The 137748-nt window shown below is 47.1% G+C and overlaps 8 protein-coding genes and 1 pseudogene across 44 annotated transcripts; 5 read left to right on the top strand and 4 right to left on the bottom strand.

The window, feature by feature from the left end:
- The first annotated feature begins 6500 nt into the window (after positions 1-6500).
- SLF2 (SMC5-SMC6 complex localization factor 2) lies at positions 6501-57445 on the top strand. 5 transcript variants are annotated; one of them, XR_003144100.3, is made up of 21 exons: positions 6521-6919; positions 9475-9518; positions 10005-10738; positions 12226-12283; positions 17964-18949; positions 19936-20006; positions 23709-23831; positions 24230-24397; positions 25370-25472; positions 30912-30987; positions 31793-31934; positions 36248-36350; positions 36965-37141; positions 38945-39042; positions 39616-39703; positions 41346-41477; positions 41934-42011; positions 47336-47422; positions 50247-50315; positions 52425-52604; positions 57241-57445. XR_003144100.3 is itself a non-coding variant. In XM_025466922.3 (20 exons), the coding sequence occupies exons 1-20, from the start codon at positions 6780-6782 to the stop codon at positions 52458-52460; spliced, it is 3513 nt and encodes a 1170-aa protein (XP_025322707.1). In that variant the 5' UTR covers positions 6521-6779; the 3' UTR covers positions 52461-55778. The 5 variants fall into 5 exon arrangements, 4 of the variants coding, with proteins under 4 accessions (XP_035563856.1, XP_025322707.1, XP_025322708.1 ...); XM_025466922.3 differs by lacking the exon at positions 57241-57445 and having other exon boundaries at positions 52425-55778; XM_025466923.3 differs by lacking the exon at positions 57241-57445 and having other exon boundaries at positions 6602-6919; positions 17967-18949; positions 52425-55778.
- Positions 57389-76640, bottom strand: MRPL43 (mitochondrial ribosomal protein L43). Of its 2 annotated transcripts, none has more exons than XM_049103416.1 (3): positions 76439-76640; positions 76245-76351; positions 57389-57717 (listed from the first exon to the last, which is right to left on the bottom strand). In XM_049103416.1, the coding sequence occupies exons 1-3, from the start codon at positions 76567-76569 to the stop codon at positions 57404-57406; spliced, it is 552 nt and encodes a 183-aa protein (XP_048959373.1). In that variant the 5' UTR covers positions 76570-76640; the 3' UTR covers positions 57389-57403. The 2 variants fall into 2 exon arrangements, with proteins under 2 accessions (XP_048959373.1, XP_025322737.1); XM_025466952.3 differs by lacking the exon at positions 57389-57717 and adding an exon at positions 75378-76112 and having other exon boundaries at positions 76439-76574.
- SEMA4G (semaphorin 4G) lies at positions 60478-74784 on the top strand. Of its 4 annotated transcripts, none has more exons than XM_025466937.3 (16): positions 60478-60604; positions 63657-64138; positions 64240-64388; positions 64664-64726; positions 67946-68044; positions 68138-68231; positions 68384-68497; positions 68689-68858; positions 68942-69111; positions 69400-69544; positions 69686-69908; positions 70286-70401; positions 70537-70700; positions 70854-70915; positions 72507-73562; positions 73699-74784. In XM_025466937.3, the coding sequence occupies exons 2-15, from the start codon at positions 64015-64017 to the stop codon at positions 73334-73336; spliced, it is 2523 nt and encodes an 840-aa protein (XP_025322722.1). In that variant the 5' UTR covers positions 60478-60604; positions 63657-64014; the 3' UTR covers positions 73337-73562; positions 73699-74784. The 4 variants fall into 4 exon arrangements, with proteins under 4 accessions (XP_025322722.1, XP_025322725.1, XP_025322723.1 ...); XM_025466940.3 differs by having other exon boundaries at positions 73703-74784; XM_025466938.3 differs by lacking the exon at positions 60478-60604 and adding an exon at positions 60754-60942.
- On the bottom strand, positions 62796-62927 carry LOC112672649 (U2 spliceosomal RNA; annotated as a pseudogene).
- A 558-nt stretch (positions 76641-77198) lies between the features above and the next one.
- On the top strand, positions 77199-81709 carry TWNK (twinkle mtDNA helicase). Of its 4 annotated transcripts, XM_025466943.3 has the most exons (6): positions 77199-78523; positions 78686-78741; positions 78840-78949; positions 79093-79200; positions 79511-79652; positions 80539-81709. In XM_025466943.3, exons 1-6 carry the CDS (start codon positions 77281-77283, stop codon positions 80857-80859), a joined length of 1980 nt encoding a protein of 659 aa, XP_025322728.1. In that variant the 5' UTR covers positions 77199-77280; the 3' UTR covers positions 80860-81709. The 4 variants fall into 4 exon arrangements, with proteins under 4 accessions (XP_025322728.1, XP_025322726.1, XP_025322727.1 ...); XM_025466941.3 differs by having other exon boundaries at positions 77199-78551; positions 78686-78949; XM_025466942.3 differs by having other exon boundaries at positions 78709-78949.
- Positions 81710-83789: 2080 nt separating this feature from the next.
- On the bottom strand, positions 83790-87275 carry LOC112672641 (basic proline-rich protein-like). Its single transcript, XM_025467780.1, has 5 exons — positions 87125-87275; positions 86190-86996; positions 84833-84895; positions 84399-84574; positions 83790-84284 (listed from the first exon to the last, which is right to left on the bottom strand). The coding sequence occupies exons 1-5, from the start codon at positions 87273-87275 to the stop codon at positions 83790-83792; spliced, it is 1692 nt and encodes a 563-aa protein (XP_025323565.1).
- On the top strand, positions 83984-94105 carry LZTS2 (leucine zipper tumor suppressor 2). 6 transcript variants are annotated; one of them, XM_049103412.1, is made up of 6 exons: positions 83987-84139; positions 84568-85089; positions 89394-89843; positions 90471-91133; positions 91668-91925; positions 92749-94105. In XM_049103412.1, exons 3-6 carry the CDS (start codon positions 89436-89438, stop codon positions 93430-93432), a joined length of 2013 nt encoding a protein of 670 aa, XP_048959369.1. In that variant the 5' UTR covers positions 83987-84139; positions 84568-85089; positions 89394-89435; the 3' UTR covers positions 93433-94105. The 6 variants fall into 6 exon arrangements, with proteins under 6 accessions (XP_048959371.1, XP_025322735.1, XP_048959370.1 ...); XM_025466951.3 differs by having other exon boundaries at positions 90471-91118; XM_025466950.3 differs by lacking the exon at positions 84568-85089 and having other exon boundaries at positions 83985-84139.
- PDZD7 (PDZ domain containing 7) lies at positions 93943-112579 on the bottom strand. 20 transcript variants are annotated; one of them, XM_025466928.3, is made up of 18 exons: positions 112458-112578; positions 111404-111790; positions 107588-107728; positions 107078-107252; positions 106361-106537; positions 106003-106150; positions 104640-104700; positions 103848-104255; positions 103178-103375; positions 101589-101636; positions 100855-101030; positions 97447-97538; positions 97263-97354; positions 97050-97121; positions 95939-96556; positions 95525-95625; positions 95074-95118; positions 93943-94587 (listed from the first exon to the last, which is right to left on the bottom strand). In XM_025466928.3, exons 2-18 carry the CDS (start codon positions 111624-111626, stop codon positions 94300-94302), a joined length of 3063 nt encoding a protein of 1020 aa, XP_025322713.1. In that variant the 5' UTR covers positions 111627-111790; positions 112458-112578; the 3' UTR covers positions 93943-94299. The 20 variants fall into 20 exon arrangements, 10 of the variants coding, with proteins under 10 accessions (XP_025322713.1, XP_025322712.1, XP_025322714.1 ...); XM_025466927.3 differs by having other exon boundaries at positions 101589-101639; XM_025466929.3 differs by lacking the exon at positions 107588-107728 and having other exon boundaries at positions 101589-101639.
- A 951-nt stretch (positions 112580-113530) lies between these two features.
- Positions 113531-121180, top strand: SFXN3 (sideroflexin 3). 2 transcript variants are annotated; one of them, XM_049103415.1, is made up of 11 exons: positions 113533-113901; positions 115106-115269; positions 115903-116077; positions 116440-116534; positions 116887-116962; positions 117111-117196; positions 117458-117585; positions 117780-117829; positions 118690-118739; positions 119405-119452; positions 119716-121180. In XM_049103415.1, exons 2-11 carry the CDS (start codon positions 115109-115111, stop codon positions 119810-119812), a joined length of 966 nt encoding a protein of 321 aa, XP_048959372.1. In that variant the 5' UTR covers positions 113533-113901; positions 115106-115108; the 3' UTR covers positions 119813-121180. The 2 variants fall into 2 exon arrangements, 1 of the variants encoding a protein (XP_048959372.1); XR_007406818.1 differs by lacking the exon at positions 119716-121180 and having other exon boundaries at positions 113531-113901; positions 117458-117596; positions 119405-119456.
- The last annotated feature ends 16568 nt before the right edge of the window (positions 121181-137748 follow it).

The raw sequence follows: 137748 nt of genomic DNA on the forward strand, positions 1-137748 counted from the left end.
GATCAAGATGGCCACTTAACAGGACCAATGGGCTCCCACATGGGGAGGTCCAGGCAGGCTGCAGGCAGAGAGAGCAGCAGGACCTGGAGCACGTGACTTTATAAGGGTCCACAGTGGAATCCTTTGGGGTGCCCAGGAGCAGGCTCGATTGGTCAATTCAAATTAAAAAGAGGTGGATTGTGGTAAACTTCATGAAGGTCTTATCAAGGGAAGGCCCTGGGAGACAGGAGAGACTGTGGATCACAGGGACTATGGGGGGGGGGGGGGCGGGGAGAATCATATCAGGAAATTAGGTTTACTTGTTACTCTGCAGGCTGTTATCTTGGCATGTGCATGGGAGGGCAAATGTCAGTTTAAGGCCCCTGCGGGCTGCTTGGCCATGCAAAATAGATGCCAAGGTGGCAATATTACAGAATTGTTTAGCTGAATTCTCTACACTGGTGAACAATATAAACTATTATGGAATATTTTAGAAGATGTATTAAGTGAAAAAAAAATAAGTTGCAGAGCAGTATATGCTACTGTGTATACACAGATGATGTTATTGCTTGTATAAATAAAAGGGGTTATTTGCATATATATACCAAGACTCCCTGGAAGGATGCTGTGCTTTCCAAGTGACTTCCTAACTGCAGCACAGTATTTTACTGTATGGATGTACCATCATTTGTTTTGTCTCCAACTACTGGGCTGGTTAGTTCCTTTTCAGCCTTATACAACTGATAATGCTACAACAAATAACATTATAGATTCATCTTTGTGAATGTAGCGGTATATTTCTAAGAGGCATTAGAAGGGGAATTGCTGAATCAAAGGACATATGCATTTATATTTCTGATAGATACTGGCCATTGGTTCCTTGAAACGCTCACGGGTATTCATCAGAGATAAAGTGTGGCAATTTCTTTAAGTAAGAACCCCTGAGTGAGAATCCTGTTAACTCCCTGTAATACTCCTCTGGATACCAAAAGCACTATGTCCTCCTCTTTTGGTTCCAAGAGACATTTGCTTGAACATAGTATTCTCTCCTAGGACTTAAAAAAATATTAAGGCATATATTAAGACATCTAGGGTAGCTCAAAGAGGAGGCTGCAGGCTTTTATTGCAGTGCTATATCATGTCTCACCTCCTCACTGCTGGGCATTTCTTTCTTTGATGCTGAGAGAAGAGGAGGAAACACAAGGCCTACCTGCCCATATAGAAACTGTGGTCTAGAGAGGTGTTCTCCATTTAGTGGGGAATGTGACACCCAGGTCCCCCAGAGCCTCACCCCTCTACTCACTGAGGCTGATTTGCACTTGCCATTTATCATTGTGCTTCTGCAAACATTGGGCAAATGCCACCATTTTCTAACTTGTAGGAAAGTGACAAAGATTAATGAACAATCATAAAGTGCTTAGAACAATGCCTGGACCCATAGTAAGGCCCAACAGGAGCTTGCTACCATTGTCATACAGACATAAGAAATATTCCTCTGCTCCCAACTCTCTATAAGTCAGGAAAATGGACCTGATTCATACATTTATTTACCTAGTCCCTGCAGGCATAATTGTGAGGCCCCTCTTTGTATCTGTTAAAGCCAAAAATATAGACATTTGTGTGAAATCTCCCCCTCCCTTTTTTTTAAATCCCTTGATTTTTAAATGCTGCCTCTGTGTCTCTAACAAACTCTTTGCGAACTCAGGGAAGCATATCTTCAGGAAGGCTGGCACAGAAGGTTCAGTATTTTGGTGTTGTGAAAACTTACAGCTTCAGGATAGCGTTGGAAGAGAATGACTGAAGAGGCAAGTCAGATCCTGATAATGTAAGGGTCGTGATGTGAGAAACTCTGGGAAGAGCACTGCAAAGGTGTGAGGTCAAATGTATTCTCCCTCCCAGACCCTCTCCAGTTCCAGATGATGGGGTTTTATATGAGAGGCAGGTTGGAGAGGGGATCCTTCTGCCTGTTTGCACCATTCTCCCTTCTCCCATTTTTACTCACAGTCCCTAGATCACTAAGGACAAGGCTGGACCTTAGAGGGCCATCTCTCCCATCTTGAAGCTAATACAGCACAAGAAAGGTAAAGGCAAGCTCCTTTGGAAACACAGTCAGCCTCCCTCTACACGACTCCCCACTCCTGGGGGAAATGGCCTTAAAATGATATAAGGGGAGCCTGAGGGATGCCTGGGTGGCTCAGTGGTTGAGCCTTTGCTTTTGGCTCAGTGCATGCTGGGATCATGTCCCACATTAGGCTCCCTGCATGAGCTGGTTTCTCCCTCTGCCTGTGTCTCTGCCTCTCTCTGTGTCTCTCATGAATAAATAAGTAAAATCTTTTAAAAAAAGGGGGGGGGGAGCCTGATGTGTCTCCCCTCCCTCCCCACCAGCAGTGGTGAACAAAGGAAGCCCACCTTTTCTCCCTCAAGCAGCTTCCGCTATTCAGTGCCACCAATAGACAAAGGTGAAGTATGAATACAGATTACAGCAAAGACTTTCAAAAGTTTCCACCACTGTCCACAGTGGGAGCCACTGAACTACCTCTTGCATCATTGTCATATAAAAAATTTGCATACAATTGAAGAAGTTTGGCAAAATAACATTACTATAAACTATGTGCAGTGCACTGATATTCTCTATTCCATTCACTCGCCCTTTTTTCAGTATAGTCTGTGATCCATTACATCAATTTCAAAACCCTCTAATGGGTTGCTAACCAAGTGTGAAAAACACCTGGTTAAAACTAGTATTTCCCTAAGACTAGTATTTCCCTAAGAGTCTCTTGTATTTCACACATGTATAAATAATACCTATGCCTACCACCACTAGCAAACAAGGTGACCATAGGAGAAACATGGAGAGATATTTTTTCTAGTTCTTATTTAGTTCTTTATTAGTTTCTACAGTTTGCTTCCATTTTCCAAGTGATACTGATTTTTTAATTTATGGAAATGATTTTAAGGTTTCTTCCAAAATAAATGTGTTTAAGATTGATTTATAATGATACAGGAAGGGATCCCTGGGTGGCGCAGCGGTTTAGCACCTGCCTTTGGCCCAGGGCGCGATCCTGGAGACCTGGGATTGAATCCCACGTCGGGCTCCCGGTGCATGGAGCCTGCTTCTCCCTCTGCCTATGTCTCTGCCTCTCTCTCTCTCTCTCTCTCTGTGTGACTATCATAAATAAATAAAAAATTTTTTTAAATGATACAGGAAATTTTTAGGTATGTCAAAAATCACAAATATGTTACTTGTGTTTAAAGTTTAGGAAATATTATCTGGCATCATTCCGTAATGAAATAGCAAGAAACGTACTTTCCCTAACATCAGATCTGCTTTTTCAAAGTGTTACTAATTATTCCCAGGAAATTTAGATTATGTGACATTACATTATATTACATTTGGCATTTCCCTAGCAGCCCCTTAAAACCAAGCCAGTGCTTTTTCCAAACACGCTTGTTGGGCAGTTTTGAGTTCGGCATCCATTTGCAAAGTGAACCGTGTGGATCTTGAAAAGCAGGAGCTCGCCTTTCCTTCTTCAGATCATCACATGGTCTTTCTCTGTCAGGCATTCAAGTTAATTATTTCCTGTTTCTCTGGGTCTGTTCCTTATCCTCCTTCCCAGGTCCCTCTACCCTCCCCTCCACACATACAGTCTTGGTCTTCAGCAGGCAGCTCCCCAGTAAACCCATCTTTGTCTCTGCCTGCCCTAGAGAACCCTCCAATAAAAGCCTTGAAATTTACCAGAGGGTAGCCATCTCAGAGCAAAAGTGCATCATTACTGTAGAACCAGAAGTTACTCTTACTTTAGTTCTCTTTAGTAACATTCTTTGTAACTTACTGACCTTTTGTTCTTCTCCTCCTTGCCTGCTAAGGTAGGGTGTGAGCCAGCTTTGTCCACTTTGTTTTCTTTGTGACTGCTTGCAATCGCTGGCATCAGTTGTCCAGTCACTCCTCCCAGGATTCGCATCACACTCCCAGCAAACTTGATCTGCTGTTACTGTAACATTGTTTCAGGCTGCTGCTCCATCCATTCCTGGCAAGGCCAGAGTCTGCATTCTTCCTTAGGGTCTTTAACAATTCAGGGTGCCAGACTGAGCTGAGATGCCCCCCACAGAAGCTTCATGCATAGACACCACTCCACTCTTATGATTTTTGCTTCCTCATCCCCACCTGTATTCCTAGGAATCTTCTCAAACTAGCCTTTTATGGTCATCTGGCCTTAATTTCTCCAAATTCTTTATCCAATCCTGGCTGAAGTTTTGTCTTGAGTCTCTAATTCAGTTTTGTCTCCTTTATTCATCATCCTCTCTCCCCAGCCCCACTCCAGTTCTACTGTCCTCATGCCTCCTCACATGCAAACACCTGATCTTTCCCCTGGTGTACAGCTCCTGGCTACCTATTTCTGGCCCACTATATGAACCCTACATGAACAATCTGTGCATGCAGCATATGTACACACTCAATGTGAGGAGAAGGGGCAAAATTACAAAATAGACTGCCCGATGTTACTGGGGGGAAAAAGAACCTGAAAGGCTCCCAGCAGTTCTACTTAGTATGTTGAACATACTTCACCCTGTGGCCAAATCTGTATCATTTTCAAACACAGCTTAAACAAAGAAGAGCCTTGATGCTTATTGAGGATTTAGATAACTACTTCCCTGTTAAGAAGAGATTTTTAAAATTGTGTTTTCATTATGACTCCATCTCCATTTATTGATCAAGGGATTTCTTGCCTCACTTAACTCCATAATCTGTTGCTCAGATTAAGAAAATGTGAAAACTATTGTTTGGTAGCATGAGTACAGACTTTAAAGTGATAGCTTGGAGGTCAGATGATTCAAATACAATAATCCAAGAAAAGCAACTGATTGATCATGTAGTATATTGTTTTATTATGCATCGCTCTTTCTTATGGACCAAGCATGCAGTGAAATGTATCAGAGTAAATGTTTTGTAGATGTGCCATTATAGAAACAAGAATTTACTAGTGTAACAACACCCAACAGAAAGTGCTAATACAAGAGATAGGAAATAATACATGTAAAAAGCCCCAAATAAACAAATGTGCAAATCATTATTCAACACATTTCAAGCATCTATTATATTCTTTGTTAGGTAAAGAATGATGCTAGGTACAATAACTTCCCACTTATTAACAGAAAAATGCCCCTTATTTATTTCCTTTCTTGCATTCCTGTTACATCATATATAGCTGCGTATATATGTGTTTTTTTTGATGTATGAGAGATCTGTATATTCACTGTTTATCTTTTACCCTATACTTCACAACTTTGTGGGCCATTTTTATTCCTCATTAATTCTTCCTCCTAAGGGCTAAACAGAAAGGAAAAGAGGTGAACCTCAGGTCAGTCAGCCTTACTTAGCTACAGAGGCAGTCAAATCTCAGTACAATAAACTATCTAAAGACCTAAATTCTTTTCTGTCATTTGAGATTTTCTTCCACCCAGGTGATTGAACAGGCCTGCCAATCAAAGCTTGGACATCTTGAAGATTGGTATTTTGGTTTGACATATACGTCATAACAGTACATTACAACTATTAGTATATTACATATATTATATGTCTGTGTATATAAGATGTCAATATCTGATCTGTCTCTGGGAGATTTTATAGTAAAGTATGTAAGAGTAGGTCTAAAGAGCAAAGGAAAAGGAACGCTAATTTGCTCAATACTTATTAAACGACAGACTCCAAACTGTGAAGTTTACACTGCTTATCTTATAGTTTACAATTTCCCAGAAAAGTAGAATAGCCATTTTATAGATGTAGAAATTGAGGCTCAGAAATATTCTGACCAGTCTCCATTTGTAAGAAAAACCCTGGCTGACAGCCTCCAACTCACAAGCCCATTACAAAGGAGATTTGGAGATTGCTGGCAGCTTTCACTAATCTATGCTGTCCACACTTAACATGGGTAATTGAAAGCTGACCCTATGTTCCTTTCAAAAATCTCCAAGGAATCGGGTTGCAGACTTCATGGATAACTCATTTCAACAGCTGAGAAAATGCTTCTGTGGAAGAAAAACAGCCTCTATTTCAGTGGGGTTTTTTCCCCCTTAAGAGAAAAAGCACCCACCACAACACGTTAACAAGAACTCTCACAGAATGGACAAGACTTCAGATCGGGCTGTGCAGATTACCAAGGAAATGGTGACAGCATCAGGGCACTTTGGCCTAAGATGTTAAAGAGACGATGCAATGAGCAGCTGGGGATTTCTGAGGCACAATTGTAGGACACAGGAAGCCCAACCGTTGGCCATCCTCACTGAGGGCAGCTGCCGGGCTCGGGTTTGCTTCTGCAAACCTCGACCTTCGTCCTCGAACAGGCGGCTGTCGCCAGCTGCCGCAGCGCCCGCAGCCGCCCGCGCCGGTTCGCCCCCGCGTGCCTGCCGAGGCCGACGCGGCCCGGATGCGACTGTGCGCTTCCCCCCCCCACCCCCCGCCGCGCACGTGACGGGGGGGGCAGTTTTCCTACCCCCTCCCCTTCTCGAAGCCCCGCCTTCTCCCGAGAGGCTGCCGCTTTCTATTGCTCCACTACTGGAAAGACCGGCGCGGCAGCCAGTCAGAGTGCGACCCTTCAAGTAAGACCCGCCCCCTGTTGGTCCTCAGGTTCCTTCCCGCTCACACAGGAGTCACTTCCGAAGAGAGAGAACCGCCATGAAGAGAGAAGGGGGTGCCGCCCAACTCTGCTCCGACAGCCTCCCCGAGTCCCAGCAGCAAGACGGCAACCACGCACCCAACTTCTCCAGCCACAGCTCATGCCGCCGTCGCCAGCGGCGCCGACATGACAAGGCGCTGCATGCCCGCTAGGCCAGGTTTCCCCTCATCCCCAGCCCCGGGGTCGTCGCCCCCGCGCTGCCATCTGAGACCCGGTAGTACCGCCCCTGCTGCAGCGGGAAAGAGAACAAAGAGTCCTGGGGACAGGTACCGTGCAGAGGGTTGGAGAAGGGGCCGGGTCGCGGGGGCAAGGGTATGAGGGAGGACTGCGGACGCCCGCTCTTTCAGTTCCCGCCATCCTCCGCGAGCTCAGGCCTCGGCGTTCCGGGGCCTGGCAAACCCCTGCCCCGCCTCCGCGCGGGGGCTTCTGGGACTTCGAGTTTCTTTTTCTGTAGTTGGGACGCAGGTCTCGGTGTAGGGACCACAGCCTGGGTGGCTACGGAGAACCCGCCTTAGGTAGACCGTGATTTTTGTCCTTTCCGAGAGCTGGACCCGGGGCCCTAACTGCTAAGTGCATATTGAGGTGGTTTTTTTGTACGTTCAGTTCTGCTAATCGGAGTAGCATAATAGTCTAAAATCTTTTCTAAATTGTGGGTGGAATTGTGTACGATGTGACGAGGGAGACCCTTCCATTAATTACTTAATAGTCCAGTATGCACGATAATTCATACTTAAAGAACATGCAGATTTGGAATGTGATATGTTTTTTCCTCGGCAGCTTTCCGCCTCTCCAAGAGGCTAGATTTTTTTGTGAAGATTTTGTGGGAGCTTTGTAACGAGATGGGGAGTTTTATCAAATGACATCCTCTGACAATAAAAGATGTTTAAATTCTCTACGCACTTGGTACTGTCTTTTTTATTTTAAGTTTTAAAAAGCTTGTAACTTAAGTGTCACAGTAAGTTTATCTTCTAATGTTGTGGTACAGGTCCACAATCCCTTATCTTAATTGTGGAAGCCAGGATGCTATGAAAATCAAAAGTTTTCAGTAAGTTTGGCACCACATCTTACTTGGCAGCCAAATCTGACTAGAAGTAATGGAAGACTATATATGGGCTTTATCACACTGAGTGTATTTGTAAGCTTTGCTGGAGAAATATTGGTGTATGCTTCGGGGTGCAGTGTCAGACCCCACTGGGGGCTTTATGTAATGCATCCGAGTTACCCCCTTTCTAAAATCCAGTAAATTCAAATTCAAAAACATTTGACCCCAAATTTTCAGGTAAGGGCTTGTGAGCTGTTATAATTTTAAAGAGCTAGTTATAAATAACTAATGGACATTTCTGTGCATATGAAATTAGAGAACTGTTCCTACTTGAAAGTTACATTCATGGTTATTTTACAGGTTTCTTGTATGTTTTACCCAAAACCATTTTCCCTCTGGTGTATTACTCGAAAAGGAGCCTGGGATCTAAAATTTTAAGATATAATATACTTTCTTTTAGTAATTACTGTAAAAGCATATTTAGTGTTCTTTTGAATTAGCCACTTCTTAATCCGTTCCCATCTCTTTCCTCAACCAGTAATGGAAGGCATCGTCCTTTACCAGTTTGCAGAACCTCTAGCATTTCTTCCTTTATTCTCCTGTGGCATTGATTTTTTTAGATTTATAAAAACAAATGCATAGATTCTTCCTTAGTCTGGCACTGATACTCGTTTCATAACCAGTTAGCTTTTCTACCAACATCTCACAAACATTGTGGACTCTTAGTAAACCATTAAAGATGGGTGTTGCTCTTCTTATGTGACCTGTGAAGCATACAAAGGACTGGGATTGTTCAAGTTTTGTCTGAGCATTCCAACCTCACTGTGGATAATTGTTTAGGGAAACTGATAGTGTACTGCTTCTCTTTAAGTAAAATGAATATGTTTTACCAGAATTTTGCCAGGAAGTTAATTTTTTACACTACATATGATGACATTCCTCCTTATGCAGCTGACAATTCTAAATACATCAATCCGAATACAAATTCTGGTAATATGGTTCACTTTTGTGTTACTGTAAGGTACAGATATCCTTAAAAATTAAAACAGTTGGTTTTTGTAATTGTTCACTTTCTTCCTTTTCTCTTGTTTTGTGTTTTCCCTAGGCAATATGTTATTTTTGCAAATATCTTAAGAATTTTTATATAAAAGTTAAGATTTTGAAACACTAGTTGTGAAGACTCATTCTAATTTCTGCTGTTTAACTTAGATTAACATCATACTGTAGTGTACAAAGAAGATAATACAGGCTTGGCACTTGATCCTTTCTGTCTTTTGGCCAGCATGCACTTCAATTCAGCTGCCTCCCTAGATAGGCCCAATCACTGATATTGCCATTCTGTCATCTGCTCTTGTTATGAATCTGTTTAGGTTTTACTCAGTTTTTATAATCTCTGTTTATTCATTCAGCAAACATCTATTGAGCATTATTTTGTACCAGTCATTGGAGATACCAAGCAATAGGATCAGATCCCCTCATGATTTTCAGTCGTAGGAAGTACTGTCAATTCCCTGGATCCATATTCCAATGTTAATCATTGTAGTACTATAGGTTATATAAGTCTCAATTGTGCTTTTGTAAATTTGCTTCTACAGGAAATGGTAAATTATATTTTCAGTTTTTTATAATCAGCTTAGGAAAGCATTATTGCCACTGTCAGAACTTGATTAAATCCAATCTGTATTCTATAAATCTACTATTATTCTCACCTTAATCTGAATTATTGAGGTTTTAATGTTTGCTTGTGTGATACCATATTAGTTATGCTTTTATTTTCAGGAAGCAGTCAATTATAGATTTCTTCAAACCAGCTTCAAAGCAAGGTATGTATACTACTAATGCATTTTTTTTGCAGGATCTTTTCAAGAGGGAGATGGATTCAATTTTCAAATTTCTCTAAGCTCTTACTTGATTAAGCATAATGTTCAAATTGAAAATATAATGAAGATGCAGGGTTTTTTTCAAAGATAAATTCTAACCATCATGAAGCTTTTTGCTGTTATTATATTTAAAATATGTCAGTCAACAATGTTCATAAGGCATACTATTTTGATTCTCTTGATACAGTAACATAAATAGAGCCATGGTGATCTTACAAGAAATAGCAAAAGGGAGTTTATGAAAGTAAGGTTATTAAATAGATTGTGTCTTAATTCCCCCCATAAAATGTGTATCATCATTTAAATATGAATTTGAAAATTTTTGTGATAGCTTAGTATTTTAAATACTATTAATTTAAAAGTATATACAAAATGTAATAGTTTGTTATTTTTAATAACATGCAATTTGTGTTTTAATTGGCTATTTAGACAGACATATGTTGGATTCTCCACAAAAATCAGACATCAAATATGGAGGAAGTGGATTGTCCATCACTGGGACAGAGCAGTTTGAAAGGAAACTATCCTCACCAAAAAAGTCTAAACCCAAAAGGGTGCCATCAGAAAAGGGCACTATTTTAGAGGCTTTTATGAAAGGTGTTAAAGAGCACCATAAAGATGGTGGTATACATGAATCACGTCGGCCTTGTGTGTCAATAGCCACCAAATATCCTAAGGCGGTTACAGAAGTCTATGTTCCTCCATATTGCTTATCAAAGGAGATGAAGGCACTGAAGAAAAAACATCGATCTCCAGAGAGAAGAAAGTCGCTGTTCATTCATGAAAATAGCAGGGAGAAGAATGATAGAGATCGAGACAAGACCAGTGCAGATTCCAAAAAGCAGGCCACAGTGACAGAAGCTGACATCTTCAAGAACAGCTCTAGAAGTCTTAGCAGCAGGAGCAGCTTATCCAGGCACCACCCAGGAGAAAGTCCACTGGGCGCTAAATTCCAGTTGTCATTAGCTTCTTACTGCAGAGAAAGAGAACTAAAGAAGTTGAGAAGGGAACAAATGGAACAGAGAATCAACTCAGAAAATTCTTTCTCAGAAGCAAGCAATCTTTCCTTAAAATCCTCTAGTATAGAAAGAAAATGTAAACCAAGGCAGGAACAAAGTAAACAGAATGACGTCACAGCTGGAAAAAGTAATCTTTCAAACCTGGTATGTGTAATAATTACTGAATTAGTTTCGCTATTGCTTTATTATATTTAGAATGCTAAATTTAGAAATAATAATTGTTGACATCATACTAGTATCTCTTGTTAAGGAAATGCTGATATACAGTTTTTTTAAAACCTAAACTCCATTAGGTTTCCTCCAGCTGTCCATAGGACTCAGTAGTGTTTCTTGCCCTTTTTTCAGACCATGAACAAAGATCTTTCTTAAGAAAGTAAACATTCTTTTTTTAAGCAAGTTATAGTCATTTTTAAATTAGGCTGTGCTGAAGGAATGGAAAATCTAAAACAGTAGGAAATGGTTTAGAACAGAAATTTCCGAAATGTGGTCCCTGGATTAACAACATCAGCATCACCTGGGAACTTAGAAATGCAAATTCTTAGGCCCCACCTCAGACTCACTGAACCAGAAATTGGAGCCAAGAGTCCAGCAGTCTGCAGTTAACAAGCCTTCCAGATGATTCTGATGTACTTTAAAGTTTTGAGAATCACTGGTCCTAAATACCTGAGAATGGGTGGTAGACAACTTAGATGGTAATACTTAGAAAGCTATCCCAGAGAAAAGACTAAAGCTAAATTATCATAAAAGCTGACCCTCTCCCCTAGAAAAGACAAGTACCTTTGTTTCAAAGAACTTCTCTACATACAGTGTTTCTTGGAAGATCGGATATCAAGAAAGGCCTATGTTGATAAGATACTAAGAGATTTTAAAATCAGACCAAAAGTAAATCAAACCATGACATTTTAGGAGTAAATGGAGAGTGTTGCCTTGTATGTTGCTGGAAAACATACTTGTAAACTCTAGGGTTTGTTTGCAAGGAGTTTTGGTGTCTTCCAACAGTGAGATTTGCTAACCATAAAGGTTAGTAACATCTGGTCCTTTCTTAGAAGATTTCAGTGTTTGGTTGAGCATCAATCAGTACTTGAACTGCAGTATTGAAGAGTCCATTGTGTCCTTTTTTTTTTTTTTTTTTTTTTTAAGGATTTTATTTATTTGAAAAAGCACACACATGCAGAAGAAGGGGGATAAGCAGACTCCCTGCTCAGTGGGGAGTCTTTCACCTGCTCAGTCCTAGGACCCTGAGAACATGCTCTGAGCCAAAGTCAGAGACTTAACTGACTGAGCCACCCAGGCACCCCTGTGTTATGTCCATTTAGTTGACAAATATTAGAGTTACTATAACTTTATCAAAATCATGGTATAGTGTTCTAATACAATCTTGAGTTAATATAAATCTGTAAATTTGCATTTGAAAACTGTATTTTTATACATCCTTACGTTTTTATAATATAAATGCTCTTCATTTTTATAAAACTTAAGAGTTTAAAATATTTTACTACAGAAGTTTGAACTTACCTCCAAATATAAGTGCTTGCTTTATTTGGTCTAGAATCTGTTTAAAGTTATGAAGAAAAGTTCACATTCTTTACTGGCCCCCATTCCTAATTAATTTTTTCTCATTTTGCTGATAGGAAAATGGACATTTTTCAAGGAAAAGGTCCTCTTCTGATTCATGGGAACCTGCTTCAGGTAGAATCAAAATTAATTTATCAATTTTTAAATAAAATTATATCAGTGGCACCTTTTTAAAACAAATTTGTTTAAATATGCAGTTTCCTTCCTAGAGGGAAATCGAATGTCTCAGATTTAGTTAAGAGTTTGGTAAAATTGGGGCAGCCTGGGTGACTCAGCAGTTTAGCGCTGCTTTCAGCCCAGGGTGTGATCCTGGAGACACAGAATCGAATCCCACGTCAGGCTCCCTGCATGGAGCCTGCTTCTCCCTCTGCCTTTGTCTGTGCCCCTCTCTCTCTGTGTGTCTCATGAATTTAAAAAAAAAAAAAAGTTTGGTAAAATTACATTCAAAAAGTATAGTCCTTGAATTAGTATGTGTAACCTGTGGTTTGCCTTGACTTTTTTTGCTTTTCCTAGCAACATGTTTCTCATTTTGGTATTCAGTGTACTACTACTGAATCTTAGCTATAGTAAGAAGCAGTCTTAATATTGAAATTGTGGACTATCTGAGATTTTGGTATTACAGATGGTTTGTATAAGGTTGAAACTGTTCTCATGCTCCAAAACAGTGTTTTCTAATATTTCATATCCAAAGAAAACTTTTTTTTTAAAGATTTTATTTATTTATTCATGAGAGACACACAGAGAAGCAGAGATACACAGGCAGAGGGAGAATCAGGCTCCATGCAGGAAGCCTGATGTGGGACTCGATCCTGGGACTCCCTGGGCCGAAGGCAGGCACTAAACCATCGAGCCACCCAGGTGTCCCAAAAATAACTTTTTAATACCAAATTTCAAGTACACTTATATTTAGTTTGTACTTTTTGTATCTGTCGGTTGAGGAAATATATAATAAATACTACCATTAATTCAGTAATTCTTAAGATATCTTTATCTTTTTTTAACTAGGAAATAGAACAGTGTAGAAGTCAAACATTGCAGAAATTTATAACACAGGAAATGAAAGGCTCCCAGAAATAACAACTGTTAATAGTCTGTTACATCAGATTTTTTTTTTTGCCATGATTGCAAACATTGCAAAATGGATTTTACAAATTTCCACACTCAGTAAGATAGAGTGGACATAATGGTAATAGCCAGCATTTATTGAACACTTATTGTGTGTCATGCCATGTTCTCTGTGCTTTTAATTCATTTGACTTTCATCCTTATAAGATGGTTACTTTTAAAGATGAGGAAACCGGTACAAAGAGACAGATGTGACTCCTTGTTCCTCAGGTTTCATGTAAAACTATATATTCCAGAGGTGCGTTGCATTTTGAGCAGGCAATCTCAAGTGTTATAATCAATGTTCAGCCAAGGCTGAAACCATAGTTTACCATCGTAGAAAGAGCTTCTAGGATACAGGAATAAACTTGAAGTTTTATGTAGTTTTTTAAATTTTTATTTAATTTTTATAGTGTCATTGATTTTTAGTGATCAAATTTCATTGAATTTTGACATTTGAAGTACAAAAACAAAAAATTCTCAGGCATGAGATTGTCCCTGTACTCACTTTATTACACATTTGTAATAAATGACCACTTTCCAGTGAGGTGAATGGAAAAACAGAATATTTTTAGGCTTGCTCTGCCAGTATAAAGGGCTGCTGGTGGTAGTTTTGCCACCAAGCTTTTCAGCTTTTTTTTAGTAATGATTAAAATAAAAATTCTCTTCAGTTCATAGGTTTGCTGATTTCATTAGTGGTGAATGAAGTAGTTTCATTTCTACAGTTCCACATATTGCAGTTTTTGAACAGTGCTTGAAAAAGATGTTTTCTGCATATTTTCACAAGCAGATTTAAGAAGTTACCTTCACTTACATTTTTATTTCTAATATTTTTCAGGCTTCATAATTCTTTTTTAATTATCATACTGTGCTTTTTAATAAATACACATATATACTGCATTTCACTGTCAACAGAATATAAAGGACATAAGAGGCTGTTTCACTCTAGATAACCTGAAGAATACTTATCTTTATCTGATAGTAAATCTTAATAATTCAAATATATTGTCTTGTTCAAATTACTGCTATTCTATTTCTCAGTTGTGATCATGATACACATGATCACACATTTATTAATCACACACAAATTGAGGATTTCAGAAATGTTGGTAAAGGCATTTAGCTGTTTAGTCTTCCAGAATCCTGTCCTTGGGCTTCATTCTGAGGTCCGAATTAATTCATCCTTTGTTTATTCTATAATTTATTAGTAACCAATCCCCTATTAATGAATATTTGAACTTTTACTTTTTTTCTATTTACAAACTCAATCCCTGTCTTCTCTGAGTATTTTATATATGAATAGATACTTGAAATGTTCTTAAACAGTCTACAGTTTGTACAGGTGATGCAAAAAGAATCCTGTAGTTAGCCCGCTGCCCTAGAGAACTTGCAAAAAAGAGGAGCTTACCTAAGTACCAGTTCAACCTCCTCTAATTCTAGATGTCAATACCTCTTAATAAGCTGATTTTTCCTAAACTTTGCCCATAAACAGTTTTTCTCTCCTCCTGGTAAGGTCTTCAATTCCTGAAAAATCAGGAATTTCTCATTTCTTCTTTTTTTTTTTTTTAAGATTTTATGTATTTATTCATGAGAGACACACAGAGAGGCAGAGACATAGGCAGAGGGAGAAGCAGGCTCCATGCAAGGAGCCTGACGTGGGACTTGATCCCGAAACTCTGGGATCACGCCCTAAGCCAAAGGCAGAGCTCAACTGCTGAGCCACCCAAGCATCCCTTCTCATTTCTATCTGTATATAAATTGACTTCTTTAGGAACTGGAACAGAACTCAAACTGGCAGCTTTTGCCTTTTTTTGTAACCCCAAACTTAATCAGTGTAAGTCCATCCCACATCTTTTTCTTAGTTTGATTTCTCATCCTATACTACTGTCCTTTTTTTACAAGACATTTAACCCCAGTAAACTAAGTGGGCATGCAATGATTTCTTTAGGTAATAGGAGATATCTGTAGAAAAATGGAGATAGAGATATTTGGTTATTGATTGATTTTTTTTCTTTTTTTCTTCTTTTTTAAGATTTTATTTATTCATGAGAGACACAGAGAGGCAGAGACACAGGCAGAGGGAGAAGCAGGCTCCATGCAGGGAGCCTGACATGGGACTCGTGGGACTCGATCCTGGGTCTCTAGGATCAGGCCCTGGGCTGAAGGCGGCGTTAAACTGCTAAGCCACCTAGGCTGCCCATTAATTGATTTTTTTTCTGTTTATAAAATTTTTCAGATTATGTACTGATCAGGCTATCCAAAAAGTTGCTTAACTCTTGAGTTCCTTTGTTATTGTTTTAATCAAACTGTTGGGGATTTGAGGACATCTGCCCATATGCAGAAAGAAATTTGATTTGGGGAATATTTGATTACAGAAATAGTAATCTTTAATGAATAATGGGTTTTAATTAATGATACACCACATTTTTATTTTATTTTATTTTTTTAAGATTTTATTTATTTATTCATGAGATTGAGAGGGAGAAGCAGGCTCCATGCAGGGAGCCTGTTGTGGGACTCGATCCCAGGACTCCAGGATCATGCCCTGGGCTGAAGGCAGATGCTAAACCACCGAGCCACCCAGGAATCCCTACACCACATTTTTAAACACCATAAGAAATTTTAAAAATCTGGTTAATGCAAATATACGTGGTTTATTAAAGTTCTCCTGGATGGAGCACCTAAACCTAGGTGGCTTAAAACAACAGAAATTTATTTTCTCATGGTTCTAGAAGGTAGAAATCCAAAATTAAGACTATCATCAGGGCCTTGCTCTAACAATTCTAGGAAAGAATACTTCCTTGCCTCTCCTAGGTTCTGGTGTTTGCCTACAGTTCTTGGCATTCCTTGACTTGTAGATGCATCACTCCTATCACGTGGCATCTTTCCCCGGTGTCTTGTCTTGTCTTTTCTTTTCTTTTCTTTTTTTTTCTTTTCTTTTTTTTTTCCCTAAGATTTTATTTATTTGAGAGAGAAAGAGCACGAGCAGGGGAAGAGGGAGAGGTCCCAATCCCAGGATCCTGAGATCATGACCTGAGGTGAAATCAAGAGTTGAACACTTAACCAGCTGAGCTACCCAGGTGCCCCCTTCCCTGTGTGTTTTCACATCATCTTCCCTCTTTAAGTCTGTCTCCATGTCCAAATTTCCCATTTTGAAGTAAGCCAAAGAGAAAGGTACTTACGTTAACTGAAATAAAATGCCAGCCTGCTCCACCCAGAGAAGTACATTTTGTGAGAACCAATGGAAAAGAGCCTGAACTGCTGCCATCCATTCCCTATGAATTCATGGTATGATAGTATAAACAAAATAAAACACCTCAAGACTGGAAATTTCCCCTTTTAAGAAGCCAAACATAACTGGTTTAGGACTCACCCTAATGACTAACTTGATTATCCCTGTAAAGACTCTATTTCTATTTCTATTCTATTATTTTATTTCTTTTTAGAAAATTTCTTTAAGACTTTTGTTTTGTTTATTTGTTTGACAGAGAGATTTAGAGAACATGAGCAGGGGGAGGGGCAAAGGGAGAGGGAGAAACAGGCCCTCTGTTGACTCTGTTGAGCAGGGAGCATGACTAGGGGCTGGGTCCCAGGACCCTAGGATCCTGACCTGAGCCGAAAGCAAATACTTAATTGACTGAGCCACCCAGGTGCCCCTCCTATTTCTAATTAAAGTCACATTCTGAGATTCTGGGAGTTAGGGTTCCAACATATCATTTTGGGAGCCACAGTTCATAACACAGTTAAAGACTAGAAGGATACACAGGAAGGAATAAACAAACACTGGAGAAGAAAGCCTTGGATGGATTTTTTTTTTTCAATTTTTATTTATTTATGATAGTCACAAAGAGAGAGAGAGAGAGGGAGAGACATAGGCCGAGGGAGAAGCAGGCTCCATGCACCAGGAGCCCGATGTGGGATTCGATCCCGGGTCTCCAGGATTGCGCCCTGGGCCAAAGGCAGGCGCCAAACCTCTGCGCCACCCAGGGATCCCTGGATGGATTTTTTTTAATTGAAAATTTTAAATTTGCTTTAAACTAGTTATCGTGTATGTATTTTAAGGTATTATAAGCTTAGATGTAGAAGTAATACATTTCTGGAATCAGTCCTTGGTCTAAGGAAGAATATATGAACTTTTAGGAAAAAGGATTGCTTTTGCAGTCCTTTCCATGATACAGCTTTTGTGCTTTGGGGAGCAACACCTTAAATTTTGTTCGTGTACTAAACCTTTAATAGCTTTGGAATGAAAATAAGCACTGTCGGGGGATTCCTGGGTGGCTCAGCGGTTTAAGTGCCTGCCTTTGGCCCAGGTCATGATCCTGGAGTCCTGGGATCGAGTCCCACATCAGGCTCCCTGCATGGAGCCTGCTTCTCTCTCTGCCTGTGTCTCTGCCTCTCTCTCTCTCTCTCTCTGTCTGTCTGTCTCTCAGGAATAAGTAAATAAAATCTTAAAAAAAAAAAAAAGAAAATAAGCACTGTCATCAGCTTTAAATTTGGACGCCCTTACTTTATTAGTTAATAAATAAATGGTAGTATTAACTTTTTCCTTATCCCACATACATTGAATGATCTCAGCTTAAACTTCAACAATTTAAACGTTTTGTCAGAGTGTTCTAGACACTAACTGAATAAAACTTTACTAAGATAGGAAAATATATTTTTCACTAATCTGGCAAAAATTAAATTTTAGCAGGGTCTAAGCAGAATAAATTCCCTGACAAAAGAAAAAGGAACTCTGTGGACTCAGATCTGAAAAGCACAAGAGAATCCATAATTCCAAAAGTAAAAGAGTCCTTCCTTGAGAAGCGTCCTGACGGACCACATCAGAAAGAGAAATTTATAAAACATATTGCACTGAAGACACCGGGGGATGTATTGCGCTTGGAAGATATATCTAAGGAACCCAGCGAAGAAGTTGATCGCTCCTCTGGAGGCTTGGCACCTTCAAATTCTGGCCACCATTCTTCCAGGAATAGTGACCAAATCCGTGTGGCAAGTACCAAAGAGACTAAGATGCAGAAACCCCACTTATCTTTACCTCAGGAAAAGTCTGCAGTTAGAAAAGCTAGCAACCTTCAGAAAAATAAAAGTGCTAGCTCTGTGGCATCAAAGGAAACAAAACTTCTACCTTTACTTTCCCATGTTCCAAGTGCTGGTTCCTCTCGGGTACCATTAAATGCTAAAAATTGCACTCTTCCAGTTCCTAAAAAAGAAAAAGAGCGTTCCTCATCTAAAGAATGTTCTGGGCATTCTACAGAATCCTCCAAACACAAGGAACACAAAGCAAAGACTGATAAAGCTGATTCTAATGTATCTTCAGGGAAAATTTCTGGGGGATCTTTGCATTCAGAATATAGCACTCCTACAAAGTCTCCCCCAGCTGCTTTGGAAGTTGTGCCATGTATCCCAAGCCCTACAACGCCTTCAGATAAAGCCCCTTCAGATAAAGAGAGTTCAGGAAATTCCAATGCAGGTAGCAATGCACTGAAAAGAAAACTAAGGGGTGATTTTGATAGTGATGAAGAAAGTTTAGGTTACAACCTAGACAGTGATGAGGAAGAGGAAACATTAAAATCACTGGAAGAAATAATGGCTTTGAACTTCAATCAGACTCCTTCATCTACAGGAAAGCCTCCTCTTTCCAAGGGGCTTAGATCTCAGTCATCAGACTATACAGTAAGTAGTTCTGTGACATTTATCTTTACTTGAAGAGGGAAAGTTGGATTGATTAGTGAAAGAGGGTTAAATTGCTAGAACTTACTTGAAAATTCAGTATTTGTTATTCATAATTGGACTGAAACTGATATAGTTCTTGTTTGGTTAATGGGTTTCCCATATCTTTAGTTTTATTACTGTAAATCAGTGGTCTCCAAACTTTTTTGATCACACACACTTCTAATTAGTAAAAAAAATTTTTAAGCATGTACTCCAATATATATGTATACTTATAGATAATATACATGTACCACTATACTACTATGTACTTTCTAAAACATAATGCAAAAACAGAATTTAAAAGGAAGAAGAAAAAAGTATTTTCCTATAGAAGTTATATAGAAGTTACTATAGACTAAGTTCTACTGGAGTTTCTATAGAAGTTCCATATAAATAGAAGTTCTATTATTTTCTTCCTGCACCCCAATGGATCACCTTGCACACCCCCTGCTTTGGAGACCACTGCTGTAAATGAAGGTAGAGTGTAGAAATGTTGTTAATTGTGGTGTGCAATTTTATTTCTAAAGTGCTTCATTCTATCTTGGGAATAAGCTGCATTAAATTCTAATAATATGTCTGTAAAATTTGGTGGGGAAGGTGTTAATGTTCCATGGTAACACCTAAAAATTAATAGTTTGATTCCATTAAAATAGAATTTAAAAATAAAAACAGGGTAGCCATGGAGCCCTCGGGTGTTTGCAGTCAGTTCATAAGACTGGCAGGGTTTTATAAGTAGTGCCTTTCCTAATAAGTGGTAAAATCAAATTGCCTGCAGTACAAAATACTAGACTTAAAGCATGATGGTGAAAATTCTCTAAGAAAGGTATCCTCCTGGCCTAGGTTATTGAAATAGAAAATATTCTTTAGTACTCTGAATAACTCAAAACATCCCAGTTCTTCTACTAAGATATGTTATAAAGTATCCCTAAATTTTCTTCTTGTTTTAGGAACATGGTCATAGTGGAACTTACACAAATACTTTAGACCGGCTAGTGAAGGAGATGGAAGACACTCAAAGGTTAGTAAGATCATGACTACTTTGGTAAATTTAAGATACTGCTTGTGTGGCTGGCTTTTAATTTTCCTTTAAAAATCATGAGAAATTAACATGCATTTTGTGTTAATACTACAGTAAGTTTTGCTGTCAACTATGAGGGAGATAAAGTATTCTTGTTCATAGGCTGGGTCAGAAGATCAGGTTTTTATGGTTTACTGCATTCAATAATACAAATTCCTTTCTGCTTACCATAACAAGTATCTTAACTGGTAGCTGAAATTCTTGATCAAATGTACAGGAAGAACTTTTTGTGTATATTTTTTTATTGTAATAAAATATGTATAATTTAATTTACCATCCTAATCATTTTTAAATGTGCAATTCAGTGGCATTAAGTACATTCACATTGTTGTGTAGTCATCACCACCTTCCATCTTCAGAACTTTTTTTCAGCTTCCCTAACTGAAATTCCATACTCATTAAATAATAATTTCCCATCCACCTCTTCCCCCAGCCCTTGGCAAGTACCATTCTACTTTTTGTCTTTATGAAATTAATTATTCTAGGTACCTCATATAAATGAGTATTCATCCATTTAACTGGCATATTTCACTTAGCATAGTGTCTTCAAGATTTGCCCATGTTATATAGCATGTGTCAGAATTTCCTTCCTTTTTTTTTTTTTTTAAAGATTTTTTATTTATTCATGACAGGCAGAGAGAGAGAGAGAGAGAGAGAGAGGCAGAGACACAGGCAGAGGGAGAAGCAGGCTCCATGCAGGGAGCCTGATGTGGGACTCAATCCCGGATCTCCAGGATCACACCCCAGGCCAAAGGCCAGCGCTAAACCGCTAGGCCACCGGGGCTGCCCAATTTCCTTCCTTTTTAAGGCTGAATAATACTTTATTGAATGTATATATCACATTTAATTTACCTGTTCATCCTTTGATAAACACTTGGGTTGTTTCTATTTTTTGGCTATTGAAGTATTGCTGCTGTGAACATGGATGTACAGATGTGTCTTCAACTCTGCACTCATTTACATATATACCCAGAAGTAGAATTGCTGGATCATATGGTGTTTCTATACATAATTTTTTGAGGAATTGCCATACTGTTTTCCACAATGACTGTACCATTTACATTCCCATCGAAAGTGCACAAGGATTCCAGTTTTCCCACATTCACCAACACTTGATATTTTCTGGTTTTTTGATAATAGCCATCCTAAAAAGTATGAAGTGGTACATCATTATGGTTTTGATTTTCAGTTTCCTAATAACTAATGATGTTGAACATCTTTTCATGTCCTTACTGGCCATTTGTATAGCTTCTTTGGAGAAATGTCTATTCAGATCCTTTGCCCCCCCCCCCCCTTTTTTTTACTGATTAGAAAGTGTGCACGAGATGGGGGAGGGGCAGTGGGAGATGGAGAAGCAGACTCCCTGCTGAGCAGGGAGCCCACCCTGGGGCTCCATCCCAGGACCAGGATCATGACCTTAGCCGAAGGCGGATGCTTAACCGACTGAGCCACCCAGGTGCCCCTTGCCCATTTTTTAATTGAGTTGTTTGGGGTTTTTTTGTTTGTACAGGTAGAATTTTTTTAAAACATTCTTATGTTCACATAGTCCAAATTTTGAAACCAGCATAGCCAGACATGGTATTTCTACATCAAGTTACCCTTGACGAAGAAGTCTGTTCATTTATTTATTCTTTTAAAGATTTTATTTACTTATTCATGAGAGACACAGAGAGAGAGAGAGAGGCAGAGACACAGGCAGAGGGAGAAGCAGGCTCCATGCAGGGACCCCAATGCAGAACTTGATCCTGGGACTCTAGGATCATGCCCTGAACCAAAGGCAGACGCTCAACTGCTAAGTCACCCAGGCGTCCCGAGGAAGAAATTTAGAATTACGTTTCTCTCTCCTTCTATCTCTGTGTCTTTCTCTCTGCTACACACACACAGAAATCAAAAAGTTTGAAGATCATAATGGACCTAATAAAATTTGTGTCACTAGTTACAAGCTGCTGTTGTTAATGAGGGGGAAAAATACATTCCTTATTTAAGCAATATGCACAAAACTAGCCCAGAAAACTTCACTAAAACCTCAACTGACGTTGGGCTCCTGGGTGGCTCATTCAGTTAAGCATCTGACTTTGGCTGAGATCATGATCTTGGGGTCTTGGGATTGAATTGGGCTCCACACTGATTAGCCCTCTCCTTCTGTCCCTACCCCCACTTGTGCACGCTCTTTTCTCTTTCTCAAATAAATAATAAAATCTTTAAAAAAAAAATCTCAACTGACTTGAAGTTGGTATGTATGTGTCTCAAACTTGATAGACAAGGAATTATAGAACGTAGGAATTATAATTAGTCAGAAGTGTTCCCCTTTTTATTTTTTTATTTTTATTTTTATTTTTTTTAAGATTTATTTTTATTTTTTATGATAGAGAGAGAGAGAGACAGGCAGAGTGAGAAGCAGGCTCCATGCCAGGAGCCCGACGCGGGACTCGATCCCGGGACTCCAGGACCGCACCCTGGGCCAAAGGCAGGCGCGAAACTGCTGAGCCACCCAGGGATCCCCTGTTCCCCTTTTTAAATTAGAGAAATTCTCTTTATTGTAAGATTCTTTAAACTTCTCATGAATTCATGTGATATGTAATGTCAGACCTGAAGTTGTTTATTTAAAATGAGCACTGTACAGACCAGAGGTAGAGATGCTAGTTTGATCTGATGGTTGACTTTTTCCTGTATTGATCAGTATATTTACCAGTCACTTACTGTTGTATTATACTCATCTACTGTGGCGCTGGAGCTGGGAATAAGGACCTTGGTTAAAATAACTTAATCTTGGCAAACAGTATAAGGAAGGACTCCAGAGCTAGACTCTCTGGCTTTGAATCCCAGTTCCTGCATTGTGAGCTTGAGCAAGTTAGCTTTCCTAATAATGTCTATTTACTTATACGTCAAATGGGTAATAAACTACACATGGGGTTCTTGTGAAGGTTGAAAGATTTAATACGTAAAGTTCTCAATACAGTGCCTGTCACATAGTAAGGGCTCAGTGTCAGGTGTCGTGATGGTAACCATGATGACATTGATAATGATTACTGCTGCTAGAAAGCCTAATTAACATTATCAGGTTGTTGGTCTACTAGAAGTCAGCTGAGCATTAAAGATTCAAGGGGATGATCAAATTATTCTTTGCCATTTTTCCTTCCCGTTTCTCTAAATGATTTGGATATCCTTCTTGAAGTCCTAGTTATAAAGAAATATTCAAGTCTGCTATGTGAAGGACACTATTCTTTTTTTTTTTTTAAGATTTTTATTTAATTATTTGAGAGAGAGCACAAGCAGGGGGAGAGGCAGAGGGAGAGAAAGAAGTAGACTCTCCGCTAAGCAGAGAGCCAGACATGGGGCTTGATCCTAGGACCCTGAGACCATGTCCCAAAGGCAGACACTTAACCAACTGAGCCACCCAGGTGTTCCAACTAATACTATTCTAATATCATACCAGTAGCTGGGTAAAAGTCTCTTCTACATCCTGATGTTCAGGGAAACATAATTTGGCCTGCAATGCAACAAAGTTTGTCATATAACAAGGTACTTTAATAAGAGGTTGGGTTTTTTGGGAAGGTTGTTTTGTTTTGTTTTGTTTTGGTGCTGCTTTTAGACATAAACTAAAGATTATTTTTAAAGTAAACTATCTTTTTCAATTCTCAGGCTAGATGAACTGCAGAAGCAACTACAGGAAGATATAAGGCAGGGCCGAGGTATTAAATCCCCCATCAGAATTGGAGATCAAGACAGTACAGATGATGAGGATGGCCTTTTAGAAGAGCACAGGTATAGCATTTTTCATAATATATACCCTATTAAGTTTACATTTCTAAATTTTGTTCTTGTGAAATAAATGGACCATTGATGGTTATTTACTTAATGAGTAGTCTATGATCATTTCCTAATCCATCTATAATGTATTTGAAGGACAAATGTTAAGGCCAAGTTACATATTTTTTTCTCCTGGTTATTGTTTCTTTTCACACAGACCCATTTAGTGGCTATGGATTACTAGCAAAAAGTGGGAGGCGCAAAACACATGTTCCCATGATAAGTCTTCTTATGTGGGATAGTCTTATGTGGGATTAACATTCGTAAGAAAAGTTTTCTTTGCAGCAAAACCTTTAAACACAAAACCATATCCAATGTAACTATTTGGTATTCAATAACTTTTTTTATTCTAGGGAATTTCTAAAGAAATTTTCAGTTACAATTGATGCTATTCCTGATCATCACCCAGGTGAAGAAATATTTAATTTCCTCAATTCCGGAAAAATTTTCAATCAGTATACCTTGGATTTAAGAGACTCTGGTTTTATAGGACAGAGCGCTGTAGAAAAGCTTATTCTTAAGTAAGTAGAAAAATAGAAAAATATTTTACTTTTTCCTATTTAAAAATTACCCTAAAAGATTCCTGACTGACATAATCTGATTTCTATTATGACCTGTCCAGTTTCCTAATCCTTATTACCGTTGCTTTTTGTGTTTATTATTTAATTATAGGAATCAGTGTAAGATAGTTGCTTGGTATATTACACACCTTTATTAATTAGGGTTAATATCAGTGTATAATAACAGCAACTGTCAAAATAGTAGCTTAAAACAAGAAGTATATTTCTTTCTAATGTGAAAGAAGTTCAGAGATAGGGAGTCCAGGGCTGGTGTTTTGCCATATAGTCTTTCTTCTCCACTATCCTAAGGACTTAGCTTCAGGTGCTACTGGTACTCCAGCCTTTACATTCAAATTCCCAGAAATCCTACACATTTCTACTTATGGTTAGCTGGATAGAACTCAGTCAGTATGGTCACACCTAGTTACAAGGAAGGCTGGGAAATGGTTTCTGTCTCAGGCAGAGCCAGTGTACCGAGCTAAAAATCAGGGTTCAGTTGCCAAGAGGAAAGGCAAGAATAGATGTTGGGATGGGCAATTAGCAGTCTGTATCACAGTGCCCGAGTTGATCTAATTTCTCTCAATGCATGATATCTCAGATCCAGAGAGATCACATTAATTCTGGTGCTGAGTTTTATGGAAGTACAAACCCAAGCTGGCAAAAGCAGACGATGCTCTGAGACTTAATAGGAGCCTTCTCAACACTGCCAGCTAATGTAAGTTTATCCACTAGATCAATCTGGAGACAGGACAACAGATCAGCATTAGACCATCATTTGAATTTCCTTTATCAGTAACTCATCCATATTGGAGTAGAGTCTACTTCCATGGACTGAGGATGGTATGCTTGCTCATTTCCCTGGTTATGTCAGATGTGGTGGTAGATGTTTCTTGCCATAAAGTAACAGTCATTGATTTCACTTTATTTTTTCAGATCAGGAAAAACAGATCAGATTTTTTTGACAACACAAGGCTTTCTTACCTCTGCTTATCACTATGTCCAGTGTCCTGTACCTGTGTTAAAGTGGCTGTTTCGGGTAAGAAAAATGTTTGAGAAGTATAGTTGTCTGCATTTCCTAGTCAAAAACAAACTTAAAATGTAATTATATCTACACATTACTAGAGAAAAAAATAATTAAGCACAATCAAATTCATGATTTCAGTGGGTTAAAATGAGGCAAAAAGAGTCTATGTAAAGAGATTATAAAGGAAATGCAAATGCAGATTATGTGTGGGATAGTAATGTTTATTGTGCCTAAGACATTTCATCCCACTGGCAAATCACTATTATAGTTAGTTTTAGAAGAGTTCTTCTTATTCTTACATTACATGCTTTTTAGGGGGAGAGGAGGGAGACTTTGTGGGTTTTTTTTTTAATATTTTTTTCTCTCATTTTTATGGAGATTCTTGCATATGTATTTTTAGTATTTGACTTGTATACTAATATTTCCCCATTTGTGTGTGTGTGTGTGTGTGTGTGTGTGTCTCTGCAACCAAATTTTTTTTCTTCATTCAGATTTATTTTTTAAATCCACTTAATTATCTGCATAACTATAAATATCGGTGGTATCAAAAATATGACTATTAAAAAATATGTTGTATGAAGTGGGGAAAAACATAAGTTTCTGTTTTGGGCTTTAAGATAGCATTTCAAACAATCTCATATTTGGCAAGAACTAGATATTCCAGTACAGCCTTTTATTCATTTTTTTTTTCATATAACTGGCTTTTTTTTTTTTTGAGTGCCAGCTGTGCCAGGTACTAGAGAGAACAACAATGAAAAAATTTACATTTCTGATGTCATGAAAGCCATATTCTAGTACTATAGAGGAAACAGTAAATTTGTATGTCTGTGAATGCGTATTTAGAGGTATATTATGTTAGATGTTAAGTGCTAAGAAGAAAGAGTAGGCTAGGGTAGATACAGAGAAGTATCAGGGTGGGAGGAAAACTTAATTTTTTGAATGTTTATATATGATAATTGATAATGAGGGCCTTATTGGTAAGTGAGGTCTGAGTAAAGATCTAAGAAAGTAATGGAGTGAGTCTTGCTACTTTATGGTAAAAGAACATTCTAGGCAGAGGAAAATAACGGGCAGTGCAGACTCTGGGGCAGGAGCCTTTAATTCCAGTGGTTAGGAGCTTACTCTGACCCTAGTAGATTTTTTTTTTTTTTTTCAAACAGTCCTAATTAAATCAAAACTTGCCTCCCTGTGGTTTTTATATAGTAGTACTAATTATCTTTTCTAGAGCTTCCCAAAATATGCTTCATCTAATAGCTTTTCATTTATTTTAAAAGATGATGACCCTCATCTCCCCCCAACACTAAACTTTCTCCAGTCACTAAATATCTGGTCCCTTTACTGATCATCTTTCTAAATGACCTTTAACTCTTAGTGTTTACCCCTTACCTTAAATGGATATATGCTCTAGATAAGGTCCTTCTTTTTTTTTTTTTTTTTTTTTTAATTTATGATAGTCACAGAGAGAGAGAGAGGCAGAGACACAGGCAGAGGGAGAAGCAGGCTCCATGCACCGGGAGCCCGATGTGGGATTCGATCCCGGGTCTCCAGGATCGCGCCCTGGGCCAAAGGCAGGCGCCAAACCGCTGCGCCACCCAGGGATCCCGATAAGGTCCTTCTAAACAAGTTTCCAGTGAGACTCTTACCATCTACCCACTGACATATTCCTATTACTGCAGTTCAAAACTTCCATTTGCTGTCATGCCAGGGCTTTGTTATTCTCTAATTATGTAATATATCTTTTCCTAAACTTACAAGTAAGACTTTGCATTTATCTGTGTTAATTTTTATCTTGTTGATGTGGGTCTTCATTATAGCCTTCAAAACCCTGATTGTAAAATATAAGCATGTCTTCATATAAGTAGTTTTTATACTCTTCATATTTATTCTTTGAAAAACTAAACTAATAATTATTCATTAATCACTTTTTCTGTGTAAAACACTTTGTCTCATCTCTCCTTTTCAATTGCATTTTTCATGATGGAGAGATGTGCCAATTTATGACTTTCTTTTTTAGAAAGTATGTCAATTTATTTTAATGCTGTGGTTCTCATGTTTTTTTAAACCCTTCTTACCCAAAGAATACAAAAACACTAATTCAGAATGATATATACACTACTGTATTTGTTGCAGCAATATTTACAATGACCAAATTATGGAAGCTGCCCAAGTGTCCTTCAGTAGATGAGTAGATACAGATGTACGTGCACACATGTGTACATGTACAATGGAATATTATTCAGCCATTAAGAAAAAAGAATGAAATCTATGGTCCTAACGTTTTGTAAATTTAATTGTTAAAATGTAATGAAAATGTTTGCATTTTCCTGATTTTATGCGTATATAAAACTAGAAAGACATTAGTTTTTAAAAATTTTTTCAGGGCAGCCCCGGTGGCACAGCGGTTTAAAGCTGCCTGCAGCTCAGGGCGTGATCCTGGAGACCCGGGATCGAGTCCCACATCAGGCTCCCTGCATGGAGCCTGCTTCTCCCTCTCTCTCTCTCTCTCTCTCTCTCTCTGTGACTCAATAAATAAATAAAATCTTTAAAAATAAATAAAAAAATAATAATAAAAAATAAAAAAATAAAAATAAAAATTTTTTCAAAGGGAATTCACATTTTTTTTTTTAAAGATTTATTTATTTATTCATGATAGATATAGAGAGAGAGAAAGAGGCAGAGACACAGGAGGAGGGAGAAGCAGGCTCCATGCACCGGGAGCCTGACGTGGGATTCGATCCCGGGTCTCCAGGATCGCGCCCTGGGCCAAAGGCAGGCGCCAAACCGCTGTGCCACCCAGGGATCCCAAGGGAATTCACATTTGATTGTGCGAAGTTCAAGTAAAATGGAAAGAAGAATTTTCTTAAAGGCTTACTGCCACCCCAGTTTCTGGGGGCTCTTAAATTTTAGTGTTTTCTAGATTTTTCTCTGCATGTACATAGATTACTGTATGATGATATGAACAGAATATGTGCTGTTTTGTAACTTGTTTATTTCTGATAACAAATTATTGAGTATTTTTGTCAGTAGAAATGTTGTCATCCTTTTTAATGGCTTTATCATATTCTGTTGTAGTGTTATACTATGATTTATTTAACCCAGTCTCAATTGATAGACATTAGATTGTTATATACACCTCTTTACATATTTATTTATTTCCATGAACTGTGTTGCCTACCTTAGAATTCATTACTGCCCAAAAAAGATTGTTACCAAAGCTTGTCCTGTTTCCAACATGCCTTTGAATGTTGCTGCAACCTAGTGGCAAAACATAACACAAACATGTAACAGACTTTTTTGACAGAAGTTGATTTTGAAAATGGCACAAACATGCAAATGATGCAAATACAAACATACGATGATACAAATATGCCTGATTGAAACCAGAGTTTGGGTTATTCTCTCTTGCATTTTAGATTTAAATTTACTATAATCATAATCTATAGCTTCAAAGCAAAAGGGAAAGAGAAATATTTTCCCCTACAAAACCACTGTAAAATTAACCTTCAAAGGGACGCCTGGGTGACTTAGCGGTTGGACATCTGCCTTCGGCCTTCGGCCCAGGGCGTGATTCTGGAACCTGGGATCGAGTCCCACATCGGGCTCCCTGCATAGAGCCTGCTTCTCCCTCTGCCTGTGTCTCTGCCTCTCTCTTTCTGTGTCTCTCACGAATAAATAAATAAAATCTTTAAAAAAATAAAATTACCTTCAACATGTCACATAATTCTCTTTCTTTTTTTTTAAGAGTTATTTGAGAGAAAGAAAGCATGCACACAAGTGGAAGTGGGAGGAGAGGGGGACAGGGAGAGGGAAAATCTCCAGCAGACTCCCAGCTGAGTAGGGAGCCTAACCCAGGGCTTGATCTCACAGCCCTGAGATCATGACCTGACCTGAAATCAAGAGTTGGAGGCTTAACCAACTGAGCTGCCACCCGAGTGTCCCTGTCATAGGATTTTTTTAAATGTTTGTGTTTTTTTAAGATTTTATTTATCTATTAGAGAGAGAAGAGAGACAAAGGCAGAGGGAGAAGCAGGCTCCATGCAGGGAGCCTGACATGGAACTCGATCCCGGGTCTCCAGGATCACGCCCTGGGCTGAAGGCGGCGCTAAACCACTAAGCCACCGGGGCTGCCCTTAAATGTTTTTTTATTTTTTATTTTTTTATTTTTATTTATTTTTTTTTAATTTTTATTTATTTATGATAGTCACAGAGAGAGAGAGAGAGAGGCGCAGAGACACAGGCAGAGGGAGAAGCAGGCTCCATGCACCGGGAGCCTGACGTGGGATTCGATCCCGGGTCTCCAGGATCGTGCGCTGGGACAAAGGCAGGCGCCAAATCGCTGCGCCACCCGGGGATCCCTTAAATGTTTTTTAAATTGAGATTTTGTTCCCCCAAAATGATCTTTTACTGTAAAATTATGTTAATTATATGCTTCTGCATATAAATTTCTATATGTAAAAAGGCTGACTAGATCAAAATATAAGGACAATAACTTTGCATAAATACTACCAAATTACTTTTTAAATTTTACCAAATTATACTTACACTGGCCATGCTACCTCTTTCCTAATACTCTAATGAACACTGGGTGTTATCAATGTTCTTGATCATTAACAATCTCAGTGTCCAGTTTCTCTTGACAAGCTAATGATAGCTTGTCATTTCTCTATTTCTCTGCATTTCTTTCTTTCTTTTTTTTTTTTTTTGAGTCTGCAGGTGAGTTTATTGGGGGTGGGGGGGTGCATTTCTTTGACTACTAGTGATATTAGACATCTTTTAAAAAGTATATTGGTGGGCAGCCCTGGTGGCGCAGCGGTTTGGCGCCGCCTGCAGCCTGGGGCGTGATCCTGGAGACCTGGGATTGAGTCCCACATCAGGCTCCCTGCATGGAGCCTGCTTCTCCCTCTGCCTGTGTCTCTGCCTCTCTCTCTCTGTGTCTATGAGTAAATAAATAAAATCTTTAAAAAAATAAAAATAAAAATAAAAAGTATATTGGTATGTTAATTTGCATATTGTATCGTTTCAAACATTTTTACTAGATTGTGGTTTGGTTTTTGCCTATGAACAACTAGCAAGCAGCCTTTCCTTTATGGGTTTTTGGATATCATTGCACATGAATTAGAAAGCTGTTTTTTGATAGTTTTCAAATGTTTGTCTAATTATAAATGAAAGTTGTAAAAACAGCATGTTAGAATAGAAAGGCCCTGATTTTTAGAATCAGACCTGGATTTCAAGTTCCAACTCCTCGTGTCTTATGTAGGTGGAGTATTTTAATCTCTCTGAGCCTTATGTGTAATGAATGACCACTTCATAAGGTTATTTTAAATATTAAAATGAAACGTATGTAAAATGCATATTAAAGAAAATACACGCAAAATACCTTTGTATTTCCCTGACAAGTAATAAGTGCTCATTTTCTTTCTTCTTTCTTAATACTTTTATCTACTTTGGCAGATGATGTCGGTTCATACAGACTGTATTGTGTCTGTGCAGATTTTAAGTACATTGATGGAAATAACGATTAGAAATGGTGAGTATATAAGTATACTCTGATTAGTAGTCTGAATTATTGAATACTGTGTACGGAGTCTATTTCTAATTGTTAAACATTATGGATATTCAAAAGTATAGAATAAAAATTATTTTTGTGATCTAAAATCTCTAGTAATGAAATGAAATGAAATGCCAATCAAAAATGAGTATCTGCATTTCTCTAGTTGCATTGAGAAAAGGGTATAAGATCTTAAAGGAACAGCCCTAACTTAATATTTACCAACTCATGAGTTACTGTCTGGGTAAGTGGAAATAGTTGCATGTTTGTTTATTTAGCCAATTAACTTTAACTGACTTATTGATGAGCAAGTATTGTACTGATTATGCACTAAGGAGATTGAAAGTATCTACTACAAAAACGTAACAACTGTTTTTTCATTTTTGAGATCCCATGTTTCATTAAACAGCATTGTGATTTATATCTTTCACTTGTTTTGAGAATTAGGACTATATGGGGATTGAAAATGGTAAAATCATCCTGTGTTAGAAGTAGTTGGTATTTTACGATTGTTATTTTCAGTGTTTTCAAAGTGTACCACTCCCTCTCTCTTTTATTCATCATCACTCTCAAATATTTTCATAAATGTCATTTCCTTCACATTACTTGAAAATGTATAATTCCTATATGATCATTCTAAATAACTATATTGTTAACATATCATTATCAGATGTCATTTCTCTAAAATCATCATAATATCCATGTTTCACTACATAGTGTCATCTTGCAACTGTGTGTTTGTGAACCTGGGATTTGGGATAAAATATTTTCTTCTGTTAACCAGATACCTTCAGTGATTCACCAGTTTGGCCCTGGATCCCATCATTATCCGATATAGCAGCTGTGTTTTTCAATATGGGAATTGATTTTAGATCTTTGTTTCCTCTGGAGAATCTTCAGCCAGACTTTAATGAAGACAATCTGGTGTAAGTTTTGTTTTTATAAACTCCCAAAAACATTCTTTTTAATAATTTGTAATATAATAACAATTAATAAATTGTTAGGTTCAATACCCATTTTTGGTTTTTTAAATCTCTCAAAATTGAAATGGGTCTTGAATTAGATACATTCTTAATATCTTTTTTTTTTTTTTTTTTTTTTTAAGATTTTATTTGAGAGAGAGCGCATGAGCAGGGGGAGGGGCAGAGAGAGAGGGAGAGGCAGACTCCCTTCTAAGCAGGAAGCCTGACTTGGGCCTCTATCCTAGCATTCTGGCATCATGAACCAAGCTGAAGGCAGATGCTTAACCGACTGAGCCACCCAGGTGCCCCTTAACATCTGTCTTAGTCTTAAAGTCATCATCAGGGGATCCCTGGGTGGCGCAGCGGTTTGGCGCCTGCCTTTGGCCCAGGGCGCGATCCTGGAGACCCGGGATCAAATCCCACATCGGGCTCCCGGTGCATGGAGCCTGCTTCTCCCTCTGCCTGTGTCTCTGCCCCCCCCCTCTCTCTCTCTCTCTCTGTGACTATCATAAATAAATAAAAATTTAAAAAATTCAAAAAATAAAGTCATCATCATATTTAACAAGGAGGAAATAGAAACATTTAAATTTTTTTTAAAAATTTAATAAGACCATCCACTATTGGGGCACCTGGATGACTTAGCTGGTTAGGCATCAGCCTTCTGCTTGGGTCATGTCGAGCTTGGTGTTGGGCTCCCTGCTGAGCAGGGAGTCTACTTTTCCCTCTCCCTCTGCTGTTCCTCCTGCTTGTGTGCTCTCTCTTTCTCTCTCTCTCTCTCTCTCTCTCTGTCCCAGGGTCCTGGGATTGAGCCCTGCATCAGGCTCCCCGCAAGGAGCCTGCCTCTTCCTCTGCCTGTGTTTCTGCCTCTCTCTGTGTGTCTCTCATGAATAAATAAATAAAATATATTTTTTAATCTTTTAAAAATAAATAAATATTTTTTAAAATGCCAATCAAATATTTTGTGGGGAAGGGGAGAGTTGTTACTATACAGGTAATTCTAAAGTCATATGGAAAAAAACAATTTCCAGGAAAGCTTTGAGAAAGAAGAGTTAAGAGGCAGGACTGGCTTTAGCAGATAATAGTATAGGACAAGGACAAGATGCAAAGCTCTATCAGTGGAAGAAAGTAAGTCCAAAACGAGCAAAGACAGAGACACTATGCTAAAGATGCTATTTCCATAAATGAGGAAAGAGTAGGATATTAAGTATCTGGTATTTTCCACTGTTTGGAACACTGGGTAGCCATCTGAAAAATTTTGCATCCATATCTCAAAATGATAGATTAAAGATTTTAATGTAAACAATGAAACCATAAAAGTAATAGAAGAAACCAGCAGGTATTTATAATCCTAGAAAAAGAGAAAATGGTTTTGTGTATGAACTCACACTTGAAAGCCATAAAAAGGAAAATTAAGTCATTTGACCACAACTTGCCATGATAGTAGTCACTATACACAAAATCAAAAGCCTCAAAAGGGATAAGAGGGAGGTATATATTCATATAATTTTTCATATTCATGCATATATGTGTGTATGAAACAACTCTGGTTGCAGACATAGGTTTGGTTTAGTTTCAAATTTAGTTTCAAATTAAAAGAGAAAAAGATCAATAACCTATTAGAATATTGGACGAAAAAATAAACAGCATAGAAATAAGAATGTTCTTAATTATGAAAATATACTCATCTTCACTTCTGAGAGGTAAATTCTTGTTACTTGCTATATCCAAAGCCAAACTCTTATTTCTCTAGTTCTCTTTCCATTCCATAATAGGATCCCTTGTTGCTCAGATGTAATCTGTATCTAAAAATATGTTGGATAGCAAATTTTCAGATTAAAACTATGTTCTCTGTCACTTTAAATAAGGGGAAAAAAACGCTTTCCTGGCCCATCCAGAAAAACTCAACATTTCCTCCATACATCATTAAAATACTCAAACTACCTATATTTTAAAAAGTTAAAATGCCAATTATTTTATTATTTAACATTCAATGAATTCAGTAACGTGTGGTAATTTTGTATGTTGTATGCAACAGATTTGAATTTTTCTTCACTGTTGCAAGTAGATACTGAAGTAGAAATAGTGAAGTAAAGATATATAATGAATGCATTAAGACATAATGCATGCAAATGATATTTGGTGAGATAGTTGTTTTTCTTGGTTACTTACCAGTTGAAGAGTTGGCCTTAGGTTTGGTGACTACAGCAGGGAGATGGTGGCTGTAGTAACTGTTGCAGTGTAATGGTAGGCATCAATGAGCACAGGAAAGCAGGAAGGAGCTGGTGAAGGAATGAGTGAACTGTGATGAAATACCTGTTTAACCAACATGAGTACAAGACTGAATCCTATTGAGATATGACCGCAACGCTCTCTTCTAAGACTCACATGCAACTTAACAATTTTTGTTGGTGTGTATGAAATGTCTGAAGGCTCTTAAATATTCAGATAGGGAAAATACGATACTAAAGGATAGTAGAACAGTTCTTTTCTTGACCATTATTGTGTTAGATGTACAGACTTAAAATCTGAGACACGGGACGCCTGGGTGGCTCAGGGGTTGAGTGTCTGCCTTCGCTCAGGGCATGATCCCAGGGTCCTGGGATCGAGTCCTGCATTGGGCTCCCTGCAGGGAGCCTGCTTCTCCCGCTGCCTGTGTCTCTGCCTCTCTCTGTATGTCTCTCTCATGAATAAATAAATAAAATCTTTAAAATATTTATTAAAAATCTGAGTCACAACTAACCTCTCTCTTTTACATTCCATCAATTCTCACATCCCTGTGTTCCACTTCCTCTGCTCATGTCACAGCTGTTCTTTCCTTTTTTGTTACCAGTATCAGTCTAATTCAGATAGTCTTTTCATGCCTACCCTGGCGAAAAAATAACCTTTTCCTGGAAGCTTTCTACCTCCAAGGTATTCATTCTTTTCATTCTTGGAGGATTCCTTTTATGAAACATAGTCTTGAATTTCTTACTCTTTGGTTCTCAAACCTTTACACCTTATATTTAAGACTCTACAATTTGACTCTGACCTATTTTCTATTTTGCTCTCCCTTTTGTTCTAACAAAATTGGTCTACTTGATGTTCCTCTGTATTAGTCATTGCATTGGCTCTTCTCATACTGATCCCTCAGCTCCATCCTCGGTGTCTGCTCATCAGAATATAACCTGTCTCACTGGTTGAAGCACTGTTTCTAAGAGCAAGACAGTATCCGTATGGAGACAGATTAAATAAATCATGATACATTAATAATTATCACAACTACTAGTAGTTACATATTGTTTACTATGTGCCAGGGACAGTCCTAAGGACTTAACATGTAGTGACCATTTAATGGTCACTACAACTATTAGATACTAACTTCATTCCCATTTTATAGAGGAGTCAGGCATAGATAGTTTAAGTAATTTGCCTGAGGTTATATATCTAGGAAGGCACACAGGGCTACCAAGCAAAGACTTTAGTAGTTAAGAAAGCTTTTCATATAAGGTTATTGGAAGTATAAGATACATTAAGTGAAATAAGAGAGGTATACTACAGTATATAGTGTGCTATGTACAGTTTATAGTAAAGGAAGGCATAGATTCATATTTATTTGTATATACATAAAATGCCTGTAGAAGGAAGGACTGAAAACTAGTAGTGATTATGGGGAGGGCAAGTAGGGGCAAAATGCCTAGACTGAGGATAGTTCTTCACAGCATACTGTGCCTTGATACCTTTTGAAGTTTTTTAACCATATGAAGGTATTATTTATTCAAAAAATTAAACAAAATAACTTTTGAAGGCCAAATTCATGTATCTCCTCCTCCATGAACCTTCACGGATTACCTCAACCAAAATTAAGGTGCTTAGAATTGTTTCTTTATATTGCTATCTATTCATTGAGACCTTCAAATGTTGAGTTCTTTTGTAGTCAAAGACACCTTCTACGTAGTTCTCTGACACCACCAAAATCAGTGAGGATAGTGCCTTATAAAAAGTAGCTGTTCAAGGGAGAACTAATGAATAGAGATAGAAATCAGATTCGTGTTTACCTGGAGTGGGAGATAGCAGGGTGACTTGGATCTGGCATGAAGGGATTTTGTGGGTAATAGAAATGTCCTGCTACTTCTTTATTCTTTTGACAGTTACCCTACTATATACATTTGTCAAAACTTAAAATCAGTATATTTTATTGTGTGTAAATTATGCCCCAATGAAACTTATTTTTTGTTCGATATTTCTTAAAATAATTATCTTGTGCCTAATTTCATGTTACTTTATTCACTTTTCAATAGTTCTGAAACACAGATGACTTGGGGACGGGATGGAAGTGAAGATTCATTTTGTAAGCCAATTTTTTCAACTCTTCCTGAAACCAACATTTTAAATGTGGTTAAGGTAGGGGAAAACTACTTTTTTATGTCTTTAGCACAGAACTAGAACCATTTAGTTTTGTGGTTGGAGGTTTTAAAACAAAATGACTAGTGTTTTACTAGAGGTTTACTAATATCCAATCTTTGAAATTGCTTGTAATAGTATTTGTATCAAATGTCGTTCTTGCTATTTTGTTTTGTTTTGTTTTAATATTAGGAGTAAAAGAGAACTTTAGATTTACAGAATTAATACAGTTCTAGGAATACCTTTACCAAGAAGCTTTTAGAAACCAGTATTTTTTGGAACCAATAATTTTTTAGAATTAGGATGTTTGAAGAAGTTATTACTTTAACTTAGTGATTAAGAATTAATAACAGTGCTAAAACTTTTTAGTGGCTGAATCAAATCAGTGATACCGAACCATTTAAAAAATCTCAAAAGTGAAAATTGGAGAATAAAATACTTATCTTGTCACCTATTTCAACTATTAAATGAGCATTTCTTTATTTCTTGCCTTCTTTTTCCAGACATTTGATGTTTTTTACTTTTGCATTTTTTGTCAGAAAGTTTTTATAATTTAAACTCTCCAAGTGAAATTTATCTCCTTAAGTTGTTTTATCTCTGTACTTCTGTCACAGTTTCTCGGCTTGTGTACATCCATACATCCAGAAGGTTACCAAGATCGTGAAATAATGTTGTTGATTTTAATGTTGTTTAAAATGAGTTTGGAGAAACAGCTGAAACAGATTCCTCTGGTGGACTTTCAGAGCCTCCTGATAAATCTGATGAAAAATATTAGAGATTGGAACACAAAGGTAAACCATACTTAAAGCCTTTATATTGATTTTAGCATTGGTTTTTTATATACCATCACAATTTGACTTTCATGGTGCATATGGAATTACTATTTTCTAGCCTGTTAAGATCTCTAACATATGAAAAATAAACTGAGGAAGGGACTATCTTCGCTGGAACTGTATTTTGTTTTTTTAAGATTTTATTTATTTATTAGAGAGAGAGAACAGAAGCCGGAGAAGGGAGAAGCAGACTCCCTGCTGAGCAGGTTGCTGAACTCGGGGCTCAATCCCAGGACCCTGAGATTATGACCTGAGCCGCAGGCATGTGATTAACTGATCAGTTAATAGTCCAGGCACCCAAGGAACTGTATTATTTAAATTTATGGTAACTGAATCTTCTCTAAAACTGCAGCTATTCATTTTTTTTTTAAGTGTTTATTGGGAATTTACTGTGGGCCCAGCATTAATGTATTAGAAATACAGCCATGAAAAAGATAAATCCATTGCCTTTATGGCAGTTTTATGTTAGAGAGTTAAATAATAAAGTAAATATAGATTATAATATCGTGTCAAGTTGTAGTAAGGACCACAAATTAAAATAAAGCAAGACATGGGTGTAGAGAATAATAGCAAGGCAGGGATCCTCTGCTGTTTCAGATAAGGCAGTCAGGGAAGGCCCTTCTGAAGTGACCTTTAGGAAAGACCTACATGAAATGGTGAAGCAAAGTCACAACAAAAATTTGAGTTGAATATCTATAGCCATATTAATGGTAAATGTGTATAATTTTTGTTAGGTTTTTAAGAATTCTATTTTTTAGAACCTTTTTTGGTGGAAGATTTCAAAAGTGCAAAAATAGACACGTATGATGAACCCATAAGTACTTTATCACCCAGCTTCAACAATTAACAGGACATAATCAACCTTGTCCCATCTGTTACCCTCATCCCATAGTTTCTTCCCCTACTCAGAGATTATTTTGAAGCAATTTTGTTAGACTTGAAATACTGAAATAGTTGAGGATCCCTAAAATGCAAGAAATCCCAGGTCAGAAACATGATCTTCTGCAGCTTTCATTATATACCTCTAGGGTATTTGTATTTAGGTCTATTTAGGAGCACCTGGGTGGCTCAGTTGATTAAGTGTCCAACTCTTAATTTCGACTCAGGTCATGATCTCAGGGCCCTGGAATGGAGCCCCCAGTTCTGCTCTGTACTCAGCGGGGAGTCTGCTTAAGGATTCTTTTCTCTCTCCCTCTGCACCTCCCTCCACTCAAACATGCTCCCTCTCTTTCTCTGTCTAAAATTAATCAATCAATCAATCTTAAATTAGATTTATTTAGATTTAGATTCTCCTGGAGAGGACTGTTTAGATGCAGGTATAGGTATGCCATAGCACAAAACATAAAAGCCAAGTGAGATTCTGATTAGTATATCTGTTCAGTCTCTTCCAAAGTTTATTTGTTTTTTAAGATTTTATTTATTTATTCATGAGAGACAGAGAGAGAGGCAGAGACACAGAGGCAGAAGGAGAAGCAAGCTCCATGCAGGGAGCCTGATGCGGGACTCAATCCCACGATTCCCAGGATCACACACCCTGGACCGAAGGCAGGTGCTAAACCGATGAGCCACCCAGGGATCCCCTCTTCCAAAGTTTAAAACTGAATCTGTGTACTGTGTCTGTTTTAGCAGGTCCTAGACTCCATGCTTTTTCTGAAAATGAGGCTCTTTTTATAATAATGCTTCCATAAGGGCAAGAAGGGATGGTGGATGATTTAGTTCCACTGACCTATTTGAAAAATCTTGCTTATTCTTTGTTTTCAGGTGCCTGAACTCTGTCTGGCCATAAATGAGCTGTCTAGTCATCCACACAACCTTCTGTGGTTGGTACAGCTGGTTCCTAACTGGACATCACGTGGAAGGTATAGAAAATTGAGAAATAAGCATCAAGAAAAATTTATATTTACATTAATGAAATACTTTGGTCCTTTATTCTCTTTCATCATTCTTTGAATGTTGGATCAGTCTTTTATTTCATAGTTGGCCATGGGGAAAGGCATTGTGACAGCCTGATTCTAATGCTTAGATCATTTTGTGATATCCTTGATTTTTAATTTTAGCTTATAACAATACAGATGGCACATATCATGAAAATGAATGAGTTAAAGAAAATGAGTTTTTTTTCTTTTTATTTTACTTTAGTAAACATAAATGTGAGCAATAAAATAGATTTTCTTTCAGTGAATCAGCAGGGCCAAAGATAAAGGCTCTTAATGATTTGCCTGAGTTTCAGACAATTCTAACTTAATGTACAAATATTTTACACGAAAATCTTACAGTTCTATTAAAGTTTATATGTTCCTGTACTGCCGTCTCTTGAAATATTAGCTATGTTTCCATTTAGAAGGACTCCTTTGGGCTCATTTATTTGCATCTTTGCATCTCAAACAGTATTGATTAAAATGCATTCTAAATACTTTAAATTCTAATTCCAGGCAACTAAGACAGTGCCTCAGCCTAGTGATTATTTCAAAGCTTTTGGATGAGAAACATGAAGATATCCCTAATGCCAGTAATCTGCAGGTATAAATAATATTTTTGTTTTCTTTTCATAAATGGGAAAGATCGTGAGGTATAGGGAAAAGTGATGGTTCTTAAGTCAAAAGTTCTGAGGTTAGATCTCAACTCTCAAGCATAATTATATAGTTCATATAAACTTTAAAATGGTACTTAACTATTGAGATCCATTACATGGACATGATATCATACCCAATACCATAGGTTAATTGTGGACAATTAGATGAATCAATGTATAAATACTAGTGGGAAAATCAAAATGTGATATATATGAGACTATTAGTTCACCTTATCAAGGTTAGCGATTTTATCATAAGATTAGAAGTTGCAGAACTATTACACATAATTGCATCTTGTACTTGTTTTTTTAAGTTTTTAAATTTTTTTATTTTTATTTTTTAAAGATTTATTTATTCATGAGAGACACAGAGAGAGGCAAAGGCAAAGAAAGACAAGAGAAGCAGGCTCCTCAAAGGGAGCCCAACGCGGAACTCGATTCCCCAACCCGGGATTATGCCCTGAGCCTAAGGCAGACACCCAGCTGCTGAGCTACCCAGGCATCCCCTTGTGCCTGTTTTAATATTAAATAATCCTTAAATTGTAGGGCTTAAACATGGTTGTCCTCTAGTACTTGTTCAGTGGTAAATATATCCTGTATATATGAATGGGTTTAAGTATGTCCAAAGGAAGCTCCACTGAGGGATCCCTGGGTGGTGCAGCGGTTTGGCGCCTGCCTTTGCCCAGGGTGCGATCTTGGAGACCCGGGATCGAATCTCACGTCGGGCTCCCGGTGCATGGAGCCTGCTTCTCCCTCTGCCTGTGTCTCTGCCTCTCTGTGTGTGTGTGTGTGTCTGTCGTAAATAAATTTTAAAAATTAAAAAAAATTAGAAAAAAAAAAAAAAGGAAGCTCCACTGAGAGGTCCTGAAAGCTTTTTACAAACATTAATAGCACTGAGGGAGCTATGGGGGCTACACATGGTTGGAATTTTAAAACTCAACATCTAACCTGTTCTAGATGTGTTCTTGTATGAATTGCAATTCAATACAAATGCTCTTTTCTCTACTAGGTCCTAGGGATGAAAAAATAAATTAGAGACTCTGCTCTTGAAAACAATCTAGGATGAAACAAAATAAACCAGCCATTTTAGTACAGTGTAGTAAGAATGATAGAAGTATGCACAGAGTGCTGTGAGACAGATTGCAAGGGACAGCTGGTTTCTTCATTAGCAGAGTTCAAGTAGATTTGATTCCAGATATATGGGGACCATTTCTGAGCCACCAGGCAAATAGCTGTCAGTTCTTTCAGTGATACTTCCATCAAAAAAGAATTCTTTTCAGAATTCAGGGACTTCTACTCTTAGAGAGATTTAGCTTTGCTGACTTTAAAATAATTTCACAGAGAAAGCATTCTGTTTGTAATGCCATTTGGTCTCCTCCTTGAGCTTTTATCCTCAATTACAAATATCAAATCTTTTAATTTAAAATCCCTTCTAAGCAAATGAGAACTTTTAAGTAAAGGAGAATTGGATATCCCTGGACTATAAAGAAAGCTAAAGGAACAAAATTAGAGAAGGCAAAATGAACAGAGGACCACTGAAAAAAAGATTAAGAAAGAGCAACTGTTCAATTTTTCCTCTTCTGTTGATAGATATCAGTCCTACATCGCTATCTTGTACAAATGAAGCCTTCTGATTTGTTGAAGAAAATGGTCTTGAAGAAAAGGGCTGAACAGCCAAATGGCACTATTGATGATAGTCTTCATTTGGAACTTGAAAAGCAGGTATCTGGGGCTAGATCATCTCTCAAAAGAATACATATAACTGGTGCCAGTTTCCTAATGACAAGCTAATAGCATAGGCATTTCTGGATTTAGAGACTTAGGTACATTCTAGCAACACAATTATAAAGTGCATGATATTTTTTACTTACAGCTGTCATGAAATTCTTCAGTAACCCTGAGAGTTGAGAATTGAGGTCAAACGATGGTTGTTGGTAATTTAATACTGGGAGTATTTTTTGGTACTCCTTTACTAGGGCAGTTGCAAGATGGCAAAGGGAATGCACTTGATTTAGAAATCAGGAAGCCTAGGTTAAATGCTTGGCTTTTCCTGACTTACCAGCTCAGTCAACTTAGCAAATTCTTAGTCCTTCCTGGGCAACTCTCCTAATGTGTAAAAAACTGGGATGGTATCTATGCTAGCTAATTCATGGGTGTTTTCTTTTATTTCTCTAACAGGCATATTATCTGACGTACATTCTTCTTCATTTAGTTGGTGAAGTTAGTTGTTCTCATTCTTTTTCTTCTGGACAACGGGTAGGTAGTTTTTAGTATTTTCTTGTTTTTAATAAGTGCCACTATTGATGGAATGAATGAACATTCTTTTTATAGAAGAAAACTTTGTAAAAGTTAACTTTGGGTTTACTATAGAAATCCCAGTATACCCTGGAAAAAGAGAAGTAATAGTAACTTTGCAACCATATCTTTGGCAAGAATTATCTGCACATTAGTTCTGTTTATTGGAGTGTAATTTAACCATCATAACTTGACAACAGTGTAATACCAGGGTCACCAAATGGACCAGCTCTTAGCTGGTGTCTTCCCATCTCTTCTCCCACTACACTTTTTTTTTTCTTTAGAAATAATATTTGGAAAAAAAATATTTGACTTCAAAATTAAACTAATAGTAAGTCAGGCTACTTTACATATGCATTTCTTAATTATCTCCCCATGTCAAGATTTTCATTTTGAATTATTCTTTCCTTCCCATACTTCCATAATCCATACTTCTGGAGAAAGTTCTTATTTAAGTCATCATATTTCATACTGTCGGTATTCCAACCTGTTTTAAAACTTAATATTACCTCCTTAGGCATTGTGAAAAGGACATAAGACTGGTTCATGAGGGGTTGTCTTAGGTTTTATTATTTGTTTTGCTTTTGGTTTTTTGTTGTTGTTTTTTAAGGAGACAGTGTTACATTGGTTTCAGGTGTACAACATAGGGATTCAACAGGTTTATATGTTATGCTATGCTCACCACAAGTGTAACTACCATATGTCACCATGAAGCACTATTACAATACCATTGACTATACTTCCTATGCTATACCCTTTTATCCCCATGACTTACTCATTCCATACCTGGAAATCTGTATCTCCCACTCCCCTTCAGCCATTTTGCATAGCCTCTCACTGTCCCCCACCCACCTACCCTCTGGGAACCATCAGTTTGTTCTCTGTATTTATAGGTCTGTTTCTGCTTTTTGTTTGCTTATTCACTTACTTTGTTTTTTAGGTTTCACATATAAGTGAAATCATATGGTATTTATCTTTCTCTGTCTTATTTCACTTTCACTTAACATTCTAGGTTCATCCATTTGTCTCATATGGCAAGATTTCATTTTTTTTTCTGGCTGTATTCTATTTTATATATATATATACACACATATCTATTATATATATATATACACACACATACATATGTGTGTACACACATACACATATATACTACATCTTAATCTATTCATCTGTCACTGGACACTTAAGTTGCTTCCATTCTCGGCTATTTTAAATAATGCTGCAGTAAACATAGGGGTGCATATATTTTTTCAAATTAGTGCTTTTGTTTTCTTTGGGTAAATATCCAGTAATAGAATGACTGAGTCATTTGGTATTTCTTTTTAAATATTTGAGGAACCTCCATGCTGCTTTCCACGGTGATCACACCAGTTCACATTCCCACCAGTAGTTACATGAGGGTTCCTTTTTCTCCATCTTTGCCAACACTTGCTATTTCTTGTCTTTTGATTCTAGCCATTCTGATAGGTGTAAGGTGATGTCGCCCATTGTCTCATTTCAAGGATCAATTTGCAACAATTTGAAATGCCATCTTTATTACATGTTCAATTCCCAGTTCTTTTTCTGGACTCTTTTCCATCTATTTGCTCTTCCTGTCCCAAGACAACAGTTTTAATTAACTTTATTTTTACATAGTGTATTTGATATCTGATATAGATCTGTTCACTTATTTTCAAAATATTTTAAAATATTTTCCAGCATTTTCTGTTTAAGATGATACTTGTTTTTTCTGCAAGTGAGTTTTATTATTTATATATTTTTAAAAGATTAATTATTTATTTATTCATGAGAGACACACAGAGAGAGAGAGAGAGAGAGGCAGAGACACAGGCAGAGGGAGAAGCAAGCTCCATGCAGGGAGCCTGACATGGGACTTGATCCCGATCCCGGTTCTCCAGGTCCACACCCTGGGCTGAAGGGGCACTGAAACGCTGAACCACCCGGGCTGCCCTGCAAGTGAGTTTTAGAATCAGTTTGTGCTGGGGCACCTGGGTGGCTCAGTCAGTTAAGCCTCTGACTCTTGATCTCAGCTCAGGTCTCGATCTCAGGGTCATGACTTCAAGCCCTTGCTTGGGCCCATGCTGGGTGTGGAGCCTACTTTAAAAAAAAAAAAGAATCAATTTCTGCCTCCACCCCCCTAAAAAATGTTGTTGCAATTCTTATGCATTCATAGATCATTTTGGGATGTTTCTCCATGTCTTCTATATCCTTGAGTAAACTTTGATTTGATATGATTTTTTTTAACTTTATTTTTAACTATATTTATTTTTCTTTAATTTTTTTTTTTTTTTTATGAGTTTATTCATTTGAAAGAGAGAGGTATGCCTGGGTGGCTCAGCGGTTGAACTTCTGCCTTTGGCTCAGGGCATGATCCCAGGATTCGGGATCGAGTCCCACATCAGGCTTCCTGCAAGGATCCTGCTTCTCTTTCTGGCTGTGTCTCTGCCTCTCTCTCTCTGTGTATCTCTCATGAATAAATATATAAAATATTTTTTTAAAAAAAGAGAGCAGTGGGGAAGGACAGAAGCAGAGGGAAAAAGCAGACTTCCCACTGAGCAGGGAGCCCAGCACAGGGCTTAATTCCAGAACCCTGGGATGAGGACCTGAGCCAAAGGCAGACACCCAACTGATTGAGCTACTCAGGCACCCCTGTATACAGATGGCAAAAAGATACATGAAAAGATGTTTAATACCACTAATAATCTAGGAAATTAAAATCAAAACCACAATGAGATATCTTTTTGCCATCTGTATATCTTCTTTGGAAAAATATCTGTTTAGGTCTTCTGCCCATTTTTTTATTGTAGGGTTTTGTTTGTTTGTTTTTTGGTGTTCTTTATATATTTTGGACATTAACCCCTTATCAGATATATCATTTGCAGATATCTTCTCCCATTCAGTAGTTGCCTTTTCATTTTGTTGATGGTTTCCTTCTCTGTGTAGTAGTCTTTGTATTTTTATAAACACCATTGTACATAGAATTTTGTTTGCTCTCCTCTTTTTGTTGTTGTTGTTTATTTATTTAAGTAACTTCTGTACCCAACATGGGACTTGAATTCATAACCCCGAGATCAAGTCACATGCTCCCCTGACTGAGCCTGCCACCTGCCCCTAAAACTGCTCTCCTGATTGGAACCTAATGTAGTCATCTATCTGTTTTACTCTTATGTGGTCTTCACATTCTTTTAAATTGTTTTTCTTTTTTTTTTTTTGGTTAAAGCAATGATTATTGTTTAAAAATTCAATTATTATAGGGGCACCTGGGTGGCTCAGTGGTTAAGCATCTGCCTTTGGCTCAGGTCATGATCCTGGGGTCCTGGGATCAAGTCCCACATCAGGCTCCTTGCAGGGAACCTGCTTCTCCCTTTCTCTATGTCTCTCCCTCTCTCTATCTCTTATGAGTAAAAATATAAAATCTTTTAAAAAAGTTAAAAAAGGGATGCCTGGGTGGCTCAGTGCTTGAGTACCTGCCTTCAGCCCAGGGCATGATCCTGGAGTCCTGGGATTGAGTCCCACATCGGGCTCCCTACATGGAGCCTGCTTCTCTCTCTGCCTATGTCTCTGCTTCTCTCTCTCTCTCTGTCTCTCAAGAATAAACAAATAAACTCTTAAAAAATTTTTTTCAATTATTATAAAACTATATAAAGTAGAAAGTAAAAGACTCCCATGCCCTCCTATAAATTTCTCCATAATTTATGTATATACTAACTTATTACCTTTTTTTTTTTTTTTTTTTTTTATTTATTAATGATAGACATAGAAAGAAAGAGAGGGGCAGAGACACAGGCGGAAGGAGAAGCAGGCTCCATGCAGGGAGCCTGACATGGGACTAGATCCCGGGTCTCCAGGATCACGCCCTGGGCCAAAGGCAGGCGCTTAAACCGCTGAGCCACCCAGGGATCCCCCCTAACTTATTACCTTAATGAAAATGGAGTCATACTATTCATATTATTTGCAACTTATCTTTTTTATTGCCATAAGATATTAACACTTCTAATAACTATAGTATTTCAAAATCTTTACCGATGAACATTGTATTATGCTCTTTGTAATTATACACAGACTAACTTGAACATGCTATTTGCATGTCTACCAACCTATATAAGCATTTCTGTAGAAAACTAGAATTGGAATTGCTAGATCATAGGTTGTAAATTTTTCAAGTTTAAATTATTGTAAAATAATGGTTATCACGTTTCCCTTCAAAAAAGTGTCCGTTTATATTCTCACCTTAGTATATTCAACCTTACTATACTGTATATATGACAGTGAATGTTTTGGACAATACACATCTCAAACTTAAGACACTTAATTTCTCAAGAAACTATTTTTAAGGGATCCCTGGGTGGCTCGGTGGTTTGATGCTTGCCTTCGGCCCAGGGCGTGATCCTGGAGTCCCGGGATCGAATCCTGCATCAGGCGCCCTGCGTGGAGCCTGCTTCTCCCTCTGCCTCTCTCTGTGTCTCTCATGAATAAATATATAAAATATTTGTTAAAGGGCAGCCCAGGTGGCTCAGCGGTTTAGTGCTGCCTTCAGCCCAGGGCGTGATCCTGGAGACCCAGGATCAAGTCCCACATCGGCCTCCCTGCATGGAGCCTGCTTCTTCCTCTGCCTGCGTCTCTGCCTCTGTGTGTGTGTGTGTCTCTCATGAATAAATAAATAAAATCTTTAAAAAAAATCTTTATTTAAAAAAAAAACTTTTTAAACCTTGTTTTGTTCATAGAGAAAAAGTAAGCTGTTACTTGAATATTCCGTTAGAGAATATGTTAAAAAAGAAGGAGGAGCACCTGAGTGGCTCAGTCAGCTAAGCTTCTGCCTTTGAGTCAGGTCATGATCCTAGAGTCCTGGGATTAAGCCCCTTGTTAGGCTCCCTGCTCAACAGGGAGTCTGCTTCTACCTCCCTCTGTCCTTCCCTCTCCCCCTGCTTATGCTCTCTTTCTCTCTGAAATAAATAAATAAAATCTTAAAAAGGACTCTTTAAATTTCTGAGCATAAATCACAGTCAGAATTCACATTTTCATTAATGTAGCTTAATATATAACAAAACAACTCTCATGTTTGTATATATTTTTATGTTAATTAGCAGTAAACCTTAACAGTCTTACTGTTGTGGCAGTTACTGTTTTCACTAATAGGACTACTATTACGTTATGGTTAATATCAGAAATCACTAACTAGAGAAAGAGATTTTTAAATGATTGTTAGTTGTTCTAGCAACATCATCTCTGTTAATTTGCAATGCTTCAGAGTTGTTTTCATCCCTCATGTCTGTTTTGCACAGAAACACTTCGTGCATCTCTGTGGGGCTTTGGAAAAGCACGTTAAGTGTGATATTAGAGAAGATGCTAGACTATTCTATAGAACTAAGGTAAGTGTGTTTTTTATAAGAATTGTTAGGTTTTGCTGTTGTTGTTTGGCCATTAATTAATGGAAATTAATATTTGAGAAAGAGAAGCATATAAGCCTCTCTTTAAAAGAAAATGTAAAAAAAAAAAAGAAAGAAAAAAAAAAAGAAAATGTAAGATGAGAAATATGACTTTTTCCTTTAATAACAAATCAACTGCTAGTAAATACTTCTAGCTAGATTAAAAGTGAAAGTAGGGATGCCTCAAAAAAAAAAAAAAGAAAGAAAGAAAGTAGGGATGCTTGGGTGGCCCAGTGGTTGAGCGTCTGCCTTTGGTTCAGTGTGACCCTGGAATCCTAAGATTGAGTCCCACATTCGGCTCCCCACAGGGAGCCTGCTTCTCCCTTGGCCTGTGTCTCTGCCTCTCTCTCTCTATCTCTCATGAATAAATAAATAAAACATTAAGAATAAAATAAAATAAAAAAAAAAGGAGAGGCGCCTGGCTGGCTCAGTCAGTAGAGCATGTGACTCTTCATCTTGGGTTCATGAATTCGAGTCCCACATTGGGTGAAGAGATTACTTTAAAAAAAAAAAAAAAGTGAAAGAGAATATATATACAGTGGAATATTACTCAGCCATCAGAAAGAATGAATATCTACATCTACCATTTACATTGATGTGGATGGAACTAGAGGGTATTATGCTGATTGAAATAAGTCAATCAGAGAAAGACAATTATATGGTTTCACTCATAGGTGGAATATAAGAAACAGTAAAAGGGACCATAAGGGAAAGGAGGGAAACTGAGTGGGGAAAAATTAGAGAGGAAGACAAACCAGGAGTCTCCTAACTCTGAGAAACAAACAGGGTTGCCGAAGGGGAGATGGGTAACTGGCTAATAGGCATTAAGGAGGGCACATGATGAGATGCACTGGATGTTATACTATATGTTGGCAAATTGAATTTAAATAAAAATAAATAAAAAATAATAAAACACTTTCCTAAAGTCAAAAAAGTGAAAGAGAAAAAAAATCTCAAGACAAATACATTTTTCATTTTACTATACTCTCTACTCTAAAACTCCTGACACCTGAAGAGAAAATTCTTCCAGTACTAATAAAACTTACAGTTTCTTTTTTCATGGTACAAAATTAAGATTTTTAGGCTTAAGTTAGTTTTGAGGATTAAAAGCATTGTTTAATTAAATATGTTTTAAAAGTGGTTATAACATTTTGTGATGGTTGAAAACTTGTTTTGTTCATAGAGAAGAAATAAGTTATCTGTTATTCTTTGAATATCCTAATTAGAGAATGCATGAAAGGTTTCTGAGTTCTGCATCACCTAGTCTGAGCTCTATGATAGAAATAATTCAGCAGTAAGTTTACTAAGCTTTTTTTTTTAAAGTTTAGTGTATTCAAAGACCATAGAAAAGCTGAATATGAGTATGGAGTTAGGAAAGCAACTTTAGTATTAATAAAATGATTTTTAACATTTTATCCTAAAACAAACTAAACACTTTTTTTAAAAAACCTTTTCTTTTAAGGATTTTTTTTTTTTGATTTTTTAATTCTAAATCATCTTTGAGCATTTGTAGTGTAGAGCTGATTCTTTTTTGGCATTGTGTTTGGATAAGTCATTAAATGAAGTTTCAGCTTTGTAACTTTATATCTTACATTAATTAACTGTAAAGGTTAGTCGTTTCAACAGTGCCCATTTGGATTTAGTATGTGTATATATTTTAGTAGATTTAAGTTAAATACAAAGATGAGCAACTAATGAAGTTGTATCAGATTGCAGATTTTCAGAAAAATGTAGGGGATAGCTCTTTGCCTTAGAGTGGAAACCAGTTTCAGAGAAGCACATTCTTTTGAACATTGACTAGAGTTACTGGCCCGGAGAACTTGGTGGTAGTGGCTACTGCTGACAGACATGCTAAAAGGGGACCACCCAAGGTTTTTGTTTCTTAAAGCTAAGGGCCGGCATAGATTGGTGCCAGAGCTCATCTTACTTAGAGTGTAGAGAGACACAGAGGTCTATGAAAATTGCGTTGGGGATGGTCTGCTGAGGAGTTTCCTCTTCACAACCTGTAATTGAAAAAGATGGTGATTATTTTAGAGAAACTGAATCGGCTGAACTCTAAATGGAGAAAAAAGTAGACCTTTTAATTTACTTTATAACTTCAAAGCAGCTATAAAATTCCTGACTGGTTTAAAACATTTTTCTGAAGCAGTTATGTTTAAGAGCTAATTGAGCATCTCTAGAGTGGTAGGAAATTTTGAGTTTCAGGCAGAGACTCACTAAGCCTTCAATGTAGGAATATACCTATTATTTAAAGACAATTCATAGTACTTTGCAGAAACCTAGAGAGGCAGAAGAGTGAATCTTGGATCTTCTGATAGTGTGGAAAGGAACAAATGACAACTATTTTTGTGGCCTTGAGTCTTTCAAACAGAAATTGGAAAGACAACAGCTAAAGCCTTAGGCCGTATACAAAACCCACACTTCAGCTTCTCTACATGGGTGTTCAAAAGCCAACAAGTTAAAAATACAAGTGTCTTGAAGGTAGGGAAGGAATATGTTTTTTCTGGATGATCTTTAGTAACAAATGGGAAAATAGAGTCCTAAGCATTCAGTAATTTAGATGATGGTGATGGATAAACGTCTTATATTAATCACTGATTTCAAAGTCTCTCCAGAAGATGAGTATTTTCTCTTTCTTGACAAAAATTAAGTTGAATTGTTGAGTGTGGGCCTGTCACAACTACCAGATCTTTTATATCCAGCATTAAATTGATTTTAGTTAAGGATGTTTTGATCTGATCCCTTTCCCCTTTTTGATATTTTTAAGGTAAAAGACTTGGTTGCCAGGATACATGGAAAATGGCAGGAAATAATCCAGAACTGTCGGCCTACTCAGGTGTCATTTTATTAAACAGTTTTATTTATTCTTAGTAGTATTGCTAAATGGTATTTCTTTATACTGTTTGAAAAAAGTATGCAGAGCACTTGCTTCTCCATGTGTTAAGATAAACTGAAAATTCCAGTATAATTGTGTATGTTTTTTCATTTTGGTTTGCTTTATTATTACTTATTTCCAAAGATGGTTGAGCCCGTTTTAAAATGTCACATTGCATCAAATGTAGGTTATTTCATGAGGAGCATTTTTCTAAACGGCTTTATTGAAATAAAATTCACATATCATATTTCACTCATTTAACATGATTTTTAGTATACGCACAGAGTTGTGCAGCCATCACCACCAAATGTTTTAATGTAAAACACTTTGTCACTCCAAAAAGAAATCCCAGAACCCATTAGCAGCCACTGCCCATTCCCCAACCACCTGCATTTCTATCCCCACTCCCTCCAAGCCTATAGGTAACCACTATTCTTTGTGTCTGTATAGATTTGCCTATATAAGTGATACACCATGATTCACTGTGTGGTCTTTTATGACTGGCTTCTTTCACATAATATAATGTTAGGTGAATCCATGTTGTAGCATGTATGTTTTTTCTATTGCCAAATAATATTCCATTGTATGAATATATCTTATTTGATTTATCCACTTATTAGATGGACATTTGAGTAGGCTTCTCCTTCCTGGCTGTCCAAATAATGCTTTCATGAACAGCTCTGCATAGGTTTTAGTGTGAACATATGTTTTCAAATGAAAATACTTTGGGTATATGCCTGGGAGTGGAATTGCTGGGTCATGTGGTAATTAAATGTTTTGAGGAATTGGTCAGACTCTTTTCCAAAAGGCTGCACTATTTTATACTCCCACCAGAATGTATAAGATTTCTAAATTATCCACATTCTTGCTAACACCTGTTATTATCCATGTTTTTTATTATAGCTCTAGTAAGGGGTTGGTAGTAGGATATCATTGTGCTTCTAATTCACATTTCCCTAATGACTAATGATGTTGAGCATCTTTTCATATGCTTGCTGTCCATTGTCCATTCATGTAGCTTCTTTGGAGAAATGTCTATTGAAACCCTTGGCTCATTTTTTAATTGGGTTTTCTATCTTTTTATTATTGAATTGTAAGAATTCTCCATTTGTTCCAAATACAGGTCCCTTGTTAGGTATATAATTTGCAAATATATTCTCCAATTCTGTGTGTTGTCTTTTCATTGACTTGATGGTATCATTTGTAGAACAAAAGTTTTTAACTGTGATAAAGTCCAGTTTTATTTATTATTTTTCCTTTTGTTAGGCATTTGGTATCATATCTAAAGGGACTTTTAAGAGAGGCATTGTTTAAGCACCTGGTATTACATTGCCATATATAAATTTGCCTTTTACAAACTGATATGTTATTGTCTAAATTATGCTTCTCAAATTTTAATGTGCATATAGGCATCAATTTGTTGAAATGCAGATTTTGATTCGATAGAGCTGGAGTGGGACCTGAGAGATGCTGCATTCCTAACAGGTTCTCAAACTGATGGCAGTGCTGCTGGTCCAAGGGCCATGATTTCAGTAGATAGGACCTAGAAGTTGCTTTATAGTTTATGTCAAAGCCACAGGAACACTAAAGATTAATTAGAAAAATTAATCTCAACTATTTTATATTTTGACTCTTCTGCTGTTATTGCCCTTCATAAATGCCTGCTCTTTGAGAGAGAAGCCTCTTAGAAATCTTAGTGTTTTGTTGTTGTTTCAGTTTCTAATCTCAGTAGATCTTGTTTTAGCCTGGCCATCTTTGCTGATGTGATATTAAAAGAATTTAATACTAAAACTTTTCTATTAGCTTAATTTTACATAATCTTCTTAAATATGATCCTCCACATGTGTGTGTTGATGAGGAAAACATCTTGCACTTATTTTGTACTTTTTTTTAATTGTTAGACCACAAAATGTGAAAACAATCCAATTACCATAAATTTTCAGAGAAATGTATGATATAAAGATTTATTACTTCCTTTATCAAAACCCTGTTTGATGATTAGTAGTTTTATAAGGATTAATTCATAATCCAACTTTCCTTTATCCTGTTTTTTCCCCTTCCCTTTTCTAGGGGCAGCTTCATGACTTCTGGGTACCAGATTCTTAACGGGAGTTGAAGCAGCGAAAATATGAACCAAGAGAAATTCAATAAGACCTTTTCCTAGAAGAGTAGAAAGAATGCTGTGAACTCCAATGGAATGCTAAGAAAATGTGCTACAAATGTGCCACTTGAATATCTAGTATGAAGCTGGTAATGAAGAAATTGCCGTTTCTGAAGCAGATAGAAAACATGATCTGCTTTATTTTAAGGCAACTGGCCTTTTAAAAAAGAGCAGAATCCTATAACAAGAGGGGAGGGGTAGAAGCAGCTAATAGTTGCATGTCTAACCTGCCCCTATTAACTCCTCTTGTTAAACTGTAAGCCAGTTATCCTATTTTTTTTTCCAGTTGTATTTATGGCACTTGGATAATCACAGGAAATATGTAGGAAGGGGTTTGGACCAACTTAAGTAGTTGGACATGGAAATCAACACCAAGTTCCAGTTGGTTTTAATTTTCCCCTTGGTTATTTTAGGACTCAAAAAACTTAGAACTGAGTTTAATAACAAAGAATAAATCTCTTCTGTAACTCCTATAAACTACAGAGAGGTTTCAATCCATACATTTTCCTTCACTATTCAAGATACAAACCTGTTAGTTTTTTTGTTGTAGTTGTTAGGTTTTTAAAATACGTTTAAACAGTTAAGAAACAGAAATTTCTTATATTGTCAGATCCCCTTAAGGGGAAGAGGTTAAGCTATAAAATAGTGTCTCTGTTTTTATGCCAAAACATTCATATGCAGTTTGTTTTGGATTCTTTTTAAATGTATATATATATATTTTAAATACTGGTTAAATCTTAGAATCTTGGCTAAATCTTAGAATCCTGGCCCTTGGTTAGCCATATTACAGAAGTCTAGTATAGAAGCTTAAAGATCTGGACAAGTTTCCAAAAACCTTATATAAGCTTGGCAGAGACCTGGATGGTGTTTATTCTTTGGGACATTGCACGCGCGCATATGTGTGTGTGTGTGTGTGTGTGTGTGTGCACGCACGTGTGTGCGCTTGTATTTTAAAGTTGTTGCACTTGAAAACCACAGCTGCTCTAAATATTCTTAAACACTGGAAAGCCATCCTTGGGTTTAAATGGTAAAGGGTTAGTAGAAGTGCACATGCTGGTCTTAGCCCAAGGGCCCTTTAAAGCCTTTGGTAGTAATAGACTCTTACTAGCTAACTGAAAAATTCTTTTGTTGACTGAGTGTATCTTTTTCGGGGGTGGGGGGGCTATTTCTTGACTGAGAATGTCAACTTTTTTTTTTCTTTCAATATTGACTTGGATAACACTACTTTCCTGAGTATTCTGATGTCTCCAGTTGTGGGGGGTGGGGGGATGGTGGAGAAGATGGGAATTGGGCTGGGGTTCATGGTTTAAGAGGGGAGAAAACAAGTTTTGAAAAATAGCTTTCTACCTCTAAATTGAGGCTTAGAAGTAAAAAGCATTTTATTTTAAATTTATCATTTACAATAATATAAGTAACTTTTGAGCCCATGTCAAGCATTGAGCAGTTAGAGATTTTATAGGGAAGACAAGTAAATCCGATTCCCAAGAACCCCGGTTGAATGAGGCCCCAAGAGTCAGAGCAACAAAAGTTTTATTCTGTGTTGAGTTTACTGGTAAGAATATTATTATCTTGATACTACCTCTCAAGGGTATTATTAGAAAATGCCACTTATGGTTAATGAGATAGATACAGAGAGTTCTATTTGACAGAAGCTTGAAACTCTGGCATCTATCTGCCCAACAATGGGGGCTTTCACTCTTTGTAATTTAATACTTTGTAGATACATTATTTGTGTGTAATTTTATAAGTGTTCATATTTTTCTCATTTTGCATTGTGTAAAGTGTACAAAATCTCAAAGTATAAAATACTGCTTATATTGCTTGTAATTACAGCGTGTAAATATTTTCTAATCGTGTACATTGACGGGGGACAAGTGGGTTATTCAGGTTTTTTTTTTAAGTGACCCTTTTGTATTGCAGTTTCAACAGATAACTGCTCATCAAATTTAAAACCACTTTGATACATTTTTATTTAGCAGTTCCAATAAGAAAAGTCTCTATTTTTAATTGTCTTTCTTCATTAGAGAAAAATACTTCATCTGTCCCTTTAAAAATGGCCAGACATCAGTTTGGGCCCTTTGTATTTATGACTCTGGTAGATGTCTCCATCTCCAGGTCACATTCTGGTCAGTATTTGCATTGGGTTCTCATACAAATTCTGTGATTCTCTTTTAGCACAAGTAGCCCATGACTTTCTCCCAAATCAAGTATTACCCTTCTTCCTCTTGAGTCCCCATGTTTTGTCTCCCTCCTGCTGTTATTGCCTAGCTAATGGGTTAGTAGCAGGGGGAGAAAATGTTCATTGCACAGAGAATGTCAGGCCACTTTTGGGACTTGGCAAACAAAGCTTGCACTGAGTGGTGGTGTGTTTGGCAGTATTACTGTGCCAAAAATAACCTTGTCTAATTTTCTGGATATGTATGTCAAACTTATTACCCTTATTGCAAGCGAAAATTAAGGTACTTGTGTTTATTATGCTTTTGTGTGTAACTGTTGGCCTTTTCTAAACTGCTTTTCTTGTTCTCGGAAAATAGAATTCTATTAGTTATATCATGTTAGTGAAGAGGCTCTCCATGCACAAAATGCATCTATGTAGCAGTAAAGTAACAGCATTTGTACATTTCCTGTCTGTCTTCTGATGGCAATGGTGCCTTTGTCACCTTTTGGAAGGTTGGCATTTTTGTTTTGTTTTGTTTTGTTTTGTTTTGAAGTACAAATAATAGCTTGCTTTTGACTTCACAAAAATCTCCCCACATGTAAAAAAGAGAAAAAGACGTGTTGTCATCCAGGCTCAGTTAGGAGCATTTGCCTTTTTATTTCTGTGCAAACAAGTATAGTTGGTGGGGACTGGCCAGTAATAATGCGTGGAGTCTTTAAACCAAGGGTAATTTTTAAATTTAAAAATAAAAAATTTAAGAGGTGACCCAGTAACAAGTGACTGAGTTGGAAAATTAGAGAAGAGACTGTCCTGGTTTGTCTCTAAGGAGGCAAGATTAGGGTACCAGTGGCTGGGCACATAGAGCATGATCTGTGGCTATTTCTACTCATTAACAGTGTTGGTGCACCTCATTATCTGTGCATTTGTTTTCCCTGGGCAGTCTTGTCAGCCAGTTAATCCACCAGCTCATAGGCAGTTTACAGTAAATGCAGATTTCTTTTCTCTTTCCTTTTTTTAAAAAAAAAGATTTTTTATTTACTACATCTTGTTTAAAGTCCCATGAATGTATGCGTGTGTTATTAAAAATGCTTTTTCTCAGTTTAAATATGTGTTTGGTAATATTTGTTTGGGAGTAGGGGATGGTTAAGTATCTGGATACTTAACTATCCCAATAGACTGTCCCATCTATTTCCCTGTCCCATCCCCTAGTTTCTAAATTGATCTTTTTTTTCCCTCTTGCTTTGGATTCTCTGGTCTGTTTTTTTGGCTTGTATTTCTAGAATACATAAAGTTGTGAATGTATACAGTTCACTTTTACATGATCCACTTGATAATTTGCTGCATACTTTGTGGTCAGCAATTCAGTAATCTCATTCTTATATTACCTCATTCATTCAGTTGATTCAACTAATGCGTACCTACTACATGCTAGGCACTCTTTTAAGGATTCAGTGGTGAACGACACAAACAGGGCTCTGATGAAGCATACCTTTTGGTATCCAGGTGAATATATTTCGTAATTAGCCAAAGAGGACTAGAAAGGAATCCCTTTGGCGTGACTCCCTTGGTCTAGAGCCCAGGTCAAAAAAAGGGGGAAACCATACAATGCAGAGGCAGGGCTCAGGACCACCTCCAACCTGTCAGGCAGATACAGCTGTGCATATACCAGTTGAGGGGAGACACAGGTTGACAGCTCCTCACAGAAGAAACTATTATGAGCTCATAGGAGGGCTAGGCATGATTGCCAGAGGCCTCAGGTTCTAGAACCATGCCAGTAATTCTCCCTTCTGACAGGCTGGTTTGGAGAAGACCACTTGTGAGCATTTTTCTGACAGTGGCATAGAGGAGTGGTGGGGGAGTAACAGCCAGACAAAACCAAAAACATTGCCTTTAGGACTGGGATGCTGGCAGCATAGCCTTGTGCAAGTTTAGGGCCTTGACCTTGATCTTAGTCCTGACCTCAGATCCCAGATTGACTGTACCAACCATTTGATCTCTGACAAGTTACTTCCCCTGTCTGAACCTTGGTTTCTACATCTGTTAAGAGGAATAATAATGGCATCTATCTCAGAGCTTATGAAGATTAAATAAGCTAGTGCATGGAAAGTACTTAGCCAAGTGCCTGGCATATATTCTAGGTATTATTTAGCTCTAATTTGAAGCTCTTCTCAGATGCCAGTTAAAATTGAACTTGAGGGGCACCTGGCTGGCTTGGTCACTAGAGCATGCTACTCATGTTGTATTTGAGCCTCCTGTTGGATGTAGATATTGCTTTTAAAAATCTTTAAAAAAATAAATAAATTGAACTTAAGATACTGGAGGGTTCACTGACATCTAAGCAACCATACCTTAAAATTGTAGTGTGTGTGTACTTATTCCTTCTGACAGCTCCAGAGGCTTCTCTGTCCAGCTCTGTCTCTACCAATAAATACATATATATGTATATATCAGTTTATGACTTTTTTAGAACTCAGCATGCTAAAGCTGAGAAGGGGTGGTGGGGGGTTATTTTCCATCATTTGTCGACATGTCCTGACACTCCCTTTTCCTTGCTAACCATTTCCCAGGCTGGAGTCAAGAGAGGGCAAACCAGAGGCCCAGCTTTGGGTCTGACTCCAAGACGACTGGCTGGGAGGAAAATTTAACAGGCAAAACAGGCTTCTGAGGCACAGTGGAACAATGAGACTACAGCATTGGTGCCCTGGTGACAGTCCCTACTGAAGAAGCACCTCAGCTGTATATATGGCCAAAATAAAGATCACGCCACCTAAAGGGAGAGTGCTGGGCAAACCAGAGGTGGAGATGGCAAAGCAGGAAAAGAAATGCTGCCACAGTGAACAGGAAGCAGGACAACTTGACTAGGCCAGAGTTCTTTGCCTCAGGGAACCTCTGCTCAAGTTTCAGGAGTTCATACCTACCCCCTTCACCTAGGATCCCTGCTACAGTGAGTAACTGCCTCTGTGCGAAGCCTGGATCCAAACGCTGGTGTGTAGCTGGCTGAGAACAACAGCCATTTTTCTTAGAGCAGAGTTGGGGAGAATAGCCTAGGAAAAACAAAACCACATCTTACATTCTGTGTTTGTGAAGTACACCAGAAGGTTTTCAAACAGCAACTTCTCATAGCCACCCTGTGAAGCAGCCAGAGTAGTAACTTTAAGGATGAGTAACAGCCTGCTCAGAGAATGCCCTGTGTCCCAGGACCCAAATTCATGGCTAGGTTAGGATCATTTCTTCCTTTGATTTTTGAGTCTCTTCCACTGTCAATATTCCCCTCATTCATATTTTATCAGCTTGATTTGCAGAGAAGAGTACTGTCAGAGGGGCTTCCTATGTAAAGCTGCATTAATTGCCATCACATCTGATCTTTCATTAGGTTCGGAGACTGGAGTGGGAGGAGAGCAGAGAGAAATGGATTGTGATCTAAATCTATATTATCAGAGCTAGGTAACTGCTCAACTATAGTTTTGCAAGTGCCATGCTGGAACTCCACATTGTGATTTACACATTTTGCTTATTTAAAATGTGTGAGGTTCTGAGTCCGCCAACAGGGCACCTTTGAGGAGAAGAAGGGTTTGCCTCAGTATAGGTGTGAGTGGGATGCTAAACCTGCCACCAGATCACTACAGCTACACAGGCACCTGAAGTTGGCAATGTGAGTGCTGTGACAACAGGAGGAGCTGTGTCTGTTAGCCCACTGGGCCCCTGCAAGTTAATTTCTCTCCCGTCTGGTACTGTGGGGCTAGCAGTTTTCCTGCCCTCCCTCCACTGTTACCCGCCACCACCCCCCCACCCCAGCCCACTTTTCCACAGTACTGCAGACTTACTTTTTTTAGCCATTTCTTTCCTGGGCTTCCCAGCTTGGGCTTCCATAATCTATTAGGATTTTCTTCTGTGGTCTCTCCCAAACTATTTGCTGACTTTTCCCTTCTGTTTCCCCCTAGGAATCTGCCCATCTCATCACATCAAGCTCACTTATCTCTTTTACACCCCTTCTCTTCTGCCTATTCCCCTAATACATGTCTATGTACAAACTTCCACATTTATGCCTTTGACAATTCCCCTTCAGGTTTACCCTATTTCCCTCTTCTCAGGCTTTTCCAGTACTGATTATTCTCTCTGTAAACACAAGAATAAATTTCAAGGCCAGTTACTTAACCTCTTAAAGCCTGTTGTCTCATCTATAAAATGGGGCTATTAATCCCTCAGGATAGAATGAGGGCACAGTTCTTTAAATGAGGCTGGATAGTCTCTGTAAGTGTGCACACTTTAACATAAGCATTCTTCTCCAGCTACTTCCCCCTCCATGTACACACACATCCTATTTACAGAGTGCTGGGGGAGGTGGAAGTGTAGCGTGGGCCCTGCTGTCTAGCGATCTGCAGGCACACACAGCAGCCCAAACTACAATATTGTATATGATGAAGTGCCAAACTAAGCTCTGGGGAATTCAGGAAAGTGGGATGACATGCCTTTCCCAGGGTCCCTTTAGTTAAATAATGACAGAGCCATTTGAATCTTGTTCACTCTCCCTCAGGCCAGTATGCATCTGCCTGTTCTCCTACCCCCTGCCTCTCCAGAGCTCAGACTCCCACATGTAAGAGTCAGTTATCTATGGCCCTATGGCCTTCATCATTTTAGTCCTGCTCTTGGGCCAATTACAATACTATCATGGATGAGGGAGGGGATCAGGCCAGATCATGGCTAGGGCCTCAGTTTAATTCAAACCCTAGAGGGATCTTTTTTTTTTTTAATCTTTTTTTTCAAGATTTTATTTTTTCATGAGAGAGAGAGGCAGAGACACAGGCAGAGAGAGATGCAGGAAGCCCAAGTGGGAGTTGATCCTGGGACTCCAGGATCATGCCCTGAGCCAAAGGCAGACGCACAAGCCACCCAAGCGTCCCTAGTGGGATCTTTAACAGGCTATGAGACAGAGATATAGCCTGAGTTGCCAGGGAAACTACAGCATCAAAGATTGCATGGGAGGACCATCCTGGACCTCCCCTAGTTGGGGAGCTGATTCTGAGGGCGGGGGGGTTCCTAGGTATGATGATTGAGTCTAGAAGGGACAGGATATCTGATTGCTTATGAGGAGAGTTCACTGGAAGACCTGGAGTAAGAATGATACTCATCATGAGCTAAAAGGGAAGGCAGTTACCTGAGTGACCCAGTCCCTGAGGAGGTAAACCCCAGTTACTATAAGGTTTGGTTGAGTGAACAAGTGCAAACCCTTGTGGCTTATTTATCCAGAAAAACAGCATTTTCTGTGTGAACGTCTGGTCAAGCTGTTCATCCCCCTAAGCCGGATCTACTCAGACTTCAAGCCAAAGGACCAAGCAGCTAGAGGCTCTTGAGCTGGGAATCCAGACCTGTTCTGTGTTCAGAGCTACCCAGAGCTGCCCTCCACCTACTGTGGCCCTCTACACCCTAGGCAGAGAGCAGAAGAGGTGGCAGGAGCGTAAGAAGTGAGGTCCAGATTAGAGGACAGGTCAGAGGGCCCTCGGGAGGTTAAATCTCCAGAGGACAGGTTTGCAGGTCCCCAGCAGTACCCAAGTCGGAGGGGCCCCAGGGCCAGAGGGGAGGGAAGGTAGGCTATAAGCCTATCTACGTTGCACGGCGTGGTGAGGCCACCACCAGGGGGCGATACCGGGGCCACGGCCTTGGGGTGACAGAGGACGCCAGCTGCCTGGAAGCCTTGGGAGCCTTGGCCGGCCTCAAACCTTCACTGTAGTGTAGGGTAGGGGGCGAAAAAGAAGAGAGCCGCGCCTTTCCCTGCACCCCACCCAGTCAGCCCCGCCTCCCTGACCCCGCCCACCCCCGGCTCCGCCTCCACCCCCGCCCCGCCTCCGGCCGCGGCCCCTTCCTCCCGCAGCTGGTGCTGTAGGGCCGCGGAGCCGCGTCGCCGTCTCTATGGCAGGGGATCCGAGCGCAAAGGTGAGAAAGGCAGGGAGTGCGGGCGGCGGTGGGGCCTGGGCCGGGAGGTGGGGGGGCGGAGGCCAGGCCAAGCCTTCCACACGTCCATTCCACCCTCCAAGCTGGGCCAGGCCTTTCTCATCGCCAAGGCTCCCGGTCCCGCATAAAGGCTCTGGAGGGGCGCGGGCCAGGCCTCGGGTGGTGCTGGGCGCAGACCCGCCGCCACCTCGGAGTGGGGGACCCGCGCGGGGCGGGGACCCGCGTGGTGAACAGTGTTCCCTGGGATCTGGGTCACGTCTCCTGGCGTCCGGCGGGATCGAAGGAGAGCTTGTCCTCGAGCTGCAGCAGTAGAGACTGAGGTTAGATCTGAGGAGAGGGGAGACCCGCGGACGGTCCAGGATGGGGGATGGAGAGGGTAGCGGGGTGAGGGGCTCTCGGGCCAGAAGAGGCAGCCATCCTACTGGGCAGAGGGGGATGCCGCCTATCTAAGCAGGTGGACATCTGGGATGAAGGTCGAGAGCCTGCTGATCCAACATCGATCCTGTTTGGGGGAGGAGGTGTCTCCCCTCCTCAGTTTCTTCAGCCCTAGGATCTAATAGTCGGAAGGTGACCAGAGTTCAGGGGGCTGGCCCTGGGCAGGAACCCAAACTATGGAACCTGGGGGTGGAGTGTGGGGTGTGGACTGGAGACCTTGAAACCTTGTCGCTACTGGGGGAGGGAGGGCAGCAGCTCCGCCCCCATTTAGCCCCGCCCTCCCTCCCAACAGGTTAAATGGGGGCTGAGAGCCCCTGCCCAATGCTCACATGTAGAACAGCAGTATACACATGGGAGTAGAGCAGTGCTAAGTTACACGTTTCATTCCATCTTTCCATTGCTAAAGCTAGGAGCCTCCTTCTTCCTGGGCTAGGTACCCCCTCAGTCTTTTGCAGAGAGGCCATCCCATCTAAGCATCCGAGGTCAGATGCCTCCCCACATTGCTAAACACACACACACACTTGGAATCTGGCCTTAAAATTGGGACTTTCAGGAAGGGAGGCAGGATCTGCTCTGCACCTCAGTGGACACTGGCAGCCTCCAAGCCTGCAGTGAGAACTGGACCCCTGTTTGTGCATAATGCTTGTCTCTGAAAACATGTAATGGTGTGTTTGAGCACTGTGTGAACACACATGTAATTGACCTGTGAGCATGAACATGCCTGACCTACTGTATCCGTGGGTTTGTGTGCATGTCCCTACATATATGTGCTGGACCTTTCTGTGAGTAGGTGTACAATCCTTCATATGCACATGTGTGGGTTTATAACCCTCCTTGTCAATCTCTAAGGCTGTGTGACCTGCTGAATGAATAGATGTGAATGTGTGAATACAACCTTATTTGTCATTTTGCATGAACACATCTGGCAGGCCCTTGATAGGACATATGCATGCACAAACCTCTGTGTGAATGTATGTATGCATGACTCTCCAGTGAGTACATGTGTTCACAGCCCTTCTGTGAACATGTGTTTATGTGGACCTATTGCGTGCACATCACCCCTCTCTGGACATGTGTGACTTTTGTCATGAACCACACTCTGAGTGGTTCCTCTCACCCTGGGGTGTGTTCTTCCTGCCCAATCCTAGGAACTGACCTCGCAGCCATAGCCCCCCCTCCCCCCCCCACACACACACACTTCTGCACTAAGCAAATAGGCCCTAAAGATAAACAGGTGTGCCTCCACAGTGAGGGGTGGGGCATGGGCAGTTTGCTTGGGACTTCCTGCTGCCCAGCCCCCAGGCGAGGAGCTGATGCCCTTTCTGTGGTCCAAGGACCCTCTTCTCTCCACTCATACTACATTCTCCCCCTCTGGGCTCTGACCACTACAGTGCTGACCTTTACCTCTTAAACAAATGCTCCAAATTCCTGTTCTCCCTCTTGCCAGTTCCTGGTCCTTCCCCTCTCTTCAAGGCCACAGAGTTAATATTTGACCTGGAGAGGAGGGGAGAGGTCAGTGGCGCCTACGGTCCTGTCTGTGGGTGTCTGATGAGATTGGGTGGATCAGCCTTCCTTCACACCCAGCCCAATCTAGGAAGCCTTCAAGAGCCACCTCAGAGATCAGGTCTATTGCAGAGGTCACAGAAGGCCTGCCACCTATTTCCACCCCATCCCCAACTGGTTGGCTTGAGGGTCCAGGTGTGGGAATAGTCTCCAAGATGTGCCAGGGGATGTGGCCAAGAATTCAAGGATCTCATCATTCACCTTTTCCATGTAGCTTATGTTGATAAGCTGATAAGAACAGATATCAGTTGATAACTGATAAGAACAGATAATACACTTGATCTTAGCCAAAAGGCAGAGAAGCGATCATTCACCTTTTCCATGTAGCTTATGTCTCAATTAACTGGTCTTGCACATGGGAGCCTCCAGTACAGACTTTACACCAATGCAGCCAGGGGGGCCCAGATGGCAGCACTCCTGCCCCATGTCTATGAGTGCCTGTTTGCAGGTAGGGGCATGTGTGGATGCCTAGTCAGAGGGTGCAGTACAGACTCGCATGGGCAGAGTAGAGATGTGCACCCCCTCAGAGAGGAATGCTGAGGAAGAGAAGTGTCTAATTAAAGAGAAATTCCAGAGGGAGCTCTCAGGCCAGGCAAAAGAAAAAACAAAGGGAAAACAGGACAAAATAAACAAAGGCCCATTAAAAGTCTCTGCCCCAGCCTTCTTGCATAAGGCACCCCCGCAGGCAGCCAGGACAACTGCTGCCCCAAGTTTGGTCTCATTGTTGGATGGAGAAGGCATTCTCCCTGAAAACAGAGCTCTAGTTGAGATGGAGGCCTAGCTTAGCTTCCTACTTGGTCAGAGGAGGGCCATTAACTTTGGGTTTGGGTTGGGAGGAGTCTAGGGTCTTGTAAGGAGAGCAAGTTCTGCCCAACTCGCACCAGAACAGAGAGGTAGACAGAGTCACAGTGAACTGATCCTGATGTGGGAGTTCTATAGGCCACCTCCCCCAGTACCCCTTGATGTCTGGGGGGTAATGCCATCTACCTTCCACCCACACATAGATCAAAGAGTTTTTTTCCTGTTTTTTCTTTAGAAAACGGACCTCAGAGAACCAAGACTAGTCCTTCTGTCGGGGCAGGGTGACCCCATCAGTGACCTACAACCCCTCTATGACCCCACAAGTTCCTCCCACCACGGAGTTTGTATATGATGCAGAAAGGCAGTGTGTGATATATCCCTCTCTCTGATCTCTAACCTGGGATTCCATGGCCACACAACCCTGTGATTCCATGTCCCCTCGATTCCAGGACCCTCCCTGGCCCCATGACCCCTGACCTTCCAAGTGACACCTCCCTGGGCCTTGACCCCCGTGACTGTTCTTCCCATCATCCCCTGTGATTCTGGCCTTGGCTCCCCTGGGGGGTCTTACAGGTCTGGGCCTCCCCAGGAAAATGTGGGGGAGGCTCTGGCCCCTCTTCCTGAGCTTCCTCACAGCCACTGCAGTCCCTGGACCCTCACTTCGGAGACCATCCAGAGAACTAGATGCCACCCCGCGGATGACCATCCCCTATGAAGGTTAGATCCCCCCACCCTCAAATTTTGAAAGACAGCAGGAGCCAGGTCTGGGAATAGAGAGGCAGCCCCAGGGCTGGGCTCACTGCTCCTGCTCTTCCCAGAGCTCTCTAGGACCCGGCATTTCAAGGGTCAAGCCCAGAACTACTCAACACTGCTACTGGAGGAGTCCTCTGCAAGACTGCTGGTTGGAGCCCGAGGTGCCCTGTTCTCTCTCAATGCCCGTGACATAGGAGATGGGGCTCACAAAGAGGTTAGCCCCTAGAACTTGGAGCACCCGGAAGGTCTCCAGCTTTATCCAGCTCCCTGGGAACCTCAATTTCCTAGAAGCCCTGCCAGCTTTCCATAGCCCCCTGATCAGATAGCACTGCCCTTCCCAAGCCAAGTCTCCTTTACCATTCAGTGCCACTCTTGAAACTTACCTATACCCCAGGTTCCTGCAGTCCTATCACTTGGTTCCATGGATAACGGTGAAAGACAAGGGTACTGGGGTCAGCACTTCAACCCATTCCCTTTCCCCATCTCCAGATCCACTGGGAGGCCTCCCCAGAGATGCAAAGCAAATGTCATCAAAAAGGAAAAAACAACCAGGTATGTGGTCTGCCCTGTCCCCAACTTCTTTCCTTTTCCTCTTCATTTGGGAATGTCAGGGTTGGTGGGGACACAGATGGAGAGGTATGGATCAGCCAGTCAGTTGCAACAACCACAACAAACATGTGAGTGTAGCCAAAGTGGCAGGCCGTAGGTGCAGCACTTCTAATCCAAACATTTGGTGGCCTACCAGCTTGGCCTGTAGTAGCATCTTAATCTCTTCTGGGCTCCTGAATAATAATCATGAGAGTAATAAATAGTCTCTAGTAAATGTTAACTTAGCTGTTTTCTCTCCTAATTCTAAAATAACCCTATGAAATAGTCTTATCCTCCATTTTACAGATGAGAAAAATAGGTTTGGTCAAGGAATGCCATGGAGGAGTGGTAGTGAATTGTCAACTCTTTCTGGCTTAAGAACAAACAGGGTGTCTGCAAGGGTCCCATGTCTGGCTATGTAACAGATCCATATGGAGAGCTTCTTAAGAATATGCATTCCTAGGGGCGCCTGGCTGGCTCAGGCAGTAAAGTGTGTAACTCTTAATCTTGGGGTCATGAGTTCAAGCCCCACATTGGGCATAGAGATTTTTTTTTTTTTTTTTGAGATTACTTTAAAAAAAGAAGAAGAAAAAACACAGTCCTGGCCCAAGGATTCTTTTTTTTTTTTTTTTAAGATTTTATTTATTTATTTATTTATGAGAGACACAGAGAGGAGAGGCAGAGACATAGACATAGACAGAGGGAGAAGCAGGCTCCTCACAAGGAGCCCACAGAGCTCAGGCAGCCCTATGTAGCTCAGTTGGTTGAGTATCTGACTCTTGGTTTCAGCTCAAGTCTTGATCTCAGGGTAGTGGGATGAAGCCCTGCATTGGGCTCCCTGCTCACCTTGGGCTTCTTGGGTTTCTGGGGCTCCTGCTCAGCAGGGAGTCTACTTCCCCTTTCCCACTCCCTCAGCTGCTCCCTCTCCCTTTGCTCCTCCACCCTCTCTGCCCCTCCACCCACTCAGTGCTCTCTTTCTCTCTCTCTCTCTAAAATAAAATAAATAAATCTTTTTTTTTTTAAATAAATAAATCTTTAAAGAGGCACCTCTAAGAGAGTCCATCAAAGGTGCCTGCTGATAGAGCATGCAGCATAGGTAGAAAGTGGGGCTGGTGAGGGAAGTGGAGCCCAGATCACAGAGGACTGTAAATGATCAACTGGGAGGATGGGTTTTATTCTGTGACAATGGGCACCCTCACCATTTGGTACTTTATAGACTCTCAAACTTTAATGTGTGCATGAAGCCCCTGGATATGTTATAAATGCAGATACTAACTCAGTAGGTCTGGGGAAGGCCCCAAGATTCGGCAATTCTAACAAGCTTCAAGAGGACACTGATCCTCCCAGTCCCCAAGCCATCCTTCAGATAGCAAGGCTTGAGGAGAACATTTCCCAAGGCATGTTCTAAGGAACACTAATTCTTAAAAGAAAGGTTTAATGGTCACATAAGTTTGGGAAGTGCTGTATGCTCAATTCTACAATGCACAGCAAAATCCTTAAGGCTCTGAAAAGTCCCCTGGAAAGGCAAGCTTTAGCCATGGTTCTCAACTTATTTGACCACAGAATTCCTCCCTGACCCCTCTTTTTTTATGTAAACAACTTAGGGAAACACTACTAGAGGAATATTAATCCAGTCTCAAGCACTAGATGGATTAAAATAGAGTGAGTCTGGAGGCAGGAAAGGCAATGGGAGTTGGTGACATCATGGGGTCAGAGGAGGGAGGCCTGAACAGGCTAGTGGAGAGGAGGGACAGATATACCCAGGGAGGGAATGGGATGAGACAAAGAGGTCTTCATGGATTCACACCCTGGGTAGCAGGCAGGAGGAAAAATCACTAACAAGGCAAAGAAGTCAAGAGGGGCTTAGCTTATAGCAGTTAATGGGCAAAGAAAGGCAGTGTGGCTAGAGGGGTGAGGGGGTGAGGAAGAGGCAGAGGCCTTTCATGCAGGGCCAGACGTGGTGGGACCCTATGCTTAGGACTCTGGTGAGCCACTGAAGGTTTTTAAATACAGCAGTGACGTGAGTTGGTTTATATTTTTAAAATATGCCTTGGAAAGTGGGTTGCCAGAGGAGATGATTGGTAGAGCATCTCTGAAAGGAGACTCCAGACAATGGTAACAGCAGTCCCCTTTGAAGCCAACAAGGCTAAAAGGAGATCCTCTGTTTACAGCCTATCCCTTTGTACCTTTTGAATTTTATACTGTGTACTTATATTCCTCATTCGCTGCATAAATTAGTAGCTTTTATAGTCACAGCGGCTTGGGAGAACAGTCAGGCAATCTCTACATTTATCCAGGGAAGAGGGGACAGCGGTAATGTGGACTAGGGTGGTGGAGGTGGAGGGGAAGTGGACCACGTGAGGAGACACTTACAGCAAAGAATCCTAGAGAAGGACCAAACATGGGGGTGAGAGAATGGAAGGCATCAAGGATGACTCCTCGTATCTGGACTGAGTAATAGGATGGATGGATGAAGTGAGGTGGGAAGGACTGGATGAACAGGTTTAGGAGGGAAGGTACAGGTTAGGGAGGAGGGAGTAAGCTTGGTTTGTGAGTTGGTGAGTTTGATTTTTCCGTGGGCTATCAGGTGGAGAGATGGCCAGAACATGGGGATTGATTTGGTAGTGTCACCCCAGAGGGAGCGTGGGGACTCCAGGACTGGGGGGCACTGATGAGAAGATGTGAGAGAAGCATTCCAGGGTAGCGGGGAACCTGGGTTGGGGAGCCAGGACTGGGGATGTAGAGGACTGCCGGAAATGTAGGAGAAGCTGGCAAAGTGTTTCAGATCATCCTAACAGTGAGAGAGCAGTGAGAAGAGGGGTCTTGCCACTGGGAAGCCAAAGGACAGTGAGTTTCAGGGAATATTCTGTGTTCTGGGCAGTGAGCAGGCCCTTTGGAATCTCTGAAAGAACCATGTCCCGTGGGAGGGGGCAAGAGGCGGACTACAAAGCTGGATTGACGGGCAGCCCCGGTGGCGCAGCGGTTTAGTGCCACCAGGATGTGATCCTAGAGACCTGGGATTGAGTCCCACATCAGGCTCCTTGCATGGAACCTGCTTCTCCCTCTGCCTGCCTCTCTCTCTCTCTCTGTCTCATGAATAAATAAATAAGATCTTAAAAAAAAAAAAAAAGCTGGATTGATTAATGGAAAAGGTCTCACAGCCCTCCCCCACCTACTCCATAGACGGAATGCTTCAACCACGTGCGATTCCTTCAGCGGCTCAATGCTACCCACTTCTATGCATGCGGGACTCATGCCTTCCAGCCCCTCTGTGCAGCCATTGTGAGTATGCCTGCCCCAGCCCTGATTGCTGATTCCAGGCCACAACCCCTCATGTCCTCCAGACCACTGACTTCTGGCCCCATATTTCCCCAGGATGCTGAGGCCTTCACCTTGCCAACAAGCTTTGAAGAGGGGAAGGAGAAATGTCCTTACGACCCAGCCCGTGGCTTCACAGGCCTCATCATTGGTGAACATGCTCTCCTCCCCACCTTAGCTCCTCCTCTACCAGCATGCTGTTTGCGGGGGCATGGATCTCATTGCTAGGACTTGCCACCCATGTGTATTATGCGCCTTGTTGTATGTGACATGTCTGTCATGCTTGGCATGTCTCTGCTCCAGATGGAGGCCTCTACACAGCCACCCGGTATGAATTCCGGAGCATCCCTGACATCCGCCGGAGCCGACACCCACACTCCCTGAGGACCGAGGAGGCTCCGATGCACTGGCTCAACGGTCAGGAGGATGAGGCACAGGATGATGGGGGGCAGGGGACTATTTCTTCATCTTTCCTCCCTTGGGCAGTTGACCATCCCATCCCTAAACTCCCAGGTGAACCTGTCTATTCCTGTGTGCTGCTGAGCGAGGGGTAGTAGTGGAGGGGATCCCCAGCCTGTCTGAGGCCACTTAAACTGCCTAACCCACAGATGCTGAGTTTGTGTTCTCTGTCCTGGTGCGGGAGAGTGAGACTAGTGCAGTGGGTGACGATGACAAAGTTTACTACTTCTTCACGGAGCGTGCCACTGACGAGGGCCCCAACAGCTTTGCTCAAAGCCGCAACAGCCACCGTGTGGCCCGTGTAGCCCGTGTGTGCAAGGTGAGTAGGACCAAGTTCAGGGCAAGAGTGTAGAAGCTGAACCCCTGAATCTGACCCCTGACTCTGTGCCCCTATCTCTTCAGGGAGACCTGGGAGGAAAGAAGATCTTGCAGAAGAAGTGGACCTCCTTCCTAAAGGCACGTCTCATCTGTCACATTCCACAGTATGAGATGCTACGTGCTGTCTGCAGCCTGAATGCTGACACCTCAGCCCACACGCACTTCTATGCGGCTTTCACACTGACCACACAGTGGTGAGTGCAGGGATAGTGGGGAGATAAGGAACTGGGGACAGCACGAGGGTTAGAGCAGAGGTCAGTGAGGATACGAGAGGATCCCTTGTGGGGACGGCTGGCTGCTGAGAGAATTTCGGGTACACCCAGCTAACCTGGGGCCAGAGGCCACAGTGGCCTACTGACCCTTAAGAGAGGCCCTAAGGCCTAGAGCTGGGGCTGGCCAGGGTAGCAGTGGGCTCCAGACTCAGTGTGGGTAGCAAGTCCCACTCAGTGTGACTCAACACCTTTCCTTATGTCCCTTCCTAGGAAGACCTTAGAGGCCTCAGCCATCTGCCGCTACGACCTGGCCGAGCTGCAGGCTGTCTTCGCAGGTCCCTACATGGAATACCAGGATGGTGCCCGGCGCTGGGGCCGCTATGAGGGTGGGGTGCCGGAGCCCCGGCCTGGCTCAGTGAGTCCCCAAGTCTGGGGTCAGCACTGGGTAGACAGAACCCTGGGAGGGCAGAAGGATCTAGCCTTGGGGCTGATGGGGGTTGGGCAGGCAGTAGATTGCTGAGGCTCACCACCTCTGTCCGCCCCCCACCCACCCCAGTGCATCACAGATTCATTGCGCACCCGCGGCTACAACTCATCCCAGGATTTGCCGTCCCTGGTCCTGGACTTTGTGAAGTTGCACCCACTGATGGCTCGGCCCGTGGTGCCCACACGCGGACGGCCCCTGCTGCTCAAGCGCAGTGTGCGCTATACACACCTCACAGGGACACCTGTCACCACGCCTGCCGGGCTCACCTATGACCTGCTGTTTCTGGGCACAGGTACTTCTGATCCTCAGCCTGAGCCCTTTGCTAACTGAGTCCTTGATCTTCGTTGACCGCTAATCCCCTGGATGCTTTGATCATGAAGCCCCGGTGACCACTGATATTGATTCTTCAATGAACACTCACTACTGGCCCTTGGTAACTGCTGACTCCTGTCACCAAACACAGTGACATTTGGCCCTGATCACTAATGCTTCTGAATCCAATAATTTCTGCCATGACTAGCCCAGAGTTCCCAGTGCCCTGAGTAACTGCTACTGGCTGAAGCCTTATCCCTGACCTCATGACTCCCAAGCTGCTCCCATTAGGCTATTACAGGAGGCCTAAACCAGATTCCACTATTTGGTTCTGATCCTCTGTTCTCTCCATACCAGCTGATGGCTGGATCCACAAGGCTGTGGTGCTGGGCTCTGGAATGCACATTATCGAAGAGACGCAAGTATTCAAGGAGCCCCAGTCTGTGGAAAATCTGGTCATCTCTCCAATGCAGGTAGCCTCTGACTCATGACTTTCAATATGGCCTTACCAGAATAGGGGGAGGAAGTAGATGGCTGGGCAGTGACCATGTGTGTCTGTAGGTGGGAGTTGAGGGTGTTGCCAACCAGCTTTCCTCTCTGGCTCCCAGCATAGCCTCTACGTGGGGGCCCCTAGTGGAGTCATCCAGCTACCACTGTCTAGCTGCTCCCGCTATCGCTCCTGCTATGACTGCATCCTGGCCCGGGACCCCTACTGTGGCTGGGACCCCAGCACCCATGCCTGCACCGTATTCAACAGGTCCCAAGGTAGCAGGTGAGAAGTGTGGCAAGGGAGGTGAGGGTCCCCGGTAAGCAGGGGATCAGGGCCTGCCAGCTGTAGGGAAAGCGGGGGCAGCTGTTGGTGACAGCCTCCTAGGCCCTGCCACTAGGGAACACTAAAGCTCAGTCCTCCTGTTCCTGTGTCCAGGACAGCACTGATTCAGGACATGGAGAGAGGAAACCGAGGCTGTGAAGGCAACAGGGACACAGGTAGGTGATCTCCATGGATGTATGTAGGCCTGGCTGCACAGCCTGGCCTCTTTACATTTATTGCCATTTGTCTGCCAGTGTGTGTCTCTGAATGGCTGTGTCTGTGGGCTTTCAGCAAGGACGTCCCAGCAGAGTTTGGCACAGAGTAAGTGCTTCACAGATAGTTGTTGCCTTAAAAAATCATAAATGAGGAGACAGGCTCAAGACATGAAGTTTTCTATCACTTCTGGAGCTTATAGCCAAGGGAGAGGGTGGTACAGACAATTAAATGAGCCAGCAAGTAATTATTTTCATTGGTTTTTGTTACAAAAGGAATACTTGCAACTATGACAAGTGTTTGAGGATAATGGGTACTTCCCTAAGGAAAATCAGATGACTGAGCTGATGCCTGGAGAGTAAAAGTTAATAGTCACAGCTAACGTGTACTGAGTACTTGCTCCAGGCACCGACTGACCACACACACATAGTCTCTCTCAGACTCACAACATTCCTGGGAGGCAGGTGTCACAATCCCCATCCCCTCGAGAGGCAATGTCTCTGAGGTACAGAGAGAATAGGTAAACTGCCCAAAGTTAGTAAGCTATTAAGTAGCAGGGTCAGAATTCAAACCTGACCCCAAGCAGCCTGACTTGAGTTTATGCTTTTCATCACTGCTGTGTTCTTTCCTCCAAAGGAACCAGTAGAGGGCATAGAAAGTTGGGGGGGGGGATACACCCAAGCAGAATGAACGGCAGCAGATGAGCTTAATGTGTTTGAGAAGGGGCTGGAGAAGTGGGCAGGGACCATGTTAAGGCAGGGGAGAGGCCTAATCAGTATGGTGTTTTTAAAAGGCTACCTCGGGCAGCCCGGGTGGCTCAGTGGTTTAGCGCCTGCCTTTGGCCCAGGGTGTGATCCTGGAGTCCGAGGATTGAGTCCCACGTCGGGCTCCCTGCATGGAGCCTGCTCCTCTCTCTCTCTGTCTCTCAAGGAATAAATAAATAAAATCTTTAAATAAAATAAAAGGCTACCCTCATTGCTCATAGAGAATGGATTAGATATGGGCCAGAGTGGGCCAGCTTCCCCAGTTTGGGAAGGAGAGAAGTGAACAGGTCTGAGACGGATTCTGGAAGCAGAATCTTGGTGAGGGTTAGATACAAAGGTGAGAAGCAAGAGAGACTCCTCCCCAGATTTCTCTGCGATTTAAGCAGCTGAGTAGCTCATGGTACCATTCGCTGCTCTGACAATTCAAGGAAAAGACCTGGTATCATTTGGAAGGGAGGCTCTGGCCTTAGTTCCTATGCCATGTCCAAGAGGCCTCTTATGGAGATGCCCTGCAGGTGAAAGATGTTCAAGTCTGACAGGAGAGAACTCTGCTAGAAGTCGAGATTATGAATCACTGGCAGATTGCAGGAATTGAAACCACTGGGTGGTTGCAAACCTTATGTGGGAACATGAGGTGCAGGAGACCTTGGTTAGATGTCACCGTGATTCCAGTTCCTGTGCTTGGTGCCAGAGATACTGACAGTGAACCATCTGGTGTGCTAGCTATCTCCAGTGCCTTCCCTGAGATAGACAAGCATTGACTACTCCTGTCTCTCACCCACCCTTCCAGGGCCACCACCACCACTGAAAATGCGCTCTGTGCTCCGAGGTGATGATGTCCTTCTGCCCTGTGACCAGCCATCCAACCTGGCCCGGGCCTTGTGGCTGCTCAATGGAAGCATGGGCCTAAGCGACGGGCAGCACGGCTACCGTGTGGGTGTGGACGGGTTGTTGGTGACAGACATACAGCCCGAGCACAGTGGCAACTATGGCTGCTATGCTGAGGAGAATGGCCTCCGTACCCTCCTGGCCTCCTACAGTCTCACAGTCCGGCCAGCCACTCCTGCCCCAGCTCCACAAGCCCCTGCCATGCCTGGGGCACAGCTGGCACCTGACATAAGGCTGCTCTATGTGCTAGCCATTGCTGCACTTGGGGGCCTCTGCCTCATCCTAGCTTCCTCCCTCCTCTACGTGGCCTGTCTTCAAGGAGGCAGACGAGGACGTCGAAGAAAATACTCTCTGGGTCGGGCTGGCCGGGCAGGGGGCTCTGCTGTGCAGCTGCAGACTGTTTCAGGCCAGTGTCCTGAAGAGGAAGATGAGGGCGATGATGGCGAGGGGGCTGGGGGCCTGGAAGGTGGCTGCCTCCAGATCATCCCTGGGGAGGGAGCCCCAGCCCCCCCGCCTCCACCACCCCCACCCCCACCGGCTGAGCTGACCAATGGGCTGGTGGCTCTGCCCAGCCGGCTGCGCAGGATGAATGGCAACAGCTACGTGCTCCTGAGGCAGAGCAACAATGGAGTGCCAGCAGGGCCCTGCTCCTTTGCTGAGGAGCTCAGCCGCATCCTGGAGAAAAGGAAACACACACAGCTCGTAGAGCACCTGGATGAGAGCTCTGTCTGAGCCCAGCCTCCTAGGACAATGCTCTTCCAAGCCAGCCTGTCTGCTCCAGGGTGGGCTGCTGCTTCCCCAACACAGCCACTCTACCTTCACCCCCCCAACTCCAGGCCCTTCTCCCAACTTTTTGATGTCCCTGTAGGGCTGGCAGAGTCAGGCCCAGCCAAAGCCCCCTCCTCAGTCTTCACAGACCCATCTGTGAGCAGCCCAGGCCAACCGGTGCTCCTCAGAGGTGGGTACTCCCTCAAGGCCTGGTATTCTGTAGACCCAGTCCCAGGTCCTATTCCTTTAACCCAAATACTTGGGAGGAGAGGAGGCCATCCTCCTGCCCCCTATTTGTCTGCTCCAACCCTTCCTCTTTCTCCCAGGCAGGGCTCTGCAGATCCAGATGACCTCAACATCACCACCCTCTGCATGGCCTCTGTGCTGGATGGTCCCGAAACCAGACCTCTGCCAGCCACCAGAGCCACCTGAGCCCTGCGCACATTCACACGTGCACATGGATGAATGTCTGTCAGCTGGGCTGCAGGGCCCCCACCCCCATTTCCTGGTGCATTCCTGTTTCATCTCCCCTGGACTTTGGGTACCCTTCCAATTGCCACATCCCATCTTATCTAGTCCTGTCCCCTAGTTCCAGCCCCATGTGGTGACTTCTTTGGCAAGAGCTTGGGAACAGGCCAGCCTGGGGAAGGAAGACTGTGTCATTCCCCTCTCCTTAATGTGCAGCCCTCGTGAGTCAGCCTCCCTACCCCGTTGGTCATCTCTCAAGGGTGACAGAGCCCCAGGCATGTCCCTTCATGCACATGTGCTTACATTTCCACATGCATTTCTGAGCCTCCCTTTGCTGCCTCGGACCTGTGTCTGTTGGGTTTGGTCCATGGACATTTCAGAGGGAGAGCCCTCTCCCGTTCAGCTGTCCTCTCAGACAATTCCCCAGGACGGGTGACCAACACTGCAATGAGCCAGTCTCTCTTTTGGGGACCAAGCATTTGCTACCCCTAGACCAGAGCAGGGGGAGGAGATCTGATGTCTCACCTGGCACATGAAGCCCGTTCTTGGAACTATGCAAAGGGCAGAGGCTGGGAGTTTGGATGCTTGGCTCCCATCCCTGTCCTACCTCACCGGGGCACTTTCAGGGTCCAGGGGCCTCTGAAGTCTCCAGGCCCATATGGGACAATCAAATCCTGACTGAGTTCCCCCATTCCCCTTGGGTGAGGATGACTGTTATTTTTGTAGCTGAGAACGTGGAATCCCCACGGATTTTTACTGCCCTTCACCCAACTTCTCCCACCTCCACCCCACAATGAATGTATTTATTGTGAGAACGGCTACACTTCTTTATGAATGCCCCCACTAAACCACCTAGGTGGGCAGAACAGGCATGTGACAGAGTGGGGAGCCTGGGCTCAGCTCCTCCCCCTCCTGTTGGTTAATAAATACCCTCTTTCCCCACAGCTATGTGTGTTCCGCTTGGTCTAGACTGGCCTTCCTGATCACTAGGCTTCTGAGCCTATGGAAACAGTGCTGCAGGGTTGGTTCTGCTCCCCATAAAACCATTTGCAGAGAAAACTGGGATCCTCAGCTTCCATTTGGCTGCTCCAGGCAGGTATATAGGTCTTTACAAGGCTCTCATTATTCACTGATCAGGATGGTAAGAGCATGACAAATTATAACCGTTTAAGAATTCATACAAAGCTTTCTAGGTTTTTACCTCCTGGCTCTTTTCCTTACCATTCCACTCCTCTGTTTTAGCTAAGTCTAAAAGATGCTCCCTGTTTATCAGTTCTCTTGCTCACCTCCAAGAAGCTTTCAGTACCTCCCCTCACCTATCAAGAGACAACATGAATTCATTTCTGCAGAGGGGCCTTGGAGAGTAGTTGGGATCAGGGCAAGCTTATTACCAGGGATCTGGCCTGAGAATCACTCTCCAAGGGTCAGTACTAGATTAATCACGTGGCCTTTGGTACTAACCATCCTGAAGGGTCGTATGTTCCATTTCTGATTTTAGGAAAATGAAAAGTGGGGTTATATTTAAAATCTACACATATTTTTGAAGACCTCAAGTGTAACCTTGGGCAAGTTTATTAACCTTACTTTTCTAATCTAAACACTCAGACAGCTATAAAATGGTTATCCTAATGCCAGGTTCACAGCACAGTATAAGGGGCTAGCTAGCTCTCTAGCTCAATGGTTGTAGAAAGAGGGCATTGGGGACTCTTCTGAAGCCAACCTTGAAACCCCTCACCAGGATTTGAGATCACTCTTATCAATCTGGATTTCAGAAATAAATGCCTGCAATATCCTTGAATGGTCAGATTTCAGGGATGTCAAACAGGGAAGAATTAGGAGACTAACAAAGTCACTGCCCCTCCTCCTGAGCAATGAAGAGCTCTTTATCCCAAGCAAAAGCTTTGGCGTCAGTGTCTCTTTTGGGGGGCTCCATCTGCCTGCGTGGGCTTGGAATTCCTCTGAAAGAGGAAGAACCACTTCCACTGAGGTAAGAGTCCAGAGCCCGAGATTGTAGTTGGTGGGGCAACTCTTTACGGCACTTGCGCCTGGGCTAGCGCAGCATCCTGGACTTCTCGCGGGCGTAGCCCACCCAACATTGTCGGTTTGTTGGTGAAGGGGTGCCACTGGCCCTGGATGCTAGGACTGTCAGTGTGGAAGGGCTTGCGGATGCGGATCACATCCAGGCCCGACTGGTTCGCCAGCTTCTGCACCAGCGTCGCAATCTCCTCGACTGACTTGCAGTGGATGCTCTCCTCGCGCACTGCCCCATTAACTGGACAAAGGGACGGGGTCGGGGAGAGAAAGCGGATGGATCAGGAGTCAGAGCAGAGAGAAGCGAGCCGGCCGAGTCTCCCCTCGACCCCGCCCCCATGCCGCCCTCCAACCCCCGTCCCGCCCCACTCACGGTATTCGGCCACTACTCTGGGCACACAGCACGGCCTCGAGTTCACGTATATTACGACCCCCGGGTTCCGTCGCGCGAAGTCGGCCACCTCCCGTTCCACGAACTCCCTGAAGAAGCCGAGAAGAATAAGCACAGAGACCCGACCCTGGGCGACCTCTGCCCGGGGAGCACCCCGCGCCGTTCGCCTGGCTCACCTGGCACCGCGGGACGAGGGCGCATCGCGGCTGAGGTTAAAGCTGAGACGCTGCAACTGCTGCACGTACCGGCCCAGCCCGTTGTAGAGGACACTGGCCAGGAAGCGGCTCGGGGTCCCGCGCGCCGTCATAGCCACGGCGCTCCGGCAGCCCAGTCGAGCTTGGAGAGGCGGGGGCGGGACAAAGGCCCAAGCTTCCGGTTCCGGGAACACCCGCGCGCAGCAGTTTTGCTTCCGCGGTCACCGCGGGAGGCGCGCCAGTGACCCACGTTGTGGGCTAGAGTGGCGAGAGGAGGGTAGTGAGACGCGGTCAAGGTTGCGAGCAGCATACGTTCTGGCAGTAGCGCCGAGGGAGGACACGGTCGCGGGGGCGAAGTGAGCCGCCCGGTGGCGCTCTAGTCGTGGTGGGACCCCTTTGAGGGAAGGAGCGGCGAGGAGGGCCTCCGCTTGGGTTCTGGCGCATTGGAGCCCGGAACGACGCAGGCGGCAGTAGAGATGGGGACGGCGAAGAGATCTCCTGGCGGAGCCGGAGTGGTAAAGAGATGATCTAGAGAAAGCACAGCGGAGGGGGCAGTGTGGAGGGTCGTAGAGGTGAGGCGACGGCTGTACAGGGCACCGGACACGAAAGGCTCCTGTAGATGAGCGTAGATGTGAAGTAGCAATGCAGAGGGCCTGAAGAGGGTTCGAAGAGATATTTATGAGGGAGAAGTTGCAAGAAAGAAGTTACCTCGAGTGGGCTCTGTAGAGTGCTGTGCAGAGGATCCCTAGAGTCTGAGCTAGTAAAGGCACCCGAACCAGGGACTGAAGGCATTACAAACAGTGATTTCCTCGATTTCACTAGGAATGTGGGTACTCCTTCGAGGCGGGTACCCCCTCCGTATGCTGCTGCCCCTGCGTGCGGAGTGGATGGGTCGGAGGGGCCTGCCCAGAAGCTTGGCCCCAGGCCCTCCTCGCAGGCGTTACAGGAAGGAGGCTCTCCCAGCCTTGGAGGTACCAGTGTTGCCCGTAACTGCAACTGAAATCCGCCAATATTTGCGGGCACATGGGATCCCCTTCCAGGATGGCCACAGCTGCCTGCGGGCACCGAGCCCCTTTGTGAAGGCCTTGGAGCTCAAGGACCAGAGTGGTGCTACTGCTTCCTTCAGCCTTTTCATTGACAAGACCACAGGCCGCTTTCTCTGCATGACCAGCCTAGCAGAGGGGAGCTGGGAAGACTTCCAGGCCAGCGTGGAGGGGCGAGGGGATGGGGCGAGAGAAGGGATCCTGCTCGGTGAGGCCCCAGAAGCCGAGGACAGTGAGGAGGTCCGGAGGATCTGGGACCGAGCCGTACCTCTCTGGGAGCTGCCTGAGCCGGTGGAGGGCCAGCTGGCTCGTGTGATGTTTGGCCTTACCAAAGTGACTGATGACACGCTCAGGCGTTTCAATGTGCGGTATTTGTGGTCTGCTCGCAGCCTTGTCTTCCCTTGGCTCTCCCCTGGAGGTTTGGGATTACGAGGCCTGAAGCTACTAGGTGCCGAAGGCCAGGGAGACGGAGTGCAGTATAAGGAAACCACCATTCCCCGGCCTGGTGTCTACTACAATCTGTTTGGATTACCACTGATCAGTCGGCGAGATGTTGAGGTGGTATTGACGAGTCGTGAGCTGGACAGCTTGGCCTTAAACCAAGCCACAGGGCTGCCCACCCTGGCCCTGCCCCGAGGAATAGCCTGCTTACCCCCTGCCTTGCTCCCTTACCTCGAACAGTTTCGACGTATCGTGCTCTGGCTGGGAGATGACCTTCGGTCCTGGGAAGCTGCCAAGTTGTTTGCCCGAAAACTGAATCCCAAGCGATGCTCCTTGGTGCGGCCTGGGGACCAGCAGCCCCGTCCCCTGGAGGCCCTGAACCGAGGTTTGAATCTTTCTCGTATTCTGCGGACTGCCCTGCCTGCCTGGCACAAGTCTATCGTGTCTTTCCGGCAGCTTCGGGAGGAGGTGCTAGGGGAACTGTCAAATGTGGAGCAGGCAGCTGGCATCCGCTGGAACCGCTTCCCAGACCTCAATCGTCTCTTGAAGGGACATCGGAAGGGCGAGCTGACAGTCTTCACGGGTGAGCCCTTGGGAAATCACTACTTGGGGTAAGAGGCAAAGGATCTGGTGACAGAAGCAAGTAGGATTGGCCATGGTAAATGTTAAAGAGGATGTTTCTCCCTACTTTGAAGCCCTTGCTCCGGTCTTGGTTTTAAGGGTAGAACTTTCCTCCCTCACCCAGGTCTGTGTTCAACCCCCCTGCAGGGCCAACAGGCAGTGGAAAGACGACATTCATCAGTGAGTATGCCCTGGATTTGTGTACCCAGGGGGTAAACACACTGTGGGGTAGCTTTGAGATCAGCAACGTGAGACTAGCCCGAGTCATGCTGACACAGTTCGCTGTGGGGCGGCTAGAAGAGCAGTTGGACAAATACGACGAGTGGGCCGACCGCTTTGAAGACCTGCCTCTCTATTTCATGACTTTCCATGGGCAGCAGAGCATCAGGTGAGATTTCCGAGGCCTAGGGTTTTCAAAGAATGGGAGGGCAGAAGAACAAATCTCCAGCAGAATTTTCAGGAATGCTGGCTTCTCTGGTGGGAGACTGCTTGTGATTGACTCTTGAATTCATTGCCTCTTCCTCTTCCCAGGACGGTAATAGACACAATGCAACATGCAGTATACGTTTATGACATCTGCCATGTGGTCATCGACAATCTGCAGTTCATGATGGGGCATGAGCAGTTGTCCACAGACAGGTGATATTCTCTTGTCTCACTGGAACCCACTTGAACACACATGTCTTCTCAGGCAGCTGGCCCTAGGCACACACTGTACTCTCTTGTTTTCTGACACGTGTGCTGGCACACACCACCCCATGTGTATTTTTGTCTTCAGACGTGTGGGCTGTGGCAGTGGGAAGTATAGATAGGGACCTAAGTGTGAGTCCTTGGGTAGAGTGGGGTCGTGGCGGTTTGTGGGGAGATGTGAATGAATCAGCAGTATGGGTATGTTCATGTCCTTTTGTCTGTGTCTGATAATGTCTTTACTTTGTTGGGGTTGGGACAGGATTGCAGCTCAAGACTACATCGTTGGGGCCTTTCGAAAGTTTGCAACAGACAATAGCTGCCATGTGACACTGGTCATTCATCCCCGGAAAGAGGATGATGATAAGGAACTGCAGACAGCATCAATTTTTGGCTCAGCCAAAGTAAGTGGCCTTTAGAGGAGCTCAAGCTTTGGAGAGTAGAGGGGGCAGGTGTGACCAGGCATGGCCTTTATTCAGCCTTAAATCATCTTGACTATCCACCTGGAAGAGGCAGGAGACAGAAGCCTCTGGGGCCATGACATAAGAAACACATGTACTAGGAATATAAAGGCTGATAATAGTTGGTCCTTTGCCCTCCTTGCCCTTTAGGAGTTCACATTGTCCCGTGGGGAAAATAGACAGTGATTATAACTCTATATAAGAGCAACAAAGGTATTTGGGAAACAAGACATCTGGGTCAGCCTGGCACATCTGAGGAGACTTCCTCACCCAGTTGGGGAAAGGGTGTGTCAACAGAGGTTGGGTTGAGTTTTGGCTGACAGTTAGTGTTAAATAATCGAATAAACAGGAGGGCCTTCTGGGCAGCAGGACCAGCCCAATCCTGGAACTTCCAGGGATATGCTGAGGGCCTGTCACTCAATAGGCCTGGGCTGGGCACAGGGAATACAGGGTGAGGAGCACGAACTGTGCCACAATGGAACAAACATGGAGCTAGGGAAGAGAGTGACGCAGAAGTGGAAAGATGGTGGTTCTTTATGAGGATCAAGAATGGTCCCTGATGAACTGTGACATTTAGACCGAGACGTGAATGATAAGCTGGGGTTAAGTGAGGGTGGTAAGCTGTGGAGGAGAAGTGTTACCAGCAGAGGGAACAGCATGTACAAAATCTGGGGCAGCAGTGAGGTAGTCAAGGAACTGAAAGACTCAAGTGGCCCCAGCATCATGGTCAGTAGTCCCAGGAGCTTTTCCATTCTTCCCTGGACCTTCAGCCTTCCTTTCTGCTTTTCATGTCTTCTCACTGCTCCTTCCTCCTGCCCCCATTCCCCAGGCAAGCCAGGAAGCAGACAATGTTCTGATCCTACAGGACAGGAAGCTGGTAACTGGTCCAGGGAAACGGTATCTGCAGGTGTCCAAGAACCGCTTTGATGGAGACGTAGGTGTCTTTCCACTTGAATTCAACAAGAGCTCTCTTACCTTCTCCATACCACCCAAGAGCAAGGCGCGGCTCAAGAAGGTCAAGGATGACAACGGGCTTGTGACCAAGAAGCCCTCCTCTGGCAAAAAAGGGGCTGTGCCCCAGAATTCTGAGACTTGCTTGGGTCAGTCCCACCACCCCTATCAGCCAGACGTCTCCAAGCCCTCAAGGTGAAAGCAGTGCAGAGCTGAACACTGAAATGAGCCTGACAGGATAGGCTGGGACACAGACTTTCTTAGCCCTCTGCTAAGGCTATCTCTGTCCTGCAGTCCTAAGCTAAGGATGCTCTCCAGTCAGAGGAGCCTAACCTAGAGCAGAGTTCCATACTGAGAGAATTCAATTCAGCAAGAGAACTTCTGTGTGCCTGTACTGGGACTACAGCGCTGACAAGACAGATGAGGACCCTGCTTCCCTAGAACCTGCAGTCTGGTAAAGGAGACAAGAAGAGTAATAAACACAAAACGTGTTTTTTAGACAGTGAGATATACTATGAAGAAAAAAGTCATGCGATAATGCTTACAGGCTAGTTTAGATTAAGGTCTAAACAGGTATCTCTCAGCAGAGGACATTGGAGCTGGGGTCTAAAGAACTAGGACTGAGCCATGGGAACATCTGGAGAAAGAGCAATCCAAGCAGAGGGAAAATTAGACACAGAGGCCATGAGGTGGGAATGAGTAAATGGAGTTCAAAGCACTGAGTTCAGGCCCTCTGAACCTGGAAGGGAATAGAGGACTTTCCAAAACTCCAGTCTAGGTTTCTGGAGCCAAAGGCTGACACGGTGGGTACCAGACTCCTCTGCTGCCCACTCTGGACCCTGCCACGAGGTGGCACTCGCCACCATTGGATCCTAGGTGCTTGGCCCTGTAATATCAAGGCCCCAGAGGTGGAAGCTGGCCAGAGAGCCATGAAAGAAAACTCTGAGCTCAGAGTGCCTGCCACCTGGACAATGATTCCATGTTATGCTGCCTCAAATGATTGTAGAGCCTTTTCTAGTTTTACTGAAAAAAAATTTTTTTCCATTGCCTTTGTTTCTGTGTTTTTTCCTCTTTGTCCACCAGGTGTCTCCCCAGTCTATAACTGGATTTTCCTCTTGCTTCGAACTGGGAGTCTTTGAACTGTGTACTACAAGGAAGCAGGGGCATTAAAGGGCCTTGACCCTCATATCCCTCTACGTGTCTTCTTGGCTTAGGGATGACAGGATGGTGCCTCTTTATCCCTGTCTTCCCTGAGGATCTCCATGTGAAAGGTGTGGGTCACCGGGCCACATGCCTAGGCCTTCCTTCCCTGACCAGCTGTCCCTAGGTGATAGAAGCCACTCACTGACCTCTCAGTGTGGTATCATGCTCAGTGTCTTCTTATCTGGCTCCCCACCCACTTCCCTCATCCTTGTACACTCAGTGTTTCTCTTATGTTTGTATGTGTCAGAACTCCTGGGACTCTAAAAATGTAGAACCTAGGGCCTACTCTCCCCCCAATAAACACACACACAGACATTTTTAATTCTGGAGGTCTCAGAAAAGGTACAGAATTCCTCATTTTTAACAACTACTGAAGGAGATTGTAAAGTTAGAGACCTACTCAGAAATAGTCCCAAGGGAGACACTTTTCCCATCTCACTTACTCTGATATCCTAAAGTCCCATTTTCCCTTTAGATTTGCATGCAAGAATGGTCAGAATGCAAAATGTTGTGAGGAGGCTGGGGAGAAGGCTTTTGTAAGGATGGGCAGAGGAGGTTTCCTGCTGCCTTGAATTCTCTGGTCTACCTAAGAGGGCTGCCTCTGGGGCCCTGTAGAAGGCTCTGGGGTCTCTGGTCTGTTGTGAGGACTGACTACAATTATCTCCTGAAACAGACCCTGGAACAAAGCTGTTCTCTGGGGGAAGAACCTGGGGTGGAGGGAGGGGGTAGTTCCTCCAGGGCCTCCCTTCTTGGGGGTCTCTCCCAGACTGGCTGGAGCCAGGCCTCCTAATCCTGCAGTAATCATTCCCAGCCGCTGGCTGGTCTATGCCTCATCCAGGGTCTGTAACATTGAATGTCAGCCATGCCTTCCAGATGTACACCACCAGGTCATTCCTACCTCTAAGGATTCTGGTCTACTGGAAGGCCTGGTGTGTTCTCAGAAAATCCTTTAGCTATTTCCATTAGGGGACTTTTGTGAGGTCTCTGTGAATTGGGGATAGAAGGATAGATACGCACTTGCCTGTCTTGCTCCACCCTCCTAGCAGACATCCCCCCCCCACACACACACACACAAAGCACAAATCCGAATGATGGGAGAGGGGAAATTGACACTCCCCCAACCCCACCCCGTACACACACATTCCATTGCACACCTGTCTTAAACTCACATCAAGATTAGCCAAAAGTATGTCTAGAAGTCCCTGGAGCCTAGAAAGCAGTAGGGGATCCCTGGGTCCGGAATAAGGTCCCTGGTAGCCACTGTCCCTGTACCCAACCAGAGTGGATTGAGGCAAATTACCCGGGCTCTTTTTCCAATCGGATATTAATCACCCTGAGAGTTTAGGAAGGGCCTGGCCCAGCTGGGTCCAGCTGGATCTTCAGCCGTGTCTTCAGATTTAGTGTCGTTTTTTCAGCTTTCCAGTTGCTTCTTTACTGCAGGTGAGTTGGAGAAGAGATTAAATTCACTGGACTCCTCCTGTGCAGATACTCTTGCTGCAAGTAAGGCTCAGATACCTGTAGATGACAGTCTGTGCCTTCCCACAGGCTGCCTCGGGTGCCACAGATGGAGCCCTAGGTGCCTTCCTGCAATACAGGGCAACTTCCTGTTTGTGCCTGTGGGTGGAACTTTATGAGTGTAAGGGAAGCCTGGCCATGCTCTGTGGGGGGCCAGAACTGGCAAGTATGCTCACCTGGGTAGGCACCTACTGCGGGGAGGGGGGAAGGGGCTGGCTCTGCTAGGGCAATTCCGACCAGAGGGTGGGGCGGGGTCTGTTTTAGTGAAACCCGAGCCTTCTTTGTCTGCTTCCTAGGGGTTTTCCTTGTTCCTGGGGAATGAGCTGAGAGCCGACCCGGTTTGGCTCCTTACAGGGTAGGGCAGGTGGCAGTAAAGTCCTATCGTCAACTTGGTTAGGCCGGCCAGGTAGTTTAGCTCCCGGTCACGTGCTGTTCGCCCCTTTCCCCAAGTCGAAAACCAAATCCAGAAAGCTGTGAAGTCGGAGGCCAGAGGGGCAACCTGGCCACCACCGAGCTACTGCTGGGCTGGGTACCGGGTCCGCCGTAGAGGGGGTGCTGGGCAGACCACTCCCCTCCCTGGGTCGGGGGCGCGGCCTCAGCCGCCCCGCCCCGCCCCGTTCCACCAGGCCGGGCCCGGCGGGCGCCGGGAGTCCGGAGCCCGGAGCTGGCTGGGAGCCGGCAGATCTGCGGCGGAGAGGTGCCGGCGCTCGGGCAGGAGCTGGGCGGGAGCGGCAGCGGCAGCGGCGGCGCAGGTGGCCTGGGTGAGTGGTGGGGCCGCGGAGGTGTGGGCACTCCGGCCTCCCGCACATGCCGGGTCGGGAGCGAACTTTCCCGGTCTGGGGAAGCTAGGGGGTGGAGTGAGGAGAGGGTCCCACACTGGGGTCCGGGGGCCCGCAGGCGAGGAGCCTGAACAGGGAACCGACACGGAAACTCACGCCAGTGGGTGCACACGCGCGCGCGCCGAGACCCACGCACATAGGACACACGTGCACTCAGGAGAGGACGCGCCCAGTGGGTTACCCTTGCAGTCCCTGGAGCGGCGCCACTGGCCCGCACGGAGCCCCAGCTGACAGGGTGCTCTGCTGTCCCGTACTTGGCAGGGGTGGGAGAAAGGGCTGCCCGGTGACCGCCGACGGGGGCGGGCCGGGTGGGACACCTCCGGAGGTTCCTGCTTCCTGGCCGCCCACAGGTGAAGACTAAGACGTAAACAGGCGCCGAGCACGTGATCGCTTCGCAGACGAGTGGGCTGTGCTTCCCTCGCCCCCGCATCAGGGCGAGGACCTCCCTCCCCAACCCTGGGCGAGTCTCCGAGGTCTCCTGTCGGGCCGTATTCCATTCTCCGCCTCAAGAAATGTTAAGCCTTCCCCCAGAAATGGGAGCACAACGCCCCCTGGAGTCCGGGTAGCGCAGGCCTGGAGACTCTTGGGCTCGGTGGGGTTACCTGGGCTCCTTGCCTTCCTTCACCCGAACGAACACGTTCGTGGGGCCCTTATCCCGGAAGGTATCGGAGGAGGGCGCTATTTCGGGTGGCAGTATACGGCAGCTCCGGCCCCATACCTCCAGTCTGGGGAGCAGCTGCCTGAGAGCCGGTGGGTCCCTTTCCTACCACCACCCCTCCTTGCAGAACTGGGAGCTCCTCCCTTCAACTGTAGGAGCCGAAAACCCACTCGTGCGAGAGTGGGAGTCCTCCTTTCCCAGAGAATGCATAAAGGTAAATGTCCCCGAAGTACGGGAGTGGGCCTATCCCCCTCCCCTAGAAGGGAGGATGAGCCCCCTCCCCCAGGGAATGAGGGAGTGGGCAGCGGCCCTCGCCTCCCTCTCTGCCCCACCCTCCACCCCTACACACACGCTGAGCCCAGCTGCTGCCTGAGCTTCCGGGCTGGCTGCCAGAAAGGGGAGGAGGCTCCTGGTGCCCCAAGAGGCTGGGATCAGGGCAAGGCCAGAGGAGGGGGTCTCTACTGGGGAGGGGGGCTCAGTCTATTCTTATGTGGCTCAGGGTCTGGGGTGAGCCTGAGGGTGGTTGGGCTATGCCTCCCTTTCCAGGGAAAAAGAAAGAAAAACAACCCTTTCCATAGAGCTAAAAATAGAGCTGAGAGCTGGCCAGGGCTGTGGCCTGGAAGGGGGGGATGCTCCTTCCTGGGGCAGAGGAGCTCTGGCAGGCCTTGGCCTTGGGGGTGGGGATGCAAGTAGGGGGTGGGAGGCCTGTCCTTGGCTGGGGGTGTGGGCATCAGCTGACCTGACCAGAGACCCCTCAGGGGGGAAAAAAGTCTTTGTGGTAAAAAATGCTCGTGAAACACCATGGGTATGTGTAAGTTGTCTGACTGAATGAGACCACCAATGTGTTAAAGATGTTTAGGAGAGGAAGCCCATTTAAGATTGTGACTCGGTAGGAAGGACTCTGAGTCCTTGTGAAAGATTGTGCACAAGGTGTGTGACACCCAGTGTGTCTGTGTGTAAGTTGGCCTGAAAGATTATGGAAGGAAGGAACCTGGAATCACGTGATGGAGGAGACTGTGATTGTGGCTGCGTGGGACCGAATGTGGGAAAAGTCGTGTGGGTGTTAGGAAGATTGTGTTGTTTGCGAGAGGGTGAGACTCTCTGTGACCCTGAGAAGACCGAGGGATGTTGTCAGCTGTGGGACTGGTGTAGGTTCTGACTGTAGGTTTGGACCGCCTCACCCCAGTGATTGTCAGGGGGCCAGGGGCTGCCTCTCTCCCAGCAGTGACCTCTCTTAGCAAATGATTCTCAGGGAAGGTTGGGGAGCAGACGGCCGCGCGCGAGGCAGGCCTGGGCTCGCGGGGGGCAGGCTACAGTGCTGGGCAGTCCGGTAGGGGCCCCCAAAGTTGCTGGGGTGGCGGTGTATCCTGCGAACGCGCCGCCTGGTGGCGCCGCCTCCGCAAATCCGAATCTGCCTCCCTCCACCGCTGGGGGTGGGGCAGGCACGGCCCGAGCCCGGGTCCGCGACCGGCCCTGGGGAGCAGGGGCCCGGCGGCCGGGGCGGGTGGGGGGGCCGGCCCTCCGCGCCCCGCTCGGGACTCCGAAGCCGGAGTGTGTCTTGCGGGGGAGGCTTCGACCGGAGGAGCGGAGGGGGAAGGGCGGCCGCCGTGGCGCCGGGCCCTTTGTGCTGGAACAATGACCAGCTGCCGCTGGCCCCGGGGCCCGGGTAGGGGTGGAGGGTGACCCGCCGCCGCCGCCGAGTCCCGAGCCCACCGGGCGTGGGGGGTCCCGAGGCCCGCGGCGCGGCCCCGCGTGACGCGGGGTGCTGCGCGTGTCCGCGCCGGGGCGGGGACGCCCCTCGGACCCCTCCCCCGCGCTGCGCCGCCCACTCGGGCCGGACGGGGGCCGGTCGGGCCGGGGGCGCCGCGGAGGCGGGGCCGGGCCGGGCCGGGCCGGGCGCCTCCGAGTGGCCGCGCGCGGGCCGGAGCCGGGCGGCGCGCCTGTGGAGCGCTGGGGGCGGCCCGGGCCGAGCATGGAGCGGCGCGGCGGAGGTGAGGGGGGGCCAGGGCTGGGAGGCGACCCGGGGGCGCCCCCAACTTCGGCGCGGCGGAGGGCCGGTGGGGAGGCGGAGGAGCGGGGAGAGGGGGGAGGCCCGGAGGGGGCGTTGGGGGTCCCGGCTTCCTGGGGGAATGGGAACTCGTCATCCCGGACTTGATCCCGCCTGACTGGTCCTTGGAGTTTGGTGGGGGAGACTTTCCCCAACTCTTCACCCCCCAAAACAGGTCTGTGGGAGTTCAGCTTGGCCAGACCTGCGCGGGCCCCAGCAGCACCCAGCGCCCAGCTGCCCCCAGCTGCCCCCGGGCCCACCAAGGGGGAGTGCGTGTGTGTGCTGGGCCCCCGTGACCACTCGGGGGGTGCTGGGGAGGGCCAGGGGTTCCCTTTCCCAGAGCCACAGCGCATTTCTCAAAATGGAGCCTCCACTTGCCCCTCCTTCTCTCTCAGGCTCCCGCTCTTGGAGCCTGGCCGGCTGGGCCTGCCTTTCCAGAGGCCTGGCTCTGGCTCCCTGTGTGTCTGGCTCTCAGGGCCCAGTATTTATCTCTCTTGTGGGTTTAGGGGCCCCTGGCTCCGTGGGATTCAGGGACCCAGTCCCTGGGTCAGCCTGCCTCCTTGTCTGCCTGACCCCAGGGCCTCTCTGAGCCTTTGTCTCTGGTCTTTTGGGTCCCTGTCTTTCTCTGAGTGTCTGTCTCCTCCCCTTACTTCTCACTTTCTTGGTGCTCACTGAAGTGGGCAAATGCAGAGGTGCCAGCCTCCACTGCCCCCAGGAAGCCCCTTCCCCCCAGCTTTCTCCATGCCCTGGAGTGGTGTGGAAGAGGGCAGCAGAGGGGATGTGCCATCTGCTTAGCTCAAGGCTGGCATTTGGTGGGTGGGCTCTGTTCACCCCCAGCTCCCACCCCCCCAGCTCCTCAACCCTCAGTCTGGACGCCTTCCTGGTTTCAGGGTCCTTTGACTTGAGTGGGGAGGTGGAGGGTGGGCCTGGTGGAATCCAAGTGAGAGTAAAGGGGGACAGGCAAAGGAGTCAGATAATGTGTCTCTCCTTTCCCCGCACTCCAGTAAGTGACAAGAACCAGGCTCCTGCTCACCCAGTTGGCCCTGCTTGCCACCCAGGCTCCCACCCACTCTCACACATGCTCTGTTCACACACACTCCTCTGTACACACTTGTGCACACTCACTTCCTTGTTCCTACGCTCATGTAAGAGATAAGTGGGTTTACATATAGACCTATGTCTATTTGAGCACATCTATCCAAAGATAGTCTCAGTTGCGCTCATACACCACACATTCACACATTACGATGCAATTATTGTGTTTACATATTTCCTAAGGGATCTCGATGCACACACATACTCTTTTATTACATATTAATGCACATATAGGAAAAATAGGAATACTGATACAACTGTACCAACACACATATACTCACACATACTCATCCCTGATGTTTTCATACATAATCATTTACACTCAAAGTCCTCACTTCCATGCGCCTGTGCAGTCTCACACATACAAATAAGTACAAACACAAACTCCCATTCCTACACGATTCTATGTCCACTTCTTGGCCCCGGCTCTGCATGATGACTTCAGCAGATGCCTGAATCCCGGTCTTCGCACCGGGGGAGGGAGTTCCGGGTGGAGACTCGCTGTCCCCTTCCAGGAAGGAGCAGAGCCCAGGGAGGTGGGGCCCTCTTCCCTGGGCTCCAGGGAAGTGAGATCTGAAAGCAGCTGCCAGAGGTGACGGTGGGGCTTCCATCTTCATCCCCTCAGGGTTACTCTGAAGAATGTCTAAAGCCGGATGGTTTTGCAGAACCAGAGGTTGGCAGCAGGCCTGTGCAGGCTCCTTTAGGCCAGACCGATTGGGTGTGGTGAGGCTAGGAGTTGTCATGGAAGCAAGCAGGAGCCTGCATCCACCTCTGGAAGGCAGGAGACCCCAGAGGGCACCTGTGGGCTCCCTAAAAGCTCTGGGTTTCTTGCTTGGCCAGCTCCACCCTGCCGCCTCTCCGTCTGGGAGAAACTGAGGCCCAGGTGCGGGAGGCTTGGCACTGCCTGGACTGGGTGTTTATTCCCTAATTACCGTCTGAGTTGCTGACTGTCCCTGAGGTCGCCTCAGCCCCAGCTGCCCTCTAATGAGGCCACCTGTCCCAGGGGACCAGGAACCTGTGTTGGGAGCTGGTAGAGATCTCCCTCCTAAACTTGGGTCCTGGCTTCTGTGAGGGATGTGAGTTTGGGCTGGGGCCTGGGCCCCCGCTGCCAAGGGCCATGCATAACCACCAGGCCTCCCGTCCCCTCGGTGTCCTTGCTCAGAAGGGTCAGTCTTTAGCCCTGTCCAGACTGGAGTTGGGCAGTGATCTGGATCCCAGAAAGAATGGAGTTTCCTGCCAGTGCTTGGGGGAGGAGCATGAGGGACATCAAGGCTTGTACTGATGTCAGGAGGCTGTTTGACCAGGGACAAGGGCTCAGGAGAGGGACTCGGGACTTGTATAGGGAGGGAACTCTGACACCATTACCCTGCTCACAGGTTCCCCTGGAGGCCCTTGGCCAGGCCTGAGCCTCTGTCACCATGGCCATTGTGCAGACTCTGCCAGTGCCACTGGAGCCCGCTCCTGAGGCCACCACTGCCCCACAAGCTCCAGCCATGGGCAGCGTGAGCAGCCTCATCTCAGGCCGGCCCTGCCCTGGGGGGCCAGCTCCTCCCCGCCACCATGGCCCCCCTGGGCCCACCTTCTTCCGCCAGCAGGATGGCCTGCTGCGGGGTGGCTATGAGGCACAGGAGCCGCTGTGCCCAGCTGTGCCCCCGAGGAAGGCCGTGCCCAGCACCAGCTTCACCTACATCAATGAAGACTTCCGGACAGAGTCCCCGCCCAGTCCAAGCAGTGACATCGAGGATGCCCGAGAACAGCGGGCACGCAATGCCCATCTGCGCGGCCCCCCGCCCAAGCTCATCCCTGTCTCTGGAAAGCTGGAGAAGGTGAGGACCAGCCCTTCCTTTGGGGCCTGGGTGGAATCAGGACCCCCCTGAAGAAGCTGGAATTTGGGGGCCGATTCAGAGGAGAGAATTTGAGCTCCAGATTCACCAGACCACCAGACCTGGCTTTTAATCTGACCTCTGCCTCATTCTAGCTGCATGACCTCAAGGAAGTCACATAACCTTTCTGAGCCAGAGTTTCTGTGTCTGTAATATGGAGGCACCAGAGCAGCTTTCCTATGATTTCGTGCACATTCCATCACATAATGTATATCAGTGTTTAGCCTAGGGCCTGTCGTACAACATGTGCTCAATAAATGTTAGCTGCTCAGATTCCTTTAACTGTGCAACAGCTATGTGTCTGGCTGAACGAGGCCTTTAACTTTTCTGAGCCTCCATTTGTTCATTTGTAATACGGACATATATTTTGCTCGTATGGGTGTTGTAATGATTAGAGACGAACCTTTTAAATAGCTTGATATAAAGGACATCAGGAGGCCCTCAGCCAGTGGTAGCAATTATTATTAATGTGTGGGGATTGGGGACCCCAGATGGGAGGGCAGGGAATATGATAAGGGCTTTGAAAGATTGGGCAGCTCATCCCCAGTGTCACATGGCACCTCATTTCAGAACATGGAGAAAATCCTGATCCGCCCAACAGCCTTCAAGCCAGTGCTACCCAAACCTCGAGGGGCACCATCCCTACCTAGCTTCCTGGGTCCTCGGGCCGCCGGACTGTCTGGGAGCCAGGGCAGCCTAACACAGCTGTTTGGGGGCCCTGCCTCGTCCTCTTCTTCCTCCTCCTCCTCGGCTGCTGACAAACCCCTGGCACTGAGTGGCTGGGCCAGCGGCTGCCCGTCGGGGACACTGTCTGACTCCGGCCGAAACTCACTGTCCAGCCTGCCCACCTACAGCACCGGGGGTGCAGAGCCAGCCACCCACTCCCCAGGCGGGCACCTGCCCTCCCATGGCCCTGGGCGGGGGGCACTGCCCGGGCCAGCCCGAGGGGCCCCTACTGGGCCCTCCCACTCGGACAGTGGCCGATCTTCCTCCAGCAAGAGCACAGGCTCCCTGGGAGGCCGTATGGCCGGGGGGCTCTTGGGCAGTGGTGCCCGGGCCTCCCCTGACAGCAGCTCCTGTGGGGAGCGCTCCCCACCCCCTCCTCCGCCCCCTCCCCCCCCTTCGGATGAGGCCCTGCTGCACTGTGTCCTGGAAGGAAAGCTCCACGACCGTGAGGCAGAGCTGCAGCAGCTGCGGGACAGTCTGGACGAGAGTGAGGTGACGGTGTGCCAGGTGTGGTCAGCAGCGATGACGGGGGTGGCGTGGCAGGACATCCACCGGAGCTGGGAGCCCAAGGAGCATCTCCTTGTGTGCTGTGGGGTGCGGGGGGGCAGGTGGGCAGGCCCAGACCCGGCTGTCTGGCTTCACCTGCAGGGCGGTGAGGGGTCTGAGCCAGCACCACCGTGTACCATCTTTCAGACTCGAGCAAGACACCTCACAGTACCGAGCCTCGCTTTGCTCAGCTGTAGATGGGGAGATTTCTGGCCTCCTAGGGTTCTTAGGATTAAGTAAGGCAAAAGCTTTGAAGTGCTTAGAATGACGCCTGGCACCTAGGAATTCCTACAGAAGTGCTTGCTCTTAAAGTTGTTTCTAGGATCCTAGCAGTGGTTGTGACTAGACCTACTGTAATTAGCCTCAGGGTTGAATGGAGTCTCCCGTCCCCGAACCCAGCCACAGGCCGCCAGAGCAGTCGGTGACCAGGGAGCCATGGGCGGCGGGGAGGGGAGAGCCTCGCTCGAGGCACCCAGGTCCACCTTCTGTCCCCAGGCGTACGAGGAGCGGCAGCGGCCCTGGCCTCGGGAGCGTGAGGCACTGCGGGACGACGGCTTCACCCAGGCGCAGCGGGCACAGCGGGCCCAACAGCTGCTCCAGCTGCAGGTGTTCCAGCTGCAGCAGGAGAAGCGGCAGCTGCAGGACGACTTTGCGCAGCTGCTGCAGGAGCGGGAGCAGCTGGAGCGGCGCTGTGCCACCTTTGAGCGGGAGCAGCGGGAGCTTGGGCCTCGGCTCGAGGAGACCAAGTGGGAGGTGGGCCAGGCCAGGAGGGGCAGGGAGCAGGGCCTAATTGGGATAAGCCCCGGGCACAGGGGTCCAGCCTTCCTCTACCCTCAGCCTGCTACTCCCAGAGGCCCTCCTCATCCTCATCCACCTTGGTGAGATGAAGGTCCCCCTCAGACCTTCCTTTCTGGGCAAGGATCTCCTTGTGCCACCATTTGAGGTTTCCTCACTGGTCGAGTCAAGTGTTCATGGAGCCGGTGGCATTCCCATCCACTGCCAACCCCTCCACCCCCCCCCCGACCAATAAGTCAGAATGTTGAGCCTGCTAGGCACCGGGCACTTTTTAGCTGTTACTTAGAGTGGATCTTTGATCCTCAGAACAGCCCTATGTGGTGGCTGTTGTTCACAGCCCCATTTCTTGAGATGAGGAACCGGGCCCAGAAAGGCTAGAGCCCACCATTATAGCTAGTCGGTGGCAGAGCTGAGATTTGAACCCAGGCTGTGTGGCTGCAATGTCTGCACTTTTAACCAAAACGCTGTGGTGTGTCTCAGGGGAAATGTGGGCACTGCCCTCAATTGCTCCCAGTCCTGCAAAACCTGCCACTGGCCTGTCCCCAGGGCTCTGCGGTACTCTGTGATGGTTTAAAATCACCTGCTTTGGGTCTGTATTTTGCTTCAGCCACTTATCAGCCATATAACCTTGGACATGTCACTAGGCTTGTCTCAGTGTCTCCATCCACGTCATGGGTATCATGATCAAACAGCCTTTCCCCAAATACCCTTTGTGGTCTCAGGGCCTGACCCTCTAGGAGAACCCTTCTCACCATCCTTCCTGATCCCCTCCCATCCCTAGGTGTGCCAGAAGTCAGGTGAGATCTCCCTGCTGAAGCAGCAGCTGAAGGAATCCCAGGCAGAGCTGGTGCAGAAGGGCAGCGAGCTGGTGGCCCTGCGGGTGGCACTGCGAGAGGCCCGAGCTGCACTACGGGTCAGCGAGGGCCGGGCTCGGGGCCTGCAGGAGGCGGCCCGGGCTCGGGAGCTGGAGCTGGAGGCCTGTTCCCAGGAGCTGCAGCGGCACCGCCAGGAGGCCGAGCGGCTCCGAGAGAAAGCCGGCCAGCTGGACACCGAGGCGGCCGGGCTCCGGGAACCTCACGTGCCCCCTGCCACCGCTGATCCCTTCCTCCTGGCAGAGAGCGATGAGGCCAAGGTGCAGCGGGCTGCCGCTGGGGTCGGGGGCAGCCTGCGGGCCCAGGTGGAGCGGCTGCGGGCAGAGCTGCAGCGAGAGCGGCGGCGGGGTGAGGAGCAGCGGGACAGCTTCGAGGGGGAGCGGCTGGCCTGGCAGGCGGAGAAGGAGCAGGTGATCCGCTACCAGAAGCAGCTGCAGCACAACTACATCCAGATGTACCGGCGCAACCGGCAGCTGGAGCAGGAGCTACAGCAGCTCAGCCTGGAGCTGGAGGCCCGGGAGCTTGCTGACCTGGGCCTGGCCGAGCCTTCCCCCTGCATCTGCCTGGAGGAGATCACCGCCACGGAAATCTAGGGCCCTTGGCCTCCCAGATCTGAGGGAGGTCTACTGCAGGGGAGTGGGGGCAGGAGCCTCAGGTCTGCTGAGGTCCCCAAAGTCTGAGAGCCCCAGAGCTGCTTGTCCCCTGGGTTCCAGGCCTCTGGGCCTCTGCCAAGAACTTGGAGCTGCCCTGTGACCCGGATGGGCGAGATCAAACTCCTTGAAGGTCCCCGTTTCACTGTCACGCTGAGGCTCCTACTCACTTGACCCATTTCACCCCCACTTCTACTGCCATTGCCAGTCTGCCAACAGCATTACTCCCCAGATGCCAGGGGGCTGGGAAGAGGAGGGGGCTCCCTCATCTCCCTCATTTCCACACTCTTCCCTACCCCAAAGCCAGAGAGACCCAGACTGCGCCAGCTGCTTCAGATGTGCCTGCCCCCACCCTGCCCGTGTCGGGGGACAGGGCTGGGACTGGGGTCTGATCCCCAGGCTCCAGCTCTGCAGCCTCTCTCCTGGAGTGAGGGGGCTGTAGTCAGACCAAAGGAAGAACTCAAAATTGTCTTGTTTATTTGTGTTTGTGACCAAGTGACCCCTCCCCACACCCAGGTTTATGGCCTCATTTTCACTTGTATATTTTTCCACACTGTAAATTTCTTGTACAAACCCAAAGGAAAAAAATTAAAAAATTTTTTTGTTTTTAAAAAAAGATGAGTGTGCTAGGTAAAGACTATGGGAACTGCTTTGACCTTCCCTATCCTTAACTCCTCATATTCCCTGGATATTCCCTTATCCCTCATAGAGGTCATGGGGAGATAAAGAGTGATGGGGGAAGGATAAATCCAGTAGAAAGTGTGAGGTCCTAGTGGACCATGACATGAAATTGTCTCAGGGTTTGAGAAACTAGAAAAGACTTCCATCCTGTTCCTTGCACAGAACGCTGCTTGGGGCTGGGGGATGGATACAGTGACCCCTCAAGGCCCTATCTGAGAGCCCATGTCCCTCAGTGCTTAGGGGCACTATAGGGGACATGAGAAAGTGTCCACCAATCCCAGGCTCCAGACCTTGGCTTTCTTCCAACGTCTCCCTGCCCTGGGAGGTGGGGGGCAGTGAGCAGGTGACACAAGCTATCCAGTAGCACCTTGTCCTTGACATCAAGTTTATCTGGAAAGGACGGAGCCTCAGTGATAGCTGGAGACGGAAAAAAGTGGGGAGCTTTGAGAAGAGGCAAGTCAAGAAACAGTGAGAGGTTCCTGAGTCCCAAGGAGGTTAGCAGGTAAGGTCTGGAAGATAGCAGGAGGATCCTAAGGAGTCAGTGAGAGGATCTGAAGTCAGTGGGAAGAGTCACAGCATGGATGGGGAGAGTCGGGTTAGTATCAGGAGTCTGGAGAGCTGAAGAAGGGATGGGGCTGGCAGTTTGATAGAGGAGCCTGGCATCAGTGGGAGGGATCTTGGTGTTGGTGGGCAGAGCAATTAATGGAAGGTTCTGGGAGGCAGTGGGAGGGGTCAGCGGGCAGGGGAATGGTCAGCAGGAAGGCACTGATCGGTGAGGGCTGGCAAGTCAGGGGATAAGGGTAGTGGGCTGGTCCCAGGGACCCTGACTACAAGCTCCATGGGCTCCCGAGCCTTGTTACGGTAAGCTCGGCGGATGGTATCTACTGCTCGCTGGTGGGTCACCTGCTCCAGGCTCTCTCCATCCACTGCCACAAGCTCGAAGCCAGCCTAGGATGGGGGTGGGAAAATCACAGCCCTCTGTTCTCGAGTCATCCCACCACCCAACCTCTCACCTCCACCAGTTAGGACACTCCTCTTCATCTGGGTGGAGGGGATGGACAATGGGACTTTTGTGCCTGGAGCTGTTGGGGGCAGGGTGAAGCATGGACAATGGCCCTTTGTCCTTTGGGGCTAGGGGTGGAACAGGATGAGCCACCCTCAGGCCCAGGCTGGAGTGAGGGGACAGATTTCTCCATAGGCTTGTTCATCTTGCAGGCCTGACCCCTCTGCACCCCAGCCTCCTCCCATGACCTGGTCTAAACCTGTCTGGCTGGAAGATGAGCTTGTTCCAGCCCCACCCCCGCCAGAATTCAGCTCTGGGCCTCAGGAGTGGGCTTGGGTGCTCTTCACCCACCTGCAGGGCCCCACTGAGGAAGGCAGCCCCCCCAGGGAAGATCTTTTCTATCTTCACCATGGGCTGCACCTTGGACTCAATGCCCCCAGAAATGCTGATGCCTAGTGAGAGAGAAGCACTGGATGAGCATGCAGTCACACGCCTCAAGCCAAAGCTCCCTGAAGAAACCCAGGACCCCAACACCAAATCCAGGCCCCAACTTCTCCCAAATCCCCAAATTCTGTTACTACTCAGTCTTCGACTCCAAAAATCCTCTAGTTCCCCCACCTCCTAATCTAGAACCTCCCAAATATACCCCCATATCCAAATCTTTTCCTCAGCCCAGACCCCCTAGTTGTGCCCCAAACCCAAGCCCAGGAAACTCACCCAAACCCAAGAGTCCCACCCACCAGGCCCAGTCCCACCTGGACTCACCCAAGGACTGTTTCATCTTGGACAGTGTGACTGTCCTCAGCTCCCCGCCAGGGGCCTTCTCGGCTACCTTCCTGGCTGTCCCGCCAGTTACGTTCTCAGAAGGGCCTTGATGGCCTCCCGCCTTGGCCACCTGTCCTGCCACAGGTCGTGGCAGAGGGGGCCTGGCCTTCCGAGGCTTGTGGTAGCGCCCACTGGCTGTGCTCGGGGTGGGGACAGGTGCTGGGGATGGGGAGTGCCTGCGTCCTGGGGACTTGCCCCGGCCCCGGCTACGACTGCGGCTGCGGCTGTGGCTGCGGCTGCGGCTCTGGGCAGGGCCCTGGCCCTGGCCCTGGCTCTGCCGAGGGTCCTCTGGGGTCAGGGGTTCTGTCAGCAGCCAGTTAGGCCTTGGGGGCCGGGGAGCGACAGGGGGTGGCTGGGGAGGGGGGGTGCAGGTGCTTCGGTGTGGGGTGAAGGCATCTACTGGCACGTCTTGGAGAGGGGGTATCCCTTTATGAGCGTGGTGGGGAGCAGAGGCACCCAGGGAGAGCTGGAGGCCCCCCAGCCGCTCCCTCAGTTTCCCATCCTCTTCCTCCTCTGAGAAGCCGTTCACAGGCAGCAGGTAGAAACCTCCACGACTGTCTGGGGGAAGAGGGCCAAGGTCAGGCTGCCCCTCCTCACCAGCCCAGACCACCTTGCCAGGCTCCAGTCCTTGCCTTCATTGGTTTGGGCCCAGGAAACCCAAGTTTGCACTTGCTCAGGCTCTTCAATCTTGTGGCTTCAGAAGATTGTCTGGTTCCCTGAAGGAAATCCCTTGTCCACTGGGGCCATGCTTATCGCATCTACTCACCACCTGTACCATTATTTACTTAATAATTGGTTTTAAACCCACTCACTTTTTAAATCTAGTCTATGCAATAATCTGTGAGAAATTACCAGTCTGGTGTGCAAGTCATAGTTTTTCTAAGACACATATTGCAATAGAAAGCTTTAAAGTATTAGTACCCTCAAACCCAGGCAGAGTCCCTCACCCAGGGCCACAACACCCTACGTGGGGGAGGCAGGGACAGAAGGCCCATTCTCCCCAGGACCCCTACAGTGTGCCCCCTCCCCAGGCTCCCAGACTCTGACTGACCAGGCACAGGTGTGACCAGGTGACGCTTGGGTGGTGTGTCCTGCCGGGCTGGTCGCAAGGCAGGAGGCCGCACTGTTGGGAGAGGAGATCCCATCAGAGGCAGGGCCCCTGTGGGCTGAGTGGGGAGCGCTCCCTGACAGACACAGCTGGAGGTCATCTCTGCACCCCCTCCACTGGGAGACCCTATTCCCATCCCCACCCCCAGCCACTGACCTGCCTGGCCCTTGAGGGCCTCGAAAGCCTCCAGCTCCACGGGCATCACCATGCTATCAAAGCGGCCGAGGTCCGTGGAGGCCACCACACTCCTGTGGGAGGGCCAGGTGACAATACATACAGGGAGTTATCAGAGGTCCCTTTTCTGTCCCCCCCCAAGTGTTCCCCATAACCTCCACCCCACCTGATGTCCCTCAGGAGCAGCAGCTTCGCGGGCCTGTCCAGAATGGCCAGCAGGGGCCTCACCAGGTCCTCCACGCCGCCCTCATGCACGTACTGCAGAGAGAGGCACCCCAGGTCAGACAGCTGGGGGTGCTGCTGGGGCATGTGTGGGGTTCCCCACAGTTAGGAAAGCTCCTCCCCATCCCCAGGCTGTCCCGGGATGGGCTGAAGTTGGTGACGAGGAGGAAGCCTGCAATTGTAGTACCAGACCTACAACAGCAGCAGCAGCAGCAGCAGCTCTGGAACCCGCACTTTTGTAAGCCTTTTACCTATGGTCTCGCGTTCAGCAACCCTGAGAGGTGACGTTGATTTTTCTTGTTTTACAGATGAGGAAACTGAGGCTCAAATTGGAAGGACTTTGCCCTAGGCCACTGGGATAAGGAAGTGTGAAGAGGCACTGGAACCTGAGAAGTCTGGCTCCTGCCTGCGCTGGTGCCGGAAAAGGATGCGCAGGGAGCGGACTCTCCTCCCCGCCCCCACCTCCCAAGCAGAAAGAAGGACTGGGAGCCAAACACTGGGCTGCGGGCCTGGCCCGCCCAGCAGAGGTGCCCTCAGAGACCTACCAATTAGGCTTTGTTCGTGGCTGGAATGGGGACCTTGGGGAAAGGGTGGCTCTACAGAAAGCCTCTCCAGTCAGTACCCGGGGGTGGGAGGTGGAGGCCCTTCTGCCTGGCACTGCCCGCACGCCACCCGCCACACCCCACCAACGCAGAAAAACTGGTAAACTGCACACTTGGTGCCACCCTTTATGGGCAGCACACCGCCCCCTGGTGGTGAAAGGGAGACACGTACTAATTCAGGGAGACCCACGGAGGATCGGAGACAGGAATAGATAGACACAGAGACACCGCAAGCCCTGGTGGTCAGAGTGAGATATTCATAAATACCCGGAAATAAAATATAAACTATGTGGCCCTAAACCACACACAAAGTTACAGGGACCCACATATACCCTTGTCAAAAATACACCCCCTTTGTTCTGGAGAGAGATACATATAACCGCACAGAATCAGTCACAATTGTCCACATTTCAAGTCCACAAACTTGCATTTAGCACCTACTAAATGCTACACCCTATACTGGGCAGTGGGGGCACAATGACAAAGACCCTGTTCTGGATCCTTCAGAAGTCAGTCTAGTGGGAAACGAGGGGCAGAATGAGTCATGTGCCCCAGTGGGAGGGAGCCTGGCATGAGTGGCTTTGCCCCCCTGCAAAGAAACGAACCACTGGTGATGGGGCAGAAGGGGTCTCAGAGGAGGGTGCGAAGACTGGAGGTGGCTTCTTGGAGGCAGTGGCATTTACCCTGGCCCCTTTTGGTTTGTTTCATTTACTTTTACTCTTAAGGATAAATGCAGAGAACCTCAGGAACATTGGGAGGAAACTGCTCCGAGGGTGAGGTGGAATAATGGATAGACAGAAGTTCAGCTTGACTGTGGGGTACAAGAAGGGCCTCCATGGGGTGCCTGGGTGGCTCAGCAGTTGAGCGTCTGCCTCTGGCTCAGGGCTTGATCCCGGAGTCCTGGGATGGAGTCCCACATCGGGCTCCCTGCGTAGAGCCTGCTTCTCCCTCTGCCTGTGTCTCTGCCTCTCTCTGTGTGTGTCTCTCATGAATAAATAATTAAAATCTTAAAAAAAAAAATGAAGGAGCTCCACGTAGGCTACATGGGTTGGGACTACTGTGTGAGTGGTGCCTAGAGCTGTGAAGTCCATTACCCACATAACCCTAGGCCATGACCAGCAGAAGATGACGATAGGGTGATGTGGTGACCATGGGACAGAGGACGTTAGTGGTTGGGGAGTCAAATCAGGGAAGCCCTTGAGTATGAGCATAAAAAACTTATACTCGCTTCCGCCAAAGATAAGAGGTTGTGAGGGGGCTTGGGGAGTGTAAAGTGATCTGAGAGGTGGCTTGGTCTGGTGAGATGATGATGAGAGAGCCTGGTCTGGTGAGATGATGATGAGAGCCCAGGGGAGGAGGGAGAAGGGAGGCCAGGAGTTTGAGGCTGCACATCTGAATCACGGGGGAGATTTACTGATCATTCCGGCCAGAGCTCCACACCAGTCTGGCCTCTTGGTGTGGGTGAGGTGTGGGTCAGGTTTGGGCGGTATGTAGGTGCTTTGAGGGGTGTAGTGAGAGGTGGTCCTGGCTCGGGGACAGGGCGGGAGGAACAGAGGAATAATGCAAAAGGAGTGGAACAAAGAAACGGACACAGTGCACCACCTAATGGCCAGATCCCAGATTTGCAAGTTCACAGAGGCTGGTGCTCTGGACCCTACTTGGAGAGTTGAGCACGATGAAGAGTGTAGCCCAAAGGCTCTTAGCTGCCCCCAACATACACCCCATCTGCAGCCCTGCTGCCCACCAGGCCTCAGTGAAGGAACGCAAGAATTACTGTGCCTCAGTATCCAGGTGATACATACATGCCTTAGCTAGACACACACCTCACACATAGAAGGGTCACACAGTTAAGTTGATACACACGTAGGTACTCCACACACACACACGTACACATCACACAGACAACAACAGCCCCACCCTGACCAGGCTGTGGGAGTGGGGGGGGATTCACAAACTACTTCCTGGAAGCCCTCAGCTTGTCCTTGTGCACAAGCTCACACGTCACTGATGCTGGCACCTCATGGGGAGTCCAGCACAGGAAACCTGGGGGCTTGGAGGCAGGAGGACAGTGGAGGGCCTTCTGATCCCCTGGGAAGGGATGACCTGTGCCTCCCGCAGCCTCCCCAGCATTCAGGTCACAAGGACTTCTTCACATCTAACTTGCACCCCCGTCCTGGAGCCCTACTTCTTGTTTGAAGTAGAAGGGAACAGAACAACAGTGCAGATGTTGAGGGAGAACTGGGGTGTGTGGGGGTGACAAGGGATAACAGAGGAGGGGGCCTGCCATGAGGCCGGCTGACCCAGGTGCAGAAGGAGACAAGGGGTCAGGTCAGGGAGAAGCCTGGGTTTTAGTGGACAACGAAGGCAGGGATTGCAGAGACTCACAGACCCCCACTCATCACCTGTCCACTCCTTCTCTCCTTAGCTGAGATATAACCTCCTCAAGGAGGCCCTCCTAGACCATACCACCTAATTTGTACCTTTCGGATTATTTTCTCATGTTCTTTTCTTTCGTAGTACTTCACATGATTTGTCACTTGGGTGTTTAGGTTCTAGTTATTGTAGCTTCACTTCCTGTCTGTGAGCTCAGTGTGTGTGTGTGTGTGACAGGAGTGATTTTTGCTTTTACTGACCACTGGCCTCTTGGAATCAAGCCCAGGTACTGACCAATGACAGTGGCCTAAACAAATGAGGGGCTGGGTAGGATGGGGTGACCATGTGCTGGAGTCAGGGGCAGGCTGGAAGCTCACCCGGGAGCAGTGGCGGGTGACCGCCAGAACCTCGTCGTCAGTCAGCAATCGTCGGGCCAGGTCCTGAATAAGGGGCCTTCGGCTTTCCCAGGCTTGCACCTGCTCATCCACCTCAGGCAGCTGGCGGGAGGGGCTCCCAGATCTGGCAGAGAGCAGGGCCCGACCCTTCTCCTGCTCTACAGGGAAGGAGCAAAGATGTATGATGGAGCCAGGAGCTATCAGGGGAGGTGGGGGCTTCTCTCACTGGGGTCAGACCACAGAACATGTCAGCCAAGTGGCCTAGATGCCACCGGCAAAATCCCAGCCTAGCCCAGAACCTCCCCAGCACGGTGTCCTCCAGCACTCTGCCCAAGAAGAGAGCTCCAATCCAGATTCTTCAGCCCCAAACACAGATTCCTATACTACTTTATTCCCTCATGGTGTCCTAGTCTAGTGCACCCGGCACCCCAAACATTCACTGTTATAGTACTCAGTGGAGTTCTGGCATGGGTTCCCTTACCTCCCCAACATCTGCCTTTGGGAGTCCCATTAAATTCCCCAGTCCTCAAAAGTGTACCCCAATATCTCTCTGCAGCCCTGTCTTTCCAGGTAAGCTTGGTCCAATTCTTTCAGCTGCCCCCAGTATGCACCCAATCCCCCATGCATGACCCCAAAGCCCCTTAGCTGCCCCCAACATGCACCCCATCTGCAGCTCTACTGTCAACCAGGCCTCGGTAAAGGGATGCATGAATTACCTCGTCTCAGTCTCCAGGTGACAAACTTCTGTACAGGCCCCACTGCTCCTGCTATGAAGAAGAAAAGCTCAGCTGTGAGCTCTGACTCCCAATCTGAACATGGGGCTTGGAGGGCTCAGGGATGGCTGGATCATTGGGTGGAATGAAGAGGCCAGGCTGGAAGGAGGTGGAATCAGGAGGCAAGAGGCTAGGCTGTGTAGGTCTTGGGGGCCACGCTCAACTAGGGCCCTCATTCCTAGATAGTGGGGAGTTAGGGAAGGTTTTGGGTCAAGAGAGGGTGCAGTCTGAGTTCTGCTTGTGGAGATTCATTCAGAAGCAAATGTATGGAGGGAAGATCCCCAAGGAAGAAGCTTGGGGGAGCACCTACCTTCAGGGGACAGAACAAAAAAGAGGAACCTTTGAAGGAGAGAGAGGAGTGGCCAGAGGGATAGGAGGAGAATCAGGTGAGAGCAGGGCCGTGGGGGCTGTGGAAAAAGAGATGGGTTGAGGAAGTGGAGCTGGTCCAGCTTAATCTGAAGAGATTGTCTCTTCCAGGGGACTCTCGCTTGAGGCCCCCCGAAGGGGCAGAGTCTAGCTGCTCATCCTCTGGTTGTTTTTGCCAGCTAACATCCACTCTCCCTCTGCAAACAGCACCTCGGTTTCACCTGGGGACCTCCATTCTCAGTGCATGTACTCTGGGGTGGGCACATGTCCCAGGCTGGCCCATGAAAGCACAGCCATCTGTTGGGCATGTGATGCCAGCTGGGCCAACAAGAGCCTAGGACTTTAGCTGGAACTCTAAGAAGAACCCCTGCCCCTGGGTTGCTAAGCGACAGTGGCCATCTGACCTTGGAGTGGGCCAAAGCTGCATGATAATAAAGCCAACCTAGAAGAAAATGGAACCAAAGATAAAGGGGGCAGATGTCTGATGAGATTGTTTAAACCTTTCAGACCCACTTAAATCAGTAGCTGAGCCAAGGAGTGCTTTTTAAACCTAATTGGAGTTGGGTTTCTGCCACATGCAACCCCGAGAGTCTTAACTCATCCACATTTGGTCCAGTCTCAGAGCCTCACTTAAGAGATGAGAGGCCTCTCTGAGGGTCCCTGGAGGCCCCTGACCTAAGTGAAGCCTGTCCTGGCCCTTCTGCTTGAACCCTGATCTAGAAATGGCCTGGCTCAAGGATGGTTCTAGAACTGGGCGGGGCCTGTGGGCCAGGAGAAGTGAAGCCAAATATTCCCAGAGAGAAGTGTCCTAACACCAGGAGCATAGAGATCTGACCCAAGCCCTTCAAATCCCTAGTTAGGTTATAGCTCTATCAGTTTTCCTTTCTGTAAAGTGGGGAGATGAGACAGTTTAACAATGACTACTACATTTTCTGAGTACCTTCTGTATGCCAATGTCCTTAAGTGATTTACATACGCCCATTCATCTATTCCTCACTATTTCTAAAGATATAGGTTGTTACTCTCACTTTGCTTATGAGAAAACAGGCTTATGGGGGCAAGGGGTTACTCCCAGCTAAGCATAGGCAGTGTGGGATTTAAACACAAAGCTGCTGGATGCCAAAGTGGGCTGAACCTCCTTTCTATCTCATCTGCCCAGGGCTTACCTTTCTCCAGGTCTAGGTGAGGGCGGGGCTTGGCCAGACTGCCAGCGTCCAGCGTCCAGGCCTCTCCCGGAGCATCCCCTGTCAGCCGCCCCTGCCGCCCTCCCTTGAAGAAGAGGTTCATCAGCGTCTTGGAGCGCTGTAGGGCCCCCTTTTCCCCAGAGGATCCCAACTTCTCCTTCTTCCGCTGCTTCTTCTCCTCTGCAGGCAGGAGGGAGCACCCCGGAGGCTGGAGTGGTGGGCAGAAGGGAAGGCCCAGGGCCAGGGGTGTGAAGAGGGATGGAGAGGAGGGACTGGGGGCAGACGGGCCTGACAACCTTGTAGGGAGGTGGGGATGGAGATAGGTGGGCTTGCTTCCCCAACTTTCCACCTCTCTCGGCCCAGCTCCAGCTCTGCCAGGACACTCCAAGAGGGCTGGGACATGTGTGTCTATGTGCATGTTTGTGTAAGGTGGCAGGGATGGATGAGGGCTGCTTTGGGACCCATAGCTGACAGGAGCTGGGATTGGATTTGAGGGTGGGTTTGGGACTTGGGGCCAGTTTAAAACAGGGCCCAGAGCCGAGTATGAGTGTATTCTGGGGTGGAACTGAGGCTGAGTCAAGTCCTAGAGCAAAGGGAGGTGGGGAGCCCAGGACTGGGCATGAGGCAGGGATTGGACTGGGAGCTTACGTACCCCACAAGGTCAGGTGGCTCTGGGATCTCGTGATGGGAGGCCGGGGTCGGCTCAGGGCCAGCAGCAGAGCAGTCTTTGGGGACTCGGAGAGCGCAGAATTGAGGCGGCGGGTGGGCCGGGGTCCGTCGGAGCGGATGGCCGTGTCCCTGAGGATGACGGTGGGCCTCACGCTGCACCAGGTCTCCACGCGGCTCCCCACGTCAGGCTCAGTCTGCATGGCGGTGTCCGCCCTCCCCCAGCCCAGCCCCCGACAACCGGGCTCCTCAGGCCCAAGGCCCACATCCAGGCGGTCGGAGGGCAGAGAGCCCGAGCCCTCAACCGAGCTGTAGGGGGCGCTGGAGGCATAGGAGGAGACGCTGGAGCTGCTCTCTGAGGCTGGGGACAGCTGCTGCAGCACCCCGTGGCTCACTGCGGGCAGTGGGGAAGGCAGGGCCATCTCAGGGGCAGGCCGTGGGCTTCAGGGCCCTGCCACGTTGCGGACAGGCTTGGGCTGGCAAGGGGAAGGGGGGTGTCGGGTGGCAGCCCAGGCTAGTAGTGCAGGCTCTGGGGAACTGGCTGCTCAGCAGTCCTGCCACTGACTTGTTGAGAGACCCAGGGCAAGTCACTTCTTCAGAGCCCAGGGGAGCCTAGAACTCAACCTGCCACTTCTCAGAGGGGAGCCCGGGAATGGCTCTGGGCCGTGTGGAAGTCCCAAGCAGGTCTTGCTTCTCCTGCCCAGTTATTCCTCAGAGACTCCAACCCACCCTTAGTCCTCAGCCCTTTCCCTCCAACTCAGGGGCCTGAGCCACTTACATCGGTCCAGCCAACAGTACTCAGAAACCATCTCTTTGTAGGCGGGGTACCGGCCAGTCTCCTGGGAAGAGCGTGGTGGGCACAGGAGGGCATGGGGGAGTAGGTGAGAAGGAGGGTGGGTGAGAAGGAGGGGAGGGTGAGAAGGGGGCGGGTGAGAAGGGGTTGGGTGAGGAGAGTAGGTGAGAAGGCGGAGTAGGTAAGGAGGGGAGGGTGGAGGATGAGAAGGGAGAGTGGGTGAGAAGGGAGAGTGATGGGACAGGAGTAAACTTTTCATCCCCATCTCTTTCCAAGTTCATCATGATCGAGACAAAATGGGCCACTTGATTTCTGAACATGCCTCTATACCTCAGGGCCTTGCACTTGCTGTTCCTTATGCCTGGATTCTCTTCCTTCCACTCATCTTCTGGCTAGCTCCTTCTCCCTCTTCAGGTGTCACCTCCCCAGAGAGACCTGCCCTGACCCCCTGACTCAAAGGGCCTTCCGGAATTACCCCTCCTATCTGTCCATTAATTCCTACAGCATTTGTCAGCAGCACACACCTAGTCTGTCTCCCCCCATCCTCCACCGTACCACACTCCTCCGCCCCACCCCCCAGCAGAGACCTTGTCTGTCTTGTTCACCGTTGCAGCTGCAGTACCTGGCATAGTGGCCACCACATAGTATATACTCAAAAATGTTGAATATATGAATGATGAAGGGCCGAGTGGGAGAAATGAGGAGTGTTTGGGAGCACATGAGATGAAGGAAAGAGAGAAACAGAATGTGGGGAGGACTGTGGGAGGGGAAATCAAAGGAGGAGACTTGGGGAGACAGCAGAGGAGGCCCTGAAGGGTGTGCTGGGTGAAGGCTTGGAAAGAGAAGGAGAGCTGAGCAGGGGCCATCACCTCCTCTGCAGCTGGAGTGAGAAGGACCCGATCTCCAGGCAAGTGTGAGACCCGCATGAATAATAAATGCAGGTGCCTCCCTTGAAATCTGATCCCTGGCCTTGGCCCAGCAGTCCTTGCCCTGTGCCCAGGTCCTACCCAAAGCCATGGCTGCCACCACCCACCCCCCTCTGCATTTTCTCCTTTCAAGCCTGGACCCCCACCACTCACAGAAAGGGGTGCTGCCCTAGGTGCCTGGGGAGCAGGACTGGAAGCAGGCCCTCTACTGGCCCGCTGAGTGACTCTGCTTCCCGAGTTACTCTGCCTCTCTGAGCCTCAGTTTCTTCTTCCGTAAAATAGGGATGAGCTCAAGGCCTGCTCTCTCAAATGGCTGTGGAAATTTTATACAAATTATAGGGCAATGGACATTAAGTACTAGAGAGATCTGGGAAGTCTTTCCTATAGTCTGGCATCTCCCTGACACCCACAGTCCTGCCCACCTTGATAGTCAACATGATGTGCGTTTGGCCCTTCAGCACCTCCACGGCCTGGCTGTGGCTGATGTCGTCGAACCTGACACCGTTGGCCGCCAGGACCTGGTCCCCCACTTTGATGCCATTCTCCTCGGCCAGCCCACCATGATCCACTCTGGGGTCAGACAGGAGGCGATCTGATAGGCCACCTGGCCTGCCCTCCCTTACTCTAGACCAGACTCTTCACTTAGATATGGGGATGCCCTGGTGGAACTCCTTGACCCTCCTCCTGGAGCCCCCCATCCCTCCCCAGACCCTGCCCCTGGCCTTCGGACATGTAGGGGACATGACCTGTCCCCATTGCACGGCCCGCCCCAGCCCTCACTTGGACACATAGATGCCCAGGCCAAACTCCTTGCCCCCGCGGATGTTGAAGCCCAGACAGAAATCGTCTGACGTGGTGTATAGGTGGACAATGCGCCGCATGCCATCCTCTGAGCCACTGTCAGATGGTGTCGAGCTGCACTTCTCCACTACCAGCCGCCGATTCACCACGTCCACCCTGGGAAGACAGCAAGGAGCCCTCAGTCAGAACCCCCCCATCCACCACCACCCACCTCCCCTCTCCTCTCAGCATCCTCGACAACTGCCCAGGAAAGGAGAGGTTGCCTTGGGGGACTCTCCAGTCCTGAGACCTTCAGTGGGGTGTAGACTTTACAAATTTGGGAAACCACCCAAATCTCCTCTTTTTATGGAGCAGCTCCATTGTGCTGGGACCCATTTTGAATCCCCACGAGAACCCTGAGGGAATGGTGCTTTTACTATCCCTAGGCCCACAGGAGCAGCCACGGTGGGAGCAGCCACTGGTATCTGGGGTAGAGTTGAGAGAAGGGCAAGGGGGAGAGACAGGGCCTTGTCTCATTCCAGTGTGGGGCCTAAGGATCCCTGTGTTTCCAGTGCCCATGGTGTGGGGGGTGTGGGGCAGGAGAGCAGAAGCCATACTAGCCAAATCTCATGCGGAGCCCTGTACCCTCAGCCATGGCCTGGATGGGGTGGATAGGGTGGTTGGGATGGGGCAAGGTCAGGGCTGGGGCCTTCTCACCATGTAGTCTTCTCCTTGGAGAATTTGATGCCCGGCACTCGGCCCATGCGCCTCACCATCATGTGTAGGCGGCTGCTGCCTGTCAGCACTTTCACAGCGCTGCCCATGGTGGTGCTCTCCAGGCTCAGCCCGTTCACTTCTGTGATCTTGTCCCCCACGCACAGGCCAGCCCGCTCTGTGCCAAGGGAGGGCGGGCAGCTGGCACTGGCCACTTGGGAGAAGTTCCCCCCAGGATGAAGCTAAGCTTCCCCCACCACACAAGGCTCCCTAGGGTAAAACTTCTCCCATGAGATTGGGGATCCCCAAGTGAGGTCTGAGTGTTCTTTGTTAGATGAGGGACCTGTCCATTAGCCTGCTCCACCCTGGGAGGGGGCCCCACTTCCCCATTGGAGCAGGCCCTCCAAAGCTGAGGACACTTTCCTGCCATTGCTGATAACAGGACTCCAGAACCCCATGGAGGTGGGGGCTCATACCATAAGCCAGAACCTCACTCCTGGGGGCCCTGCTCACCTGCACTGCTCCCTTCCTCCACCTTGCTGACGAAGATGCCAAGGCCATGCTCAGAGCCGCCCCGCACACTGAAACCTAGTCTGCCTGCTGGACTCTTCTCCACCCGGACTGCATGGATGATGTCACTTTCATCACTGTTGGCTGTGTGTGGTGGTGGTGGGGGGAGACATAGGCATGACAACCACATCCATTCTGTGCACAGAGGACTACTGGGTTTCCCAATTTGGGGGCTGCAAAGGCTAAGCACAGATGCCTAAGGCCCTAAGGCCTAAGGGCAGCCAATTTTTGAGTTCTCTGCTGGTGATTTTGAAAGTATGGGTCAGAGAGAGCATGAGAACAGGCAGGACAGGACTCCAGACTAGAACATACTGTTCACCTTCCTTATTCTATAGAGGTGTGTGTGTGTGTGTGTGTGTGTGTGTGTGTGTGTGTGTGTTTCTAATGCTTACTCAGCTTCTCATGCCACAGGCCTGGGATAGGATAAATTCCTAAAAACCTTGCCACTCTGAGGGTCAGATGGATAGAAAAGAGGTTCAAGATTCCATTCTATGGGGCAGAGTTGAGCAAGTTTGGACTCTTCATCATAAGCAGAAATGAATATGCTAGCTCTATCTTCATTCACATAGTTGAAGAGCTATTCTGAGAAAGGCACTAGAGGCTTTTGTCTGTGTAATCTGGAGGGCAGATTCAAGCCCACATAGTGGAGTTAGATGGAGCCAACTTAGTAGGGAGAAACTTTGTAAAACCTTTAGCCATCAGACAACGGAATGAGTTTCCCAGGAGAGATAATGAGTTTCCCATCTTTGGAGGCATACAAGCTGGCACTTGATAAATCTCTGTCTGGGATGTTGTGGAAGGATCTCTGAGGCCCCTTCTATCTCACAGATTCTGAGGGGAACAGGGGCACCTGGATGGCTCAGTGGTTGAGCGGCTGCCTTCGGCTCAGGTTGTGATCCCAGAGTCCTGGGATCGAGTCTCACATTGGGCTCCCTGCAGGGAGCCTGCTTCTTCCTCTGCCTGTGTCTCTGCTTCTCTCTGTGTGTCTCTCATGAATAAAACCTTAAAAACAACGTGTATTCTTGGGGCACCTGAGTGGCTCAGTTGGTTAAGCATCCAACTCTTGATTTTGGCTCAGGTCATGATCTTGGGATCTTGGGATTGAGCCCTGAGTCAGGCTCTGAGCTCAGCATGGAGTTTGCTTGTCCCTCTCCCTCTGCTCCTCCCCCTGCAGTCTCTCTCTCTCTTTCTCAAATAAATAAATAAAATCATTTTTAAAAATGTGTATTCTTGGGGTACCTGAGTGGCTCAATCATTAGAGCATGTGACTCTTTTTTTCTTTTAAGATTTTATTTATTTATTTGACAGAGAGAGAGCAAGCTCACAAGCAGGCGGAGCAACAGGCAGAGAGAGAGGGAGAAGCAGGCTCCCCACAGAGCAGGGAGCCCAATGTGGGACTTGATCCCAGGACACTGGGATGATGTAGAGCACATGACTCTTGATTTCACGGTTGTGAGTTTGAGCCCCATACTGCATATAGAGATTACTTAAAATCTTCTAAAAAGTATATAAAAATGTGTATTCTTGGGCTTTGCTGCAGACACACTGAATAAGAAGCTCTGGGTGTGGGACCCAGCAACTTGTCTTTTCACAAGCTCCCCAGGCAATTCTGATATATTCCAAAGTTTGCAAACCACTGCTCTATCATACCATCCAAACTAGTACTTCCGAGATTCTTACCATCCTTTCTCATTATTTATTGTCTAGAGTGTAATTTACACTAGAGAGTAAACTGTCATGGTAAGGATTTTGTAATCCTTTTTCTGCTGGTGTATCTCCAGGATGTTGCACAGCACTTGATATCTGCCAAGGATTTTTTGAATAAGTAAAAGAATAAATGGATGAAGGAGAGTGAGGAGAAAGGGCTGGTTTGGATTAAAAAATGTGTTTTCTCTGGGATCAGTTGAATTTGAGGAGCTGATGGGAACGCATGGGGGTGATGTGGGTAGCAGTTTCTCCCTTCCCACTGTTGTCTCCCTTATCAGTAGCTTCAGGCCTCTGGAATGGTCTAAATAGTAACAAAAGGGAGAGGTTCCAGGATGCAATGAGTGGGGAGATGTTTATGCTCAGGCAGAGGGTAAGATTCTGAGCTCAGAGGCTCCCAGCCCAGACAGGATAGGGGCTGGCTGGTTAAAGCCATGACCTTAGTCCCCCCATTGCTAGGAGATGCTGCTCTCCTAGCTGCACCAGGGCTCTAGGGTGAGGCAGGGGGTGAGAGCAATCCTGGAACTTCTGCAAGAGGGTCTTTAGAGGGAGAGTGTACAGAGCTGTTACATCATAGCCAGAGCATGGTGTATGTGGGTGTGTGAGGAGGAGTATATGTTCTTTTAATATAATGAGACTTAAAAGGGCCATGCCCCATTGCCTTCCCTATCCCCTACCATGTCTCCTAGCTCCTCTGAGGACTTCTGCTCCATGACCTGAATGACAGTGGTGACTCTCAGCAGTACCCTGCTGCTCACCTAGGGGTGAGGCCCAGCATGATAGATGATGGGAGTGAGCATGCTGGGCCACTGGTGCAGGAAAGCCTGCTCCCTGAGCAACATGTTCCACCCCTGCCCCAATGGCTGGGGTAGGGGAACAGAGATGCCCAGCTGGGTCACAGGGGAGAAGAGGGTCTGAAAAGTCCACCCTGGGAGCCAGCCAGGGAAGTTTTGCTGGCTGAGAAACAGAAGGGGAGCTGGAGATACATATGGTGTCTGGTCCACAGAAAGCCCAGCCCCAGGGGGCACCCCATCACCCCCCCTCTGGTGCTCAAGGTCCTTCCTTGCTCACTGGATCTTTGTCGCCTCGCATCTGTCACTGCAGCCAGGCTGTCTCCTAATTGCACCCCCACCCCCACCCTGTGCTCTTACTTTCCACTTCCAACCTTGCCTTGGGATACCTTCACTGCAGCACCAGCCTTTCTCATTGCTCTGTCTCTAAGCTCTGCTACACTGTAAATTTCTGGAAGGTGAAGATTGATTCTCATTTTTCTCCAGATTCCCTGCAGGACCTAACCAGGGTTGATATAGGACAGGTGCGCAATGTAACAGCATTGAGCAACTGCATAGGATGGGGTAGCCCCCTGCTTCAGGGCCCAGATCTGGGGCTCCCTTCCTGACCCTCAAGCCCTCCTCTCCTCCCTCCTCTTTGGAATATTTGCTACTCCTTTCCTTTCTTCAGCATATGAAACCTTTTTAAAAAAATTATTTACTTATTTTAAGTAATCTCTACACCCTTGGGGCTTGAACTCATGTCCTGAGATCAGGAGTCACGTGCTCTTGGGACTGAGCCATCCAGGTGCCCCTGAGACTGAAACCTTTAATTCTGTCTCCCCAGCTGGGCACTGACTCCTCACAGCCCAACACAGAGCTGGTCACACAACTGGCTGGTTGATGGAGGATATCTTTCTGCTCCTGTACCCGTGTCCCAGGACATACACAAAGGGGTTGGAGAAAGGTAGAGTCCACAGGATGGAGCAGCCAATTCGATACCTTCCCTTGCTCACTTGGGGGCTAGCATATCACGTGCACCTGTCCCAGCCTCCAGGCTCCACTCTCCCACTTCTGACCTCTCTACAATCCTGTAGCCCTAAGCATTGCCCTGAACACAAGGAAAGGAATGATGAGGATGTGTGTATGGCTTTCCACCCCTACAGCCCTAAGGTTCCCATCTCTCCAGTTCCTCCCCCCATAGTGGCTCTGCCGCCTCCTCCTGAGCGCCTCTGCCCCATTCCCCCCACCCTTATCGCCGGTCTCAGCTGGGCCCCGCCCCCACCTTCGATGGGGGAGTTGATGAGGATGACGCGGCCCATGGGCGAGGAGGCTCGGATTCCGCGGGGGGGCCCATTCAGCAGCCGCTGCTGCTTCTTCAGCAGGTATCGCGTTGCGGAGCCCGAGTCGCTGCCCAGGTGGCCGCGGGAGGAGAGGGAGCTCAGAGAGCCTGAGCTGAGGTCTCCAAGGCCCAGTGGGTCGAAGCCCACTGCAAAACCCTGCGCCATTGCGGCTAGTCTGGGGAGGCGCCCTACAAGTCCAGAAGGAAACTGCTAGCCCTCCAGAAAAAGACCCCGCACGCTCCGGGCTCCATGAGCCTTCTGTGTGGGACTGGGGTCTCAGTGACTGGGGGCCCCCCACCTCTGTTGCTTCTCAGGAGTGTGTTCCAAGCCTGTGGATGGAGAACAGGGATTGGGACAAGGGTGTAAATGCTGCCCTCGCTGCCCCCCCTAGAACTTCTACTCCTGCCCTGATTTGAGCATCCTGCCCTTCCAGGCCTTGGGCACCTCACCTCTCCCACCCTTGGCCCGGTCCAGGCACCATCGTCGGCTGTCGGAGCCATTTATATAAGGCCAATGAGAGCCTCGCATTCATCCCTCATTCCGGCTCTCAGCTGAGTCATCTACCCCAGTGCCCAGTCATGGGTAGAGTGGAGATGGATTCTTGGGGGCCCTAGGGCTTCAAATGGTGTGAAAGAAATTGGGGCCAGAGTAACTTAACTGCACACCTCTCTGTGTATACGTGGGTAGGGGGCTCGGGTCTCCAGGGCAGGGCTTCAGGACCTGGGACAGGTGCAGCCAAGGGTCCTAGAGATTCCCTGAACCCCAGAGATACGCTGGTCCCAGGCTGCCGTCCCCTTCATTCCCCCTCCTCTCCCGTCTAAAGAGGTTCCCCGAACCTCTCCCAGGCTTTGGTGGAGGACCTGCTGCCTAGATTCCCACAACAGCTGCACAAAACCTGGAGCCAAGTCCCCCAGAGCAGCTCTGGGACTCAGAACGCAGCATCCCACCCTCGGGTCGGTCCTCTCGGCCCCCAATTCTCGAACTTGGCCCCCTCACCTTCTTGCTTGTGCAGCAGCCGTCGGCTTCGGCTTCCCTCGCCCGCTGGCGCGAGCCCTTGCAGCAACTGGGGGCATCTCGCCCACGCTCCGCCCAGCCCGCTGGAATAGGGCTGGCCTGCGTAGCCGCGGGCTCCCATTGGCTGCGAGGGCCGCCAGTCACTGCCTCCGCCCCTCCTTTGGGCGCGCAGCCAGCCGTTTGTCACCTGGGCTGAGGCCGCTGGGTTCTGCCCGCTGCAGTTCGAGTTCGGATGCCCCATCCCGCCCCACGAATTTAGGGTTTGGGTCACGCCTCGTTCCCTCCCGCTACCGGTTCAGCGTAGGGGAACCCAGAATCGCGTCTTCTCCAGGCCAAGCCAGACACTAGGGCTCTTGGAATTGCCACCCCTCTGTGTCACCCCTGAGGCCTCAATGAGGGAGTGTCACCTGGGCAGGGGAGGCGTAAGCATTCAGTGGGCAGGAGCGTGGGCTGGCTCTGGATGTGCAGCAGCGAGCTCTGTAAGGTGACTGGGTGAGTTGTGAAGTGTGTGTGTGTGTGTGTGTGTGTGTTGCCTTCTTTCACATGCATCCTCCTTCTGTGTCACAAAGTGTCTCTCTGGCCACCCACCCAGTTCTGGAAAGGGCACAGGGTGGAGCAGCTGGCTCCAGGACACTAGGGGAGGAAGAACTTTCTGATCCACTTGCTTGATGCAGACACATCCCAGGGTAGGGACTAGGGCTGAGATCCGTGGTGCGGATGTAGTGATTGGGAGCAGTGGAGCTAGGGTAAGGAGGGGGCTGGAGGAGGAAAAGGTGAGAACATAGAGGACACACAGGCCGGAGCAAGACCGTAAAGGGCTGTGAATGCCGAAGTGCTGCGACAAGAGCTTGTGGGAACTGGGGTAGGAGCCCAGGGGGGCAAGTAGGCGGCGGCCGCTACCAAGGCAGCCATCTAGTAAACTAGCTGGGCGGTAATCCGAGTCCCTCCGGGCGCCCCATCAGAGGATGGCCCCGCCAAGCCACGAGCCTTCGCCCCGCGCGCTGCGAGCCGTCGTCCCGGGCACCTCGGCCGGTTGCTGCCGAGGCAGGCTGCGCCCCCCAGGCCACCTAGGGTACTACAAGCAAAGGGGGCGCACCCGCGCTTCCTCCCCTCCTCTCTCCCGCTGGGAACTGGCCAGAACTGATTCCCGGAGCCCCCATTGGCTCTGGGAGGCGGTGGAGGGCCAGGTCCCTGGAGCCCCGGCTGGGGGCGTCTCCCCAAACGGCACCCACCGCCCCCAGGCTCTGCCAATCCCTGGGCACGCCTGGCGGACGCGCGGGAGGGGGGAGCCCCCGCCCCTCCCGCCGGTCAGCGTCACGCGTGACGTTACGCGTGATGGGTGGGAGGGCAGGAGCAGGGGCGACGCGCCTAGAGGAAGGCGGGTCTCGGAGCTGCAGAAACCGGACGCCCAGGAGCTCGGGAAAGCGTGAGTGCTGGCTGCCCGGGGTGGGGTTCGGCGGTCAGGGGAGTAGGGGACTGAGGACTGAGAGGGAGGGAAGCCTGCCTTGAAGTGTGCTCTCCGTCCTATCCGGATTCAGTATCCGGTTCTGGGGAGGTTTTTGGGGCCCGAGGGGAGGTTGTTTGGGGGGAGGAATGTTAGGGTGAGGCCTCATGTGGTTACACATTCAAGTGCCTACAGTTGATGGATATGGGTTGTGTGTGTATGTGTGAGTGTGCAAGTAACGGTCTTTGTGGGCTAGTGTATGCAGGGCGTGTCCACTGTATGTCTGTGTAGGGCATGTGTGTATCTTTGTGTGTGGGTATGTTAGTGTGAGTGTGTCAGAGAGGGGAGGGCGTGCCTTCCAGTGAGGGAGGAAGTGTGGTTGGAGAGGATTAGTCATATTGTAGGATTTTGCCTAACACAGCCAGATGGCTGCTTCAGGCTTTCCTCTCTGTACTAGGTGGAGAGGGCACTTACCGAATCTCCCTTTCTGGACGTAGGTGGCTCAGGGAGAGTTGGGAGTCTGTGGCAGCCCTGTCCAGCTGGGGAACAAGGAGGGCCTTGGGCCATTCAGTGTGGGTTGAGGAAAATGCCCCCGGAGAGGTGACTTGTGCATGCCCATGAGGAGGCATGCCTGGCTGGCAGCAGCTTCACTTATTTGAGATCTGGAATAGATAAGCCCTGGAGTGGCCAGTGAGCCCTTGGTCTCCTCCAATCAGGGGCTGGGGCGTGGGACGGCTTATGCCATCCTCCCAAACAGCCTTGGGGGTTTGCATCTAGGTCTCAAGGCAGCTGGGGCCTGAAGCTCACATGAACTTGGATATATATAATGCTTAGAACGTACATTTTTGTGCGTATAGGGTGCAAGAGAAGCTGCACAGGATTAGTGGCTTCTCTTGCATCAACCATACACATGTAAATCCTCACTGATGAAAATCTGTACCAGGCCAGAGTGCAAAGGAGATCTATTTTTCCATTTGTTTTCTCCTACCCCTCCTCCCCTCTGAGTCAGGATATTGCCTGGAAAACAGCTCCTCCCTCTAACCCTTGCTTACCTATCTGGAGTCACCTTGAGCTCTAGTAGGGATTGGTGATAGGCCCAGGGACCAGGGCAAGGCCGCCAAAGTTTCCCACAAGCAGAGCTCTTGAACTGCCTTGGAGTCCTCTGACTCTGGTCTTTGCCCTGCAGAAAATGGGTGAGTTGCCCTTAGATATCAATATCCAGGAACCTCGCTGGGACCAAAGCACTTTCCTGGGCAGAGCCCGGCACTTCTTCACTGTTACCGACCCCCGAAATCTGCTGCTGTCTGGAGCACAGCTGGAAGCTTCACGGAACATCGTGCAGAACTACAGGTAGACTGCTACCCCATCTGACCCTGTACCCCAGGGTCTCATTCCCTGCCATTAATACATTACGTTTTGCATCTCTTTCCCCAAGCTTGAGAGTGACCCTGTCCCATTCCTCAACCCCCTTATTCCCTGGCACTGTGTTGGAATCACAGACAACTATGGCACAGAGCTTTAACCCAGAGAATTTTAGGGTGTTTAGGTTGAGGTGGCATTGATCTTTGTGGGTAGGAGGCTGCTATATGCTTCACAAACCCTCTAGAGGGACCTGTCCCACTGCTAAGTCACCCTCTGCAAGGACAGAGGGTCTCAAAGTTGAGTCTCCAGGAGGAAAATCCCCTGTGATGCCCCTAGTCATTTCAACCCATTGGAAACCAAGATTTAGGCAGAAAGAGAAGGCCACCCTTCTTTGTGTGGCTAGAAGGAAAATAGAAATAGGAGCCCACCTACCCTTCTGGGATGATGTGGTTCTCCCCCAGAGACCAGAATAAAGGAGAATAAAGGAGCTCCTTTATTCTGAGATTGGGGGCCAGAGTTCCTGGTCCTCTGCCCAGACTTCCCCTGAGCTGACTGGTCAGGGCTTTCAGGGGCAGATCTGCTGCCGAGAATTACCTGTCTCTTCCTTGCCATTCTCTACAGGGCTGGCGTGGTGACACCCGGGCTCACTGAGGACCAGCTGTGGAGAGCCAAGTATGTGTACGACTCTGCCTTCCATCCCGACACAGGGGAGAAGGTGGTCCTGATTGGCCGTATGTCAGCGCAGGTGCCCATGAACATGACCATCACTGGCTGCATGCTCACCTTCTACAGGCAGGTCCCGTCCCATGTGTCCCCTCCCATGAGTCCCTGAAGGGTTCCTGAGCGCTCTATCCAACCAGAGTGTAGCTTGATGACTCAATGACGCCAGCTGGGCAGAAAATAGTGGGTGGTGGGAGCTTGTGTTCGAATCCCCTACATTCCTCAGAACTCAGCCCCGGGGTTCCTCCCACCCCAGAGACAGTGTATGTAGTTGCATAAGTGGGGAGGGTCATGTAGGGGTCACCAGAGCAAGTTCTTGGGTCACCAGTTGGGTCCCTCCTGAAGGCTTGGGAATAACCTTTTGGGATTTCATTATCAGGTTTGAGGACCAGGGGTACTGTAGGGGGTGGAAGTAAATGTCTTTGTTCTCTCAGGAAGACCCCGACAGTGGTGTTCTGGCAGTGGGTGAATCAGTCCTTCAACGCTGTTGTTAACTACTCCAACCGCAGTGGCGATGCTCCCATTACTGTGGGGTGAGAGCTTGTCCCCGGGGACTTCTCCAGGGGCCCACCACTGCTCCCTCTTGTTTGCTCCTGTTCCCAGAATGCTTGTTCAGCTAATGACCCCAAGCCCTCCTTGCAGCCTGTCCCTCTTCCCCAGTTTCCTGGCCTGAGGGCACGGCATCCTCCTATGTTTGCTATGGGGTGGGGCCCCTCCTCCTGAAGGGGTGGGATCAGAGCTTCCAGACAAGTCAACACTGTAGCAGGGGAGGAATTTCTCTGCCTTCCATGCCTCATGTGTTGAGGGTTTGGCACGTCCTGAAGGAAAGAACCACATGCTGGACTGTTCACCTCCCACATTGTGTCTTGACTCTTCCACCCACAGGCAGCTGGGAACAGCTTATGTGAGTGCCACCACTGGTGCGGTGGCCACAGCCCTGGGACTCAAATCCCTCACCAAGGTAAATGCCCCCCATTTACCCTTTATTTGTTTCCCTTTTCTCCATCACTTGTCTATACCAACCTATAGGCTCCCCACATCTCTCCCCCGAGAGCTCCTCACTACCCCATGGCCCTTAGGGCTTCTAAGTGACATCTTGCTTCCCCCAGCACCTGCCCCCCCTGGTTGGCAGATTTGTGCCCTTTGCAGCGGTGGCAGCTGCCAACTGCATCAACATCCCCCTGATGAGGCAGAGGTGAGTGGCTCCAGCTCCTGGCATGCATGCCCGGTGTGCAGGTAGGCACGTTCTTCCACCATGCAGAGTAGCCCAGTCCTTCTCCTTCCCCAAACAGAAGTTTCTGGGCATGGTCTCAGTCTAACTCTGGGGTCCTGGGGTAGGAGAAATAGCCTTTAAATCTATGACATCTGAGGGGACCCCAGGGAATAGCTGCCTGTGAGGGTATTACAGGTAGGATTTAGGGCCTGTGATCTGACTCCCACCCGCCTTCCTTTTCAGGGAACTGCAGGTGGGCATCCCAGTGACTGATGAGGAAAGTCAGAGACTTGGCCACTCGGTGGCTGCAGCCAAGCAGGGAATCTTCCAGGTGGTGATATCAAGAATCTGCATGGCCATTCCTGCCATGGGTGAGGCAGAGGTGCCTACGTGGGGCATGGGAGGCTCTAAGAGAATGCGGGGCCCTCTCTTAGAGGGGCTTTGAGCACTCTGGAGGCTGTGACTCTGGGGGGAGTGGTTAGAGCGGTGAAGGGGATCCACCCCTCCTTAGGATCCTAACTTTCACTTACTAACTCCCTCCTTTTCTGCTTCGTTCTCCCCACAGCCATTCCCCCCGTGATCATGGACACTCTGGAGAAGAAAGACTTCCTAAAGGTAGGTCACTCTCACCTTTCCCGTCTTGGAAATGGTGGTGGCTGGAAGCAGAGGTGACCAGTCCCCAAGCCTGTTTCCACCTTGGCCTGAGTCTGAGTTGTGCCTCTTGACTGCCCCACCCCTGTGCTGCCCCCTCCTTCATTCATTCAGCAAGAAGGAATTGGGCTGAGGTGAAGGAACACTAAGGGAGCAGGAGAAGAAGATAAGGGAAGGAAGGACATGGTTTCTGTCCTGAAGAGAACTGGTGTCACTTCAGAACCTCTGACACACACAGGGATGGACTACACCACAGTCACACTTGACATCATATTTATGCCATCACCTGCTACCAACAGTGAGACACACAGGCTCACACGTGCACAAACAGAGCAGAGATGCAAAGCACAGGGATACAAGCTCATTCACTGAATCATTTATTATTCACAAGTATATATTGAGCACCAGCTGTGCCCATTGGAGGAACAGAGGGGTGGTTCCTGTGGCTGGAGTGAATGGAAAAGGGTGTGTGAAGAACAGGAAAGGGGACCAGTTCATGCATGCCACTGGGCGCAGGAGGAAGCGAGTGGAGGATTAGAGGAGGCTTCCTGAAGAAAGCAGCTTCCAAAGGAAGTGGGGAACCAATTCTCAGAGGGGAGACTGGGTGATGGAACACTAGGGAGGCTGTCAGCAAGCAGGCCCTGGCTGTAGTGGAGGGTGGTGATCTGGAAATTCCATCCATGTTATGGACTTGGGACAAAGAAAAGGGCCACATATCAGAGGCTCCAAGGCAGGATTGGTGGGGTAGAGCTGCAATGGGGGAATGGGGTGGGGCCGGGGAGGAGGGGACACAAAGCCATTCCACTGTCTCTATCTCCCCACAGCGTCGCCCTTGGCTGGGGGCACCCCTGCAGGTGGGACTGGTGGGCTTCTGGTAAGTGTGCAGAGACTCAGCTATGGTGTGTGAGAGCACCCTTTCCATGGTGGATGTGATAGATAGTTATTGATTTCAAGATGTTTATGTACATCATTCATTCATACATTTGGCTGGTAGAGGTCTTGGACACTTGTAGGGCACGCTGTGTGTGTTAGGGGGTGATCTCCATCCTTGAAGGTCAAGAGTCTAATTGAAGAGATTCTAGTCTTTTTTTAAAATATTTTATTTATTTATTCATGAGAGACACACACAGAGAGAAAGAGAGACAGAGGGAGAAGCAGGCTCCATGCAGGGAGCCCAATGCAGGACTCCATCCTGGGTCTCCAGGATCAGGCCCTGGGCTGAAGGCAGCACTAAACTGCTGAGCCACCCGGGCTGCCCAAGATTCTAGTCTTCATCTGAGAGGAAAGCATGGGAATGTACCTTTTGGTCCCATCCAGGAGTTTCATACACATTTAATTGCTGATTCTGGCACTCACTGGCTGTGGAGCTCTGGGTCACTGCTCCGGAGGCTCTTTCCTCAGCCAGAACCTAATGTCAGCCCTGGCTTTAATCAATCTCTACCTTTCTTTTGGAGCTATCTCTGGAGATGGGGTGGGGTGCAGGGCGGGAACAACCTTAGGTCAAAACTTCACAAAACTTTCCAACGCTCTTCTCCCCAGCCTGGTATTTGCCACCCCCTTGTGCTGTGCCCTGTTCCCTCAGAGAAGGTAAGTTCCACCCCTGGGCTTGGCTGGGCCCTCTGGATTGGTCACCACATCTCTGGAAACAGCCAACCTTGGGGTCTTTCAGTGTGTTCCAGGGGGAGGCCTGGCAGGCACTAAACTTATTCTGGGGGTGAGGATATGACAGTGAGCTGGGCCTTCTGGCAGTCGAAGATTATTCAGCCTGGGAGGAGGGAGGGTGATGACCGTTTAGCCTGATGAGGTGGAGCTCACAGGATACTTAGCCCACCTGTGCTGTTCTGTTGCAGCTCCTTACATGTGAGCAGGCTGGAGCCAGAGCTGAGAGCTCAGATCCGTGAGCAAAACCCTGACATCGAAGTGGTTTACTACAACAAGGGGCTTTGAGGGAGGATCAGCCCCTGGCCCCCTCCCTCACCTCCTTGTGGCTGCTGCTTTAGCAGAGCCTTACCCTCCTGGCCACTTACCCATCTGCCTGGTACTGGTTGGGGGCTTTGGTGGGGAAGCAGCCATTGAGAGCAGCAATCCATTAGGCTGAGAGAGGTGCCCCAATTAAGCCTTTTTCTGTCCTCTCTGGTTTCTAGAGCAGGGCCACATAATCCTTTTCTCCTATGCTTCTATGTCTACATGTATACATATACGAGACATGCGCACGTGCATGTGTGTATCTGTGTACATGCCGTCCTGGAAGCTAGGAACAGACACACTGTCCTCGGATATTTTGATATCTGGCCTCTCTCCTCGGCATTGTGCCACCTGTCAGTCAGCCAGGCTACACGACTTTCCTGCCTCAACAGTTCTACTGGCCAAGTCATTTCTAGTGGCACCTCTCCCCTTCTGGACACAGGAGGAGCCCCAGGATCACAGCACAGAGTCTAAGGGACACTAGCAGGCCCAACTGGGCTGAATCCTTCAGATTTCTGGTTCCTGGGTCCCAAAGCTGATCCAGGAACTGGGGTGGCAGAGGAAGATATACCAGGATAAGGGAAGCAGGGGTTTTATGCATCCTCCACATCCTGAAGTAGATCATTTCCTCTTCTCTCCTCTATCAGAACAAAGGAGTGTCAGTATCCTGTACCACTCTTGCCATCTTCCCATCTCATTCCCACTGCAGTGTGGGCATCTTTGGGTACAATCTTAGGAGTTCTTGGTCTGCTCTGACATCATAGCCTCAAATCTACACGTACAGTCCCAACTCCTTCCCCAAACCAAAAAGCCATGAAGGCAGAGCAAACATTCCCCTTTAAGAGCTCCCACTGCACCCTCTTACAGAGGGACACAGCTGTGGGAATGGTGCTTAACCTCCACAGGTATCTGAGTGGATGTAACTAGGACACCCTCAAGGGCAAGTAGGCCCTGAGTGTACAATCTTAAGACAGGAAATTTTGTCTTCTGTTGACTCTTGTCAGACATTCAGCAGAACCCTGACCCTAGCTTCTCTTTTTTGAGGCTTAGCCCTGCTCCTACCTCTACTCCCACTCCCACCTCCCAAGAGGAAGAAGAGCCTGGGCATCCATAGGTGGTCTAAATGGGAGATAGGCATGGGAATGGGAGTGTAGAGTGTAGAGGTACACTCATAGAATACAGGGCTGGACCTTGACTTCAACTCCTATGAGCTCTGGCTGAAGCAATGGGTGGGACAGATGAAGGCCCCAGTGGGATCCCCCAAGAGTACTTTCCTGCTCCTTCAACTATCTGCCATCAGTGACTAAAACTATGATGCCATTGCTACTCAATAAACTGAAAACCTGTCTACTTCTTGATCTTCACTTGATTCCGTGTCCTAAGTGTCCAGGAAGAGCCGGCCTCCTGCCGGAGGCCTTCTTTTTCTTCCCTTCCCACAAAATGTGGGTCTTTTTTTTTTTTTTTTTTTTTTTTTTTTTTTTTTTTTTAATTTTTATTTATTTATTATAGTCACAGAGAGAGAGAGAGAGGCAGAGACACAGGCAGAGGGAGAAGCAGGCTCCATGCACCGGGAGCCCGACGTGGGACTCGATCCCGGGTCTCCAGGATCGCGCCCTGGGCCAAAGGCAGGCGCCAAACCGCTGCGCCACCCAGGGATCCCCAAAATGTGGGTCTTAGTCTCTTCCCTCCCCTTCTGTAGGGCACCTCAGCCCCCAGCAGAGGGCGCTGTGAGATTAGAAAATCAGTCCTCCAGCAGCACCCTGAGTACTACTAACCTACAGGGCATGTAGATGCCTTCTCTTCCCTTTGCAGACAGAGTCCTGGCCAGGAGTTTTGATCACATACCTACATACCAACCCAGGCTCTGGGCATCTGTGTTCCCTTCAGGCATTTGGCATGGGCTGGTAGTTTCTGGTTCCCAGGGCAGCCTCTGGAGAGAGGAAGGATAGAGGGCTAAGGACTGTCCAGCTCTATCAGAGAGGTTAGGTCACCAGCACATCCTCCATACCCCCAACAGTACAACACAGGAACAAGCCTGTTACAGACCATTTGCTAGTTAACACCCCTTCCCCCATCCCAGGATCTTCCACTCCCTCCTTATGTAACCACCCCTCCCCCCATTTTTTTCCCTGGGAAAAATGAGGCCAAAAGTTCATGTCTATGAACAGAGAATGAAAGCTACCATTAAATAGTTTAATAACTGCATCTCTTACCTTCTTTGGAAGATTCAAAAGAATAAAACATGGATGAATCTACAATAAAATCCATTGTCTACTCCCTGTAGGACATACCCTTCATCTTCCCTTTTTCAGCTTAAAGATCTCACACTAGGTGATGAAGAAAATCTTTAGGTCCAAACAGCCACACAACAGTGTGAAGTGAACCTGGTACCTTGGCCTGGGCTTGCTCACTTCTCTTGGGAAGTTGAAGTTTACTCGTATGGACAATGGGAGTGACACTAGCTTATTGATCCCTGCGTGTGACGCCAAGCTTAATAAGGCCAAGTGTTTTAAGTCCATTAGCTCTTAGGATCTTCACAACCCACTGCGGGGCCAGACATGTTATGTCCATTCTTAGCAAAAACAAAGGCTTAGGTAAGATATTTAAAAAGTTGCCCACAAAAAAAAAAAAAAAAAAAAAGGTTGCCCACAGCTGCACAACTAGGAAGTAGTGGAACCAGGATTCAAGTGGAGCTGTGTGACTCTGAAGCCTCTATGCTAAGCTTCTTCCTGACCTGCCAGCCACCAGCCAAACTTGAAATAGTTCTCCTGGTCCCTTTGACATTCCAGGGCATCGCCTCCTTGGGCCCAGTTTGTTTACAGGCCAGCAAAACTGAGGCCCACAAATATACTCGGACCTTTACTAAAGCCACTGAGGAGTTTCCAAACTTGAAAGTTTTATAGCTGAAGGCACATGAGCAAAGATTCCTATTCTTTTTTTTTTTTTTTTTTCTTCTGAGAAAGAGAAAGAACACATGCAGAGGGGGTGCAGAGGGAGAAGCAGACTCCTCACTGAGCAGGGAACCTGACTTGGGCCTCAATGTGAGGCTGGATCCTAGGACCCGGAGATCATGACCTGAGCTGAAGGCAGCAGCTTAACTGGAGCCACGCAAGCCACCCCGTCCTATTCTTGACTAAATATGCGACAATACTTAGGGCACCGAGCCGGCTCAGTCAGTATAGCCTGTGACTCCTGGTCTTGGGGCCCACGTTGGACTTAGAGCTTACTTAAAGAAATGTATGTGGGGTGACATTTAGAAAACCAGTTTCAATTCCATCCTGTTCTGCCAGCTTTGAGCAGGGCCTCCCATCAAGCCCATGGGACACTGAGTCAACTCTTCCAGCCTCTCTCTGGAGTTACGGCTTTTGCCTTTGGTAATCCCCTCCACAGGGGACCTTGAACTTTTACTGGAAAATCCACATAAAATAAACCTACTTGGGGAGTGAGGTACCAGAATCTCTGTTTAACCAGATCATGAAGAACATTTTATTTTATTTTTTTAAAGAAGATTTTTTTTTAAAGATTTTATTTATTCATGAGACACACACACACACACACACAGAGGCAGAGACACAGGCAGAGGGAGAAGCAGGCTCCATGCAGGGAGCCCGATGTGGGACGCAACTTCAGGTCTCCAGGATCACACCCTGGGCTGAAGGCGGAGCCAAACCACTTAGCCACCAGGGCTGCCCATGAAGAACATTTTATAACGTACTTAGCTGTGCTCAGCAGATAACACCAAACCGTACCAGACAGAAGACCCGCCAAGGCACCAGAAGGGCCAGTTAGGAAGGACTGCTTTCCTGCCACCTTTCCTTCCTCATTCCACACCAGTTTCTCAAAGCAAAAGTTAGCTTTAGGCTCGCTTCACGGGCTCTCTAGGGGGCAACTCCTAGCCAGACAGTCTTTTCCAGACTGCCTCCACATACTTGGGCTTTTTCTCAGAAATCAGCATTTGGGCAGAGGCAGCACTTCTTTCCCTGGAAAGTAAGCTCCCCCGTTCTTGGGCCTCCCCTCTTCCTCTCTTCCTCCTCAGACTCTGGGAACCTTCTTTGGGAGCCTATATCGGCGTCCTTGGTCTTCCTCCCCAGCCTTCTTCCCCTGGCCTGGCCTCATCTGCTCCAGAGTCCCCACCTTGCTCATCCTGAAGGCCACAACCCTCCCTCTCTCCCAGCCCATGTTCTAAGGAGAAAAAGGGGCTCCTGTCTGGCTTAGGCTGGCCAGAGGGAGGGGGCCAAGCGTGCAGATCCTGCTCTTCTTCGGGGTCCCTGAGGCCGGCATCTCAGCATCTCGGGGCCGGGGTTAGGGCCAGTTTCAGCTCCGGCCCTGTGGGCGCATGCCAGCCAGACTAGGCTAGTCCTCGGTCCCCGGCGGTGCCCTACGAGTCACACAGCCAAGCCCCGTTTCCCCTCAACCAAGCTGTCGGTGCGAAGCCAGGCGCGTACTAACGCACTCGAGCGCGTCAGTCAGTCCGTCACAGGGAGGCCACGCCCCCGGGGGCGGAGCCCGTCGGGCGCAGAGTCCCGCCCCTGCTCCGGCCCTTGTCAGTCAAGGGCTCGGCTCCACCGCCTTTCCGTTTCCCAGGCAACGGCTTTGCGGCCGCTGGCGGGGAAACCATTCTTCCCTGGAGGAGCTACGAACTTACGTCTCAGATCCGCTTTCCGGGTGACCTCGGTCCCGGACCGTTAAATCCGCCAAGTCGCCTCCCTCCCTCCGCTCCGAAGGCCGCGAGCGCCTCAGCGCCCGCCCTTGGACTTCCTGCCCGGAAATCCGGGCGGTTTTCGAGGAATCGCGCGAGGCCCCTCCGAGGTCGCCAGCACGGATTTCTCTGCGGCTTAGAGGCTATCGGCGCAGCCTCTTGCACTTACTTGCATCCCACAGTTCAGGAAACGTTTACCGAACTCGGCTAAGAGTGGCTCCGTGCCCGGCGCTGGGTAGAAATGGCCTGTTGGGTGGACCGAGTCCCTTCCCATCTGCAGGGACACAGCCTGTGCCCAGCAGTCATCAAGGCCTCTCTCTCCATTCCCTCTACATCAGTGTCCCTGCCTGTTACAGCGATCTCTGCCCTGATGCTGATGCCGAGGCATTCTTTTGCTAGGAATTGTGGAGGAATCTTGACCTCGTTGCATCATTCCCTCCAGGGGAGGTTCTGGGCAGCTCCCTCCTCTTTCTAAATATCCACACCTTTTTCCTCCCAACTCAGGCTGCCAGAGGGACAAGGCAGGCCCCAGCCTTTCGTCCCAGCCCCCTCCAACTTTCTCCTTCCACCCTCCAATCTTAGACCGGCAAGGTTTGCACCTGACCAGGAAAACAGGGGAGGAATGCTTCCTCCCCTCCCCTCACACCTCCGATAGGAGAGTAACCAGCTCCTGCTAACAAGCAACAAACAGTTCCTTCAAGGTAAAGTGTATGCTTATGGAACAAGAGTTTGCTGTATAAATCTATAAATTAACCAATCAGCCACCTGTAACCTCCCTTCTATCACCAGCAAGTCCTCAATCAGAAATTTTATTTCCCAGAAGCTCTTCTGGTTTGGGTTTTAATTCCAGTTATTTTGCAGAAAGCAGCAGAGAATGATTGTGACTAGCTTCAGTGAACAGAGATGTATTGGGAGGACTCTGCAATAGCTCTCACAACCAGAGATGGGGCTAGCTAGCCTGGCCTTGGAAAGAGCGGGAAGCTGGACATCTCTGGGGACCTCAGCAACTGGAGTTTATAGACACTGCCATTAAGGTAGCAGCTTCAACCAGCTTCAGTTTCTTTTTTTTTTTTTTAAAGATTTATTTATTTATTTATGATAGACATAGAGTGAGAGAGAGAGAGAGGCAGAGTGTGTCACAGGCAGAGAGAGAAGCAGGCTCCATGCCGGGAGCCTGACGTGGGACTCGATCCCGGGACTCCAGAATTGCGCCCTGGGCCAAAGGCAGGTGCTAAACCGCTGAGCCACCCAGGGATCCCCCCCCCCTTTTTTTTTTTTTTAAAGATTCAGCTTCAGTTTCTGATCTGCCTATTTAAGTTTCAGAAATCAGGGGCACCTGAATCAGTTAAGTGTCTTGTCTTTGGTTCAGGTCAGGATCTCCAGGTCCTGGGATTGAGCCCCGAATCCAGCTTCCTGCTCAGCAAGGAGTTGGCCTCTCTCTCCCTCCCGCCTTTCCCTTTGCCCCTCTCCACAGCTCATTTCTTCTATCTCTCAAATAAATAAATAAAATCTTTAAAAAAAAAGTTTCAGAAATCAGCTTAGATCAGTTGTCTCCTAGAAGGTGGCTAGAGGTCAGGGTCAAGTTACAAGGACATTGGACATCTTTACTTCAAATCTACTTCTATGATTGAGGCTGTTGCCAAAGTAGGGCAATTACCCTGAGCTGGGAATCACCATGATTGATATTTACTACAGCATGTATTATTATTGGTCCTAAACAGAGGATTTTTTCCAGTTTAAATGAAACTTCCCCTAAGGGCAGGCACCATAGCTTCCCTTTTAAAAAAATGCAATAAAAAAAACCATGACACAAGATTTACCATCTTAACCATTTATAAGTGTACAATTCAGTAGTGTTAAGTATATTCACATTGTTGTGAAACAGATCTTCATAACTTTTTCATTGCACATCTGAAACTATACTCATTAAACAACAGCCCAAGGGAAGCCCCGGTAGCCCAGCGGTTTAGCGCCACCTTCAGTCCAGGGTGTGATCCTGGAGACCTGGGATTGAATCCTATGTCAGTCTCCCTGCATGGAGCCTGCTCCTCCCTCTGCCTGTGTCTTTGCCACTCTCTCTCTCTCTCTCTCTCTCTCTCTCTCTGTCTCTCATGAATAAATAAATAAAAATCTTTAAAAAGAAAAAAAAAGAAAAATTAGTTGTTTAAAAAAAAAAACAGCTCATAGCATCACTTTTTTTATGCTCACCACACTTATAAAATTGCCTGACTCACAGTAACTACTCAATACATGTTTGCTGAATAAATGAACAAGGAATGCAAAGTGCCCTAAACTCCACTTATGTGGTTGATCCTCAGATCACTAACACAGTGGTTCTCCGTGTTATTCCTCAGCAAACCTGTCACATTTTCACAAAGGAAGCAATGGCTCACATCCTTAGTGATTTTGCCCTGGAGGATGGGAGAGCATACCCTCACAGGGAGGCATAACAGAACCTTGTGTGAAAAGTCCCTCAGGCATAAAGCTCTTTTCCTAGACATGTCCCTACATATGATGGCTAGTGGGAGGAGGAGCTTAGCTCCCTCTCTTCTGTGTCTCTTTAGGAGTCCCAGAGGAAAGGGGGTGAGGGAAAGAGCATCTCACCTGTAATCAGAGCCACTGTCTCCAACTCTCTTGTCTGTTTCTCTGCACATCTCAATTCCTCTTTCCCATGGCAATTAGTTTCCCGTGGTGCTGACCTACCCCCTATCTCTGCAGCTTCTTGGGGACTGGCCCTGAGCTGCCATCATTTGAGGCATGCTGGAAAGGAGATACCTTCACCTTATTCTTGTCCAGCTCCTACTGTGTGGCCCCCCAGCAAAGTTGCTTGGGCCTCTGGCCACATAGTTTCATTTTCATGGCCTGTTTTCCAGGGCACCAAGGCACAATGGGGTGGGGAGATGTTGGGTAGTAGTGATGTAAGATTAAATATCACCCTACAATATACCTAGAAGCATTCCTTTTTATGATACTCAGGTCTTCTGCTGAGCCTGGCTCTTCCTGCTGGACCTGCTTGTCACTGCTAGTGATTTTCTTTCCAGGCCCCATTTCTGCAAGCTGCCTTCTGACACCTAAACCCCCAGGCTGTCAGACTCATCTGCTTACATCTGACCCCTGAGTCGTGGACGAGATTCAAGTTCTTTTCTTGAACTTTGGCTAAATCAGGTGACTTCCATTCAATTGCCCCAAACTTTCCAAGACCACTAAAGAGGCTTGCTGTGTAAAGGAAACAGGCAGACTCCCTAAATCTGTGGTTTCCAAACTGTGTACTCAGATATCCCAGACTACCACAGTGAATTTGCAAGACTGCTACAGGATATTTTCAGTTTTTGAGAGGAACCCAACAATACTCTGCATCTGCTGGACATTGCACGAACTACTAACTCAGGTTCAGTTTCAAAATTAGATTCTGCTGCATTATTTTCAATGTCTTCGCAAAAGTGCATTTTTTATTATTGCTGTACCAAAAAAAATAGCAAGAACTACACAAAAGTCAATGTGGCACAGAAAATGAGGGTGGCAGTATCCAAGCTGATTCTGAGTTTTTAGTAGAAGTTATGCAGATCTGAACAGGTGCAACATCCCATTAATAAGTAATGAAGGTTAAGAACTACAAAAAAATGGGGGTGCTTGGCTGGCTCACTGGGTAGCCATGCAACTCTTGATCGTGGGGTGGTGAGTTCCAGCCCCACATTGCATGTGGAGCCTACTTAAAAGTAATAATAGTAATAAAAAAGAATTACATAAAAATATTCTTGAAGCACCTGGGTCGCTCAGTCGGTTAAGCATTTCACTCTTGGTCCCAGCTCAGGTTGTAATCTTGTGGGATTAAGCCATGTGTTGGGCTCTATGCTCTGCAGGGAATCTGCTTCAGATTCTCTCTCCCTCCTGTTCGCTCTGTCTCTCACTCAAATAAAACCTTTAAAAAATATATTCTCCTCACCCCAATGTATGTGTATTCGTTTTTCAAGCAGGTACAAAAGAGGCATACTAAATTGCTTGGACCTAAGTACCTACAGGGAATTATTAGACATTTCTTTTAGCCTAGGGCGCTGTGAAAAAATTACTGGAAAACTAAAGGTTCTATGATTCTAGAAAGTTGGGAAGCCTTGCCCTAAATGCATGAGGGAAGAAATGAAGGCATGAGGGAATATCACTGGAGTGTAATGGGTCTCAGATCTGCCCTCTGTAAACTCCAGGTACTGTGCCTTTGTAGGAAATTTTCTCTTATTGAATTCTTAATAATTCTTTGTGGGAAGTCTTAATCTTGTTTCAGTGATCCAGGTTGTTCACAATGTGATCAGAGGGTGATAGAGAGTCCCTAGGGACTGGGGAGGGTGGTGGAAACTTAGAAGCCAGAGCCGTCTTGGCCGGGCCAGCTGAGATCAGAGGCAAAGGAGAAAACCGCGGCTGAGGACGCTGGGGCCCCTCAACGCCCGGCTCTGCTCTGCATCAGGTAGTCGGTCCCCGGGACCTGCCCCCACGCTGCGCCCCCTGGAGGTCACACTGGGTCTGTTGGACCGGACCAAAAAGCTATCGCCCCGCCCCTGGAAATCTGGGGGCCTTTGAGCCCCAAGCCATCCCGTGGAAGGGGTGGGTGGCTGCCAGTGGTGTTCCACTCAGGTCTGCGCTTCTCCCTCCTTCCCCGCCCGCATCCTCCGGTGACTGGAGGACGCCTTCCCGGAGCGAGGATGGCAGAACCGGAGGGTCCCTAGCTCCCCGGCTCATACATTAAAGATGCAGAGGCGCCGGGGCTGCGGTGCCACAAGCATGAAGACAAATTTTTAATCCCGAGCAAGAAGATGCCGGGAGATGGGGGGCGCGGGAGAAAAATGAATTAGGTTTTTATTATGTGTTTTATTATGCTGTAATTGAACAGGATTAGGTGAGAATACAATATTTTTCTGAGGCGCCTGGAGGGGGAAGGGGGCGGGAGAGAGGCTGACAGCGAGCGAGAGACAGCGAAGCCCGCAGAGAAGCCGCGGCTCCCGGACGCAGCGGCTCCCAGGGGAGGGGAAGAGCGGCGCCGACCCGGCTGGGTGCGCCCAAGCGCCACCGCCACCAACCCCCTGGCAGTTTCGGCCACGTGGGGTGGGTGAGGGGGACTGTATTAGGACCAGGTTAGCTAAGGTCCCGCGAGGGTATGCTGGGGAGGGGGGTGGGTGGGCTTGAGAGTTGGAGGGCCAGGAGCTCACAAGCCCGCTCCAGAAGGGAAATTGAGTCACAGAGGGGCAGGAGCGCGGCAAGGAAAAGACAAGGCGCCCTGGAGTCATTAAGGTCGCGGAAGCCTGCGAATTCACACCTTCTAACATCTCTGCCCTGCACACGTCGGACACAGGCCTTGTGCTTCAGCAGCATTTCGGAGCGCCCACTTTGTGCTCGGCCCTCGCTTATTGCAGCGTGACCCCTCCGCCCCCCATATTCCGTCCCACTGCTGTCACCTCTGAAAAGATCCGTATTTACCCAGGCCTACTCCAGCACTGCGCCCCCAGAAGGCCTCCTCAGGTAAAGGGCGCCCAGGTGAGCCCCCGCAGTCGGCGGAGCTAACCGCCCTCTCACCCCTGGAATCGCCACACACACACACACACACACACACACACACACACACACACACCCGGGAGCTCGGGCAGCCCGGCCGGGCAGCTTCATTAAGGGCGGCCGCCAGCCCCACGTCTCACCTGCTGCAGCGCCCCTCGCGCTCCGCCGGGGACCCGCTCCTGGCGGTGATGAAGAGGCCCATTAGCCGCTTCTACCTTTAGGGCGGACTGGGCCGCTCTCCCCACTTCCCAATTAGGACATTAGAAACCGTCAACCAAGATTAATAGTTGCCCGGCTCCGGGGCAGGGAGATGAGCCCAGATATCGCAGCAGCGCCGCACGCAAGGCTCGGGCCAACTTGGTGTGCGCCGGCCTTACCACCTGCCGCCGCCAGCCCTCCTTCCACCAGCCCTACCTCCGCCTCCTTCCCCTCTTCCCCTGGGCTCGCCTGAAACTCTCAGGTGAGCCCCACAATGGGGTCGGGAGTGTCAGAGACCGGAGTCATATTTTCTCTGCTGGGTCTTCGCCCCAGGCGGCTCCAAGGCTAGGCGAGTTGGGGAGGGAGGTGCCCTCTCCTGGGAACTCCCTCAGCTTTCCTAAAGACTTGATTGAAAGACTTCTGATCTTAACGACTGGACAGACCATCGCTTTCTCGGAGAGGCTTCCTTGACCCTCTCTTCCCCAGGTCAATCTTCCTCCTATTCTCCATCATTGCTCCACCGTATTTTTCAGCATATGTACCATACGTGTGCTTTTACCTTTGTGTGATTATATCATTGATGTCTGCCGCCCTCACTGGACTGCGGACTCCAGGGGGAAGGGACCATCATTTTGCTCCGCATGGGCTCTGGAGCGCCTTCAGTAATTGTGTGTTGAATGAGTTAGTGGGCAACAGGCGTTCCCTGTGTTTTTCCTGAAACCTCTGCTTCCTGCGCAAGCTCCCTCTGCTCCCTTCTTAAACAGCCTCATAGCACCTGCACTCTTCCTTCTCGTTCATATTGTAATTGTAACTTATTAATTATTTCCATGATTACCTGTTCAGTGTCTTCTTCCCCTTGAGGGCATAAGCTCCTGGGGAGGGGGGCAGGCAGGGGTTGGGCACACAGCTGTACCCGGGAGGACTGCCAGCCTGACCTCAGCACACTTTGTTTGACAGATTATTGTGTCTGAGGGTCTAGGAGCTTTAGAACTCTTCCAATCCCATCCTTTTGAGGTCTCTGTGGCCTGAAGGGGCAAGTAACTTGCCTGAGGTTACACAGCTAGCTAGAAGCAAAACCAGGATGAAAACTTTTCTAACAGGCTGTGATTTTTATCCAAAAGTCACATCATCTGGGACCCTGGGGCAGTCCCTTCTGAACTCTGAGGTTTCTAAGCCTTGGTGGGCCTTGGGGGTGATCCCAAGTATCTCTTCCTTTGGAGATGGAGATGGAACTAAGCCGTTCCGCCTCCCTGCAGGGTAAGAGTTTTGGGGCCCAGGGACACTCTATACACTGTGTCGACAGGGGCAAAAACTTGAGGTTGTTTCAACTTTAGTTTATCTTTCCTGGATGTAAAACTAGGAGAGCCCCCTCCACCACCCTAGAGAGATGAGAACTATCTCTGTGCCACCCCCCCACCCCACCCCCAACTGCCCCAGGGGGCAGGGGGGGAATAATGATTTAGAAGCAGAAAATGAAAGGAACCTCAGAGAAAGTGCTAAGACCCAGAGAGTGGGGGCCTGAGATCCTCCACCTCATCACACCCTGCCCCCCCACCCCACGCCCTGTCACCTCTCTAGAACCTACACACTAGCGGGAGGGCCAGGGACTGGGTTTGGGGATAGGGGTAAGATCGATACTTCACTGGGTTTTGATGACCGCAGGCTTTCACCTTGCAGATAATGGGGTGAGCGGCAGTAAACTCTCACCGACAGAGCGGGCTCCCCCGGCCTTAATGAGATAATCAATACTTGTTCTCGGCTTAATTTCCATCTAATTGCTCTTTAACGACGCCGGATAATGGGCCGCCTCCTGTGAGGAGAGAGCTGGCTGGGAATCCGACCCGCCTCGGACTCCCGCCCCCCTTCCCCGGGCGGGGTGCCCTCGCGCAGGTGGGATGGGGGCGCACCCGGCTCCCGGGCTGGGCTGGAGCTCCCTCCGCCGGCCTCTTACCGCGCGGTCACCTGCCTGCGGTGTTCTCGGTCTCCGCAGGGGGCGCTCCAGGCCTTGGCTGCGGGATCCTCGGCAGGGCGCTGGGTTCTGGGCTCTTGCCGGTCCCCCGACTGGGCCGCGGAACCGCGCAGTGCCCTCGCCGCCTGCCCGCGCCTCATCCTCCCTGCTACCCACCCGGCCAGGCAAGTCGCGGCGGAACCCCGCGCCGAGGTGCGGGGCCTCCGCACTGGTCCTTTCCTCCCTGTCCTTCTCACTGCCTTGCCAAACTGCAAGGGGTTGGCGGTCCTGAGGCTTTAGGTAAACTGCTGCACCTAAGAAAGTCTTCAATCCTATTTTTTCCGGTAAGTAGCTGGGCTGCTTCCCGCAAAATTACCGGTTGGGGGATCCCTGGGTGGTGCAGCGGTTTGGCGCCTGCCTTTGGCCCAGGGCGCGATCCTGGAGACCCGGGATCGAATCCCACGTCGGGCTCCCGGTGCATGGAGCCTGCTTCTCCCTCTGCCTGTGTCTCTGCCTCTCTCTCTCTCACTGTGTGCCTATCATAAATAAATAAAAATTAAAAAAAAAAATTACCGGTTGGTTATCACGGACCATTCAGACAAGGAGGGGAGAGGGGCAAAAAGAAGGGACCCCTTGGGTGGGACCCCTAAGCTCCATGGCTCAGAGGCTCACATTGCCCTCCCCCCCAGCTCAGATAGACACCCGATTTCCACTCACCACAGCCCCCACCCCAAGCACCCATAGCCAGGAGAGTTACTGCCAACAGCAGCGGCTCAGGTATCTGCCATAACTCTCTCCCCTTCTACTTGCCTGTCTCAGCACTAGAGATGCTGAGGTTCTCCCCAAGGCCTCTCAAGGGTCCCGGCCTCCCAGGAGACTGAGTTGCCTTCCCCCACCCTCCTCGCAGCCCCAGCTCATCTCTTTTGTCTTCTTTTATTTTTAATACTTTTTTAAAGATTTATTTTTATTTATTTATGATAGACACACACACACACACACACACACACACACACACACACACACACACACCCTGGGCCAAAGGCAGGTGCAAAACCGCTGAGCCACCCAGGGATCCCCTCTTTTGTCTTCTCTTGATACTAATCACCAAGCACTTTGGCCTCAGATGCTATAACCAAGGATGTGCCCCATCACATCCCACCTCCTGATTTTCTGCTCACTGGGGACACGCTTACCTGCATCTCTAAGCCTTGGCTCCTGTAGAGGAACATTTACATTTATAAACCACCCGCTGCAGTTCTGATTGCAGCTACAAGGACTGATTCCAGCTGCACGGATGTTAGGCTGACAAAGATAACAATGATAGTGTCAGGATGTGTGATGGTTAGAATCATGCCTTGGACCTAGGCAGCCCCAGGTTCAAGTCCTAATTCTGTTGCTTACTAGTTGGTGTGACAGTGGGTGCACTTACCTACAGGTCTGAACCTCGGTCTTCTTATTTAAAAAATGAGGTTAATAATCCTACTTTACAAGCCACCGTAGGTGTGAAAGAAGCTCATGTAATGTAAATTTCTGGCCACAGTGCCTGGCACATTGGAACCATTTGCTAAATGGTAGCTGTTGCTGTTGTGAATTAGAGCCAAAGAATCCTCTAGGTCAAGGATCATAACTGCAAGGCTACAGGGGCAGGCAGAAATCTTAAATTATAGAAGTTGGTCCCATCATCAGGACTGTGGTGAGCCAGAGAGGAACAGCCCCACCTAAAACAGCGGCCAGGACTTATCTTCAATGGTTGCTAGGTGGACCAAATTCCCCTGGTTTTCTCTTCTTCTTTAAAAAAAAAAATATCTTATTTTTTGGCAGCACCAGCAGCTTGATATTAGCTCTGACTTTTCTTACCTCCCGATCTCAGCATTAAGAGCAGCTGGGAGTTCTCCCTTAGGCTTCTCTGAACATCCTGGCCTGATGACTCTGGCCCCCAAATTCTGAGTTTTTATATAAAAGTTCTCACTACGGAAATATTGGCAACTATCTAAAAACTCAAAAACATTGTGCCAAATACAACATGTCTGAAGGCTGAATTCACCCTCATTTCTCAGAAGAAACTGAGGTTTAGGTAGGTCACAGCTGCTGGCAAAGCTGCCTGGAAGCCTAGATTCAATGTGAAAGTAAGAACTTCTGTGAGGCCCTTTCTACACTGCAGGGCCTGCTTAGCGTTCACCCACTGCAGATACTGCCAGTGGCTGGGGCCAGAGTTAGCACTTGGCAGCTCCTGAAGCACAAGACCTGGGTCACAGCAGTCCTCTCTTGTGATGAATCCAGATTCTTTAAGAAAGGTTGTAGAGGGTAGTGTGACATTAAATCAAGCTTCAGGGGGATCCCTGGGTGGCTCAGCGGTTTAGCGCCTGCCTTCGGCCCAGGGTGTGATCCTGGAGTCCTGGGATCGAGTCCCACGTCGGGCTCCCTGCATGGAGCCTGCTTCTCTGCTTCTCTTTCTCCCTGTGTTTCTCATGAATAAATAAATAAAATGCTTTTAAAAAATAAATCAAGCTTCAGGACCCTGAAGATCACAATTTTGTTTAAAGTGCCATTTTGGACACCTTTCTTTCTTTCTTTCTTTCTTTCTTTCTTTCTTTCTTTCTTTCTTTCTTTCTTTCTTTCTTTTTCTTTCTTTCTTTCTTTCTTTTTCTTTCTTTCTTTCTAAGATTTTTATTCATGAGAGACAGAGAGAGAGAGGCAGAGACATAGGCAGAGAGAGAAGCAGGCTCCTCACAGGGAGCCCAATGTGGGATTCGATCCCAGGACTGGGATCACGCCCTGAGATGAAGGCAGATGCTCAATCGCTGAGCCACCCAGGCATTCCTTGGACACATTGCTTGAGCCCAATTTCAGTGTGATTCTACTTTAAAAATTCCCCGCTTGGGTCTCCCTCAATCGGGGGAGAGAGCCAGCAGGAGGTTTGCTAGGCACAGTTCTCATGATCCGCTACCTCTCTTCCTGTACCTTACCTTTGGGGAAAAGGGTAGAAAATGCACAAAGGCATCTGGGGTTCATGTGGCTAAGCATTTTGACACGTAAGGCTTAGGTACTTCTGAACATGCTCAGAGATTCATGCTGAGCCTCATGTTTGTTCTTTACAGCCTATTCCTTTTAACATGTTTGTTCTGTTCATGCTGAGTTGCCCACACTGACCAGAGATGGCAGTTGTTCTCTGCCCAGAATTATACTCAACATATTCTGATCCTCACCTGGGGTCTGGAGTTCTTTTTAAAAAAGATTTTATTTTATTTTTTTCATGAAAGACACAGAAAGAGGCAGAAACATAGGCAGAGGGAGAAGCAGGTTCCCTGCTGGGAGCCTGATATGGGACTTGATCCCAGGAGCCCAAAATCATGACCTAAGCCAAAGGCAGGTACTCAACCACTGAGCCACCCAGGTGTCCCAGGGGCCCAGAGTTCTCTATGTGGTGTGGTTCTTTACAAGCCAAGGAGTTTGTGCCAAATAGTGCTCTTTGTCTTCCATCAGCCCTTGAGAAAACATCTCACCATTTCTTCCTCAGAATTCTGAGGATAAATTTTCCAGATTATTCCTTGGTTTCAGAGAAATAGCCAGTTCAGAGGAGTCTTGGATGTTAACCTATTGTCCAACTTCTCACAGAAGCCACCACTGAACTGTTGTATCTTAAAAGTAAAGGTTGAAAGTGGGATGTGAGAAAGAATACTGTCACAAATGAATGTAGTTTGGGGTCCAAGATCTTTTCTTGGTCACATGGTCTTGATGGGGCTCTCAGACAGAGTGCCTTTACAGGGGTCATCCTAGTCTTGGTTCCTCAGAAAGCACATCTTGAGACAAGGATTGAGTAGAAGTTGTTTATTTGGAAACCCTCCCAGAAAACAAGGTTTTCCCAGAAAAAGGGGTTTATTTGGAAACCCTCTCCCAGTGAGAGAGAAGGGGAGGGAGGAAAAGCAAATCAAGAATGCATCAGTGAGTGAGTTACCACTGGAGGGTAACTGGGGCCCTCTGGAAGACTGGACAGGATACAGAATTATCCCACTGAAAGGACAGGAAGCAGAGGTATTTATCCTTCAAATCCTGGCCCTCATGGGCTATGGCTTGCTCTTGAGTTAACTCTGCCCTGCTACCTCAACTCACTCTAGGGGCCAGAGGCCTCCCTTAGGCAGAGAGACTCATGAGATTGTACAGGAACTCTCTGCAGGTAAAGTTTGGTGTGGTCAAGGATAAATGGGTGGGGCACTGACTGTATCTGCTATAGGGGGAGACTTGTGCTCCAGGACGGCCAGGCCTTGGCCATGTGATTAATTCTTATTGAGCATATCACTCAAGCAGAGTCAATAAAATGTGATAAATATATTGATGCTTTTTTCCTGGGAGCCATAAATATATGCAGGCTGAAGCTGTTTAGGGCCTTCTTCCCTGGCTTCTTGGAAGAAAATATTAGAAGTGGATTCATCAGTTTGAATATATTGGTGTGACATTCGGGAGAGAAGTCTCGGCCAGAGATGGAAATTTGGGAATCATCTGGACATATAAGATCATGGTAGAAGGAATGAGGAATTACTGTAGAAGTGCTACCAGAAAGTTGTCTCACTGGCCTCACAGAAAATTGTCTTCAATTAAAAAGCAAGGTGAGGTGGAAGAACCTGCCACTTCAGAGAACATCACTTGCCATCACCAAATCTCCTTCTAAGTATGCCATAATGAAGAGTTGACTTCAACTGGTGACCCTGGGGCTCTACCCTTGCCCACAGCTGCCCCCAACAGGTAGGTATAGACTGTGAAAATGTGTATTTATCTTTCCTGACAACTAGCCTCCTTTCCCTTTAATGACTTTTTATAAGATTTTATTTTTTATATAATCTTTACACCCAGTGTGGGGCTCAAACTCACAACCCCAACATTAAGAGCTTCATGCTCCACTGATTGAGTCAGCCAGGTGCCCCCTTCGACGACTTTTGATAGTAATTTAAAAAACAACTTATGTATTAAATGACATTTGGTCTACTATTATAGATTCCACAAGCTTTTCCCTTGGTATGAATTTTAGTCTCTCATATCCCCCAGAAGACCCATTTATTTACCTCACATTAACACAAATCTATACATATGATAAAATTTCAATTATAAACACATATACCATATGGATACATGTAAAAACTGGTGAAATCTGAATAATGTCCATAGTTTGGTTAGTAGTTGATAGTAGTGTAACAATATGGGGCGCCTGGGTGGCTCAGATGGTTAAGCATCCAGCTGCTGATTTTGGCTCAGGTCATGATCTCAGGGTTGTGGGATCAAGCCCCACACTGGGCTCCGTTCTGAGTTGGCTTGAGATTCTCTCTCTCCCTCTCCTTCTGCCCTTCTTCCCAACCCATTCCCCACCTCTAAAATAAATAAATCTTTTTTAAAAATAGTATTGTAGCAAGGTCAATGCCTAGTTCTGATAATTATAGTATGGTAGTATAAAATGTTATCATTGGGCTAGGGTGGGTAAAGGGTATATGGGAACTTTCTGTATTATTTTTGAAACTTCTATGCAAATGTTAAATTATTTCAAAA

The sequence above is a fragment of the Canis lupus genome, chromosome 28 (assembly GCF_003254725.2).
Source record: "Canis lupus dingo isolate Sandy chromosome 28, ASM325472v2, whole genome shotgun sequence".
Classification (NCBI taxonomy): Eukaryota; Metazoa; Chordata; class Mammalia; order Carnivora; family Canidae; genus Canis; species Canis lupus.

Bases quoted from the DNA above. Each gene is read 5' to 3' on its own strand.
- SLF2 (XM_025466922.3), top strand. From the start codon at position 6,780: ATGACAAGGCGCTGCATGCCCGCTAGGCCAGGTTTCCCCTCATCCCCA. The intron at 6,920-9,474 runs GTACCGTGCAGA...TTTTATTTTCAG, and splicing joins ACAAAGAGTCCTGGGGACAG to GAAGCAGTCAATTATAGATT. The intron at 24,398-25,369 runs GTAAGTAGAAAA...TTATTTTTTCAG, and splicing joins GTAGAAAAGCTTATTCTTAA to ATCAGGAAAAACAGATCAGA.
- SEMA4G (XM_025466937.3), top strand. From the start codon at position 64,015: ATGTGGGGGAGGCTCTGGCCCCTCTTCCTGAGCTTCCTCACAGCCACT. The intron at 69,909-70,285 runs GTACTTCTGATC...TCTCCATACCAG, and splicing joins CCTGCTGTTTCTGGGCACAG to CTGATGGCTGGATCCACAAG. The intron at 70,701-70,853 runs GTGAGAAGTGTG...TCCTGTGTCCAG, and splicing joins AACAGGTCCCAAGGTAGCAG to GACAGCACTGATTCAGGACA.
- MRPL43 (XM_049103416.1), bottom strand. From the start codon at position 76,569: ATGACGGCGCGCGGGACCCCGAGCCGCTTCCTGGCCAGTGTCCTCTAC. The intron at 76,352-76,438 runs GTGAGCCAGGCG...CGGCTTCTTCAG, and splicing joins CCCTCGTCCCGCGGTGCCAG to GGAGTTCGTGGAACGGGAGG. The intron at 57,718-76,244 runs GTGAGTGGGGCG...TGTTTTTCCTAG, and splicing joins CAGAGTAGTGGCCGAATACC to GCTATTCTCCCCAACTCTGC.
- TWNK (XM_025466941.3), top strand. From the start codon at position 77,281: ATGTGGGTACTCCTTCGAGGCGGGTACCCCCTCCGTATGCTGCTGCCC. The intron at 78,552-78,685 runs GTAAGAGGCAAA...TCCCTCACCCAG, and splicing joins TTGGGAAATCACTACTTGGG to GTCTGTGTTCAACCCCCCTG. The intron at 79,653-80,538 runs GTAAGTGGCCTT...CCCATTCCCCAG, and splicing joins CAATTTTTGGCTCAGCCAAA to GCAAGCCAGGAAGCAGACAA.
- LOC112672641 (XM_025467780.1), bottom strand. From the start codon at position 87,275: ATGCGCTGTGGCTCTGGGAAAGGGAACCCCTGGCCCTCCCCAGCACCC. The intron at 84,896-86,189 runs GTAGCCTGCCCC...CACCCGAAATAG, and splicing joins CTACCGGACTGCCCAGCACT to CGCCCTCCTCCGATACCTTC. The intron at 84,285-84,398 runs GTAACCCACTGG...TTCCCTGTTCAG, and splicing joins CCGCTCCAGGGACTGCAAGG to GCTCCTCGCCTGCGGGCCCC.
- LZTS2 (XM_025466950.3), top strand. From the start codon at position 89,436: ATGGCCATTGTGCAGACTCTGCCAGTGCCACTGGAGCCCGCTCCTGAG. The intron at 89,844-90,470 runs GTGAGGACCAGC...ACCTCATTTCAG, and splicing joins TCTCTGGAAAGCTGGAGAAG to AACATGGAGAAAATCCTGAT. The intron at 91,134-91,667 runs GTGTGGTCAGCA...TTCTGTCCCCAG, and splicing joins GTGAGGTGACGGTGTGCCAG to GCGTACGAGGAGCGGCAGCG.
- PDZD7 (XM_025466927.3), bottom strand. From the start codon at position 111,626: ATGGCGCAGGGTTTTGCAGTGGGCTTCGACCCACTGGGCCTTGGAGAC. The intron at 103,376-103,847 runs GTACGTAAGCTC...TCCTGCCTGCAG, and splicing joins GAGCCACCTGACCTTGTGGG to AGGAGAAGAAGCAGCGGAAG. The intron at 101,031-101,588 runs GTAATTCATGCA...CCTTCCCTGTAG, and splicing joins CACCTGGAGACTGAGACGAG to AGCAGGAGAAGGGTCGGGCC.
- SFXN3 (XM_049103415.1), top strand. From the start codon at position 115,109: ATGGGTGAGTTGCCCTTAGATATCAATATCCAGGAACCTCGCTGGGAC. The intron at 116,078-116,439 runs GTCCCGTCCCAT...TCTCTCAGGAAG, and splicing joins TGCTCACCTTCTACAGGCAG to ACCCCGACAGTGGTGTTCTG. The intron at 119,453-119,715 runs GTAAGTTCCACC...GTTCTGTTGCAG, and splicing joins GCCCTGTTCCCTCAGAGAAG to CTCCTTACATGTGAGCAGGC.